The sequence below is a fragment of the Diabrotica undecimpunctata genome, chromosome 3, assembly GCF_040954645.1.
Source record: "Diabrotica undecimpunctata isolate CICGRU chromosome 3, icDiaUnde3, whole genome shotgun sequence".
Classification (NCBI taxonomy): domain Eukaryota; kingdom Metazoa; phylum Arthropoda; class Insecta; order Coleoptera; family Chrysomelidae; genus Diabrotica; species Diabrotica undecimpunctata.
In genome coordinates, this window is record NC_092805.1 from 131856732 (window position 1) to 131960050 (window position 103319).

At 33.0% G+C, this 103319-nt stretch overlaps 2 protein-coding genes across 7 annotated transcripts; both read right to left on the reverse strand.

Moving 5' to 3' along the window:
* Positions 1–31625: 31625 nt before the first annotated feature.
* sea (mitochondrial citrate transporter scheggia) lies at positions 31626–73786 on the reverse strand. Of its 3 annotated transcripts, none has more exons than XM_072526929.1 (6): positions 73601–73786; positions 49786–49929; positions 46289–46496; positions 41615–41838; positions 39561–39725; positions 31626–36081 (listed from the first exon to the last, which is right to left on the reverse strand). In XM_072526929.1, exons 2-6 carry the CDS (start codon positions 49901–49903, stop codon positions 35846–35848), a joined length of 951 nt encoding a protein of 316 aa, XP_072383030.1. In that variant the 5' UTR covers positions 49904–49929; positions 73601–73786; the 3' UTR covers positions 31626–35845. The 3 variants fall into 3 exon arrangements, with proteins under 3 accessions (XP_072383030.1, XP_072383031.1, XP_072383032.1); XM_072526930.1 differs by lacking the exon at positions 73601–73786 and adding an exon at positions 60439–60571; XM_072526931.1 differs by lacking the exon at positions 73601–73786 and adding an exon at positions 56096–56245.
* Positions 73787–80837: 7051 nt separating this feature from the next.
* Positions 80838–102972, reverse strand: Snr1 (SWI/SNF related, matrix associated, actin dependent regulator of chromatin, subfamily b, member 1). Of its 4 annotated transcripts, none has more exons than XM_072526934.1 (7): positions 102774–102972; positions 101881–102071; positions 101666–101825; positions 96821–96968; positions 93459–93670; positions 91587–91915; positions 80838–81261 (listed from the first exon to the last, which is right to left on the reverse strand). In XM_072526934.1, exons 1-6 carry the CDS (start codon positions 102852–102854, stop codon positions 91592–91594), a joined length of 1116 nt encoding a protein of 371 aa, XP_072383035.1. In that variant the 5' UTR covers positions 102855–102972; the 3' UTR covers positions 80838–81261; positions 91587–91591. The 4 variants fall into 4 exon arrangements, with proteins under 4 accessions (XP_072383035.1, XP_072383033.1, XP_072383037.1 ...); XM_072526932.1 differs by having other exon boundaries at positions 91600–91915; positions 102774–102971; XM_072526936.1 differs by lacking the exon at positions 102774–102972 and adding an exon at positions 102377–102508 and having other exon boundaries at positions 91600–91915.
* Positions 102973–103319: the final 347 nt, after the last annotated feature.

A 103319-nucleotide genomic window follows, 5' to 3' on the forward strand; every position in this document is an offset into this window, starting at 1 on the left:
GCAAAATACAATTACAAAGTTTATTCCTTAAATATATAATTATACGGGTTCCATGTTCATACAGGTTCCAACCTATAAAAACTGAAGCTTTTTTACGTATTGAGAAGTGTTGCTTCGTGTGTGTTGTTTAATAGGCAAAAAACAATAATACTGTTATACATATTTTTGTATATACATATACATATTTTAATACCTTAAAAAGTATAATAATATAATAGTAAAAAAAAGAATAATACTGTTATACATCTTTTGTATATACATATACATATTTTATTACCTTAAAAAAATCGGTAAAATGTAATAGAAACCAACTGATTTTCATTTCTATTTTGAAATTAATTCTCAAATTCAATCGCTTTTTTAACTACAAAACAGATCTACTTAAAAAACATTAGTTTTAATGATTACGACTTCCTCATTACTTTTCTTAGTGTACTAAGTAGTTTCACTGTCATTGTCACTCCGAAATTTCTGTCCTACGAACATCAAACACACTGACAAAGCTGTCGCTTCTTGTTGGGTGGTGTATTCTGTGATTTTATTTTATTTAGGAGTTATGGTAACCGCAATACATTATATTTTATAGAGTGATTTCTTATATTGGACAATTTTTAGTGAATTAATTAAACAATTACGACAATATTGTCGTTGTAATAAGATGGAAAGATGCAATTAATAGTAGAGGAATGAGAAAGAATTAGGAACATGTTAAATTTATTTATAAAATATAATTGGTGGTCAGTTATTATAATACCTACTATTATTGGGAAATGGAATAAAATTGTAGGTAGAGTTACTAGAAGATTATTAAGTAAGTTATTATTTAGTGGATATTATGTAAATGGTTGGTATCAGTCTTAGAGTTGATAGATTTAGGAGTTTTGTCAATGTGTACCATTTCAAGGAAAAGTCGATTTTTATAATTATCAACTTGTTCCAAGATTTTTACAATATAAGGTCTGCTTGCCATTATGCTAAATTTATTACTAAAAATATTGTATCTAAAAAATACAAATTAGATGTGCGCGCCGATTCAGTACTAAAAAATAAAGCATGTTCTAATTTCTTGTACTAGAAATGATGAAATATTAACTAAAAGTGAGGTTATTCTCAACTAATCGTAACAGTTACTTAAACAAATTATTATTCATTCGTAAGAGGTTTTTATATGGCAAAGGGTTTTTTACTAATAATTTTTTATTTAACATATTTATTATTCCTTTGCCTAACACTCTTCTCTCGATCCATTTTTTCTTCATATACCCTTTTTTTACGAAGGGTATGATTTATTTTCTTTATTGCTAGCTTCATTATTACAATTAAAGCTACTGCACATAATTTTAGCTTCTTCTTCACAATCTTTATTTACCTGTATATTTTGTTTAATGTAATCATAAAACAAACTTTATTGTTAGGTTACAGCATAGACACAAGCTGTGGTTAGGTTATCAATACAAAATTGGTAGAGCGCATGCCTACATGCTAATTAAAATTAAGATAATCGCAAACACAAACATTTTTCATACTAAATCGACTCGCGCAACCAAACTTTAAAGACCAAAGACATTACACAAAGTTATGTCCTATTTTCAAGTAGTAGTCCACTAAGGCACAAGAGTTTTTCCTTATATTACAGTCACTTTTATGTTGAGTGACACGTTGTTTAAGCCACTGCTGACTTTGACCAATATAACAACTTTGACATTGACTGCAATTTATTCGGTAAATTATATTACTCATTAGTGAATTTGGAGTTTTAACTTTTATTTTTGAGAATAACCTTGAATTTAGAAGTGGTTAATTTAATTTTAGGAAATGTTTTGAAAACTGGGACAATTGGGTCTATTAAATTTTGTATGTAAGGTATTTTTTTGTATATAACTGGTTGTGGCTTGCGTGGTTGTAATTATTTATTAAAGCTCTATTATAAAAGTGAGTGTTATAAATGAGTTTTTTATTATATGTCTTGGGTAACCTTTGTTTAAAAACATTTCAAAAAGTTATCAATTGGGATGGTATAGCCCAAAGTTTAAATTGATTAATATATCCGCTTTATTCTAAATGTTTATAAAGTATGTTTAAAATAGTTTATAAAAAATTCTGATATTGTATTAATCATTGCTATTATTATTTAAAACGGTGCTGATTTACAATAAGTTACTACGGTAATACTGCGAACATTTCTAAAGGAAAATCCTAGCAAAACTACGTTTTTCAGATAAATACCATTTTGTAAGTTCACGCTGTCGAACTAAAAGGAATATATCGTGTTCTTCGATCCTAAATTTAATCTTTGCCGATCCAAACTTTCCCGATTGTATTCACAACATTGGACACTATTCAATCTAATATAAAATCAATAACTTCATTGAAAGAAAAAACGGACCAACAAAAAAAGTTGTGGCTACCAAACCATGGAAGTGTTTAGTAATATATTCAAACATAAGAAACAAAAAAATTGTTAAAATCAATATTTATGTCTAATCTATTTATTATACATTTTTACTACTGGGTCGTTTCCTTAACAGCCTTTAATAATGTATATATTCCTGAAATAGTGTATAACTACAAACAAGCAGTTAAAATAAGGAAAATTTGGTGAAAACTCGTACTATTTCCATAGAGAAAAATTAAATATTTAATGAATATTTTGAAAAATATTCATATTTATATAACGAATATTTTTAATAATTATCTTGTCAAAATTTATTACAAAGCATGTGACGGATTGTTTAACCACGTACTGCTGTATATAAACTTAAAATAATGTTAGAAAAAATTACATCTTTGAAGAATTATAAAAATGTATTGGAATTAAAAAAAATATAGGTGAAACAATCCATGATAAAGAAATTATATTTAAAAATGTAAAAAAAAATTAAAACTGCAACGTAAAAGTTGCAGTATTTAAAATGCATTTAGAAATCATTAGATGAAGCCTTGGCAGTTGTAAATGGATACTTATCCCTAAATGTGCATAACTATGTTTAAATTATTTAAATGTTTACGAATACCCGTTAACAAAATTAATGAAAAAGGAATTTAAAGGAGAGAAATAAATTTATTGAAATAAAAGAATTTTTATGGATATGTGGAAGGACTAAACAAAAAGATTAACATTTGCAAGACCAAAGCACAGTCTTATACCAAGAGAGAAAGAATCACTCTGAAAATGTTTTAAAGAAATTTAGTAAGGAACACTAGTACCAAATGTATCAAACAGAGAGTCTGTCAGATTAGAAAATAAGGTAGTGTAAACAAATACTACAAAGCGAAAAGAAAACCTCTTAAGAAATATGACACATTGGAAATCACAAGTTAAAATATCGCGAAACACGAAGCTATGATGAAGAAAACAGTTAAACAAATAATTTAAGAAATTTAGATAAGAAAAAGTCGTTATTTGCTTTTAATGTGATAGCTCAAAGATGCATAGATATGAATGTGGGTGTGCATGTTAATTACGTTGATTTTGAAAAAGAATTTGACAAAGTAAGACATGAAAAATTAGTCCAAATACTAAAGATAAAAAACGTAGACAAAAGGGACTTAAAAATAATAAATAACGTCCGTGTTTATCACTACATTCCAATCATACACAAGGTCATATTTTATGCATAGGTTCTAGCAGTTGTCGTGTGTTGTCGTTAGTAGTGTTGCAGTGTTGTAATAGGTAATTTTGATCACATTTCAAGTACTTTCTATACTAGCTGACGAAATAAAAAAAATAACACTAAAGTTAGTACATTCTGATTCTTATTGTAGCAAATATATTCTCTGATAATAAAATATTAGGTATTTTGTGAGTCTAAAATGTTGTGTAAGTTTAAAGTTACAATGGTCCATAATGTATAACATAATTATTTTGCAGGTGGTAACAGAAATGAAACCTATTTATGTAAAATTATTTTATGACAAGAAAGAACTAAATAATGTTAAAATTAGAGACATTTGTAAATATGACTCTGATGATTCCATTCTACAATCCGACAGTGACAATGATGAAGTGGTACATATTTCAGAAAATGTTTGTTTGAAAGAAGTGAGCGTGGAAGATATGAAAGACAATAATGAGAACCAGGAAGATGATAATAAAAAACAGGATGACAATGATGACAAAAACGAAGTGTCCAATCATCAGAATATCACATTAACGAATTACTAGTCGTTCTGCACAGCCAATTAAACCTTGGAAAGGTAGTTTACCGCCAGGACCTGAAAACCCGTATACTCCAATCAAGTATTTTAGAACGCTGATAGATGATAATATTTTGGACAATATCTTTTATCAAAAAAATCTGTATTCTACCGAAAAGAACACCGAAAAATCTTTAAATGTGGACAAGAATGAAATAGAACAATTTTTTGGTGTATGTTTGTTCATGTCAATGTATGGTTTACCCTCAACTAGAATGTACTGGAAAGCGTCTACTCGAATTTTAGTTGTTGCAGAAACTATGAGTCGGAATCGTTGGGAACAAATAAAAACAATATCCACTTCAACGACAATAGTCAGATAATTTCTGGAGATAAGTTATGCAAAATCAAACCGCTTTTAGAACCAATTATAGCAAAAATTTTCGAAAAATTCCAATTACAGAAAAACTATTTAACATGAACAAGTTATTCCTTTCAAAGGAAAAAATAGTTCACAATGTATACAAAAAAAACCAAAAAGCTGGGGTTGTAAAGCGATTGTCATATGTATAACTGTATTGTATATAATTTTCAACTGTATACTGGCAAAGAAGAGCATTCAGAATATTTACCAAACGTTGGTGACACCGCAAATGTGGTTCTTCGATTGGCCACAATAATTCAAAAAAATGCTTACCATACGATATATTTTGATAACTGGTTTACACGTATGCAATTGCAAATTGAACTGGACAAGTTGGGTATTCCCTCTGTAGGTACATCCGTCCTGAGAGGATTGATTGATTGATTGAAAAGATGTAATTTCTCTACCGACAAAGATATGAAAAAGACAGGAAGGGGGAGTTGTTGTCTACGAAAGAAGGAATAACTCTTAGAGCAGTCAAACGGTACGATAACAAGCCGGTGCATGTACTGAGTTAGTTTATAGGCACGTATCCTACAAGTCAAGTTAAAAAATTGGACAAAGCAAAGAAAGAAACCATTCTTGTGGAATGTCCTAACATTGTAACGTTTCACAATAAATGTATGGGCGGAGTGGATTTAATAAACTCCTTGATGGCTTTGTACAGAACTAGGATACATTCTAAACAGTAGTTCCTCTGCATTGTGTTCCATGTTGTGAATGCTTGTTTACTTTATAGAAGAAACACCCAGTTACTTAGTATAAGAAAAAACGATGAACTGTTTTAGATTTCAAATCATCTATTGTCGCTTGTCTTTGTCAAGAGGGTAAAGAGAGGCTCAAGAAGAGGGGAAGGCCCAGTCTATCTATAATAGAACAAGAAATAGAGCAGAAAATGGAAAGGAAAACCTATCGCTTCTCTAGCGGAGAAAAACATACGGAAAGGCGGAATAGGCCATTGGCATAAATTTTCAGAAAATCGCGGTCGTTGCAAGAAACCGGGATGCCTAAGCGTGCCAAAAGTAATATGTAAAAAATGTAATGTAAATTTGTGCTTTACGCCTAATCCTAATAGCTTTGTGGACTTTTATAAAAATTAACTTTTTTCCCATTATAATTTGAGATTGAAAATGGGAATGAAGTTAGGCAAGGATGTATTATGTCTTCATGAATATTCAATATATGTAGTGAATCCATTTTGAAGAAGCATTATTATCTGAAAGTGAAGGAAAAATAATTAACGCAAGAACATGAGGTATGCAGATGACACCGTGATTACGGCAAGCTCTGCTGAACAACTCTAACTACTACTAAATAAGACAAACACTTAGAACTGTGTAAAATATGAAATAAAAATTAGTATAAAAAATACTAAATACATACAATTAAAAATACATTTGGGATTTATTGATAGAAAGGGTTGACAAATACAAATATCTGGGAACCTTAAGTTCAGATTCTATTAACAAAAATAAGGGGAAGGATAAAAATAGTAGGAAATGCATTTGTAAAAGTGAAAACAATTGCAATAAAGATCTTAGATTAGAACTAAGAGTAACAGCTCTGAGATGTTACATGTTTTCGATAATACAATGTAGAGTTGAAAGCTGGACACTGAAGCCAATACACATAAATAAGCTACAGTCATCTGAAATATGGTATAACAGAAGGATGCTTAGAATAGCATTGACATGGAAGAAAACTTACACAGAAGTATTACGAGAAATGGGCAAAGAATACGAAATAATAAATATAATAAAAATAAGAAAGTTACAATATCTGGGACACGCATTGAGGGGAGAGCGATATAAAATACTAATATTGATAATACTGGAAAATTTAAGAGGAGGAAGGACTATAGGAAGAAGTAGAGTGTCATGGTTGAAAAATTTAAGGGACTGGTTTAGATGTAGTTTAATAGAACTTTTCAGAGCAGCGGTAGATAGAGCATAGCTAGTGATGATGATATCCAACCTCCGATTGAGAAACATAATTTAAAGAAGAAGAAAAAGATAAGAAATACAGCATAACAAGAGAGTAAAAGACGCCAAGTAAGAAAAAATTAGATTGAAAAAAATAGAGAAAACTCATTAATATGTCAGATTGAAAAAAACTCAAATTTGACTGATTTTCCAAAGTACTGACCACGTAAAAAATCCTCTTATTTTGCCTGTGTCTGCTGCCTAAATGAAAGCCTTCCTAGTCTATTTATAAATGTGTAAAGCAGTACAGAATTTAGAGTACCGTAAAGCCTCTAACCAACATGATTTCATTTAAATGTAAAAAACAATAAATATATAGAAATTAAGAAAAATAACGTTCTTTATAATGATATCAAATACTAATAGTAACTTTATTAAAGCAATAGAGATGACGAGAGTTCTTTAGGAGTTAAGATGAGGATAAGACAAAGAAACAGACCCTGATATTTTTAAATATTTCGATCAAATAATGATAAAAAATATAAATCACTATATCTTGTACTTACCAAAATAAATATTATCGAAAAAATATTCCATGGAAGACAAAAATAATATTGCAACAAAAATTTCCAATTATGATCACCAGAACCATTTTAATCCAAAGTCTACAAAGTACGAATTGCCCATATGATCGCCAACATTCGGTTACAAATAAGCACTCAAAGCAGTTTTGATTTAAAAATTATTACTTCAACTATGTGAAATAGTATACCCACGAATTTAATCATATAAATAATAATGAATGTCAACAATGTGTACATTTTAAATAATTTAAATCACGATGTTCTGTTGTTTCAACACGCTATCTGTTTTTAATAATAATAAAAATACGCAAATTAACAGAAAATTTTCGAAATGCCGACAAAACTCCCAAGAGAAAATTTTAAATTACCTTCCCACGTTTAGAATATCGCAAAAATATTAGATATGTAAAAAACTCACCTTCATAATATTCGTTATTATCCATACCAGTGAATATTCCAAAAAAAATTGCCACAAATCACAAACAAGTTAAAAAAACCAGCATCATGTTCGAGGAAGATTCAGAGTTTGAGTTTGAACGCATTGTTGTACGCGCAATATTTCCACCCTTACTGACTGAAACGCGGACGTTTCCAGCTTTCCCAAAAGGATTTTCTCCACTTGCTTTGCATTGATTCGCACAGATGGCATCTATGCGTTTCTTTCGCTCAAATTTTGGGAGCTTTTCTGTATCATATCCCTGAAGACATTACTTATTTTTGGTAAGACAAGAACCTTCTTTATAGTATATGATTTTTATATACGAGAGATTCAAACAAATAATATAAAGGGAGAGTTGTGACTAAAGCGGGAGAACTTTCGAACGGTAAGTTCCATGTGACTCATATTTTAGATAATACACTAACTACTACAACTAGAATTTTTTTGTTTTTTTACAGAAAAAATGTCACTTTTGTCACCAAAGCATAGGAAAATCCTTTAAAATGAGAGTTTGTAAAGTTATTTTTGTTAGTTTGTTGCTGAATTATTGCAAAAATAGCTTTAAAAGTGGATTTTTTAATTTAATTTGAAAAATGCACAAAAAACTTTGATTTCCCGTAAGAATAAGGACAATTTCCCAAGTATTCAGCTATAAAAATTTCAAGAAGTTTCACTTAACAGTTATTGAAAAATTATAATTGTTTATCCCAGAAAGCATTTATCTGCAACGTTATCATGCGTAAACTATTAGGTCTGTATGAATTCTAAAAGCACCAAATTGGAAAGGTTTATTTGATAAAACTGAATTATTTAAAAAATAAAAAATTTATGTTAAATATAGTAAAATAGGTTTACAAAATTACTGTGATCTTAAGCTTATAAACATTTAAACTAACTCAGACGCATCAACAGATGGGAAGTTAATTTTTTTTATTCGAATTTTTGGCATTTTTATACATTTTTTTTTTTAAAATACAATATTCGACGACCTTTACAACCCGAGTTTTTATTTCTCTTTTTTATTTCTCAATTTTACTGTTTTAAATACTGAATTCATAAATACAAATTTATCAAAGTTGCAATATCTACGGTTCCAATCAACGAAAATTTATGTTTTTTTTTAATTTGGTGTACCTTATTACATGAATTATAAAAATTCAATTAGTTAATTTGTAAATTGTTTATTTAACACATTTCTACCGCGTATGTCATTATTGTTCTGATGACTATTTGATAAATTCTGCCTTTCATATCTTTCCCGATATTTTTATTTCTCCATATTGTTTCTTTCACTTCTGTTTCGAGCTTTCCGTAGCTAGATAATGTGATGACTTCTTCTCATTGCGCCGTCTCATTTCGAAGGTTGGCGATCCAAATGGCAATGGTAGTTTTTGAAACTGCTGCGCGAAAGATCTCTGCTAATGAGCGGTCGAACCATCTCCTCAGGTCTTTCAGCCACGAGTTCTGGCGTCTTCCTACTGATCTTTTGCCCTGTACTTTTCCTTTCAGTATAACTTGAAGTAATTCATATCTTTCGCCTCTCAACACATGACCCAAGTATTGCATTTTCCTCTCTTTGATTATTCTTAGTAATTCTTTTTGTTTACACATGCGACCAAATACCTCAACATTAGTAACTCTTTGTACTCATGGAATCCTCAACATTCGTCTGTATATATACATCTCAAAGGCATCTATACTTTTTTCTATTTCAGAGTCCATTGTCCAACTCTCACAGCCATACAGTAAGACAGAAAAAAACGTAACATCTGATCATTCGGATTCTAAGCTGTAGACTAAGGTCTGATCTTGTAAAAAATGTTTTCATGCTCATGAATGTTTTCCTTGCTTGTTCGATTCTTGATATGTGATGCCTAGATATTTAAAATCTATCACTTGTTCTATTATCTGACCTTCCAGCTCTAATTTACATCTTAACATATCCAGTAAATTTGCTGTTATAACCAGTTAAATTTTCTATAGGTTATACTAAATTGGTGTAGCATACGTTGTAAATCATCTTCACTTTGAGAGAGTAGTCTTGCGTCGTCGTTTGCATATCAGATTATTTTAAGTTTTTTTTTCTCCTTTTATAGTTCTTACTATTTTTATTATTTCATCCATTATAAGATTGAACAATAGAGGACTCGGGAAATCTCCCTGTCTTATCCCATTGCCAGTTTCAATAGGGTCAGTTAGTTCTTCTTCTTCTTTTACTTTTATTATGTTGTTTAAAATTGATTGTTAAAAGATATCATTTATAACTATAATACATAAATATTTAAGTTGCTTTTTATTTTATAATCTTTTCTACTAATGATAATAAGAGAAAAGTAAAATTTTGCAAACAAATTATTTGGTTAAATAAACAATTTACGAATTAACTAACATGGATTCCAAAGGAATCGTTTTGAACGTTTCGTTTTTTTTTGTCAAAACTTGAACTCTGAGTCTTTCAAATGGTACTTTTTAAATTTATTAATGTTGAAACATATCCAAAGTATCTAGCCATTTCTCCCAATTATTTCTCCTCAAAATTTTTCTAATTACACCTTTGGTAACGTTTCAACATCTCTTTTCAAAGATAATTTTCTAATTCCGTAGGTAGTATACCCTTCTTTGGTTATCTTCTGCCTTGTTTTTCTAACAATGAATCTTTCGTCTTTGTTAATTTCGAAGTATATTTCCTAAAATCATTCAAATAACATTTTCTCTTCCACATGTTAACTTTCAAACCAAGAGAAAGTTGTTTGATTCTAAACGGTCTCATCTTCGTAACCTTAATTAGGGCAAATCTCGCATAAGCCAAAAAAAATCCTCTCTTTGAAGAAAATTTAAGCTCTCATACGAATATTGCAAAGATTACTTCACCTGTGTACCAGTCTTCGAGTTAAGCAGATAAACTTGGTAGTAAGTAGTTATTCAGATTTTTTATTAATTATACACTTGGATGTCACTTCTGTTTGCCATCATATACCGTATCTTGTATATCGTATCTTGTATCTTGTATATTACATCCTGCCTCTAGTTAGATATCTATGCCTCTCGGTGGATACATAGATACCATCCTGCCTAGGACCTATGACACTGTGCTTGTTTTTATTGATACATCCGCCTAATAGTTTATTGGCGCCAGTCCATAAAGACTACCGCATCTGTACTTGAAGATATACCTGTCTGCTCCTTGCGAATATGAACCTGTAAGTACATTTTGTTGCCTTTTTTTTCGACACAAAAAGCTGAGTTAGAGACACTAAATCCCCTTGTAAGGGATTTTCATTTCAATATTACAAATTGTAGGCCAATGCCAGACAAACGTAGTAGAGGAAGACCACCTACACGTTGGGCTGACGACATCAGGCGTATCGCCAAAAATTGACAACAAAGAGCACAAAATCGTAAAGAATCGAGGAGTTTAAGGGAGGCATATGTCTAGCAGTGGACATGATAAATGAAGGCTATATGACGATGATGATGAAACGAACAGAATACTTTCTAATATGGAGGACAAACAGAATTCCAAAAGCACTGGTACTGTTTATTATTTAAACAATAATAAGTTTTATAAATGATTATCATACATATAAACATTTATACGTATAACATTGTTAAAGTAGCCAGTAATGTGAAAAATATGTAACATCGTAGTATTTTTGTGCGAATCACTATGTTAAGGTCACAATTGTAAAGTAAGTCCTATAAGTTTTTCATGATTGTTCACCTATTGGAGGTTAGAAATTATCATCGCTATATTTACCTCATTGGCCTTATTAGTCGCATTTCTAAAGAGAAGATTTTTTTAAATTTTAAATAACTTATATGTATGGTGTTATTATAAAAATAATAATAACAATTCAGTAATAAGCAGGCATAAAATTTCATTAACGTGCATAGTAATAACGCGCTATAAGAAGAATCCACTTTTGAGATGGACATTTGTTAATTAAGTACTTTAATAGACCATAATAATATCTATTTACAATTAAACTGCGCCTTTTTATTTCCCCTGATGTGTTATTATTGGAGTTAACCGATGTCCCCAGAAATATGAACTCTTTGAGCGCTTCGAAGTTTTGGTCATTAACAATTAGATCTGCGTCAACATTTTTAGCTCTCGTGTTTTTTTGGTTAGTCGGCATGAATTTGACTTTATTTTGATTTATATGCAATCCTATTCGTTTTGCTGCTGCTACTAGCTCAGTTAGGATTTCCGTGGTTCTCGCCCTGGCTCCAGTTATAATGTCTACACCGTCAAAATATGCTAGCATTTGGACTGATCGATTATAAATAGTTCCCCTGCTATTTAAATTAGTTTCTCGTATAACTTTTTCTACGACTATGTTAAAAAGCTGACATGCCTGCGCATCTCCCTGACTTAACCCCCTATGTATGTCAAATGGGGTAGATGAGTCGTTCTGTCTCAATATCTCTGTCTTCAATCTCTCATTCAAGATGTAACAATATCTTGTATGCTGTATTTAGGAGAGTTATTCCGCGTAATTATCGCATTCTAGTTGGTTCCTCTTTTTGTAACGGTCATATTAAGCCTAAGCTCAATTCCTCAGGCATTTGGTCCTCAGACCAAATTTTACAAACTATTTTTTGTATCACATTGGTGATCTGCTCTACACTGTGTTTAAATAACTCTTCTGGGATACTATCGCTGCCTGGAGATTTGTGGTTTTTTAGTTTTTTATAGATAGTTTCACTTCCTCTACCGAGGGAGGTTTAACAAATTCCTCATTTCGGTACTTAGTAGGTTCTACTTTCTGCACTCTCATGTCCTAACCATCGTAACAGGATATCCTGTTTGTTGGTAAGCAAGTTGCCAGTTTATTTGGTGATAGAACTTTCTTGTTTCTCCTTTCCTATAGCATCACATCTAAAAGGAATCTAATTTTTTGTATTTAAAATTTTTTATATCATAGATCTAATTTTTCTTGTCTGATCTCCTTGCTTGAAACATTTTTGCACGGATTTGCACTTATTTCAAAGCTTCCACTATTTTCAACTATTGAAGCTATTACTTTGTTTAATGAATTGGTTGCTCGTGTGAGTCCATTTGAAACTAGGTAGTAGAAATAAATAACAGACTTTATGGTTATGGTTATGGTTATGGTAGATCGTGGCAGGACTTATTTATGAGCCCCTCTGACGCCTAGACCTCCTAAGACGAGTCAATTGAACCACCCCTATTATACGGAATAGGCCCATAAGGACCTAATCTCTGGCGTTTCTGGGGCCCAGGTTCTTCCGGGCTCTCATATCTACAGTAATCAGCAGGGGCTCCAAGAATGAGCCCTTCCTGCCGTTCTAAACATCTAATCCTTAATTTGCCTTGTGGCCCCACAGAAAGCCACAAGTTCCTTTAAGGATAACTCCCTTAATTGGCTCAGTTGCATAAAGATCGAACTCAGGATCTGCCATCTCTGGTAGGCTAGTGCCTAGCACTTCCATGGTACGTGAGGAGGTTTTGTCCTCCTCATTACAAAGACGGCACCGTGGGCTATCCGCCAATCCAAGAAGATGAAGTTGTCGTCTGAGTTTACAGTGACCGGTAAGCAAACTGACCATCAGAGAGCACCTTCTACGGTTCAAAAGGAGAAGTTGGGCTGTAAGACTTGTGTATGGCCCCACTATGTGGAGCCTAGCGTGTTTCATACCTCCATAACTGGCCCAGAAATCCTTAAACCTTCTCAGGAGAAGCTCTCTGAGACTACCCCGACCAGTACTGAAGGGTACTCTAATCATAGGTTCGGGTTCCACCGGCAGAGTGAATAAGCCTTGTCGTACCAGTGCGTCAGCCCATTCGTTCCCTTATACGCCTGTGTGTCTCGGTACCCATACCAAGTTAGCCCTATTAGTCAGAGTAACATCAGCAAGTGCTCTCTTGCACTCAAGAACTAGCTTAGAGCTGACTTTGGGCGCTTTCAAAACTCTTAGCGCTGCTTGACTGTCACAGCAGATAGAGATGGTCCTGGCTGAGCAAGCCCTATCTATTATCTTCTGATCACATACCATGATTGCAAAGATCTCGGCCTAAAATACTGATGCATGGGAGCCGAGAGTCCGGCCAGGTTCAAATCCGATCCCGCTACCATACACTCCAGCACCTGCCCGCCCGTCTATTCTGGACCAATCCGTGAACCAGGTGAGCCAGCTTCTACGGATCAGTGTAAATCCAAGAAGGAGGATGAAAACTCAAATTGGGTGGCCATGTTGTCCTGTACCAGAACAGCACAAAGTAAATCCAGCAAATATGGATTGGTACATCCAATATATAATTTTCGGCTGCAGATCCCATTTGACTCCGACAGCTCTTTTGCACGTCCAGACCTTCTGCCGTGGCCTTCTGCACCTTGGTTGAGATGTTCCTTCCATGAAAGTTTAGAATCTAGGATCACTTCTAGGTACTTCACTGACTTGGAAACCGATACAGTTTTACAATAGAAGGTAAGCCCTCTTGAAGGTCCGATGGCCATTCTCAGAGTAAACAGAACCACAGAAGTCTTTTTAGGATTAACTCCGAGTGCCTGCTCCCGGCACCATTTCTCAACGAGCCCGAGGCTCACTGGGTGCGCCGTTCCCGGGAAGAGCCTATCAACCAGTATAACTAAGTCATTGGCGTAGGCTTGCGCATATATGCCTTGTTCGAACAGTCGCTGAAGAAAGCTGTCAACCACCAGGCACCACACCAAGGACAAAACTCCTCCCTTAGGGCAACCAACAGATGGCGACACTCGAACGCAACAACCGTTTCAGTAAGCATCTACCTGTCTTTAAGAAAGCAGGGCCGGCATCCGCCTGATCAAGCTGCAGTTAACCACATGGCTTTCCGCAGCATCCTAAATGGAATCAAAAATAGCGCAACTAAAGGCGCCCTCAATATCCATAAAGAAACCCACGTTGTATTGCTTTCGATCTAGCACCCGCTCCACCCTGCAGACAAGGTGATGCAGGGCCGTCTCACAAGACTTCCCAACCTGATAGGCGTATTGATGTGCATGCAAAGGGCTGTCCCTAAGTGCTCCATTACGTATGAAACAATCTCTGAGTCTTTTTAGAGCCTTTAAAAGGAAGAATGAAAGACTGATTGGCCAGAACGATTTATCAAGGTTAAAATCGGGTTTACCCAGTTTAGGAATAAATACGACCCTAGTGCTCCTCCAGGGTAAAGAAATATACCCTACCGCAAGACAGGCCCTAAATATCCTGACCAGTGTGGGGGCAATAAGGTTCAGACCCTGCTAAAGCAGAGCCGGCATAAGGACAGACTTACTCACAATCTATTTATTTAGTTAGCGACGACCGGTTTCGATCACTACAGTTTTCTGGTCATCATCAGGTCACCGGTAAATTACAATCTTTAGAATGCTAAAAACAATTATATATTGTAATTCTAATAAACCTTACATCAGGTATGGTACAAAAGGTGCCAATATTACTTATGTTAGTTAAAAAAATGGAGGGGTTTTATTTATGTGATGAGTGTTAAAGTGAAACTGGTCTAAAATATTATAAGCAGTACTAACATTCCGGTACAAGGTCTGTTGTGAAGATGGCGTGTTTCAAATGCTCATTTAACATCTTAACAACAGACTTTGTATCGGAATGTAAGCACTGCTTATATTATTTTAGACTAGTTTCACTTTAACATGCATCACATAAATAACCTTCACTTCTTTTTAACTAACATAAGTAATATTGGCACCTTTTGTACCATAAATGATGTAAGTTTTGTTCAAATTGTTAGAATCACAATATGTAATTGTTTTCAGGTTTTTGAAGATTGTTCTTTACTGTTGACCTGATGATGAGCAGAAAACTGTAATGGTCGAAACCGGTCGTCGCTAATTAAATGATTACATCGTAAGTAAGTCTCTCATTTACTACCTAGTTTTTATTACTTTGTTACATAAGTTCTTTATACTTTCTCCTAGTACTTGTGGTACTTCTTAAGTTTATTTCTTTGTTTCACTATCCTTTGTGTAAACTATAAATATCATTGCAGATAATCAATGGCATTGACATTGATCTCCCTTTGATCAGGCTATTTCCCATTCCACTAGAATCTGCTTAGTTTTTTCATGTCTTGCGATATAATTTCACTAGCCTTCCTTTACCGTCTTCTCCAAGCAACTTTACCATTTCTGGTTCTATTCAGTTAATACCAAATATCCTGTTATATCTTTTTAAAGAATGTTGTAGTTGTTCCATGGTCTTCACTTTCTTTGTCTTCTTGGTCCGTTTTAACTTCAGTTTTTGTGTTTGTTCAATTTAGTCTGTTTTTATAAAATTTATCTGCTTAATGATCTATCAATATTTTTAAGATATCATCTGTTCTAGTTTTTAATCCATTTTTATTATTCGTTATTGCTTTTCATCTAGAAAACAAGAATGTAGATATAATGTGATATAAGATTTTTATTTTACTGTATTTACTAATTACGTAAACAATACTTTTACTGTCCCCAATTTTCCTGTGTATAACCTAGGACTAAATTAAATCGCGCCTGAATGGTTATAAATTCGTGTAAGTAATACGTAATTGCTTTGTGACCTACTACTAGTGCTCTAAACTTTAAATAGGGTAACTAGAGTATTGTGGAAATTAATTGGGACAATTCATTACGAGGGCAAGTTAACAAATTTGAGGACTAGTAGGAAAATATGAGTTTTGAATTTAAAAAATACATTTATTTTTCAGTTTCGTTTACCTTTGATTCAATACAATTTGTCCAATGTATCTCTAATAAACGGACTCTTTTACCAAATGTGATTTTGAAATGTCTTCAAAATATTCATGTAACGCTGCTGTCACCTCTGGATTTTGCCCAAAACGGGTTTTACCCTTATCTGGTGCCGTAATGCTTCTGTGAGTCTGACTAATTTAATTTTCCTTGCATTATAGGTGGTGATATGAATGTGCATAACAGCTTGTGAGGTTTACTTAAAAATGATTGCATTGAGCACCGAATGCTATTGATACTCTCGATTTGGTTGTTCTTAATAATGGCAATCCAATCTGTCTGACCCCCGGATGTGACTCAATCTAGTGTTGATATTACATTATGCTCTCATGATGTAGCTAAAGAAATTTCTTGGGACGTCTTAGATGACACATTGGGATTGAAGCACTCTCTCTCTCCAATGGCGCTACGCCCAAATCCAGCCTAGTCTTCTTCCAAACTATGCCTCCAACCTTGCCGATCTTCTCCAGGTTCTCACGTCTAGAAAATTCTGCGCGTCCGCTGCCACTTCATTCTCCCACCTTTTCCGTGGCTTTCTTTTTGGTCTTACGTTCTGCATTTTACTATCTAGGGCTCTTTTTGGTAATCTTTTGGTCTCCGTTCTAACTACATGACCAGAACGTCGAAGTATTTGAAGTTTAACGTCGAATCACTATGTAGTTCAAATACATCTTTCTTCTGTTAATTTCCGCAATGAACACATTCTTCCGACGTCCAAATGGAATGTTAATAAAGCTTGGACCAATTATCTAATCTGATTGAACAAAATTGTCTTAACTATTCGGACAGCTTTTCTACCTCAGAGAAATATGACTTCCCAATGGAAAGTATTAATAATGCATCTTCCCAATCTATTCCGACATATAAACCCTTTAAAATTGTTAAACGACCACCTACTCCTTGGTGGGATTTCGAATGTGAACAAGCTGTTTCTGACAGGAAAGATGCTTTAAAAACATATAAAAGTAATTCTACTTTCGCTAATTACGTACGATGTCAGGAAGTAATGGCTAAAACAAAAAAAATCTAAAACTAAAAGCCAAAGAAATTTGGAAAAACTTGTGTTTATCCTTAAATAAAAATATGCCTATTAAATATGTTTGGAATAAAGCAAGAAAAATCCAAAGGAAGTATACTCCATATATTAATCATCTTAATGATGAATATATTGAAGAATTTTATGACAAAATAGGTTTAACCCCATACATATTAAATATTATACAAAACTTCCAAATATAGCGAAAAATGTTTTACTTGATATTTTCAATGATATTCTTTGTAAAGATGCAGCAATTTATATATTAAGAACTGTTATTGTCATACCAATCCTTAAACCAAATAAAGGTCCCAACTTGATACAATTATATAGGCCAATATCTTTGAGGCCATGTGTTTTTAAGACTTTAGAAAGAATTATCAAAGACTAGAATGGTGAATATTATGGTTATTCAATTATCAAAGACTAGAATAATATAATAATAAATTAGCTTGTCAAAACCAATTCTCTTTTAAAAAGGGGTTGTTTCTCTAGGTGCTCTTAGTACTCTTGTGGTAGACATAAACAATAATTTTGCCAGGAGCAATTACATTATTTTTCATTCAGTTATTCTTCAGTAAATATAACAATTTCACATAAAATAACAATTATATTATCAATAATAGTGAACTGTAAATTACTAATTAACTGATCCATTGTTTACTTATTATTTACTGGTAATCTAATGCCCTGTAATTATTTATTTATTTATTGATTATAATTTTATTGATTGTAACTTAACTTAAATTAGAATGTTTAAATCTAAATTTATTTTGAAAATGAGTATTATAATTACCAGTTAATTAAGTTGCACGTTCTTGTATCTTTTTTAAATCAACTAAGACTTTATCTGCATTAGCTTCTTCGGTTGTAAACTTAAAAACATTGAAAATTATTTCTCGTGCCTCGTGCTGATCCCAAAGGTTTGCCTTTTAATACACTTGCCATTTTAATAAATATAAATAGTAGTTTATAATATAGGGCCACTCCAAATAAAAATGTAAATACTTGACAACACTGTCAGAAATCTAGCACTAATCACACGATGTGAACTCGTAGCCGACAGCAATAGAAATGAGCAATCCCTTCCACTTTTCAATTTGTTCTACGCGCAACCCGCCAGCTCTCGCTTGTCGGATAGTACCTTTCTGTGATTTTTGTAGACGTAGAAAGTGCGTATGATGCTTCAAATTTTAAAAGACAAGATGTTGAAATTTATTCATATTCCAAATCAGGTAGTCAACATGATTATTAAATTCTATACTAACAGAAAAATATTTTCAAGAAATTTTGATAACACAATTGTAGGTCCAAGAAATAACAACAACGGATTTCCACAAGGTTAAGTTTCGTCACATCAAATGCTTTTCAGATTTCCTATTCTAAGTCTGAAGTTCATGTTTTCAGTAGACACTTCTTCTTCTTCTTCAAGTGCCGTCTCCATCAATGGAGGTTAGCGGTTATGGTGGCAAACGTTTGTCTATCTTCAGCTGTTCTTAAGAGTTCCTCAAATCCAAGTCCTGTCCAGTTTCTGATATTACGTAACCAGGACAATTTTTTTCTTCCAATTCCTCGCTTTCCTTCTATTTTGCCTTTTATTATCAACTGAGGGATGTAGTATTTCTCGTTGCGCAACAAATGCCCTAAATAACTGGTTTTTCTTCTTTTGACTGTTCTCAATAGTTCTTTTTCTAAATTGAGTCTCGCTAGTACTTCTTCATTTGTTTTTCGTGCTGTCCAAGGAATTTTTAAAATTCTACGGTACACCCACATTTCAAATGCCTCCATTCTATTCAGGCTCTTTATTTTTAAAGTCCATGTTTCGACTCCGTAGAGAAGAACAGACCAGATAAAACATTTTACAAGTTTTAATCTCAATTTCTCAATATAATTAATAGTCAGTAGACACAATATACCTAAATTAGATCACATTATCCTAGGTTCTTATAATTTTCCCTTTTAGGATTCCGAAAAATATCTTGGCATGATAGGAAATTGACATGTAAAATGCATATTAATTACATGTTAGACTGATGTATAAAAGGGTTAATTTTTTTAAAAATGACACACACCTACATAAAATTCGTGTTCTAGAAAATGATGATGTCAAAATTGTGATAACAAACGTGATTTAGATCATTTTTTTTTTTTTTTTTTGAATGCCAAAAATATGAGAATGAAACATATCAATTTATTTAGCAATTACATGATCTTAATGTACAGGCTCCGTTTAATATCCTTAGTCTCTTAGCTAATGGAAATGAGAGAATTTTGAGTGCATTAGTAAAGTTTCTGTCGAGTACCAAAATAGTCTTTTCGTGTGAACATTAAAAAAAATTATTTATAAAAAAATGTGGTGATCATCTTGAACAGTTCATAGCAAAGCAGCTATCGGATTGAGTAGATACTCTAGTAGTAGATAGTAGATAGGAACTCTGGGGACCTCATCGTCTTGTTTATATATAAATATAAATAACAAACAGATAATACAAAGAAAAGTATTTTGAATTATATTATATTATGTATAACGAGGCTATATTTAAGAAGCTATATTTGTATCTTATTTTAATTTCAGTAGTTAAATAATATTATTCAACTCTTCGTTAATGATATTTTATGGATTTAACGATCATTAAATTTTTAGGTTTGATGTATTAGTGATGTTGTGACTGGCTTATTGACACCCAGTTTATACCATAAAAAAACTACAGGTTAAGTGGAGCTAAGCGAATTATCGTGTAACGATGCTCTGATCGTTTAACAGTTCGAACCGTGGGAGTGTCAATATTTGCGCATCCACTTCTACAACATGACGGCGAAGTGGGATTCAGAACGGCTATTTAAGGCGTGTGAATAGCGGAATTAGACAGTCTTGTAGCTAGCGCTCTAGGCTCCCTGACTCGCCGGTGTAGTGAACCTGCAAGCCATCCCGGACAGAGAGATTTCCGTATTGAGGATCATACTCTGTCCTTAACCAAGCGCAACCCATCGGTACTGTATATTGAACATTACCGTGGATCTGCACAGAGCCAAGCCGGACAGAGAGATTTCCGTATTGAGGATCGTACTCTGTCCTTAGCCAAGCGGAACCCATCGATATTGTGTATTGAACATTACCGTGGGTCTGCTATTTCATTTCTTTATTAGTAATAATTAGTTTCTTTTCTTTTATAGACGTTCGCCGGGAATTCATTCATCGCGGGACCCAGACGGGAACGTAGAATTCATTTTATTTTTGTTTTATAAGTATACAACGTAGAATTCCTTTTTTATTTTTTATTTATTGTATATATACTAAATAGATTTATTTTATTTCAAACCTGTGTTTTACTGAGTCTGTCGCCCCGAAAGAGCTACCCATCACAATAGAAAACGCATTTGATATTTTATTTGGCATTTTTCGAGTACGGAGAAAACCTACATATGCTGCTGGAATCAGAAAACGCAAAATCAGTATTAATGGGTATTGTGCCTTTACATAACGTTTTACTAATAAATAAAACGTCTAAAAATATTTATACTCCACCAGGTTTTTTTGGCACTGAATTAGATGGTAGAATCATAACTTGAGCATGGGGAAATGAGCAACAAAGACCAGCCTCGTTTCTTCTTTTAAGAAATTTAACGCACATAATTAAACTTAGTTGCCAAGAAGTAAAGGATGAATTTGCAAAATATTTTATTGCCAACTGGACTTATTGGAACTGTATTATGGCAAAACAAATATGTATATAAGTAAAACAAATATGTATGTAAGAATATTGAATAGGATGAATCAATCGTTTTGTTTAGATCATTTCTGTCTCCCACGAATTTTATGTTCCCATAGCAAACCAGCTCGACAAAAAAATTTGATCCTCACCTGTAAAGAAGTTTTATTTAACCATATTTAAAAATTATTTATTCATAAAAAAGTGTTCATAATTAATTACAGGTTCAAATGTATGGTTAATAAACTTTTTCCTTATTATTAAAAAGATTAATAAAAAATAATCTTTTGTTTAATCAAAAATACAAATATTCATTAAAACTTTTCCGTACACTACTTTTTTTATGGTTGGGATCGAGAGTAGTCCGCCTCTCGACATGAAATTTTTGTTTCCGTCCAGACTGAGCACGCACCGTGGTTTCACTTATTAGGAGAACAATTGGATATGCCGTATAAAGTTGAATAATGATTTTTATGGAACTGAGAGAATTGGTACGGAGAGAATAATACATGTTACTGGAATTAATATTAGCGAGAGCTTGGTAGATGGTATATATAGTGAGAGTGCCCGTCGGCAAAAAAGTTTAGGTATTACTTCATTAAGTCGAGTCTGATGCGGTTTCCCTCTGCGACTTTTTTTGGTTCTGGGAGGTTTTTCTTCTAATTTTTCCGAAACATTTCTCCGTCAGACAGGAAAATCGGAAAACAAGTTCCGTCAGACAATATGGAAAGTTGTTTTTGTGGCTTTATTTTCGTGTGTTTGTTATAATTTTTAAGAAATTTAATTAAAAGAATATATTTTGTCTGACGTAACTTGTTTTCCTATTTTTCTGTCTGACGGGTAAAAATTTTCGGGAAAATTAGTAGCAGAGGGAAATCGTGTCAGACTCTACTAATGAAACGATACTCAAAGTTTGAAGAGAGATTAATCATAAACTTTTTTGCCGACCGGCACTCTAACTAATAGCTTCCGGATGGTAGTTTTGTTTTGGTGGACTCTATATGAGATAGAAGTTAGAAAAATTTGTGTGATGGTAAAAGTATTGTTTAACAAGAAGTAGGGGGTATCGTATTTTCTGAAAATATTTAAAAATATTCTTATTCTTCATCATATTGAGCCGTCTTATTTCGAAGGTTGGCGATCAAAATGGTAATTATAGCTTTGGAAACTGCTGCACGAAAGATTTCTTTGAATGAGCATCCAAGCCATCTCCTCAGGTCTTTTAGCCACGAGTTCTGGCGTCTTCCATAATATGATCTTCAACAATGGATGGTGGAGAACAAGGTCTAACATCGTCAAAAAGTGTCTGATTGTACTCTTTACATCTCTCCAGTGTTGTCTTCTATACCTATAATTATTTCGTTATAATTACTTCTTTAATATTGTTTTTTGTCTCTTTCTGTGTCTGCCTGTCATTTATTTCACTTTTTTATTGACATTAGAGGTGTCGTATCTTTCCTGAAGTTGTTCATCATCATCATCACTGGCTCGACAACCCTTTTTGGGTCTTGGCCTGTTCTAGGATTCTTCTCCATTCCGATCTGTTTCGTGCTTTTTTTCTCCAGTTTTTTATTTTTAAGGTTGTTATATCATTTTCTATTTGTTCTAAGTATCTCAGTTTCGGTCTTCCTCTTGTTCTTTTTCCTACTGGCATCTGTTTGAATATTTTGTTTGGTATTTCGCCTTCTTCCATTCTTTCTACATGTCCTATCCAACGCAGCTGTCCTATTTTGATGAATGTTATAATATCCGGATCCTGGTATATTTTGTATAGTTCAGAGTTGTATCGTCTTCGCCATATTCCGTTTTCTTTTGTGCCCTTATATATGTGTCGCAAGATTTTTCTTTCGAAGGTGGCTAACAACGTTTCCTCTCTTTTAGTAAGTGTCCAGGTTTCTGAGCCATATGTGAGTACCGGTCTTATTAGGGTTTTTATATATTTGGCATTTTGTCTTTCTTGCGACGTTATCTGATCTTAGGTGTCTAATTAAGCCATGGTAACATTTATTTGCAATAAATATTCGCCTCTTCACTTCCTCCGTAACGTTATTATCAGACGTGACTAGGGATCCCAAGTATATAAAGTTTTTTACCTCCTCTATGTTGTATTCTCCTATTGTTATATTTTGTGGCTGCCTTATTTCTGCGTTTTTTCTTACCTGCATATATTTTGTTTTGGTCTGATTGATTTTAAGACCACTATTTTGTGCAGCTCGTTCTATTTGGTTGTATGCCTCTATCATTTCTCTTCTTGATCTTGCGATTATGTCAACATCATCTGCAAATGCTAGTATTTGCACGCTTTTATTAATGATTGTTCCTCGTGTATTTACTGTTGTGTCCCTCAGTATTTTCTCGAGCACGATGTTGAACAAGATGCATGATAAAGCGTCTCCCTGGCGTAGTCCCTTTTTCACATCTATTGTTTCCGTTAATTCATTTTGTATCCGGATTCTACTTTCTACTTTTAGAGATTCTTTTATCAGTTCTATTAGTTGTGTTGGTATATTAAATTCTTTCATTGCTTTTATTAAGAATTCTCGGTTTATATTGCCATATGCGCTTTCAAAGTCTATGAAGAGATGATGGGTGTCGATGTTATATTCACTTGTTTTTTCGAGGATCTGTCGCAGAACAAATATCTGGTCTATTGTTGACTTCTGTCTACAGAAGCCACTTTGGTATTTGCCAACTATTTTTTCAGCGTGTGGTCTGTCTTTCATAAATGACATTGGACATTATTTTGTATGCTGCATTCAGCAGCGTGATTCCACGGTAGTTTCCACATTCTAACTGATTTCCTTTTTTATGTAGTGGTACAATAATACCGCTATTCCACTCCGTTGGTAGCTGTTTATTCGACCATATCTTTGTTATCAATTCATGTATTGTTTTTTGTAGTGCATCTCCTCCTTCCTTTAGTAACTCCGATGCTATTTGATCCGATCCCGGTGCTTTATTGTTCTTTAATTTTTCTGCTACTGATCTGACATTCTTCGTCAAACCAGTCATTCGTTCTTGTTTTTCTTTCTCTACCTTTTATGCCTAGTACTTCTTTAGCTACCTCTTTTATGATGTCTCTGCATTCTTCCCACTCTTTATTTAGGTTTTCATGTGTTGTTCTGTTTTCTAGTTTGTTGTTTATCTTTTCTTTATACTCTTTATTTTTGTTTGTTTCTTTGAGTCTTTCTACCTTGTATCGTTCATGTTTAGAGCCTCTTTCCTTTTTGATGTTTGAAATTCTAGCCCTTACCCTACTTTCGACCAGGTAGTGATCAGAATCCGCATTTGCCCCTCTTCTAGTGCGGACGTTTATTATATTCGATTGGTGTCTCGAGTCTACAATAACATGATCTATCATATTTACTGTAAGTCCATCCGGGGATTTCCAGGTACCTTTGTGTATATCTTTGCGAGCGAAGTATGTGCTGGCAATCACCATGTTAAGTGATCTTGCTAGGTTTATTAACCTATTGCCATTGTCATTTGATTGCTCATGGAAACTGTGCCTACCTATTGTGGGTTGGAATTGCTGTTCTTTTCCAACTTTGGCGTTTAGGTCTCCATAGATTATTTTTATATCATTTTTTGGGCATAACTGATATGCGGACTCTAATTCGTCATAAAATTCTTCTTTAATGTCCTCTTCTTTTTCTTCTGTCGGGGCATACGCATTAATTAGACTGTAGTTAAAGAAACGACCTTTAACTCTTAAAATGCACAGTCTTGGACTAATGGCTCTGAAATCTCTTATAGTATGCTTTACTCTCTTGTTTACTATGAATCCTGTGCCCAAGACGTGATCTTTAGGATCGCAGCTATAGAAAATCGTATGGCTTCTTTTTTCCATTATATTGTTTTCAATCCACCTCATTTCTTGTATGGCAGTTATGTCTATTTTGTATCTGTCTAGTTCATTTAGAAGATTTTGGAGAGCTCCCAATCTATATAAGGTACGAATATTCCATGTCGCAACCCTCAAATCGTGTTCCTTTTTCTCGCACAGTCGTCGTCGGTTGAACAGTCCGGCTTTTCTTCCTTGAACGTTCATAACTCATGGTTTTTCTAGGAGAAGGTAGTTAACCTTCCGCCCAACCCCCTATTCGTCGGAGGACCAAGACTCCCTTCTTCGTCAGCCCTGACCCCACCTTCCACTGGGGGTTGGTTACCCAATCTCCAGTGGGGTTGCTCAGGTTACCGGCGTGTACCGCCTTGGAGGTGAAGATAGGAATTGAGTAGGATAGGCTAAGTGATGCCAACAGGATACGGCATCATGTATTGCGCCTCACTACCCCCTTTACACACCCCTGAAGTTGTTCAATTTCTACTAATTTGGTTGATATCTAGTTTTCTTTAGCTTCCCTGCACTTTTTCCTAATGATCTTATTGACTCGTTTGTATTCTATTGGGTTTGTTTTATGTTTTCGTCTTACGTCCATGAGGTCCGTGATCTCTTGCGTGATCTATTCTTGTTTTCTCTTGTTTTTCGTGAACCCTATGTCGTCTTCTTGTATCTTTGTTATTTTCAATTTTAGAGCAGTCCGTGTTATCTTAACATCTGTCTGTACCCAGTTCTCTAGCGTTTCTATCTCTTTCTCAACCTAAATACTTATTTTATTTTTCCTTTCAGGGTTCTTCAATTGTGAGATGTCAATTTGTCTTGACACTTTTTCCCTTTTAACTTTAAAGTCTAAAATTCATTATAACTAGATTGTGATCTCTATGAATGTCAGCTTCAGAGTAAATTTTATGTACTTCTTAAACTTATTATAGACCAAAATAAAGTTAATTTGATTTCTAACAATTTTACAAAGTAGACCTGGACCCAAACTACAAGAAATCTAAAATCAATTATAGACTATGTCATCATAAAACAAAATATTAATATGCAAGTACAGGACATAAGAGCATACAGAGGAATAACATGTGATTCAGATCATTATATCGTAAAATCAAAAGTGACCTGTCCATTTAGATACAAAATAACACACAATCAAACAAATTGTCAACCCCAACAAGAAGAAACTTTGGAAAAAAGAAGTTATAATTTGAATAGTTTGACCCAAGAGAGTACAAGAATACTATATCAACAAATATGAAATGTTAGAAAATCTGAAAATGTCATGGTGCCATATATCTGAAGATGAATATCAAAAAGCAGAAAAATTTATCCTGTCCATGACCTGGCTGAAAGGAATCAGTCATTTGGTTGGTCACCAGATTGCCAGCTTGGCTTTACCACCCTCAAGCATAAATTGACAACGGCAACAATCCTCGGATATTCTAAATAAGAGGATCTTTTCGTGCTAGATACGAATTGCTATTTTATTGAGTTTTACTCTAGGAGCCAGCTAGGGGTTGAGTATGCATTTTTAGGTCCCCTCGGTATCTTGACGTTTTTGGAAGTAAAGCTTTATTACCGCAGGCTACGGACAGAACAATGGATCGCACTGAGGTGTAAAAACAACAGACACAAAAAACTGGAACGACTGCAACGACTTTAACGGCACATCATGCGACCACACACTACACGTGACGACACACCACATGGAGTAGTAAAGGCAGTGCCATCGCCATGCGTGGTTATTAATGAAATAAAATAAAAATAAAGTAAAATAAAATAAAATCAAATTAACTATATTTGATGGAAATACGCCACAATTTAAATTTAAAATATTTTTTTTTTAGATATTTTATAAAATAAAATATGTAATATACAATCTAATCGAATCGAATAGAATCGAATGGAATCGAATAAAATATCGATTCAAATCTATTATGGAATCAATCATCGAAACAATCGATTATTGGATCGCATCGAATCGATTATCGAATCAAATCGAGGCGATTACCACAGTATATTGCTTAAAAATTCTTTATAAAGCAATATACTGTGGCGATTACCAAATCGAATCGAATCGATTATCGACTGGAATCGATTATTGAATGGAGTCAATTATCGAATCCAATCGATTATTATCGAATCGGATCAAATAGAAATAGAATAGAATGAAATAAAATAAAATAAATTAAAGTAAATTAAAATCATTGCTCCTTGCTTAGACTATAAGAAAACTATGCTTCCTTTCCTTGGTCGCTCCCAAAGTGCCACATCCCGTTTTTTTATGTTTTTTGGTGCGTAGATTCGATTTTTCGTGGGTACCAGGCTGAAAACCCCTCAGATAATTTGTTGTTAACAATTTAATTGTTTAAATTATTGTATCTCTCAAACTGTTACGAGATATTTAATTTTACCAAATTGAAAATTGTTCCTTTCGAACAAATGAACATAGTGGCGTTTGGTAAACTTTGATCCGATTGTTAGAACCGGAGTTATAAAAAACTCCGTAAAAAAATTGCAAAAAACGCATTTGATGGGGCTTTTCCAAGTATAATTCTTGGTATAACTCTAAATACTTATAACAAGATTTGTAATTCTGGAAATGGAACATACCAGGGGACTGTGTTTTAAGGTATTTGAGGTTCATTTATTTAAATATTCCATTATTAACTAAATATGCTGTAACGTGCCAAGAATACCTAATAATATATCGTTATTGATACAAAAAAAACTTTAAAATATTAACATTTATTACATAGAATTATAGTTTTCTAACAGAAACTTTTATATAGATACTATGTATAACACTTGTATGTGTTAAGCTTATTCTTTTAAAGAATATCCGATAAAGATATATGCCACGAATAAACTTTTGCGAATGTTCCGAGATTAATACGTGCACGAATGTGCTTAATATATATTCGGACCGAGAATATTCTTTGAAGTATATGCAAAGAACATGAATTTTCGAATGCTTTTTATGGTACATGCTGTGTGGTGGAACTTTGCCGTAATCTCCATCAATTGTTGGGGGAAAGCTTATTGAATTGCTCTCCTCCGAGGGTACAGTACCAAATATTTTAGGACCATGGAACTGTTAAAGATATTCCTTCGATATAAGTAAACAGACTTCACGGCGATGATTCTTTATGTGTATGGTTTTATCAGGTTGTACTTAGAGAAAAATAAAGAGAATAGTTACACAAATATTACGAATAAGAGAGTTTGCTTTACATTATTCATTATTTATACCGGTGTTTGCAATATAGTAATTATATATAGTGTAATGCACTTTTCATTGCATTTTGGAGACGAAGAGAGCGTATCGCACATAAGGCTAGCAACTTAAGAACACACACTCATCTGCAATTCTTTTTGCATGAACTAATTTTTATCTAAAAAGGCCAACAGACCGGGTCAGTGGTTATAACCCAACGCACTTGTAAGGCACTTATGAGACAAATATTTTGTAGGTATTAATGCAGTAGGTACAACACTATGCTTGTGCTAAACCTATACAAAGAAATATATATTCCGACGATTGTTGGTAGTATATGCTTCGAACATGGTGCGAACATCATTGTTACGTGGGTAAATAGTAATCTCCTAATTTTATATTAATAGCACGTTCAGCCCCGGTGTTATAATTTTTTCTTTCTTGTCCATTGGTCAGCATTTTATTTTTTGTAAATAAGACGGGAGTCGTGGATGCCTTTCCGCATTTCTGATTCATTTTCAAAAAAAAAATATTTGACAATCGAGTTATTGCACAACATTTTTGAGGCATCACATTAATGCCTCGCTGTCGGAGAACTATAAATTTATTTGTCTGGACAGCGTGGCATTTACGTGATGCCTCAAACTTGTTCATTCTTGTATAAAGCGACGGAAGTATTTGACGATATATTCTGAGTCATTCTTTGTTCAGTGCTCTTTGCGTACGGTTATTGTATGAGTGTACTATACGTAGAGGAAGACGTAGGAGTGGACGACCCTTATGCAAATTCTCGATCATCAGATGATTATATACCCAGTGACACAGAAACCTCGGATTCTTCAGAAGAAATTAATAGGAAACTGAGAAAATGCACTTGCAGTGCCAGGGCTAGCATCAAAAATAGCGTTACGGGCCGTTGAAAATGAGGTAAGTTTTACTAAACTTTTATCTTCTTTCTGGAAAGGTATACCTAATTTCTGTTTAGGATGACCTGATAAAACAGACAATAGAAACTGTAATTTCTGCATTTGCTGTTGAAGAAGATGAAGGGGGGAGTTCAGATTTATTATGGAGCGAAGTTGACACTTCCAAGTTGAAAAATTTTCCGCAGACTATTCAGAATGCTGGGGTAAGACTGAAATATTACAACAATTTTACAGAAACTCCTTATTTTTTTTACAAACTATTTGTGACTGATGACTTGATCGATTATATAGTTGATCAAACGAATTTATACGCAGATCAACAGATAAATGACCGACCTGTTGTAGCCAAATCTAAATGTAAACGTTGGATACCAACTACAAGAAAAGAAATGGAAATATTCTTTGGGGCAACTATATATATGGGATTGCTAAAAGCACCACGATTACGCGACTATTCCAGCAGAAATTACTTATTTGTTACCAATATAAGACACAAAATGTCTAGAAATTGTTTTGAGTAATTACTTTCAAATATTCACTTCAACAACCAAACTCACCGGCTTTTGATCGGCTTCACAAAATATCTCCGTTGGTTCAAAAACTTATTTCTAGATTTCAGCAAATTGTTACTCCAGGAGAAAATGTCTGTATTGACGAGACGATGGTACCTTATCGTGGTCGCTTGAAATTCAAGCAATATATCAAAAATAAAAAACACAAATTTGGTATCAAATTATATAAGCTTTGCTTAGAAAACGGTTACACTTATGACCTCAAAATTTACTGTGGAAAAGATAGTCAGGGTGGTCAAAAGGCCTCTTTATCTGTTGTTCTATCACTTATGGAAGGGTTGTTAGATAGTGGTCGTACTCTCTTCCCAGATAATTATTATACGAGCGTCACCCTTGCTCATACACTGCTCAGCCATACAACTCACCTTGTAGGCACTGTTCGGTCAAACAGAAAAATGAATTGCCCCGAGGTTGTCAAGAAAAAACTAAAAAAAAATGAAAAAAATTGCCCTACAAAGTAATTCCGGAGTTGTAATGTTAAAATGGTGTGACAAAAGGGATGTCTGGATGATGAAAGCATGGGGATGAAATGTTGAAACGTCTACACAAAGGCAAAGAAATTGAAAAGCCCAAAATGATTGTTGATTACAATGATTCAAAATCCTTTATTGATCTCTCAGATCAGAAAAAAGCTTATTCACATTGCTTGAGACGAGGGAATAAATGGTACAGGAAATTGTACAGTTTGGTAGTGCCTTGGTGAATGCTCTTATTGTATATACACAGGTTACACAAACTAAATTGACTGTAAGAGAGTTAAAAACAAAAGTCGCTATAGAACTACTGGATGAAATGTCCGCTATTGAAACTAATATCAACGATAACACCGATGTCAGTCATGAGCTTGTAGAAGGAAGAAAAAACAGATGTGTGGTTTGCTACGTCAGAATGAAGAATGAATTGGACCGGAAGGAAGGTCAAAACAAGTGTTCTCGTTCTAAATTTTTGTGCAACGAATGCAAAAAACATTGTATTTCTTGTTTTTTCTCAACACATAATGCTGTTTTAAAATAATAAGGTGTAATATTATTATAATTATTTTTGCACATTCTAAATAAAATCTTTATTTTTTTCATAAAGTTTTATAATTTCCATATCTTTCGTAAACACCGTCTCACATCCGATCAGGAAATATTATTTTTCTCCTTGGACCACCCTGTCCAACTTACAATGTAATTTATATAGCTGTGGGGGCACAACTGATGCCACGGTGTCCCGAATACAAAACTGTAGTGTGTCATTAGAATGATGCCTCACTGTCCCAAGAGTACTATTTAGTGAGGCATCATATTGATGCCACCCAGGGCTGAACGTGATAGAATTAAAAACTATTCCTGGTAGTCTGGATGGATAGATTGGTTCTTATTATTGACTGGCTGCAGCTGAGTGGGATAAAGATGTTTATGAGGCAAATTGAGATAGTTCATCGTCATTCCTAGTAATATAAAATTCCTTTTTAAATCACCATTTGTTTATCCCAAATACAGCTTTCGGTAATTGCCTGGTACATACTTTCGGTAAATTACTTTATTATTAAAATATATACTCACTGATTCTTTTTCTATATGCACAATGAAATAACACTGTATGTTAGCGTAGTACAAACGCATTATGATTGTTTGTACTCTTCAAAAATTAGTAATTTGTCAGGATCCATCTAATAGCTTCTTTGCTAGTTTAATATATAGGTGACTCCAAATGTACGACATACGTAATAGAATGATGTAACAACGGTGGATACTATGTGAAAATAGTGTATGTGTATTATTTCTCGTTATACTTTGTAGCTCTACCTACATATGCCAGCAGGGAGGAAAAAGAGGAAATGTTACTTCGGTACACGTGGTGTAATAGCCCCTTAACTTAACGAAAGGTAAAATAAACTTGTCAATGTTCTTTCTATTTCAGTTTTGCTTGCTTGGTTATATGTTGATAACAACATATAACTTTCATTGACGTAATATCTTGTCTGGTATAACACCTAAGCTGTTTTACATTTTCCTTTTTGAAACACTACCATTTTATATTGTTACTGGGACACGCTTCAGGATAGTGCAATAAAACAAATTCTTCATAAAATTCTTTTACTGTGTCATTTGTTTTCAATGTTACTTTAACAAAATAATCACACTTTAAAACTTTAAATTAATAACAAATAATATAAACAATTTGGATAACATACATAAAAGTTAAAACAACCCAGCACACCAAAAAGTTTGACATGTATTTGAGTTCAGAAATAAAAATATTTTAAAAATAAATATTTAAAATAAATAATAAAAGCATTTCAAGCCTTATTTACCATTCAGAGAACATGATTTTGGAAAAAGTATAAAAATAGTGTCGATTTGGCAGTTCTTACTACGTAAATATTCTATTTAGACGGCTGTCTAGAATCAAAATTTAGTACATAAATGCATTTTTGTTTTGTAAAAATAGATTAATAAAGAAATATATCTAAGATTTTTAAAAAATAATCCAATATGTCTATCTAAAATTGTTGTAGAACAATATACATTCTTATGTTTATAAATCTTTACAGTAACCTAAAAACTTGGTATCATAATAAACAACTAATTGATTTTCGTTCGTTGTTATTTTAAGGCAGTTTAAGTTATCTAAAGCGGTTCTGAAATTGTTTTTATTTTTTATCAAGTTTAATTAAATATTATTTTAAATGGAATTAAACCAAAATTGGTTGGAATGGGAATTACAATCAATCAACGTTTCGATTTCCAATGCGGAAATCGTTTAAAAAAAATAAATTAAGAAATTATTAGATCTGACCTGTAAATTTGATGCCTATCCACTACCAAATATAGAGGAAATAATGTCTAAAGTTTCACAATTCACTGACTTTAGTGTAAGAGATTTCCAAAGTGCATATCATATTCCTATACATCCACATGAAAAGCTGTACACAGCCTTGGAAACCGCTGGGAAACTACCAATTTCGTTGTATTCCGTTTGGTGTCAACCGACTGGCTCAAATGCACAGAAAACCTCAAGTGAACATATGTCTACATTGATCACATCCGCCAAATGACACAGAATCTTTGAGAAGGGTATTGGGTATGTTTGTCCATTATTCAAAATGGATTTCCAACTTTTCCAAAAGGGTCAACACATTAGCTCATATCAACAATTTTCCACTAAACGAAGAATATATCCATTAATAAAAGAAAATATCCATCCAAAAACTCGATTGCTGCCATCTTAAGTCAGGATTCCAGACCTGTTGCTTTCTTTTAAAGATCTCTTATCTATAGCTAGCTAAACCATTCTGCTGCGGAGAAATAAGCGTATGCTATCGTTGAATCTATAAAAAAGTGGCGTAATTTTCTTATAGCAAAGCCTTTCACAGTCATCATTGATTAAAAGTTTAACACCAAGCATTCCAGCAAGATCAAAAATGAAAAAATACAAAGATTGCCACTGGAATTGACACCTTATAAATATGACATAGTATATCGACCAGAAAAAGACAACCAAGCAGCGGATGCTTTATCAAGAGCATCTGCTCTTGCGCTACTACCACGACGCAGGTGCATCAAAACTCAAGTTACTTCACACAGCACTTTGTCATTCAGGAGTAACACGTATGTTTCACTGGATAAAATCAAAAAATTTACCTTTCTCTCTCGATGGAATCAAGACTAGTGACTGTCAAGTATGCACTAAAATCAAGCCGAGATACTTTAAGAATGAGAGGCCTTTGCCGAATTCACACCTCCCTTTCAACGTCTTAGTATTGACTTTAAAGGAACAGTGCCTTCGAATACCAATAATCGTTACATTCTTACGGTAATAGATGAGTATTTCAGATTCCCATTTGCTTTCCTACGCAGTGACATTAGTGCCAAAACGGTAATCAACAATTTAAATAACATTCATGATGTTTGGACTGCCTGCATACATCCATTCGGATAGAGGGACTCAATTTCTATCAGCTGATGTCAAAAATTTTCTCAACTCCAGAGGAATTGCAACGAGTAGAACTGCTGCTTATAATAATCAAGGAAATGGTCAATATATGCCAATATAATACCATCATAGCTAGCAGAATCAGGACATATCTTGATGAAAAGGCTCGATCGGAAAAACAAGTATCAGTCTATCGTAGAAGTGGAGGTAATAGAAGCAAATCCTGAGTACTCTTTTGTTAAACTGAAAGATGGACGGGAGACCACAGCGTCTAATCGTCATGAGGCTCTAATTGCACGAGGTAAAGGAAAAATACTAGATATACCAGATCAATAATCAGTGTTGGTAGAGGACCCACATGAGTATAATCACGGAAAATATGTAGCCCCAGGCAGTTACGTCTATATCTTCTCCTCCATCGGATTCATTACGTCTTGAAGGACCAACAAGTTGTTCTCATCCAAGCTTATCGTCTTCTTCAGAAGTTCCTAGAAGATCTGAAAGAGTTTCTCATTTACCACGGTATTTGGAAGACTATGGTATGGAAGAATGATGGGATATTAACCTCCTTAGTATTGCATTGGCTTTAGACTTTGAATATTGTAGACAATTTTATCCTTTTAGTGTTTGACATAAGTCAGTATCACTGCCAAGTTATTCTCCAATTTTTTTGTTTGGATTATATACAATTTTATGTTGATTAAAACCTTATCATACAGGTTTAGCTTTCTTATTTCAAGGAAAGCTGTCTTTTCTACAAATGACATTTTAACATATCAAAGACGGAACTGGAACAAATATGGAACGAGAGCAGAGGATGATAGAATTAGCAAAACAGCTGGTGGTAGGAATCAAAATTATTAAACAGAACCCAGAAAAAACAGGTCACGAACACACTGTTAAAAGAATAGCAATATAACGTGTAGTTTAAAAATTATTTTAATTGAACTTTGATACTAAATATTGCCATACAACAAACTTATGCATCAAACAAGGTATGTCTGAATATGAAACTCTTTCTACATAAAATACATTTATTTTATTGATTAGATTATAGTACTACTGAATAGCCTTTCATTCAAAAAGAAGTCGATGATAAAGAACAAAAAAAAATACCAAGTTTTTAGATTTATCCAAATTACAATTTGTCAAGCGTACACAATATCCATCTAAGACTGGCATACATTAATTCTTAATGAGGTATTGTAAAAGTCTACGAAACTAGCTAACAATTTAGTTACTATTTCCTTCTATATCGGTTGTAATATGTTATGGCTACGGTTTAATCTTTATTTCAAGTCATTTTGCCATACTGAAGTGACAAGCTGATACAGCCTTACTGCATTATTATCAACAACATTACCGCTAACAGTCACACTATTTTAACAAAAACTTCAAAGGCATCATATCGTTTCGTCTAGGCGTAATATTCAGTCTTTATTTTCAAATAGATATTTGAAAGTTTAACAAAAGTATCTAACAAAGTTAACAATAGTAAAATATTTTTGTAATACATAAAATCTATTATTTCCTATATTAATAAGGTCATACAGGAAAAATAAAGGCTAAGTAGACGATAAAAAACATTTTTTTTATAGGTTATAGGCTATAGTAGGATGAGTGAGAAGTGATCTTGATCATCAGTATGATTAACCATGATAATTTAATAGTCAAACTCATAATGAATAATAGACAAGATGAAATGCATAAACGATTTGAAAGAAGCAATATCATTTGTTAAATACACGTTAATACTATATGTTCTGTTAGTAGTATTTTAACTATAATAATCTCTTGCTTTATTTCGGCGAAATTACTTGATCCTTCTCTCAAGAGAACTCATACCTCCACAAATATGTCTAAGTTAGAAATTAGAATTAATATATGGTTCTGAAAATATTTTCTTGTGGCATGTTTTACACTGATTTTTTTATATTTTATGAGAATAAACCAAAAAAATTAAACCCTCAACACTTACAGATATCGTTTTACAAAAAAGTTATTAAATATAAAATGATATATTTACAAGTTGTATCATTTTTATATTTTAAAATGTTTTTTAAAACAATTTCAGGACTGGAAGTTGAAACATCAAAAGCATATAGTTTTGATTATAATTTTTGTGATTTATTCTAAAAAAATATCACTCAGTAGAATCAATATAATATACGAATAAAATATAATTGCACATAAATGCAAAATTGTTAGAAAAAGGTTAAAATGAAATAAAGTGTCACGTTTAACAAACAAGACTATATATAAATGCATATATGTTAATCAAATATACTTTTCCCGCTAAAATAATGTGACTATATAGCTCCATACAATCGTCAAAGATGCCAGAAGGAACTCATAAAATCTCTTTACCAAAATTTGTTAAATAATTCCATGAAACTGTCATAGATCATAAATGTTATGGCAACGTCCAGACATACTCTACCCAATCTGGGCACAGTTCCCTTGTAGAAAGCTAAAGGACCTTCGTTTTTCAGTATTTGCACGGCGCAGTCGAGTGTATTTTTGTACTTTTTCGCTTCTAAACCTTGCATACGGGTCTTCACAACGTCGATGGGATTGTTTCCGTATACTGAGCAAGCACCTGAAAATTAAAATTATTCAAATTAAAGATTTGGGTGGGTACTTAGTCAGAGTATGTACGTTTGAATTAAGTATAATGAATAATCACACAACATGCCGATCAAGAATATTAACGCACACAAAAAGAAAATCAAGGAAAATCAGAGGAATAATTGATTTATGTGATATACTTGTCAATTATTTAACATAAACTGAAAACTTTGCAAGTATCGGCCATTTGTGAACGCAATTTCATTAGGGAAACATTTAGGCAACGTGTTCAACAATGAAGCATGCTTCAGTTAGTCTTTTAATTGAAAAAACACGAAACGATAACAAGAGAGCCGTGATCTCACATGCATGGAACATCCTCATTCTACGCAGGTTTCCCTTGACTGGCGCATGTCCAGTAAGGAAAACTGTTATGATTATCAGCTAATTCCTGCTTGTTTTCCGCAGTACTTTAGCCGTATTAGTGCATATCCGTCCAATATATATTTTGTCAAGGGCTTGATCGGGTATACTTTCCCACTGATCGGCGTCAAAGTGCAAAAGCTTCAATATGCATACATACATACATCAAGGGCATATATACATCCCCTGTCAACAAGAATCAACGTATCGAACAATGTGGTCGCTATCCAATAATCAGCAATGTAGGACAGCATATCGAAAAAACTGTTTATTGAAGATTATCATTTTATGTAGTCTATCGACTTGAATGAACATTTACTACTACTAAGGATTTCCACAGTTTTCACTGTCTTCCTTCACTCAACCGTTTTCTCCAATTTTCCCTGTCATTCCAGTCTCCATCTCGCAGGGTTCTTTTCTCCATAGCCTCGTCGATTTCATCTCTGAATGACCTTCGGGGTCTTCCTCTCTTTCTTCTTCCAATCGGGCTCCATTCTGTGATTTTATTTATCCAGCGTCTTCTGTCCGCTCTTCTGATGTGGCCGTACCAGGATAGTCTCTTCTCCTCTATATAGTCGATTATGTCTGATTGCACTCCCATTCTCCGCTTAATCTCTGCGTTTTCAATTCTGTCTCTTTTTGTAAGTCTACAGCTTCTCCTCAGGAACTCCATTTCTACTGCTCTTATTCTACCTCTATTTCTCTTGTTTATTGTCCAGTTTTCGGACCCATATGTCAGGATACTTCTTGTCAGGGTATTATATATTCTCTTTTTTGTCTTTATCGTAATGTTCTTATCCCACAACACTGAGTTTAGTTGTCTTATACAGTTTCTTGTTTGTCTCAGTCTGTTGTTTATATCTTCTTCTGTTGTTCCCTGGTTCGATATTATGGTTCCTAAATACTTGAATTTATCTGTTCCATTTATTTGTCTTCCCTCTTCTTGAATGAACATTTACAGGATATAAATCATTAAACGGACTGTTCAATGCTCTTGTCATTCTTTTCCACTTGGTTTTTTGGTCAAAGTAATGAAATCAATCAATCAACAAATCTTTAGAAATATCTTTTGTACTGTATACTGTATTATATAGTGTGTGAGAAAAGAAGCGGGACGGTCGAATATTTTGCGAAATTAACATCGGATCGAAAAACTAAAAAACGCGTGTTCAATATTTTTTAAGAATCTATCGAATGACATCAAACACTACTCCCCGACCCACCCCATGGGAGTGGAGTGGGGGCAACTTTGAAATCTTAAATAGGAACCCCATTTTTATTTCAGGTTCTGATTCTAGTCAGAATCAGAACTTCTGATCTGTATGTTTTTCTTTGTGATTACAGAGCCATCTATTCAGCATTTCTTCGTTTGTTACATCTGGATCGTTGTCGGTACTAGGTCTGGTTTTTGATATCTGAAAAGTTTACCTACCAGTAGCATGTTACCCTTTTTGTTTTTCCCAATTTTGTGGTTACATCTCACCCAGTAGGATTAATTTCTATTTTGATGCGTTTTTCTTTAATTCTTCATATGAACTGAGTGTGGTGGTCTTTTAATTGAGATAATTTTAGGTATTTAAAATTTAATTTTAAATCTTACACTTACAATTCAACGATAGAGAGATGATTTGATAGAGTTTTTACCCTATCTCTCAACGTTATGCCCAACAATGATCTTTCCATTCTACGTTGCGTCACTTGTAATTTACCTGCAGATGTCCCTGTGAGAGTAAGTGTCTCTAAGCCAGGACAAGTGTCTCACAAGCAGGATTTTTACCATATCTCCAAAGTATATGTAGCTGTCAGCAACTTCAATTTCGACCTCTATCTTCAAAGGATGGCTAGGAATCTAGCTGCCTTAGTGCTGCATCGCTGGCTTCATTTAACAGATCACTGACAAAAGGCCATTTGAAATAAGATCAATGTGCGAATGGTAGAGACTAAGAATCTCGCCATCGATATTTACTCCTTTATTTTCCCATTCCATTAACTTCAAAGCATGTTCCAGTACAGTGATGAAAAACTTTAGTGATCTAGTATCTCCCTTTTGAACCCCTCTCCTGCTATATATCTTATTGGTAGGACCGTGCAGATTTATAGTTGTCAAATTGCTATATATATTTTCTATAATGTTGGTGTACCTATGATCAATTCGACACTAATCTTCAAGTTCCTTTAGGAGTCAGGGTAGTTCGATAGTATCAAACGCTTTATGCAAGTCTATAAACGTTGGAAATAGGGGTTTATTGTATTCTCTAGATCTTCAATCTTTTATGCACTGTAGGTGATCATTTGTACCGTAATTGGAGCAAAAACCAGCCTGCTCTCTTGTGTGATACAGTTCAAATTTTGTTTCCAAAGGATTGGTTATTATTCTGGTGTACAGTATGTATAGATGATTAAGTAGACCCATTGGCCTGTAATTCTCTAAGTTCATGTTGTCACCCTTTTATGCAGAAGAATTTGAATGGAGTTATTCCAATTTACAATGAATTTTTTGACTTGGCAAGCAGATATTAAAGAGATTTTGTGTTTTCTTCAGAAGAGAAGTTCCCCCAAGTTTTATACTTCTGTGACTATTTTTTCATCTCCCGGAGCCCTGTTGTTTTTAATTTTTTTTAGTGCATATTACATATGTTGATTGTGTATTCTTGATTTGATGTGTTTATAATCTAGTTAAGAAATATTCGACTATTCCTAGTATATTCTGTCTGTCTGTTGTCACATCATCTTTTTATCGCCATTTTTCGTTTAGTTACCTTTATAATCTGTTTTGCTCTATAGTCTGTACAATTTTTTATGTTTAAATTTGCTAATATCTATTCTTACGGCTTTCGATAGTCTTTATTGAGTGCCCTTATGCATTGTAGATCATAGTGGATGCTTGTAATTACAATTTTTTTTAATTATTTTAATTTCTTTTTCCAATTTTTGCATTAAAATCTCCCATAGCTAGTGTAATATCGTTAGCTTTGTTTGTATCTAATGCTTGTTCCAAAATCCAACATATTGATAAAAAAAAAGGAACAACAGATGTTCCAGCAAGCTTGCCTTTTATAAATGATAATACTAAAATATTTATCTTACCTGCAAAAGCACCCATAGCACCTACAACTATCTTAGGAATCTTCTTATCACGATCGCCTCCCTTGTAAGCATCTTTTAGAGTCTCCATAACGAAGAATCTTATCGCCTGATTAGAACCCTGTTTAATTATCGTCGCTGTAACTCCTTTGTACACACCACCAAGACCTACAAAAAAAAACAAGATAGTATAAGAGAAATATGAATGTTATACTCTTCGATATTTTTAATATGTTCTTCTCATCCCGATACTTATTTAGCCGATACTTGAGTTATTTATTATACGTATGGATTTTTCACAAATACTATCATCATCAATTAGCCTATATTTGTCCACTGCTGAACGTAGGCCTCCCGTAAAATTTTCTACCTATTTCTATGATACACTTTATAGAGCGTGTGAAGCATTTTTGTAGCTTTATCAACTCTATCAGATATTAAAACGATGTCATCGGCAAATCTTAGGTGGTTCAGATCTTCCCCATTTATAGTAATTCCCATGTTATCCTCTCGTTCCATTTGCTTGAACATATATTCAAGAACAGCTGTAAACAATTTAGGGGAGATAGTATCACCCTGTCTAATTCCACGTTCTATTCGAAACTTCTTGGTATCTTCATGAAGGCGGACACAAGCTGTACCAGTTTCGTAAATACTTTTAATCAATGCGATATATCGGTAGTCAATGCGGCAGTCAGCCAATGCTCGAAGCATTTAATGATGATCTATAGTATCAAACGCCTTTTCATAATCTACGAATATAAGAAAGATAGGCTTGTTATACTCTGTACACTTTTCTATTAGCGTTTTTATAACTTGTAGATGATCATTTGTTCCGTATCTGGAGCGGAACCTAGCCTGTTCACAAAGTTGGTAACTATCCAGTTTGTTCACAAGCCGTTTTGTTATGATCTTCATGAATAGTTTGTATGTATGGGAGAGCAAACTAATAGGTCTGTAGTTCTTTAGGTCTGAAATGTCACCTTTTTTGTGCATTATGGTTATTATTGCATTATGCCACTGGGAGTGGGTTACGGGTCTTGTCAAACAAGTATTGAACATCTCTTTCAACACATTTACTAACGTTCCTCCTCCTTCTTTGATTTCTTCAATGACTATCCCATCTTCTCCAGGTGATTTATTATTTTTCGTCTCCGAGAGAGCTGATTTTAATTCCTCTGTTGTGATATCTGGGATGTCTTCTGAGCCTACATTTTGAACTTTTGGTATTTGATTTTGATCAGGATCTGGAAGTTCTTCTCGCTTATACAATTCTGAGTAAAAATCTTGAGCAATTTTTAAAATATCTTCTTTATTTGTTGTAGTTTCTCCTTTTTTATTTACTACACCGGAGACAGCCGGAGGCAGTTTCTGTCTCCGGCTTCTGCACGCAATGTAGCTATTCTTCAATAATTTTAAAGTGTTTGTTTGTCCTTTTGTAGTGTAGTGTGATGTACAATTATATGTTTATGACATTTTGTTCTTGTCGGATAGGCCGCAATTGACGAAATGCCCCTGAAGATGATCTAGTGATCGAAAGTACTTGGGCAAGATTTAATTAAACTGTGCTCGATATATGCCTTTTATTTGATCAAAGTTCATTTATTCGAGCATTCAACCTTATATTAATTCTTTAAGTATTTATATGCATATTTAAATTCGATAATAAAGCTCATGCTGATTGCGACTGGCTGAATGACAATTGTCCAAGCCAAGAACAAAAAAAAAAACAGTATAAATTATTGGAACCGTGAGTTTAATTTTCGTTAGATCTATTCGTATAGACTCTATTCGATCAATTATCAAAAGTTTTATTCTTTTATTCATTTACTTGTAGGCTATATTACTTATGCAAGATTTATAACTTTCACATTTGTTCTAATTAGTTTTGATTACTTGTCCACACGATGTTATCAAGATTGTGGTCATTTGGTGCATTTAATTCTTGCCGTAAAGCTTAGATAATTTAGATTGGAAACACACTACATTTTTTCTTACCGATATATACAACTGAATTATTTATCATTGTATTAAAAATTGAAAATAAAAATTTTTACCTTCTTCCCTGACGATCATCCTTACACCATGGAAAAATCCTTTAAACCTAGGCGTTTGAGATCTCTGATCGTTAATAAATTTCACCTTAACAGTTTCCATTGGAGTTACGGCTAAAATAGCTTCACAAACACCAGCACCCATACCACAAAGTAATCTACCAGATACGCTAAGGGTGCCATCAGGCCTCTGCATTTTATTCTTAAAACTTTCAAAGGCACCAAACCTAAAAGGAAAAAAATATATTAGATACTCAGTACACTTTTTCTTAAAAAAGCCGCAAATGTAGGAAAATCAAAACCACAATTCAAAAATCAAACATACAATAATGAATTATCCATTTATTTAGTCCTACAGGTGACGTTGCAAACGACATATAAATCGGGAAATATATAAGAAAAAAACTCAACTATTTTTAAAGGCCTCTTAATCAATCTCAATCAAGCAAAAAAGTAAACAAAAAAAAAACTAAACAAAAGCCAATAAACCAACCTAGGCTTTCCCGTGGAAGCTGTAGCTGTTATCTCTTAATTTTTTTTAAGTGTTTAAATTGTTTTGTCCATAATTTCCTATCTGTCAGTTTTCTTCCAATGCTTCTTATGTTCATCTCTCCTACGTTCTGTTCCTCTTCTTTTCTCCGTCTGCTTTTTGATCTTCTTCCTCTAATGGTTTTTTCTTCTATCTTGTTTCTAAATCATTTTATCTTCTCAGCTATTACTAATCATGTTGTTATAAGTCTTCATCAATTCTTGTGTTTCATGATTCATCCATGGTCTTACACAGTAATTGTTAAATGTCTTTGATCCAAGTATTTTTATATCCTAATGTTTTTTCTCCGTTTTAAGGTGAAAAGTTGCCACTTTACAGTTAACAAAAAAAAATGTTTAATAAGATTAAATATTTTTATTTAATTGTTGTATTGGGATTTTATTATTATATTGGAATCAACTACTTATTTTTTTAGAAAAAAACTTCAAAAAAAAAGGAATAGACAGTAAGTTCTTTAATATTTTTAATTAATAGTTTTTATGACAATAATTTAATAATTGAAATTTTTAGGGTGTACTATATATTGTATTTTATTTTGGTCTAAAATTTTGTGTAGAAACCTACTTTTCCTTACATCAATATTTCCGAAAAAATTCTGTTAGGTTTTATAAAAACAAAATGAAAGTCACAAAATGTCATTATTTTTGCAACTAATAAATCGATAAAACAACACAGGGTCATGCAAATTAAACAAAGTAAAACACACTTCTATTTACCCTCTTTTCGCCATCCTTAATAAATTATCTGAAAGACACATTTTTCAATATTATTTACGGTATAAGACAGTTAAATTTCATGGAATCGTATGGTTTGAGTTTAATCATGATTTCAAACTAAGTAAAGTTTAAAAAATAAATAAATATATTAAAGATGTAAATTACACGTGTCTTTACAATGTTTGTATGTATGTACTTTTAGAAAACGAATCACATTGTTTCCCTCTTTTGAAGTTATACTTCTATACGCGCGTTCGTCGTTGGAAATTTGTACGGGAGTGAATCGGCAAAATCATTACATATGTAAGATATAGGTAAGAGAGAGACAGAAGATATATTTTCTCTCTTTTTATCTCCCGAGAATAAAAATGTTCCTTTTGTAAATATATTTAATATTTATTAATATTATTATCATGGTAAATTAAACATATGCGTAAGTAAGTTATGTATATTCTCATTTTTAAATACTTATGAATATTGCATTTTAATTTGTATTGTATTATTATATTGAATTATGTTGCAGTGTATTGTATTTTATTTTTATATTAATAGCAAAATAAACAAAGAATTTTACTGCAGAGTATGTGTAAAAAAATTTTTTAGCATTCAACTCCTTTCATACATATATGAAAATAAAAATATATATTTTCATCAAAATATTGATTCAATCCTTCATTTACTGTACTCCTATTACAGGTCAAATGTTGTTTATATACAGCAAACGATGCACCATATACCTATATACCTAATTCTGTTTCTCTTTCTGCTCTCTCTTACCTATAGCATTACATATGTAATGATTGTGCAGATTGACCCACATATAAATTTGTAACGGTTAACGCGTGTATAAAAGTATAACTTCTACCGGCAGTGCCACTGGACTGCCACAGCCGTTTTTTTTTTTTTTTCTATGAGTTTCTTTATTTTATTCTGTTCAGGAATTTCCTGTTGGAACCAAGTTCCATATATCACAACCTGAGTCAAAATATTTTTACTTATACGTAAAGATTTAAAGATTGTAAAACTTTTTGTAGAATTGCAATTCATTTAGTAGTTTTTAAGAAAAAAGTTCCAAAAACCACTAATTATCCATTTTTTTCAACAAAAAATTGCATATAACTCCAAAAGGACAAAATCTTCGAAAAATTACCAAGAAGAAAAAGTATATACTTCAATGAGATACGTCTAAAAGAAATTTATTCGAAGCGATTTGGGAAAATGTTTTTTCTGTTATTTGTTAATAAAAACTTCCTGCCCACTTGGAAAAATTTATAAATGTATACAAATATTTGAGCTTGAAAAAATATATAGAATCGAAAAATAAGGTTTGGTGTGGTAGATATGCAAAAAAAATTAGTGGGTATATTCCGTTTCTAAGCGTCTTTTTGGGGGTAAACCGCTTGCCTACTATGCCTTATTCATTTCAATAAAAGTTATGTCATTTATTCTTTGTTCAATATTTGTATCATCTCAAGCTACAAAAGTCGACATTTTAGTTAATTAATATCATTTTCTAGCCATCATTTTCAGCTAGACAGAAATGTCTACAAAGGGATTCCCGATTGAATAGATCAGAACTCAGAAAAGATGCAAAGAAAATATGTAGAAGGAAAAAGAGAGAAATGTTAAATAGAAAAATTCAACAAATTACAGATTATAATAACAGAAGAGAGACTAGAAAATTTTACAAGGAAACCAAGCAATGCACCCAAGGATACATAACAAGATCAACAGTTTGCAAGGACAAAAATGGGGCAATTATCAGCGAGAAAGAGGAAATAATGAAAAGGTGGAAGGAGCATTTTCAAGAGCTGTTAAACCCAGAAAAAGAACAAAACGAAGATGAAGAAATAATTCACCCCACAGCAGAACAACTAGTTGGGCAACCAACATTGGAAGAAACGATAAACGTCATAAAACATCTAAAAAATAACAAAGCACCTGGCACAGATGGAATAACTGCAGAACTGATAAAGAATGGTGGACATGCGCTATGAAGGCGTATCCATAAACTAATCGACCACATATGGACACTAGAAGTCATCCCAGAAGATTGGAAAGTAGGAATCATACTTCCTATGAACAAAGGGGGAGACAAACGACTCTGCAAAAATTATAGGGGCATAAGAGTTTTAAATGTCGTCTAAAAGATATTATCAGGAATTATATACAGCCGCCTGGAATCGTTTTCGGAGGAGATTATTGGTGAATACCAATGTGGCTTCAGACCAAAGAGGTCAACTATAGACCAAATACATATGTTAAGAGGTATACATGAAAAATGTGTTGAATATAACATACCTATTTACAACTTGTATATCGATTTCAAACAGGCGTTTGATGGAGTAGATCGACAAAAGATGTTAAAGCAACTATCTATGTTAGGGATACCCAATAAGTTGATTAATCTTATACGAATGACTGTGGAGGGTTCCAAAGCTATGGTGAGAATAAATGGAGATATGACGCAGGCCTTTGATATTGAAAATGGAGTTAGACAAGGTGATGCCTTATCAACAACACTTTTTAATCTAACTTTAGAAGCTTTTGTTAGAAAACTGGATATAAACGGCTGTATTAATACAAGATCAATGCAAATATGCGCATATGCGGATGATGTTGCGATAATAAGCCGCAACAAAAGGGTATTAAGCGAAAAATTATAGAACTGAAACGAGAAGCTGCTACGTTTGGTCTATATATAAATGAAAGCAAAACAAAATATATGGAGTGCACAAAATCGAATGAACATGAGAATCTGAAGGTAGACAACCATACCTACAAATATGCCTCCACTTTTCCCTACCTAGGCTCAATAATAAATGACAACAACAACATCAGTCAAGAAATACAAGCACGGATTCTTAGCGGTAATAAGTGCTTTTATGCATACAAAGACTTAATGAAAAGTAAGCGTATTTGAGCGCAAAATACTAAGAAAGATATTTGGACCAACCCAATGCAGCGATGGTTTGTGGAGAATTCAAATGAACCACGAGCTGGATGAACTAATGCAGAGCGCAGATATTGTCAGATTTGTAAAGTCACAAAGACTAAACTGGCTTGGTCACCTAGAAAGAATGCCAGATAATCGAGCTGTAAAAATAGTCCAGAGATGGAAGCCCCAAGGAAACAGAACAAGAGGAAGGCCCCGTAAAAGATGGATAGACGACGTAGAGAGGGATCTTAAAACCATGAACATCAGGCAGTGGCGAAGAAAAGTATCCGACAGGGCAGAATGGAAGAATATTGTTAAGCAGGCCAAGACTCACAAAGGGTTGTAGCGCCATTAGAAGAAGAAGAATATCATTTTCTAATCTTAAGTTTTTACAATATGTAAAAATTGAAATTAATTTAAATTGCATTTACAAGAGCAATTAAGTTGGAATAAAAATAAAAATCTAAACTCACCTTACAGCACTTTTTGGGATCGAACCATACAGTAATACACTAAGACCTCTGTAGAGACCGAAGAATCCATGACTTTTAACAGTTTTCTTTACACAGTCTGCGATACCATTGTATTTCTTCTTATCTCCTTTTTCGTCTAATTGGAGCTGCGTTTTTACATATTCAGTCGGAAATGTGATACAAATTTCGATACCACCAGTTATACCCCCTAAAAAGAAACCAGACAACATTAAAAAACAAGTGTTGTTATTGTTATTGTTTATTATTTCTATATCGAAGAAAACTGTATTTTCTAATACATAAAGAACGATTTCCGATACCACTTTTGTTTGTGTACCAACTTATACAGGTATAGTGAATGGGTAAAATATGTTTTTTAAGTCACTTGGTAGTCTCAAAAAAGTGTGCCGACTTCAGTCTCGTACCTCGCATTCATGAAAAATATGGTTGGCTGTTTTAAGTTCCCTGCTACAGAGTCTGCAGCTTAAGCCTCCATAAAACAACCTGATTGAATGCAGGTGTCCCCTGACTGGAGGATTTTCAGTAAGGCAGCCTGTTATGATTCAGAGCTGATTTTTACTTGTTTTCTGCAGTATTTCAGCCTTATTACCGCATGTGAGTCCAATATATATTTTGCAATGTTTTGGAGGCCTTCAAACGGAACATAACAGTCGTGGACAGTGCTTTTTGGCACTCATAACGTCGGCTTTGGACCGAACTATTTTGCAGCTGATCTAAAACCCATACCAGTGCCACACTGTTATGTTCCGTTTGTCTATCGAGTTTTCTTTGCATTCCCACACACAATCTTTTGCTGGAATACAAAAGTATATTATTCTAATGAAATAGAAATGTTTACATTTTGTAATAAAAATGTGCTAAGGAGTCTGGGTGACTCTATCCAGTGTAGCAAAAGGGTAAACTCCAAAATGTACCTTGATACACCAACAAACTAATATGTGGAATAACGGAAGATGGAAGGGGTTAGATAGAAATAAATTATGTAAAAGAAATAAATAAAGGGTAAATATGAATTTTAAAATATAGCAGAATTAAGTGTTTGCTAGCGACTATGCAGGAGAATGACCACTTGACACTCAAAGAAGGATTCGGCCAATTTGCATGCCCTACAGAGACAGTAAGATATAAGAACTAATGACAAGAAAACCACCAAGAAATAAACAGATGAAAGATAAAAGTTGCTCTAATGAATGCTTGGGCGCCAGGAAGTTAAATGTTTTCTTCCGAGATATCTTGTATTGCTGAAATATGAAAGATAGGTACTAATTGAAATATTAAATTTTAACCACAACTTTAATAATTACCAAACTTAGGTACAGACTATTTTAAATGCTTATATACTACCCACCACCTCTTATGTACAGTTAAGTTAGCTATATTTACAGTAAAATCCCTGAATATAATTATAAAACAATTTACCCCTGATATACCCCTTAATTTCAAATCGTGACAAAAGTTATACCCAATAATAATGTATAAATAATAAATATAATTATATACTACTCACTAATAGTTTAGTTTTCGTTTAGGAATTGTTTAGGTTTTCAAGTGAAAACTCTCTGGATGTGTGCACACGATAACCTAACAAAGAGAAATTCAAGGGAGAGTTATAACCTCATCTCTTGGTAGACAATAAATAATTAAATTAAGTTACAATGATTAATGTTTTAAGAAAATTGAAGGTATTTATTATTAAGGATATATATTTAAATTAAAAGTGGAACCAAAAGTTAAAACCTTGAAGATGACGTAGCAAAAGTTATTTAAAATAATTGAATGAGAAACAAAAATAAAAGTAAGTTCTTCCTGCCAGTTTCCGTAGGTTGCCCTTGAAGATGATCCGGTGGAGAACTAGACTCAGGTGGTAAAAGGTACACCAAACCTGGATTCCCTGTATCAGGTACTCTTAGACAAATAAGTCAACTTAAAATTCTTCTTAAATTTCCAATAAAAACCAGTGAACTTAAAACTTCTTCCCCTTGTCCTTAGTAAGTACAACCCAAAAAAACTTTTCTTCTGAAAAAAAGATTTCTTCCCCTGACTTGCAACTGGATTCTGGGAGTAGGCTAAAAAGGAACAATTGTGTTACTTCATGTTCTTTGTACGTACAAAAGGTAAGGAAAAACACAAGGTTTATCAACCTTGAAAGGCGATACAAGAAATGTCAACAAGTGACCTTAAATTGAAATAAAAACCTTAATAGTTTTCGGTAAATAGTGACCTACGAATGGTGTGACAATGTTTTTATAATGTATGGATATATTAAATAGATAGTTTTAACGGAAAGCATGATCTTTATATATTATAGAATAGAAAAAAAAAAGAAATATTAGCCGGTTTAAACGGTATGAAATTGAAATAAATAATTGTTTGCTTTCACTCTTGAAAGGAAATAAAAATTTGAGATAGATATAGAATCTAATACTTATAATTTATTTAGGTATAAAACATTTTCCTTAATGAAATAAGGTGAAATATGACATGTATAAAATATATGAAATACCTATCAAAGAAGAAATTAAAATAGATCTGAATTTTACTAACAATGGCGGATGATATGAAGGATTTTTCCTTATAATTTATTTGTAATTTCATCTTACCAGCTAGGGTGACCCAACTGAAAGTATCTTCGTACAAACAACAAAATAACTCAAATGATTTCTTCTAAAATGAACAGCTCTTGACAATAAAATAAACTTAAACTCAATTCGGGAAAAATGGCACTTCCCAGCCGCTACTATTCTGATCGAAACGATCTTTCTTCGATCACATCCAGTTGATAAGTAACCCTATTAAGGTTCTACAAGTCGTCGGATGGATGTACTTTCAGAATCTTACCACTGGTGGCGCGGTTTAATGCCAACCTTAGAAAATAAGATTTACTGGGAGTTATTTAAATATTTAGTTTAAGAATATTTCAATATGAATTTAATTTAGAATTAAATTAAAAGATTCCAGTCACAAAAAAAGGTAAACGATTATTTAAGTAACGGACTCGTTACAATTTCCACCACTGCTGCAGATTCCTACACCCACTCTTCTGCAGTTTTAGTCTAGTCTGTGTATCACGTGTAACTCTGCCACCTGGGTTGTGTGTTTCCTGTGTCCCATTCTTCTCGTAGGTAAATGTGCGCCTGGAAAGGTAGTTTAGGCCTATGTTTGGGTACCATACAATCTTAAACAATCCTATTCTACTGTTATAATATATATTTACCAATTCTGTGAGTTTGGGACCTTATAATATATGTAACACGTTATAGATTTTTATTTAATATTGTAATAAATGAATAATATTTTGGAATATTCTTCCAAAATTAAGTAATGGACCATGTTTCTACACACTCTTATTGTGAAATTGAACTGACATAATTTATTAACTGTATTTAATAAAGTTATTATCATGGTACTATAAGTGCCAGCTGCAACTTTCCATCGTTATACAGAATATTAGCAATTGATTAGATGAAAATTATTACCTGCTATGATTCCTTTAAGACCAATACTTCCGCCTCCAACAGGAGCAGCTGCACCATAGTCCTTTAGCCACGGCCTCTTGAAGGGATATGTAAATGTTGTGGGAGTTGATGGACTCATGTTGAATTTAATACTTTACAATTTACCTAAAATAATCCTGGTTAATAAAGAATATTCTTCTATATTATATTGTAAACGACTTTGTCTTATACATACTTATTCCTAAACAAAAAATATCAGATTACTACAATGGTATCAGAAATCCATAAACGTAAACCACCACAACAATAAAGCAACTGCATGTGATTTAAAATATGCATGCACTCTGGAAAATTCCGGGAAAGCGATAAATCCGGACAAAATATACAAAGAAGTGTAAAGAAGTAAGTAACTAACGGAAAAATAGGAAAATCTTTAGACTCTGATAAATTAATGGACAAAATAATACCATTGTCGTGTTCCTTCTTAAAAGAGAAACGTAATTGTCATTTCTAAAATGTAAAAAAAGTAAGCAAACGGTTCCAATTTACACTAACAAATCTAATGAGTGAAGTACAATACATAGAACAGAAATAAGTAGAACAGATTCTACGTAAAATAACCAGTTTCTTAACCAAACTACTAAACTCTCATAGAAGCTTTATAAATCAATAAATATAAAAATATAAATCTATATTATGGTTCAAGACCAACAGTATTGCAGCATTTTTGTTTTCCACCCTGTATAAACTTTGAATTGGGGGTCTTAAGGTGGGTACACATATGCTCCGAATACCGTCTCGAACCCCGTCGCGTACAGCGACGCGATCAACAGAAGTTCGCGACGTTGTTCCATGGGGCATTGAAATAAGTAACGAACCGAACACCGCTCCGTACTTTGTACCAAACATTTTAGCGTTCCAGCAGTAATTGAGTTGAATTTGCATGTGCAAGATGCAAGATTTTCTCTCCGTAATCCAGATAGAAGATTGGTAATTTTTTTTACACTCATCCACTGTAATTTGCATTTTAGAAGCAATCTCTTCCCATGCATCGTTTTTTTTTTTATTTTATTGTAGTATCTGGGATTATTTGTATCCCATAATATCTCTTTTTCCCGATAATTTTTTATTAAGAGTAAAATATTCTCTTCCGTCCATTCCATCTTGATGCACTTAACTTTAAAAACACCTTCAACCTTCAAAATAACAGACTGACTATTTTGAATGACTGGAGATTCGATAAAAGATTCGCAAGCTAGTCCAAACATGAATTCGCGGTGTACATTGTCGCGCTCAAATTTCTTTTGATGCGAAGGCATTTTACCGACTACCGATGGATCGCTTCGATGTACGTTGTTGACGCGTCGAGGTACGGTACGCGGTTGCATGACTCCGTCCCCACTTGAGAACGCGACGGGGTTCGAGACGGCATTCGGAGCATATGTGTACCCACCTTTATACTTAGAAATTTGAAAGAGAGTTATTTATAAAAATTTGAATTGCATCTAAGAATCTTCAAACGGAAGTAAATAAACTGTAAATGTTTATTTACACAGTCCAAATTGCCATAAGTAAATCGTCATTCTTTTTAAAGTTCCTATTTGACGCTTTTAGAACTGCGTCTCAAAATATGCAAAATAATTTTTGTTTACATTGTCAGATGCCTCTAAGCAAATCGTCTCCGCCGTCCTTCTAACGTGATCGCCACATTACTATGACAAACAAGAAGAGACTAGTTTCAACTCTAATATTTTCCATATTTTACTATGCATGCCAGACATGGGCAATCAAAGAATCAGATAGACGACGTATAGAGGTTTTTGAAATGTGGACATGGAGACGACTGCTTCAAATTCAATGGTCGGTTGGCTGTATGAATTTATCGGTTCTAGATGAAATTAAACCCAAGCTCATTGTCTCTGTAGTGCTGTTTACTCTAGAATTTTAAAGTTGTTTGGTCATATCCATCGAAGTGATGAATATGAGCAAAAGACTAAAGATTAAGACTAAACTTCTACTTATCGGACATGACTAGGGATCCCAAGTATATAAAGTTTTTTACCCCCTCTATGTTGTATTTTTCACATCTATTGTTTCCGTTAATTCATTTTGTATCCGGATTCTACTTTCTAGTTTTAGAGATTCTTTTATCAGTTCTATTAGTTGTGTTGGTATATTAAAATCTTTCATTGCTTTTATTAAGAATTCTCGGTCTATATTGTCATATGCGCTTTTAAAGTCTATGAAGGGATAATGTGTGTCGATGTTATATTCACTTGTTTTTTCGAGGATCTGTCGCAGAACAAATATCTGGTCTATTGTTGACTTCTGTCTACAGAAGCCACTTTGCTATTTGCCAACTATTTTTTCAGCGTGTGGTCTAAGTCTTTTATAAATGACGTTGGACATTATTTTGTATGCTGCATTCAGCAGCGTGATTCCACGGTAGTTTTCACATTCTAACTGATTTCCTTTTTTTGTCGCATAATCTAGTAATAGTTTAATGTTATTTTAAGTACAAACATCAAAAAAGTATAAGGAACAACACTATTATTCCACTTTTTTCAATAAAAACTTGATCATTTTTTTGTTAATAAATACCCGTCGATTTGAAAACTTGTTCTCTACCGATCAAAATATAACATGAAAATTGATCGTCAATTGCACTGTTTTATTGAGGCGAATGTGACAGCGCAACGCCTCAAATTAGTAAAATTAATTGCTTAAAATTGTAAAAAAAAGTGCTTCAAATTTTAAAGATAGTCTGTATTTGCTTAAAAATTTTACTAAAACAAGACATTAAATGCAAAGATAGTGATGAAGCGTGGGCATTTAACACATATTCAAACGGTAAGTGCTGTGAATATGATTGAGGCTTGGCCTTCACAAGCTGATGTTACGCGTAATTTTGACGTATCTCAGAGCGTGATTTCGCGATTGTGTCGTCGATACAAACAATTTGGTAATGTCGCTGAAAGACATAGGTCATCAACATGCAACTACTCTTCGACAGGATCGGTATGTGGTAGGATTGGCTCCTCGAAATTTGCATATAACTGCAGGTGAACTCTGTGGTGCCTTAGAAAATATCCACATTACTGTATGTTAAAACTTTGGGGAATAGACAACATGAAGCTAGCCTGCACGCCAGACGTCTATTGGGGGTTCCCAGGTTACGTCATGGAACTCGTTTGCTCAGATTAAGGTGGACACAACATGTGCATTTGGGCTAACAAGAATGAAGTTCTGTGTTACTAACAGATGAAGCTAGGTTTTGCCACTACCCTAATTTAAGAAGAGTGAGAGTTTGAAGAGGACCTGATCGATAAGAGAGACTCAGGCATGTACAGGGTATTCGTCCATATAGTGATCTACGAGTTACGATGTAGACTGGAATAATTTTTCATCCTCGAACTGTTCACGTTTTTGTGTAAGGCACTTTGAGTCAATATCAATATGCTTGTCGTATCTTAGAACCTGTTGTTCATACATTTACCATTGCTGCACGTCCTGATTTGCATCATATGTAGAATATTGCAAGGCCACATACTGCAGCCACATTAAGAGATTGGTTTCGTAATAAGGATATTACAATTTTACCTTGTCCAGCAGAATCGCCAGAGCTTAATAACATCGAGCATGTATGGGATATGCTTCAGAGATGGATTACTCCCCATCTGCACAATGTTCATACTAGGCAAGGTCTTCAAGATCATATACAAGAATGTATCCTATTGCCTCAAAACGAAATTGATAATTTAATTGTAAGCATGACAAGGCAATGTGAAGCTGTAATTAATGCTCCTCGAGGAAACAAAGATTATTAAACACATTGTTTTTACATTTTTTGTTCTTTATTGACTTTTATGTTAAAAATTTCCATTCAATCTATGCACTTCTTAACTTTTGTTTGATTATTTCATAATTGAGAAATCATATTACACTGCACCTAAGATGAATTAATTACTGATTAATCAGACATTAAAAGGATAGATCACTTTTTCAAATCCGATTAAAATTGATGTATTTATGAAAAAAAAAACTTAGTGTTCCTTTTTTTTTATTTGTAATATAGACATTTTTAATGTATTCATAATGGTAAATTTGATTATGAAATTGAAATTGTATTAAAGTAAATAAAAAACACAAAATATTATATAACAAAGCATGACCTACTGAACACGTTAATATCGTCAAAAAATGTATGTACTTCAATGTGACCCTCTTTATTTATTTAGATAACAAATTAAAAAGCTAAATTAAAAAGGATATTAATAACCTTTCGAGATATAAAATTCATTGTTTGTATATCCTATAGTAAACTGGGATTATCACGATATGCATTAATGCTGTAATCATTATTGTAAATATACCGATAATGGTGTAATGTAAAGTATAATCAAAGTGGCAATTTTACTTAATACACGTGAATGTAATATCCAGACAGTTAAAATTAGATTTGCTGTATATTTACCTTAAACATGTTAATAATAATTTGCTGAAAAAAAAAATGAATGGCAGATAATCAGGGATTAAATAACAAGTTATAAGAAACTCCATCCAAAAGAATCATGACGTTAGGTTTCTTCATTAGGTTTTATACAAATACCCCCGGAAGGTCGTTATATTGTTTGAATAGTATATTTTGTGAAATTTTAGTGAAATTTAGTGAAATAGTAGCAATAATTTTTTATATTTTCACAATTTCTATTTAAAAATTGGCAATTTTACGTTTTTTGGCATGAGAATTTTTATTGTAAAATTAAAATGTATTGGACTTTTTAGAAGCAAATCACGCGAAAACAGATTGCATTACTCTATCAAGAGTAAATTTTTGACAGAATTTAACACGTAATCATATTTTTCTATTATTTTACCTCTAGTTCACCTGAAAAAAAAATTAGCTTTGATTTACTAAACACAACCAAGTACAATTAGCGCCCTCTATTAGCAATGCTAAACTAGCAATCCTCGTGCCAAAAAACGTAAATTTGACAATAATAGTAATTGTAAAACCATACAAAATTATTGGGAAAACTAAAATTCATATTTAAACTTTGAACATACGGTATCTCGGAAACTGGCAATATTTGTAAAGTCAAGTTGGGCAGAATCACCACATTTTAAGGTCTAGAATCTACAACTCAGAGATTTGACATTTTTAATTAAACACCTGTATAATGCTATAATACTATACTATAGTATTATATACTATAGTATTTATATAGTATTTAGTATTATTTAATTCCGCCTGTAGTCCATTGGGTGGATTGAGTAGCTCACTGAGCTGTAGCCGGTCCCAAGCAGGGTAAATCGAGAGTTAAATCAATGGTCTAGCAACTCATATTTTCGTAAAAACTACATAGGTACGCTAAATGTACATTGCTCCTGTAGTAATCATTTTCCAAGTTAAAATGTTCCTTTTCTACGTGTATAAACAGGAGCCACTCCAGCGCGCTCCAATGCTCCAGACCATCCCTTTTACCCCTATAGCAATCTGATGTGCGGGAGTTCTGGGTAATAGAACTCCAATATGATTCCCTAGCCGATTCAAATTCAGGCTATTCATATTCTATATATATATATATATATATATATATATATATATATATATATATATATATATATATATGTATATATATATATATATACATATATATATATATATATATACATATATATATATATATATTATATGGATTATATTATATTATAGATGGGGGACGTTGCAGATTTGTACCCAGAACTTCCGCCTGCAGAGCATGTGGCTGATAAGTGTGCCCCTATAGTGCATCAGAGTGTTATAGAGGGTAAAAGAATGGTCTGAAGTATTGTAGCGCGGTGGAATAATTCTTGTTCTTACACGAATTAATACACTCCGCTCCAATGAAATGTAACCCCCGAACGTCATTTTAAGGAGTGTTCAAGACTCTCAGGCTGGGTAATATTAAATTGGTTGCTTGAAAAACTAAAATGATGTGAAATTCTCATTATTTTCACCATAAATAATTTATATGAAAAAATTTCATGGTATTTCCAGTTAAAAGTTAAGAAGAGAAGAAAAGTCCAGAAAAATATGGGTTAAAAATAAACTTTAAAGAGAAGAATGGTAATTTATCAAAGAAAAGTGCAAAACAGAAAGAGAATTGTTTTTTTAATCCCTTTAGCACTGATTTTGAATACATCTATATGAAAGATTAATAAAATTTACAGGAATATTTTCATATTATTTAATATAATCTATTTTATTTCATATTAGGTAATATAAAAAATATGTCAAATAGGAAATATAGATACAAATCAATTAAAACACACTGGTTCTTGTACTTGCCTTAAGATAATGGAAGTTTTAAATCCACACACTAAACATTTACTTCATTGTTCATAACAATCAGAAAAAATCTAGACATTAAATTCTGTTTAAAAACCCTGACGCAAACTAGTCTGTAAAAAGATATTTCCTACTATACATATTTCACGGTCACATGGAACAAGTTTATTCCGATTAGATTACTATTACCTTTGTTAACTTAATAAATACCGTATTTACACATAAAAATTTGTAAAAGTAGACTTCAAAGGTTACATAGAAAATACACTGCTCAATAAAACTAACGCGGAAACAAGATATTTAAGTTCATATTGTTGATGAATAATACCACCAAACATTGGGAAAATTCAATTGTTATAAAAATAAAACAATGAAAAGATTTTTTTTATTTACAGTAGGTATAACATCTGAGTCAAATTAAGTACGTATAGTTGGTGTGTTGATGTTTATATGGGATTAAGCCACAATTAAGTTTAATAAAAATTACATTTTATAACTATTTATTGTTATTTGGCGTTTCAATTTCCAGTCCGGAACTCGTTAAAAAAAAAAAGATGATTATTTAAAAATAGTTTGATGTTTTTATAACCAAGAGGTTTGGCGGTTATTTTTTTCCAAAAATTGATGGTCGACTTAGTTGGCCTCGATCTTGGAGGTAGAAGCCATGCTTTTAATTGACAACTCTGAGGGTAATACTTGTACCCTCAGGATGATATCAAACGCTGATAATGTTGTCTTTATGTATAAAGTATGTGTTTATGTATTGTGTATTTTCTACGCATTATGTATGTTATTTATACTATTATTTACTGACTAATTCTGCACAAACTATGCTTGTCTAAAAGGAAATAAAATATGTAGTGATCGTGATCACTATCGAGGGCCAAGGTAATGAGACAGAATACTTAATGCAGTAAGGGTAAAATAGAAAAAAGGAATCAACCATGTCAACAAGAAATTGAGGAACACCGATGAAGCTTTTAGGTCGTCATCAAAATCCGGAAAGCTTTATGAGATGAGATGTCTCAAGAAGCCCTGCGACAAAAGGTATAAATTAAAGTGAACTACCAAAATATCGGAACAGCAAAGGAAACGGTAACCAAATAACGCTTTCTATTTTTTGATTAATGGTGAGCAGATATGAATGTAAATTATTTTTCCAGGCTACATTGGATATAAATGATAGACCAATTCTAAGCGTTTTGAAAAAACAAACTTTTTTACTGGTAATTTGATCAGTTGAAGACAAGAGGGGGAAACGCTGTACCCACTGTACATATGGATATAAAATAACATTCGACATCATATCGACTCTATCCCGAGAATTGAGTCTCATTATACTCGGTCTCACACAACAGGACAAATCATTGATGGTTCGAAGAGTCTTGCAGAATTACATAGAGACGAAGGAGTGTAATGTCAGAACAGGCAAACCTTTTGGAAAGTACTTCATGTATCATCGATTTTTAATCATGAGTAATATAATAATAAATAATACATATATAATTTTTGCCCCGAAGAAGGATCAGTGCAAACTATATGTAGCATATCGGACAAAGATAATTCCTTGGATATAGTATTCTACAGTGACAATTGTTGAAGACAGCAGAAGAACCTTTTCCTCATTGCAATGTATATTCATGCTGTAATTTTTTTTTTAATTAATTAGATGGCTTTGGTAAAGACCAATTAGCCAGACGATTTTTTCTCCAACTATAATAATTTAAAAAAAAAATAAACAAAAAAAAGAAAAAAACTTTACAGAAATATAAAGAAAACTCATCCTTCTTCACAATAACAATGCTTAAAGTATTAGTAGTGTAAAAGTTAAGTGTGAGCAGTGTGAGCATGTTTTTTTTTAACTTTTATTTTCTATTTTTTTTTGTATTTTTTTTGTGTTATTTTTTGTATGCTGTAATGTATTACAACATTTCATCTATCACCCATAAATTTTTGATACGTACATACACGCAGAATGAAAATATATCTTGTCATTCTGTCATTGAACAATGTATGACAAAAAATAAACAGTCGGAATCAATATAAGCACCTGATCAATATTTTGCCTTTATACGATCATCTAAAAGAATGGGAGAGCCATATAAATTTACGGAACTGAGTCACGAAGAAGACATCATTGATTTAAAAGGCTTACGACACAGGCTAAATGTTAATATTTTAAAAAATGACAAACATAAGAACATACAAATTAGTGATATAAGAATTTTGAAAGTAGATAAAGGATTTCCATTTGAAATATTCTACAAAGCTGGGTTTGATGAAAAAGTTTCAAAACAATTACATACAAAAGACCGAATCGAAAAGTAGATGGCAGAGATTCTTCTGTAGTTAACTTAAGGCGTGTCTATATTCAAAAACCAACTATCAGTGAAAAGAACAAAAACTCGGACTCTTGAAATTATCGTAGAAAACTCACGTTCAAAAACCTATTCTAACTTCTACAAGAATCTGTAGTAAAAATAATATTTATTAATATGATGTTTTCTTTCATATTAATAATCAAAATTTTCTTAATACTCCAGTCACAAGAAACCAAAATGCCACTGAACGTCTAAAAATAACATGAACAAGCTGAATTTTGCTGAGAATGATAATTTTGGAGCCCCAAAAAAGACGCAAAAAAGGTGTTTGCCTGTACGCCGCGCCGTAGAAAAAAATATTTTAAACAAGAAATGTAACTGAGATAATTTTGAACCAAAATGTTTATTAGCAATTTTTCTGTAGAATAAACCGTTCTCTTACAAACAACGCTTGAAGCGACCAGCGATTTTAAATGTTAGTTACGCGCGAAATCAATGTTTTAAATAAAAATTGTATCAATTCGACGCTAAAAATTCGATATCTTTAGATCAGACTATTCTATCGACAAAAATTAAAATGCGTTTTAAAAGTGAAGAGTCCAGCTTTTTTATGCAATTTTTGCATTCTGTCGCAATGCAGTCAGTTTCATAAGCTGTTAAATAAATAAACATTGCACGATTTTTGCCATTTTTTATGATTCTCATGAGACCAATAAAATTTATCACTTCCATTGATCAGTTACTATGGAATTTCTATTTTTAGAGTCAACTCTTCAAAACCTATGTATAGCATGAAATTTCGATTTTGAGTTTTAGCAAGAAATATGAGGCATTTGAAGTATGCATAAGAAACGCTGAATTTAAATTTTCACATTACAACCGATCTAAACTGCTTAAACTGCTTCTTTTTGATTGCACATCTGCGTTTTCAAGCATTTCCCGTGAGATGAGATCGTTTTTAATTTGAAAGTTTCAGCCAAAACTCCAAATCGAAATTTCATGTTACAGGTTTTACAACTTAGGCTCTAACAATTGAAATTGCCATAGCGACCGATTAGTGAAAGTGATACATTTTATTGATCTTATCGTAAATCCTAAAAAATGGTAAAAATCACGCAACGTTTATTTCTTTAACAATTTTATAGAAACTGATTTTCCGCAAAGAAACTGTTTTTGCCACAAAATTCAAAAATTGTATATGAAAGCTGCACTCGTCGCCTTTAAAACGCATTTTGATTTTTGTCGATAAGCCACTCTAATCAAAAGATATCGAATTTATACCGTCGAGTTGATAACGACTTTATTTAAAAAATTTATTTCGCGCGCGTACTGACATACAAAATCGCCTGTCGTTTCAAACGTTGTTGTCAAAAATTCAGCTTGTTCGTCTCGTTTTAGAGATCAAATCTCTAATGACTGGACTAAAATAATAAGCAAAATATGCATAACCAGGGAGAATTTGTGCAAGCAAGGTGAAAAACGCTTTTCTTTTTGTCAAAATTAATTATATTATATCAAGAAGGTGATATAATATAACCTCCTCGCCTAAGAAGGTGATACTGTAACAGTTTTAAAAATTAAATTATTGTAGTTGTAATAACAATTTGCAAATAATATAAAAATTAAAACCTCTCTTATAAAATTTGCACTCTTTTTATCTTGTATTGTGTGTCACTTTTCTTCCAAGTGAGCGATATATGAATGACTATTTGTTAAGTTGAAAAAATTTTACATTCTTACATAAAGGTTAAGCAAGGTTAAAATATGTTAAGATTGTATTCAACAAAAAATATGTTTTGTCAAGGGTTCTTATTAAGTATGTAATAGAATTATAATTTGGTGAAACATAAAAAATTGTTAATATAGTAAACACTCGACATTTTCATATTTTAACATGTCAGTCGGTAGAGGTCAAATCCTAACAAGATACGTAAAATCTGAATTATTTATTAGAGTGGTGAGTTCTATAAAGTTTATATTTATTATAATTGAACTAAATCACAAAGGAAACGACCAACTTACCTAAATTTTGAACTATTTACACGGTACGTGATATTGAAAGGACGCGGACGTACTGAAAATAGAATGTCGAAAATAAAGTGACCATTATTTAATCATACTGTCGTTATCAGTTGGTTCTCAACTAATCTTTGGAAATAATTTATATGAAATAAATTATCATGCTTTGCTTTAATGATATGATCAATCGATTTCTGACTCGACAGATCGTTAGATAGACTACAAGACGCCGTTTATTGATCGTTGGCGGTCACCCTTAAAAAGGTGGCATGGAATATTGGGATACAAATTTTATCGAATTATGATTTATTTTTAATAAATGTTGAAATTCTTGAAGACAGTCAGGTAAGAATTATTAAAAAAATTAAAATTAACATTAATTTTTAATAAGCAATTATTAACCCATTTTGTGCCGGTGGTGCGTTTACGCAACACCTTAAATAATATTTTTTTTTACTTGGCATAACCCACTTATGAGGATAATGTAAGTGGTTTTCAAAAAATTAAGGTTTACCATTTACTAAAAAACGAATAAAATTCAAATAAACGTAATTTATTCTGTAAAATAAAAAATAATTTTTTTTTTGCTTTTATTTACTCGGCAAGATGTTAAGAGTGATGTGTTTCCTATAAATAAGTATATACAAGAAATAACTTTTTTCTAATCAACTTCAAATGTATGTGTTGCGTAAACGCATCACCGGTCAAATAGTAATATAAGCGAGAACGAAATTTTTAAGGCCTGATCTGCAAACATGTTATGTTTTGGTTGGTATTTACCGCCATAAATGAAATACTCTTTCTGCGCGTTTTTGCTAGTTGCACGTGGTGAATCCACCTCAAACGTTGTTATAGTGTGAAATACAATAGACAACAAAAAAAGTTTCTTGAGGTACCACAACCTTACGTTGTGTCCAAGTACAACAAATATATGGGAGGTGTTTACCTTCACGATAACGGAGTAGAGAATTATCGTATAAATATCAAAGGAAAAAGATGGTGGTGGCCCTTGTTCACAAATACCATGGATAATATTCTGGCAAATTCATGGAAAATTTATAACACTACACATGAAAAATATGTGCATACTAAAAATGGAAATTTGACCAAGAAAAAAAATAGCAACTCCATCAACAAATCGTGAAATCCAAATATGTCAAAATAGTACTCACACGCCAAATTTGTCACAGTCAGACAATTTACACCTGCAAAAAATGTAACGTTTACCTTCATATTGGCTGCTTTCAGAAATACTACACATAGTACACAGCATTGACCGATAATGCGTCTACGCAACATCCAGTTTTTTGCAAAAAAACATGTTTTAATTTTTTTTCTTCATTGTTTAGTTTAGTTACATTATGATAATAAACGCTCTTAAGAAAAACAGAAGATAGAGACGAATTTTCAATGATTATAGCCAACATTCATTAGTGGAGACGGCACTAGAAGAAGAAGTGAAGGGCTATTGGCTTCAGTGGGACTACTTGTGTCTGCGAGATGACGTCATCACTCGTAAATGGGAGAGTCTAGATGGGACAAGAACAGTGTTCCAAGTTGTTCTTCCAAGGTCATGCGTAAGGACGTTTTTGGTCATGTGCCGGGGGGCATTTTCGGATCAATAGGACTCTGGCAAGAGTTCTTGAGAGGTATTATTGAGTTAATTGTCGGCACTATGTAAAAGAAGGGTGCAAACGATGTTACCTGTGTGCATCCAAGAAGGGACCCAAAACGAGACTTAGGGGAAAACTCGAACAATATATCACCGGGACTTCATGGGAACGAGTGGCTGTTGACCTTCCGGGACCATTTCCAGTAACAAAATCAGGAAACAAGTATTTGATGTTTGTTATAGACTATTTTTCCAAATGGCCAGAAACTACCGAACCAAGAAGCAACTAAAGTTGGTGAGGACCTGCTTAAGAATGTGTTTTTCCGACATGGAGTTTCACTTCTGCTTCATTCTATCCAGGGGCACAACTTCAAATCAGAAGTTTGGAAGACCATTATGACTTTGCTGGGAATTAAGAAGACCTGATCGACACCGCTTCATCCTCAGTCCGACGGCATGGTAGAAAGACATAACCGGACCATCAACATCTACCTGTCCCTGTTTGTACATGAAAATCGATCTCCTACATCCCAGCGACCAAGAGACACTCTTAGGATAAGATCAAAAATAATGTTAACCTAATTTTAACCTAAAACTTTTAACGGGTTTTTACCCAGATATTTAATGGCTTTAAATATGTATACCTAGACACTGATGATGGAATATGGATTCCGAAAACATACTGTCTTTATGACATTGGGTATAGTCCGATTGGGTTTTTTAATTATATACCTTTTATAAAGGATTTTAATAAAAAAAATTGGTTAGACATGGTATACAGCCAGCTACAGGAATTTAGTTTCCTTGTGAATCTGTTTTAGAGTTCCAGCGAACGTACGAATGCCGAATCAGCACTTTAACACGAGATTCTAGAAAAATGCAGATAGAGAGTTCGAGACCTTCGCTGACGAAGTGGTTAATTCGACTTCTAGAATTACTGTTACCTCAGGGCCGAAATTAGAGCAATGTGACTCATAATATCGCCCCCATAAGGTTCCTCCCAGGGCCGCTGCAACTTGGGACTTAGGTATTTCCTTCTGGTTGGTTGGTAGAGCCAAACTGCATCACCCTCCTTGAAACTAACAGAAGTGGATTTCTGATTGAACCTAACCTTCATCCGGTCACTGGTGAGTTACAGCTTATTCCTGGCGAAATCGTGGACTTTAAACAGTCGTTCTTTTAGGCCGCTAACATACTCGGGGAGTGTCTCTTGGTCGCTGGGATGTAGGAGATCGATGGGAAGCTTCATCTCTCGACCAGTCTCTCTGATTTTCAGATACAAACAGGGACAGGTAGTTGTTGATGGTCTGGTTATGTCTTTCTACCATGCCGTAAGACTGAGGATGAAGCGGTGTCGATCAGGTCTTCTTAATTCCCAGCAAAGCCATAATGGTCTTCCAAACTTCCGATTTGAAGTTGTGCCCCTGGACAGAATGAAGCAGAAGTGAAACTCCATGTCGGAAAAACACATTTTCAAGCAGGTCCTTACCAACTGTAGTTGCTTCTTGGTTCGGTAGTTTCTGGCCATTTGGAAAAGTAGTCCATAGCAAACATCAAATACTTGTTTCCTGATGTTGTTACTGGAAATGGTCCCGGAATGTCGATAGCCACTCGTTCACATGGATGTCCCGGTGATATATTGTTGGAGTTTTCCGCTAAGTCTCGTTTTGGGTTCCTTCTTGGATGCAAACAGGTAACATTGTTTACACCATTCTTTCATATCTTGCCGACAATTACCCCAATAATACCTCTTACGGACTCTTGCCAGAGTACTATTGATCCCAAAATGCCCCCGAAGCCGCTATCATAAAGTTCTGCAAGCACGTACTAAACACATGACTTTGGAAGAATAACTTGGAGCACTATTCTTGTTCCATCTGGACTCTACCATTTACGAATGATGACGTCATCTCACAGACCCAAGAAGTCCCACTGAAGCCAACAGCCCTTCACTGCTTGCCCATATTTGGCAATCTCCTGCCACTGTGGCCTAGCTCCGTTGTCCAGCCACTTACGGACTATTTTTAGATCTGGATCTTTCTTCTGTTCGGCCTGGAGGTTTTCTTTGGCTAGAGCTTCTTCGTCACTTCCGTCGTCTATGGTTTTCAACTACAGAATCTGGGCCTCTCGTTCTTCTTGGCGTTCGCAGAATCTGCGGTGCCTCTCTTTGCATGGTCTTCTCGAGAGGCCATGAAGAAATTCGTGTACCTCTGACAATAAATACCGGCGGGACCCAGGTCTTTCGGCATACGACCTTTAGCTAGCCACTAACCCCTACGAGTCCGACACCATTTGAGGATGGCACTTTACAAGGAGCATCGCGGGGCTCCACTATCCCCGTAGTAGCAGGTCGAGGCTCAACCTCGCACGTAGACATGTAGCCGCCGAGAAGCTCTCCTCTCCCACTCTTAAATCTCCCAAGGTAGGTACGTGCTGTAACGCCACGCCCTTAATGGGGAAAGGGTGTATGAGAGACGCTGCTCGTTCAACCTCTCTCGGATACTAGGAGTGTAGACCGGTGACCGTAACGCCGAAACGCGCCGCGTGCGCTTCTACAAACCCGACACCTCGAACAACGGCTCTCCACCTCATCATTGCCGAGAAGCCATCGGCATTTCCATGACTTTTTCCCACTCAGTGACGAATTTCACAATCATGTCTGGAGTTTATCCAGCAATTAAGCTATCTGGCTTTCAGGCGTCTTGAAATTGAAGAGCCATTGCAAAGCGGAACGGTCGGTTCTTATCAAAAATCTTCTGCCATAAAGAAACGAGTGGTAGTATTCTACTGCTTTGACGACCGACAATAACTCCCTTTCTGGTGAAACAGTTCCCTCTGGAAAAGAGTGGAGGAATATGCATGGAATTTTGAAAACTCAAAATTAGATTCCACAAGAACGTTTAATCTATTTGGCTAAATAAGTATATGGTGATTTAAAATGTTGATTAAAAGGTTCTTCCCCCCTTAAAAATTTTCTGAACCATAAAAATTAAATTAATAAATTGTTGAATTACTGCTGAACTAATGCACGTGTTTATAGTTAGTGTTACTTTTTAGTGACGGTATCATTATGTATGAAAAATTAAAACCCAATACCTTTTCTCAATAGTCTGTACGTGTTACAATCAATCAAATTATATCAGTCAATAGAACAAGTTCACTCCATGAAAGGCTAATTAATATGAAATAAACCGCTATTTATAACGTTGCTGGTTCAAAAAATATTGGATTGTCTATAACACTTGGGCTGTAGTAAAAGCATTACAAACTAGTAAAATTGGTCATAGATATCCAGATTTGATGGAGAACATAATATATAAAAATGTTTCAATTAGATTTCAATTACAATACAATTATATTAAGCAACGAAACTTTTTATTAAATCAAGGTGTCTGCGAATAATCTTAGATAAGCTGAGGATGCAATATTATAGTTGATATCAAAACTAAGGCTGTTCTAAATCTAAGGTTGATCTAAATCTAAGGCTTAAAGAACGAAATACCAAAGCCAAAAATGTGTGACTACGAAAGAATCTGAGTAGAACGGACTATCCTCAGATATAAATACTTCGATCTATGTCTTTTATGAATTCAATGTCCAATACTCCTTCCATCGTTTTGGAGGTCTCCCTGGTGGTCTTAATGTATTGGGTTTTTCAGACCTCGCAATTTTTACGAGCTTTTCATCGTCCGTTTAGCTGATGTGGTCTCTCCACTCCCTGCGTCTCTGTCCAGCCCACATTACGATATCCCGGGCGCCGCATTGGTCTCTTATAAACTCATTCCTTTTTGGGTCCCTAAAAGTGTAACCAGCAATGGACCTCAGCGTTTTCATTTCAGTTGTCCTTAGGAGCTTCTTGGTTACACTTGTTTCCGCTCTGCTCTCGATCGCATAAGTCATTACTGGTCTTATTCAGGTCTTACATATTCTCATTTTACTTCCTATGCTCATGTGCTTGTTACTCAATATAACTTGACGTAGGTATCCAGATATCATTGCTGCTCTATTAGTTTATGCTTTGAGTTCTTCCTTGCGGTCTTTGCTCTTAGAAACCCCAATAAAACAAGTTAATGAATATTTTTATTTGAGATCATTTATAAATCTTAACAAAAACAAGAACGTCGAAGTATTAAATCGAATGGGCAGAGAACGAGAATTGCTGCCAATAATAAAAAGAAGAAAAACAGCTTATCTGGGTCATATATTTCGAAATTCCAAGTACCAGTTCGTAAAGCTTATTATGGAAGGGAAGATAGAAGGAAAACGGGGCTTCGGAAGAAAGAAATACTCATGGCTTAAAAACATAAGGGATTATACAAACCTTGATGCCCATGCACTCTTTAGAGCCACACAAGACCGAGAGTAGTATGCCAGAATTGTCGCCAACATCCACTAATTGGATAGGGCACCATAAGAAGAACAAAAACACCTTGGGTAGCAACTTGGCAGCTCATTTAAAGGAATATTTAAAATTATTTCAATGTTCACGGTGCCTTAAAACGAGAATATATAACTAGTATATACTTCCTGTTTCTCATAGTTCACAAGTTTAACACATTCCATATACATATATCCATAAATACTTCCACTTTCTGTAGTAATTTTGTAATAAATAATTTGTGTTGTATATTATATATATATATATATATATATATATATATATATATATATATATATTATTAGATATATCCAGACTTTAAAAAAATCCGAACACCCAGAAACAGTCGCCTAACTGTAATTAAATTTTTCATGCAACATGAGATCAACTTTCTGTATGTTCTGATTTTTTTGCAAGTCAGTATATATCGAAAATATGCGTGGTAATCAATAATATAATTATATATATATATATATATATATATATATATATATATATATATATATATAATCAATAATATAATTATATATATATATATATATATATAGAGTTTCGATTATTGTTGTATTCTGAACTTATCTATCCATGATATGCATATGATATAATAACTATGTATGCAGCATTCTTCTGTGTGTATACATTTCAAATGGCTTGATGTTCTTTAAAAACATCTCGTTGAACAGCAAATCTCAACTCCTACTGCTGGTATACTCCAGTCGTCAGAGATTTTACCCCTAAAAGTCAGACGAACAAGCTGAATTTTGTCGACTATTTCACTAGACTATTTTTAACTGATAAAACGTCACAGCAACGCCACGTTTCCTACTGACAAAACTCCTTCCTGTCCGTGATTTCTCAGCGACAAAATTATGACAGATACGTCACGAAGGTGTCTGGTAATTCTATTGTTGTCAGTTTGACAAACGTCATTGAGGCGTAATCAATTTTGGACAGATATAGTGAATCCTCATTGAGGCGTAATCAATTTTGGACAGATATAATGAATCCAGACGAAAAATAAAGATTTTGATGCTAGTAGGGTGAAGAAATCAAAATTCGAGTTCCCAAATGCTACATGTCAATAATACACAATATCATGCTTTGGTAGAAAAGAATGGACAAACTACTATAGCTTATAATAATTGTATATTCAATATTGTTAACAAATAAATTAAGATTATGTTTCGTTGATATGGTGCATTAATTGTTTCCTGAAATAGTCTTGTCGAATATCATCTCGAGATTGTTTATAATTGTTGTTTATATGGGTCGTCAAGGTAAATTTTTACTGTCGGCCATTTCATTGTCAATCTATGTGTCTAATGCCTATGTATTTATTAATTTATACCATTTATCTTTATAATAGAAAAAATTAACAAATTGTGTAATTTTATTTAACACACATTTAAATGATCCTCGTAACTATGTATACTCACCTGATTAAAACGTGAGAATGTATCTACATATTGAATAGTTATATAAAGATAACATTACGATTATATTATTGTTTACACCACTAAACATAAAATACTTAAGCAAATATATAAAATAAGTACCTGTTTAAGCAATTATAATTGTCAAACTATTATTTTAAGATGTGATTACTATTTAAATGGGAATAAGCCACAATTAAAGGTTAAAGTACATTTATTGACGTTTCAATTTCCACTTCAGAAATCGTCCTCAAAACACAAACATTAGTAAATTAAACAAATTTTGTTTTTTTTTAAGAGTATTATTGGTTGCATAATTCATCATCATTGTCATTAGCTGGACAACCATTTGTGGGTATTGGAATGTTTCAGGATTTTCCTCTATTCTCATCTGTTATTTGTTTTCTTGTTTCAGTTAGTAATTTTTAACGCTTTGAGATCTTGTTTTTACGTACAGTGGAAAGGATCATTCAACAAGCGAGTATTTTAACAAACGCAGAGTCAAATAATACACTAAAATTTCCAGCTACAACACTTGCTAAAAGGAAAGCAACCATGACAGACTTGAGGGAGTGTGACAAACAGTTCATTAGAAATACCATTCATCGTTTTCATGAAACTGAACGTTGTTGTGTATCATTGAAGCTTTTGCAGAAAAGGCTTGAAGAGATGTACGAGTGGACTGGAAGTGTGAGTTCTCTTTACAGAATTGTAAACGATTTGGGATTTAAATGGAAGAAAACGAAAGATAATCGACATTTCTTAATTGAACGGAATGATATGAATGCCCTACGCATTAAATATTTCTACAAAATTTAATATTACAGAAGTGAAGGTAAGTCAATTGTATATGTTGATGAAACCTATGTACATGCAGGACACACTACGCCAAATAGCTGGACAGATTTCAGTGGCAAAGGATTGTTCAAAAACATTTCAAAAGGAAGTAGGTTGGTTATCGTGCATGGTGATGGGGAGATGGGTTTTATACAGAATGACCTTTTGATTTTTAAGTCAGCAGCTAAGACAGAAGATTATTATGATGATATGAATTCAGAAAATTATGAAAAATGGATGAAAGGACAGTTAATTCCCAATTTGCCTGTCGGATCTGTTGTTGTTACTGATAATGCGTCATATAATAATGTACAAATTAATAAAGCACTCCAGTAATTCTAAAAATATGGATATGATATCTTGGTTGATAGAAAAAAATTTACCATTTGTAACGTCAATGTTAAAACGGCAATTGTATGAAATCATCAAATGACACAAACAAGATCATATTCAATATAAATTTGACAAAAAGCTGCAAAAATGTGGACATGTTTCTATAAAACATCCGTCATCTCATCCAGACTTGAACCCTATAGAAATGGTTTGGGCGCAAATAAAAAATGAAGTTGCAAAACAAAACATTTATTTTAAGTTAGAAGATATTAAAGTGTTGGTGGAACAGGAATTTGTTAGAGTAACTGTAGATAACTGGAAGAAAGTGAACATGTTGTCAAGGTTGAAGATAAGTTTTTGGAAAGTGAATGTCGCATAGATGTAATTACTGAAGAATTAAGGATTTATTTAAATGATTCTAGTGACGACAACAGTGCATCTGATTATGAAAGTGAATACAGTAGACTCCCTCTATAACGAACACGGTTATTACGAGGTTTCGCTTATAACGAGGTAATAGTTATATGAGTAATAAACTACGTAAAGAGGTTTAAAAGATTAAAAATGCAACACATTTCGCCAGAATTTTATTTCACAGTTGTTTTTGACGTAGATGTTTACGGTTTGTTTCCTGATTGTGCTTTCGGTTCTTGAAAATTGTATTGTAGATTACATAGTCACATAGATATGACTCCTAAAAGAAAAGCATTTACCTTAGAAGAAGAAATTAACATCATTACAGATGTTTGGAACGGTAAGAAGAAAGCAGACGTTTGTCGTGAAAGAGGAATTTTAAAATCCACAAGGAAACAAAGTCCCTGTATTTGGCTGTATACCATATATTAAAAATTTTGAATAAAATCCTTTATAAAAGGTATATAAAAAAGGTATATAAAAAAATATAGGTTTTATATACCTTTTATAAAGGATTTTATTCAAAATTATTAGGAATTTTAAGTTCCACTCTATCTACCATACTCAAAAATAAACACAAGATTCTCGAAGCAAGTTCGTCTTTTTCCGTTATATCGAAAAAACTACGTGCCGCAACTAATAAAGAACTCGATACTGCAATGGTCAAATGGTTTACCATAAACAGGGCTGCGAAAGTTCCAATAAGTGGACCACTGCTTCAAGAAAAGCAACACAGTTTTCGCAGGCGCTAGGTGGTGATGAGAATTTTAAAGCATCGAGTGGGTGGATGAGCCGTTTTAAGGCCAAGCACAAAATGTTTTCATTGGAAACAATGAGTGTTTCCAAAAAAGTCATCAACAACTGGTTCAAGTCATGACCTACAATAAGACAAAATTACAGTGACGATAATGTTTTTAGTGCCGACGAGCTGGGACTTTTTTTTAAACTTACTCCAGATAAGACCCTCAAATTCAAAAATGAACGTTGTATAGGTGGCAAGTTATCAAAAGAAACGGGAACTGTACTCGCTGGTGCCAACATGCCCGGTTCCGAAAAAAAGGAAGTTAGTCATCATTGGGAAATCTCAAAAACCACAATGTTTCAGAGGTGTGAATCAGCTTCTTGTCACAAATAAATTTAATAAAAAAACGTAGATGACAGCAGAAATTTTTAGTGGAGAACTTTTGAAGTGAGACAGAGAGTTGGGACATCGAAAGATTCTTTTAATTTTTGACAATTGTACAGCCCATTCGAAAGTTAACGGTTTAAAAAACATTCAACTTCTTTTTTTACCACCAAATTGAACATCTGTTCTGCAATCGATGGATCAGGGCATCAAAAGGTCCCTTAAAGTTCACTACAGAAAACTTTTAGTTAAGCGGCTCCTGAATAATGTGGAAAACCGTAGTGAATCCCCTGTTGTTTTATTAGATGCCATAAATTTCATCCATAAAGCATAGATACTCGTAGAGTGTTATCGTCAGTGACGAAAGTGATGAAGATAAAGAAGACAATCGCGGTGAATCTACGCAAAAAGGTCCTAATACACAAGATGTGGAAAGTGCTTTAAACTTTGTAAGAAACTTTATCCAAATACAAAACGCAAATGAAGAAGCATACATCTTTAGAAACTATTTCATATCTTTAGAAGATATGATAAATAGAATGATTCTGGGCAATTTAAATCAGTCAAAAATGACAGACTTTTTCTAATTGCAGAAGCAATAGTTTATGTTATCCTTGAAAATACGCTTTATTCGTTATGTAGTTGGAAAAAAATGTAAGTGCAGATTTTTTGTTTTAACTATATTATTGACGATAAAAGTAAACAACTCTTTTTTATTTTAATGTATTTCATTGACAATAAAAGTAAACAACTTTTTTTCAAAAACGCCATTCAAACAATATTTAACATCCTATATTGCTTCGAATGTCTTCACTATAGGAAGTTAATGTTTTAGAAAACTACATATTCATATGTATGCAGAGTATTATTGTTGTCTGATATAAAGAGATTGGCTTATAACGAGGTAATTAGTCTGCCATTTCAGTTCTCGTTATAGAGAGAGTCTACTGTAATATAATTTAACATTATGATGTACCTATGTAACCTATGTGAATATAAGTTTTCCAAACTGTCCTATATGTACTTATGTATTATTTTTTTACTTTATTACAATAATTTCGTATATTCTTCTATTTAACTTTGTGACATTTAAGTGAGTAATAATATAAATAATAAAAGTTTTAAAGTTAAAATAATCTTTGTAATTAATATTTATTAATACTGTAATCTGTAATACATATATATGGTTTCACATCCAGACAATATAATAATATACATATTATGTATGTGATATATTATAATAATATGTATTAAAAAGTAGTACAGTATTGCCAAAAATATAATCTTATCATTGTTTAATAAATTGTGTGTACCTATCTTTAACAATCTGATTTAAATCATAAGTTTTTTTTGGAACGCCACTGCTCTGTGTGGTGAGGCTTTACTATTCCTAGAAATTTCTGATGTCCTTAGAATTACAGTTGAAACATACTCTAATAGGTACTTAAAGTAGTATTTCCCGAATAATAGCCCTTATCCTATCGATTTTATCTTGCCTTACTCCAGAGGTGTTTTATTTATATTCTTTGGGTTGCTCATGTGTATTTTTCTTAATGTAAAATCCTATTTCTTCCTCTTACAACAATCTATTTTTGTTATTTCATTGGGTGATTGGTAATTTTCTTGCTCTATTCTCCAGGTTTGTGTCTATTTTGCCAGTCATTAATTATCATGCTGCTGACATATTCATACATAGTAACTTTTTCCAAGATTGTTCTCCATCGTGGTGATTTTCTCCTTAACTTTTGTTATGTTCAGGCATTGATTATATTTTTACAATTTGGTTATAGTTTTATAAAGAAGTAAGTATGTATATCAAGAATTTTTCTACAATTATCACACCTTGTATTTAAGCAAGTAAAGTATATTTCCTGACTAAAAAGAATTTTGATAGTTGCACATTTACAGAAAAAATCTAAGTATGAGCTATTTATACCCCCATTATTTTCTAGTTACCATATAAATTAGAGTTTTATAAAAGCTAAATTATATAATTACAGTATAAAAATAGTCTATTGATGAAATAAAACTAGGCTTTAAATAATAGGGCTTCTTGGATTATATACAGGGGCACATTTACACACTATGAAGCACATAACATTTTTTACTCCCATATACATGAAATTTAAAATATAAATTACATTTGTGTGTTAAATTTTTAATTTATAAAAAATCAATTCGAAATGAGCCATTAAAATATGTAACCACAACAATTCTAAAAACTTGTCTATCAATGTACCTACTTAAATTAAAGAAATGCCAAAAAGTATGAGACTATTCAACACACTACCTAAATGAAACTATTTAATAGGTTGACAAAAGAGAATCAAATCCATATTGTGAATATTGCACCAGTTAATATCACACAAGTAATTTCAATCCTAACATGAATAATACCAAAGTAGTCAAATTAGAAAAAAAATTCAGAAACCATACCAACTTCAAAAATGGGAAGAGATTCTTAAAAAAAAAAGAAAGGAGAAAGTTTAAAATATAATAGCATTTGAATAGAAAGATATCATGTGTAATATATATTTTGGACTTTGTTCTACTCGACAGTTTAGAGCAGTAAACACAATGTTAATTATATAATTTTTTTCAATATAAATGATTGAATAATTAAGTAACTGAGGGTCAAATTTTTTTATTAATACACCACAAATTAATTATATCTATAACAAATTTAAAATATGTATTACATCCATTATACCACATTTTAAATATTAATTTAGGTGACAAATAATTCACTTACATCTATAATTTATTATTTAAAATTCAAATAAATATACTATATATACATTTAGCTAAATTGTCCAACATTAACCGTCTATATTCTTTGATCATGTACTGTCTAATAAATACTAGACCTGCATATACTATATTACTTATTTAATATTTATTTATGTAAAAATGTAATACTAGACTCTAAAATATGTTGCTAGAGATTTGTAGAAAATAGAAAATCTTCCTATTTTATCTATCTAAATCAACACTTGTCTTGTCAAGTGTATGTTTACATTAAATCGTCTTACCCGATAATTGCACTACACAAATCAATCTAATTAGAGTAAATCACAAAACATGAATTAAATGCAGACAAATGAATGTGACTTTATGCTTAAACGATAAAAGCATGTGATTTTAGCACAAAAACATGAAGAAATATTGGATCAAAAGTAACCGAAATCAAAATAATGTTATGTCATGTCACTTCCAAAACATCATGATGTAAATAAGGCTATTGCAATGTTGCCACAGTGTGGCTTAACGGCTTAACGTTACCGATTTTAAATTATATGGATCAATTATTAATGATGGAATATTTTTGCTCCATTGATCATAAATGGTAATTACCATCTGATTGTATCAATTAATCAATATTAGTTGATATTAATTAGGTTTACGTCTGTCTCAGTCATAATTTCATGGCTTTTTATTGTATGTCTGCAATGCCAATAGGTCTGTTTACAAATTGTGTCCTTATAGCTTCAGATATTTGATAATTATTATTATTGACCATGAGTAATTAAGTATACATAGAATTTTTGAAAAGGCTCTGAAACTGTTTTCTTGTGGCGTGTTTAAGTTAAATATTGTACTTATATGCGATTAAACCACAATTAATTGTAATAAAGATTACATTTTACATTGGTTTTGATGTTTGGATTTTCAATCCGGAAATAATTTCTTATATCATCATCATCATTGGCTCCACAACCCATGGTGGGTCTTGACCTGCTCAAGGATAAGTCTCCATTCTCTCTTTTTCTTCGCCTTGGCTTTCCAGTTTCGTACTCCCAACATTTTCAAGTCTTCCTCCACCTGATCCTTAAATCGTGCTCTGGGTCTGCCTCTACTTCTCACTCCATCTATTCTTTGGTTATAAATATGTTTTGGCGGCTCCATCTCATTCATTCTCGCTATGTGACCTAACCACCGCAGCCGGTTTATTTTGATTGACCTAATAATATCAGGTATGTCATACAGGTGGTAAAGTTCCAAATTATAGCGTCTACGCCATAATCCGCCCTCCTGTACTTCTACATAGATATACCGGAGGATTTTACGTTCAAAGCATCTTAAACGTTCTTCATCGCTCTTTGTCATCGTCCACGTTTCCGACGCGTAGGTGAGGATGGGCTTGACAAGAGTTCTGTATATGACTAGTTTCGTTCTTTTTGTAACTAGGCTTGTTGTTAAAAAAATTTTTAATCCATAATAGGCTCTATTTGCCAGATATATCCGTCTGTTAATTTCTGCACTTATTGCATTATTCTGATTAATTTGTGAGTCTAGGTATATATACTCTCTTACTCCTTCGAAAGTATATGTTCCGATCGTTAGATCTTAGGGTTATGCTGCTTGTATATAATTTGATACTTTCTTATACTTCGTCTTACTAGTGTTAACCTCTAGTTCCATTCTTTTTGTTGCTGCTTCAAGCACCTTGAATGATTCGACCACGTCCGCCTTTCTTCTTGCAATAATGTCGATGTCATCGGCATTAGGCTAGTAATTGTATGCTGCGATTAATAATATTTCCTCTGGTTGTTATTCCAGATTCTCTTATCGCTTTCTCTAGTGCAATATTGAATAGAAGGCATGATAGGCTGTCTCCATGTCTAAGTCTTATCTGAGACTGGAACGTTCTGGAAATTCCGTTCTGCACTCTAACTTTACACTCAACTCTTGAGAGGGTCGCTTTTACCAATTTTACTAAGTGTACTGGTATGCTGAATTCTATCATGGCCTTGTACAGTGCGTTTCTTTCAACACTATGATAGGCACATCTAAAATCAACAAACAGGTGATGAGTATCAATGCCATACTCATATGTTTTTTCCAGAGCTTGCCTTAGAAGGAATATTTGATCGGTCGTTGATCTTTCTTTACGGAACCCACACTGATATTTACCTATTATGTCTTCACAATATCCCGATAGTCGGTCGTAAAGAATATATGCCAATATTTTGTATGTTACGTTTAGGAGGGCTATTCCTCTGTAGTTGACAGATATTTTTTGATCTCCTTTGTTGTGTATAGGTACAATTATACCTACATTCCAGTCTTCTGGCAACTTTATTTGCTTCCAGATCAGTTCTACCAGTCTACATATACAGTATGTCAGGTTTTTTTTGCCATGCTTTAAAAGTTCTGAAGGAATGCCATCTGCCCCAGGAGCTTTGTTTTCTTTCAATTTTTGTATAGCTTGGACGACTTCTACCTCTGTTGGGATGTTATCTTTCTCTCTTTCGTCGTCAATGTCCTCGAGTTGGATCTCTGATTCGTCGAGCCCTGTCTCATCTCTTATATTTAGCCTTTCCTCGAAGTTTTCTGCCCATCCTTCTAGTATCTGGTCCTGATCATCAATGATCTCCCCTGTCCTTTTTCTAACGATTGATAATCTAGGTTTGAATTCTTTCCTGTTCTGGTTAATCCTCTTGTAGAACTTTCGCGTTTCTGCTTGTGACTTATAGTTCTCTAGTTCTTTTAGTTGGCTCTCTATGTCTATATGCTCTTTCTTCTTTTTTTTAAGTATTCGTTTTTCTTCTCGTCTCAGCTGCCTATACTCTTCCTTTGTTTGTCTCATTCTTCGCCCTTGGAGTCTTCTATATGCCTGATTTTTTCTTTGCATTGCTTGTGCGCATTCCTCATCGTATCAGTCTGACCTTAATTTTTTATGTTTTTGCTTTCCGATAGCTTCAGTTGCCACTTCTTCCAATATGGCTCTACATTGCCTCCAATAGTTGTTAATATCTTCAACTATAACATTCCTGCAGTCTTCCAGCTTGCTTTCGAGACTTTCCTCGAATCTCTTAACTATCTCAGGGTTCTTCAACGCTTCTACTTTAAACCTTTCCTCTTTAACTCCTTTTTCTTTCTCTGCATTGGAGATTTTAGCTCTTAGTTTAGCTTGTAGTAGGTAATGGTCCGTGTCTATGTTCGCCCCGCGTCTTGCACGTTCGTCTATCACGTCGCTGAAGTATCTTGCGTCAACCACTACATGGTCGATTTGGTTTACTGTATTCCCATCTGGAGTTCTCCATGTTCCCTTATGTATATCTTTGTGCCTGAAGCATGTGCTGGCAATCACCATGTTCATTGAGGAGGCTAAGTGTATTAGTCGAGTTCCGTTGTTGTTTGACTCTTAATGTAAACTGTGAATTCCAATGGTTGGCATGTATTCCCTCTCCTTACCTATCTTTGCATTAAAATCTCCTATTAAGACCTTTACATCATTTCTAGGATAATGTTGTATGATATTTTCCAGTTGTTCATAAAATTGTTCTCTTTCTTCATCCGGCTTCTCCTCAGTTGGTGCATGGGCATTTGAATATTCTGATTCTTAGTGTGCATAATCTTTCGTTGAGAGGTTGGAAGTCTATTATAGGTGCTTTACTCTTTTTGCTAATTTCTTATATAAGTAATAATTTTTTTGATAAGGATTTCCGGATTGGTAATCGAAACGTCAAAACAAATGAGAAATGTAATTTTTATTATAATCAATTGTAGTTTATTAGTCCCATAATGCCATATGAATAGGAATGTTTTTTGGTTTTGCATCCAATTTTTAGCAGCCGTATAATGAATTAAAAGTTTTATATTACCTATAAATGAAAACTCCCGTTAATTTTTTAAACATATAAATTTCGGAATTAATAATACTGTCTAGATAAAAATAAAAATTAAGTTAGATTGATAAGATAAGAACAAATGTCGAATACCTATGTCGACCATTGAACCAACAGCAATAAAAATATATTTTTATATAGCAACCTTATCTAATTACGATTAAAATCATAGGATCTTATTGAAATGCAGACTAAAAAGTTAGTAAATATACTAATTTCAAAATAAAATGTTACGTTACCACGTTCATCTGCATCTGAATAAGATTAAAATCTTAAAATCTCAATGAAATAATAGTCAATACATATTTTTTTTAATAAGGAAAATTTTAAAACTATAGGCAACGTTGCAGGATCGTATGATGCCGGTCTGATTCAAATGTGACTACTGCACCACGTTTGAGATATAGGTAGTGACTATAGAAACAACGGAAAAAATTATGGGATAATTATTTCGACAAATTATTATTTTTGGGTATATACCAATTACGATTTGGGTTTTGTAGTTTGTACTTTATTAAAAAACAATTTTCAGGAGATTTAACTTTTTACCGGTATTATTTTGAAATTGTATGCATAAACACAATTATGTAACAATGATCTCCGTGTACTTATTTATGTCATAAACTCGGTCAAATTTTCTGAGGTTTCTTTTAAGAACCCCAAAAACACGGTCACAGGGAAGAAATGAATGACCTCGATGTGGGAAAAACTGTTGAATTTTTTGAAATTTGTCTGTATCGGTTAAAGCCAAACACATTCTTGTAACGCAGTGGTTTTTGTTTTGACCTGAGCAGTTGTCAAAAACAGGCGTAATTCTTTTACATTTTTTCCAGTATATTTTTCAATATAATCTAATAGAAAGCTGCAGACTTCATTCGGGCTTGTTTGTGCTTCTGCTTCGTGGTAAATATAAAGAACGGATTTTCGTGACTTAATATTGGTGATGCAAAAAACATTAACGGTAAGCTGCGACAGATAAAATAGGTCTTGCACAGGAATTGCAGAAAGTTGAAGGTTATGCATAAAATCGAATGTGATTGCTTCTACATCATCTCCTTAAATTTTTAATTTAAGCTCCTCACAGACATTGGGTGTGTCAATTTGTGGCCTACCAAAATATAGGTTAAAATTTTCATGAAAAAATTTATTGTAGTAACTGTATTTTACTGTACTCTTAGGGTACTTTTGAATACATAATTCGTACATTATTTTTATATTGTTTCGCATCCAAGTACTTAAATTCCTTACCAGAGTAATGAGACTCTTTGACTGGAAATGCAGTTATGTGGCTACAGATAAGTTTCCTAGTTCCAGCATCAATAATGTTCCCTTTTATATTGTTCCCCTTTTATCTGTAGGTATCACACCGCATACCACAAGTCTTTTAATTCTCTTTAGCCTTTCTCTTCCAATGGCGTGAATACTTATAAAAGCACTTTCGCATATCTTTTTTTAGTCTGATCATTAACAAAGAGCTTGTAACTTCTTGTCCTATCTTACCTCCTTCATTACGTTTTCTTCTTCTAGACACCTCCATTACTTCCATTAATCCTTGTAGATATATATCCTGTTCGTTTTTTGTTGTCATACCGTAAAAATTACCAAAAAATGTTCCTTTGATCTTCGCTCACTTTTTCAAAAAATTTGAGTAGACACATAAAAAAAACAAATAAACCCAGGTTTAAAGACGTCTACTACAATGCTACCGGCTGTTAGGATAAATAAAAAATTAAGAACTTACCTTGGCCACTATAATGTGATTATTAAATTACAACACATACAAAAAAAAACGGGTGTGGCATTACATATTGTAATGCTATAGGTAAGAGAGAGCAGAAAGAGAAACAAAATTAGGTATATGTATAGGTATATGGTGCATCGTTTGCTGTATATAAACAACATTTGACCTGTAATAGGAGTATAGTAAATGAAGGATTGAATCCATATTTTGATGAAAATGTATATTTTTATTTTCATATATGTATGAAAGGAGTTGAATGCAAAAATTTTTTTTACACATACTCTGCAGTTCATTGTTTATTTTGTTATAAATATAAAAATACAATACAATACACTGTAACATAATTCAATATAATAATACAATACAAATTAAAATGCAATATTCATAAGTACTTAAAAATGAGAATATATATAACTTACTTACGCATATGTTTAATTTACCATGATAATATTATTAATAAAATAAAAATATTGTTTCGTGATACAACTGCCAATTTGTCTGACATTGACAGATACAAAATTTAATTGTTGTTTGTTGTATATATAAGTACACATTTGAACTTTCTTGAGATATTTACAAGTTTTAATTTATAATTTAACATGCCTAACGAGGCTCAAGACAAATCTGAACAAAATGAAAAAATAATAATATTAATAAATATTAAATATATTTACAAAAGGAACATTTTTATTCTCGAGGGAGAAAGAGAGAGAAAATATATCTTCTGTCTCTCTCTTACCTATATCTTACATATGTAATGATTTTGCCGATTCACTCCCGTACAAATTTCCAACGTCGAACGCGCGTATAAAAGTATAACTTTAAAAATTAAAAGCATACCCCACCCAACTACTGGTTACTTTATGTGGTACATTAAGAAAATTTCAGCTTTTGTTAATTTTCTTTAGCAGAAAAACAAAGAGAATAAAAAGCACCTACAGTGAATTATGCGTATGTCACCATAACACTTTGATTGTAGTCTATATCGACGATTTAAAGACGAATAACAGGATGATCTGCCTCCAATGGTTCTGGACTCAACCTGCCATACGAAACCATTGAACTGAGTGACACTGAGACATGAGATAATCCAGAAATTAAGAAAACAATAATATGGTTCCCTCAAAAATAAAAACACAAACACTTCTAAATCCACTCCTTTTACTTTTTATCCAAACTGTTCGCCCTCTCAGAACCAAAAATCTTTAAAATCGTGGTGACTTTCCGACTCCTAAACGAAAAGTAAAATTTTTCTCGGTACGATGTGAATTCCCTTAAACTTGGATATTTTGGTGGGGAACCTTGTCTTTATCTGAAACGTAATAGTGCACGACACACGACACTGTATCTTTCTTTTCGCCTTTTCTGGTTGTTTAATTCACATATTATTTTAAAATTCATGTAGGATAAATAAAGCGCGAAATAAAAAAATAGCGATTTGATCTCTCGCTCAGAGGCATCTGACAGTATACATAAACATTAATATTATGCTTATTCTCGTTTGAAAACCTAAAACGCAATTCCCAAAATGTTAAATACACCCGTTATGAAATTTTAATGATATACAAAGTGGAAAAGGAAATGCTACAATATTTTGGAGTAAATAATATGTATGGATTTACAAAAGATCTTTCAGATGGCAGTGAGGAAAGGTCTATAATGTCATCATCATCATTCTGGGTTTACAACCCTGCGTGGGTCGTAGCCTCCTCAAGAATTTCTCTCCAGTTGTCCCTATCCATTGCCTTCCTCCGCCAAGCACGTATTCCCATATTTGTCATGTCTTCATCGATGTTATCAAGAAACGATGCTATAATGGCAAACGTTCCCTGTGAAATGTAAAATATATATTTTTAAAATACAAAGGTCGTTAGGGATATTATTAAATAAAACTAATTACCTTTACAACACATTTATTTCCAAATTTTTACTGAGTACGGTAATTCACTTGTACAAAATAAAAGACTGTTTAAAAATCCTATCTACGCTACATTTCCAATTTCAAACTATTATATCTAACCATAGATTTACACATCTTTGAATGTTATTTCTACGCACTTCTATTTAAAATTAAATTAAACCCCCTATAGTTTTTTATTCTCAAAGCTTACTAAAATTAATCTTGAATTGTTAACTTCTTTTGAATTACTGAAGGACACTCAAAACAATATTTCCCTCTGGCGCTGCATACCAGATACCTGCCTGTGTCTTCAAGGTACTTTTATATAATTATATCCCAGATTATTAGGACATTAAACGAGTGCAGAAAACTGATTTTTGGAAATGTCGCGGGCTTCTTTCTGGAGTCATCGGTTGACGGCTTAAAAGCAAGAATAAATGACGGATAAGAATATAGGATATTCATAAAGGAAAAAAATTAACTAAATTTAGTACGATTAAATACAATATTTTTAGTTTCAATTTTATGCAGTAATTGTATAAAGTAGTAATACATGAACTCACATTTTAGCAAACCTAAAACCAATAGATATTTTGAGACAATTCTAGATTGCAAATCTTTTTAAATTTTACACTTGTAAACGATTCTCCAAATTCAAACTTACTGTCAACTTTACTGTCTAAAACAATCAGTCTCTCGAAAATGATTGTTTTAGATAGTGCTATTTTTTGTCTCACTGGGTAAAATGTCACTAATCTGGACATGCTCATGTATGTTAACCTGACTTCTTGGATTATTATAATCTCTTTACAGCAAAGTGAGCTTCGCTGCTAATATACATTTTCTTGCTGTGCTGGAAAATTGTATAAAGTGAAAATCCCCCAAGCCAGTTTACTGACGAGACGAATGTGTATAATTATTTATCACTTGTATTATTCTCCATAACATTCTAAGGGGTTGGGATTGATCAGCTATGTTGGCTATGTAGCATTTTTGTACCGCTAAAAATAATTTTCTTCGGTTATCCCGTATCTAATTATGATACATATTATAATTTGTAGTGTGACTTAAAAAATATTCTTAAGTAGTAGTTTTCTTGGACTCAAATGTATTTATGTTAGATAAACAGTTCATAGGGTTTAAAGAATTTCGTCAAGTAGACACCAAACGATTAAATCTGTTTTCTATTCAAGAAAAAAATTAAACGACGTAATATACTAAGGAGGGAACGTGTTCATATTTTTATATGTAGCTGATCAACGACGGAACTGACGTCACATTATCGGCTACAATGTTCGATGTGTATTTGACAGGTGATTAATTTGAATATAGTTATGCCCGATATTTTAATGTTAAACAGGTAACATTATATGTTTTTATGTTATAAAAATAAATTTTTTTTTAATTTTACAAAGTTACACGTCAGTATATCTTTTATTAAAATGTAAATAACAACGAAAATAAATAATTATTGTACATATATGTGTACCAAAAGATTTTTTTTTTCGTAAACCACCGACATTTCGGAAATAATAGTCGGCCATTGTTATCGGCTACTTTGGACGCAAATATTTATTCATGTTTCATCCTTAGTATATTACATCGTTGAAAAAATATATTCTTGATTCTTCTTCTTGCGATAAAACGAGGTTCTATCATTTGTCATCTGCCTTCTTATAACGTTGATGTCTAGCTGTCATACCAACGTTTTGGGGCCTACTAACTGGAAGTCTTGATTCTGTTCTTGTGTTTTGGTTTACTCTCCAATTCGATCGGGATCCATCAGTTCTACGTGGTCTCTGCAACAGCTGTGCCTTGCTCTTACCCACACCTGACAAGTCCTGTACCCTCAATTCTCTAAGAGTACCCTCGTAACGTATCAGGTCTTGTAAATTCGCGTCTTACTTTATGTGGTCATCCATTTTAGGTCCCTGATATTCTTGCGGCTTTTTTAATCTGATTGTCCAGTGCATTCGTTACACTTCTGCTGCTAGATGTCTATACCCCTAAATATTTGGAATTCATCACTAGGGCTTCCTTGGCACTGTTCTTTATGGTATTCTTTACTTCTACATTATCTATTGCTGTTATAGGATTTTGAGTAATATTTTCGCTTTGTCTATTAGGATAAATGTTTCTGATGCTTTCATTCTTGAGTGATTCTATATTAAATTTAGTGACATAATTTGCCGCTGTTTTTTCATCTTGTCCTTGATTCTAATTGGGTTTATTTTCGATACTACTAAAATTTTAACACACGATTTAATGTATCCAGCAAAATTGTTGCCGGGAATATGCTAAGAAAGGAATTCATGATATCGTTTTTTTTTTAATGCAAAACCGATAATTTTAGAGTTGTTCTCGAGAGGAGCAATACTATTTGAGGTAAGTCACCTATGGGCCATTAGCAGGCTCCATTACGTCCTATAATGCAAATACATTTGTTTACGCCGGAGTAATGCAGTTTATTTATTGGCATTCACCAATGGAAATTTCATCGTGAAAGCTGTGTTAGATCCACCTAAAAAAAATGGTACGATAAATGTCAATCTAGGTCTAGGTCCGATTCCTGGTTGTTTTCTGGGAATCACCAGAAGTAGTTGTAGTAACCGTAAGTTGATTCAATGTGTTCCATCTACAGAACCTGCTATCAAAAAAAATCTAAAAAAACTAGAAATCTTCAGATTATATGTAACTAGATTACCAGTACGTGCATAATAAAATATAGTTTACATAAGTTTCGTTAACACATTTCTTTGTGATTGATTAAACCGAACTTGCGTAATTATAATTTTGTTAAAATTTTTGTTTGAAAAATTTTCATTTCTAAATCCAAGTTGAACTTGGGTAAGCAACATTTACAGGTGACAAGATCGATCAAAACATCGAGTGCATCGTCTTAATTTTAAAAGTACGTGCGATTTCTTTTATGTGTAATTAGCTTCACCGTCCGATGGCGCCACTATCGCAAGAGAAATTTATTATCGTGCAGTACATTCTCGCAGACGGCTAGTGTCAAAATTTCAGCCGAATCGGACTCGTAGTTATGTTTTGACCGCGTGTGAAAAGGGGGCGCGTCTGCGGATTTTATAAAAATGGAAAAGAGCAACGGATAAAATTATTAGATTCTTGTTTTTGGAAGGAATTAGCGTAGCTAAATCAAAGAGCGCTTGGATGTCGTGTACGGTGACTCTTCTCCTTCGATGATGACCGTCAAAAATTGATTTAATGAGCTTCAACGTGATCGCACGTCCGTCTTTGATAAACCACGTCCAGGTGCCCCAAAAACGTCTACCACGGAGGATAAGGTGACAAAAATCCACGTTATTATATTGGCAGTCCCAGGTGCGCGAGATAACGGATACAGTAGGCATCTCAAAACAACAAGCGAAACTTTGAGACCACTTCAGAGCAGTGCTTGTCGCTGTTTAAGCGCAATCTGAAGGGGTTTAGCAAGGTGTGATCTACATCGACTTCAAAACGGTCACAGGACTCTACTATGTCGAATTGCAGAAAAAATGGCCCCATTTGACGAAGAGAAAAGTGCTCTTTCACGATAACGACGCACCGGCTCACACCTCCGCCGCCGCCATGGCCAAATTGGGCTGCCCCATCCACCGTATTCTCCAGATTTGGCTTACTTTGCACAACTCGAGAAAACGTATTTTTTAGACGGGTTAAAGAAGTTTGAGCATTGCTGGGTCAAATGTATCGATCTAATTAAGAGTTTAAATTTTTATTTTTCAATAAATTCCTCGGAAAAGTACATATTTGACTGATATAGAACTTTAAAAATCATGTAGGCGAAAAGAAAGTATTTTAAGATTTTTATACCTATCCCAGGCATGTTAAGTTATAGTCCAGACAACAACTTTCTTCTGGACTAGGACTAATTATCCATTTTTTACATTCTCTTTAATTTTGTTACCAGATTTTCTAATTTATGTTAAGAACGATGACTTCAAACTTTTTTCCGTTTTCTTGATTTTTTTACATTTAAATTTTCACATTCTGTTGGAACCCTCATTCCTGATTTTTTTTATGCACGACCAATCTTTACTCACGTCCAATCGCGCAGCACAAACTGAGTGCCATTCGCATGTGGTACCCCCATGCCAATTATTTGTTCCAGCTTTTCACACCTAGAGAAAAAGTAGTAGCTACAACTCGTTCGAATAAATCTATTTGAACATGCAAAAATATTAAAAATATTTTTTTATTTGACATAGACAACCAACAGCGTAAATATGTATACGAGTCCCTTATCATCTCAGCTTGTCCAACTACTAAAATCATAGTTTTTTGGTCACTATAAAAAATTATATGTACTGCATGCTTTTGTTGGTTCTCAAGTTAATTAACAAGGCATTTTTAATTCAATGCACTCAATAGAAGAAAAAAAAATTAATCGGTTACTTTTATAAACTTTTAAAAACGCAACAAATCCAATGTAATTTTGTTATGATTACGTTATTGTAAATTTCTGTCAGGCTGCATTTTATATATTTTGAAGTCTAGTATTTGTGCGATTTGAAAATAATTTTGGTATAGTGTAAGAACTATAGTTAGAAGATATAAAACTATAGATTCGATCGCCACAAAGCCTCGCAATGTGGAAAAATTAAAATTACTGACACCGATAGAAGAGCCTTCACAAGAATTATAAAAAAATCGGCGTGCAAATTATCTTGTGCCAACTGTTCTGTAAAATATTGGTGTTGGAAGACAAATTTCCAGATCTACATGTCACAGAGAGGCTAACAAGTTGGTATTTAATACATTTAAAATAAGTTATTTGACGTCACAACAAAAAATACATAGAGTAAAATGGGCAAAAAAACATAAAAACTGGACTTTTCAGCAATGGGATGCGATACAATGTGGCCAAGAGTCTAGAATTAAAGTGTGTGTAGAAGACAATCGAAGTTGGGTTATTCGAAGGAAATATGAGGCGTTTCAGCCTGACTCTCAGTGAACAGTGAAATTTCTTGCATGGATGATGATTTCCTGCATGGGGCAATATGTCATCTAAAGGTGTTTAAAATTTATTTTACCGATTTATGGAAGAACAATTGACATCAGGGCAAGATTTTGTCTTCCAACAGGACGGTACAGGATAAAATAACTTAAAAAAGAGTTTAAAATGGATGAAATACTACTACAGTATATCACTTTTGACATGGATTTCGGCCACAGCCTTCGTAAACATTCTGCCAGAACAATCCCTGAATCGAAGCACTGATTTCAAGAAATATGGAATTCCTTTACACCAGAATTTTGCCGAGTCAAAATTGCTAAAATATCGGTAGTCATCGGAAGCCCACATACAAAAAAAGTAACACCCCGCAAACCAGTAACATTGACCAAGAAACAGAGTGAATTTAAATATACTCGAAACGAGAAGCTCATATTGTGCTCTTCACATCAGTCAAATGATATGCTTCACTGATGTAGCAAGAAGTTTATCACAACCTTATAATACCTTGGCATTGTTGGTTTTATGTACGCTAGCAATAACTAAATCTTGGTCTCTCTCGCATAGGTTGGCCCCGACACCCAGATTTGAAACTTCTACATACACTTCTCTAACAGCGTCCACGTACTCCGAAGCTGTAACTAGTTCTGGTAAAGGAAACGAACATCAGTGATCACTACGTGGGCAGCAATGTGAAACAAAGACTGCGTTGATTGGACTGAACCGTAAATAGGAAGTAGTATTTTGGTTTGGCGTTTGTTTTGTATTATTTGTCAGATTTGTATTTATTTTCTTAATAAATCAGAGTACCGTTGGAGCGCTTTTTGATCCTTAGTCTATTCAATATTACAGGTAAATAGTCGTCATATTTGTATCCAGCATCCTATGTCTTTTCACTCTCTTTTTTATGATGTTCTTGAAGTTCGTCCTATTTTGTAGATACAATTTCATTTCCAAATCTTTTTGAAAAAAAAAAAATTGAATCCTAGTCATTTACATTAATACTCAATCTAACGTTTGAATTACCAGATCATATCACTATCTATTTTATCTAAGCTCGAGGAAAATAATATATTATCTTTGTAAGCTTACTTTATATTTCAAAGATACTTTCCAAATGAAAATAAAATTAGGTAAGTAAATATAAAAATAATGCAATTAGTTTTGATTACCAACCTAAACAAGTACAAATATTTAAAATAAAATAAGAAAAATGGCGACATTTTTACAAATATTACGATATATGTGTAATACGATAAATTATGGTTGAAGAAATTTAACACGTTTAGCTCCTCGTTTACTACGTTTTTACTATAGTCCATGTGTACCAATTTGGCCCACAGTATATTTTCAGATTTTGTGTTGTAAATTTGAAAGGTCTCTGGTGTATAAAAAACGGAAATCGGTCTTGGTTAAGTTAAACCTGCCTCCAATTTTTTTAGGTTAGGATCTTTGTTGACATTTGTATTTCACTGTGTTATGATCGTGTGGAACAATTTTATTTATTTTTAGCAGAAGAAAAGTATTGACAGCTTCGTAAAATGCACAAAAAGAATCATCATATGATGAACTTCGTCGAATATTAGAAGAAACTGATTTTAGTGATTTCACTATATCGAATTATGACTCTAATACAGTAAGAACCTATATTTTTTTATGATATTTAATTCAGAAAGCAGTAATTTTTATGCGCTCCTTGTATAACTTAATGACGCAAACTTTTTCTAGAACTTCTTTTCTATTGGTCGGAATTAAACATACGATTCAACTCTGACATAATTTCGATGGGCAAGGAACGCCGTTTGCGAAAAGGAGCGCGTCATTCTGTTTCTGACCACAGATCGAATCACACGTAGTGTTTTTCCCGAAGAAATCCGTCAGGTGATTCAGGAGTTGGAGCTCAACTTTCTTCATTCAACTTTCTATTTACTACATAGTCTGTCATAATCTAAATTCCAGTTCTCATTTTCACTTAATATTCTAATGCCTTTATTAGGACCCCATTATGTTCTAAGCCGTGAAACATAAAACTTCTATGCCAACTTCAGTCGACAAAGTATATATGTCAGTTGGTAACTCTGCTCTGCCATGTCACTTCGATTATGAAGAAAGGGAAATATCCTTTATCTATAAAAAGGCATGCTTGGATTGAAAATTCATTTATATTATTAATTATTTTCTTAAGGTAAGTTATATTTAATATTTAACCAATATCCAGTGTCTTTTTTATTTCAAATTTGACTTCTTTTTATACATACATAACCTCCATATATATACATACATGTCTCTTTTAACCTTATATGTACTCCATATATACTCCATGTGCAGTTAGTATCTTTAGTATAATTTAACTAATTTGTTTAATAATATTTATATTCATTTTATCCTTGCCAATTTTCTATTTTCTATTTAATATTGTAATTATTTTCAATCGTCATATGCCAAGGAAATATTTTAAAACATGCAGTCGCTAACTCAAGATTTATTATTTTAGTTTTTCGGCCTAAAAATGTTTTTTCTGTTCCCCTTGTTGAGTAGATCTTTCTAAAAATCTCATGGTGCACTATACAGAGAGATGACAACTGAAGCAGCTTAGCAGATAAGCAGAACTCAATAATTGCTTAGAACTACAACGGGATCGATCCTGACGTCTCCAGCAACCTTAAAGCTACTCATTCAGCTACAATCCATCCAGCCAATATCAGAAGCCATCAGCAAGTTGTCTTATCAACCACATGAAGTCATAAGTATCATTTTAAAATTCTTGTAAAGCTTTAGACAAGATTTGCTTTGATTTTAATTTAATATTAAAATTTCAATTTTATATTTAATATATGTATAATAGATATGATTAGTTAATATCTTTGCTTATTTGTCCCAGCCAAACTCATTTGTCAGATTTACTTCTAAGATAAGACGTTCTCACACCTGAGAGACTAAGCTAGACGAGGTCTAACAATTGGCCCCCAAACAAAGTAGTGAGTTTTATTGTTCCACATTGGCTCCTAACTTTCGGAGGTAGTTAGATTAATTAAAATCCTTTATAAAAGGTATATACTTAAAAACCCAAACGGGCTGTGTTAGACAAAACGTTTTCGGAATCCATCATCAGTGTCCTAGAAAATATGTAACCACTTAATTAAAAAGAACATGAAGTTTAAATTTTGACCAAGGTTAATGTAAAGTGTGGTTAATACTTACTAGGAGTACATGAATGTAGCCACTAAATATATGGGTAAAAACCCGTTAACAAATAATTAGTTACATTTGTTTGACATTATTTCCTATAAATTATTAGGATGTTAAAGTTACCGTTGGATTAGGTAACATGGCGACATATGAGTCCACGTTGAAGTTGCTAGTCCAACGTTATTTAAAATTGTTAGAGTAAAAAAAAATTAAATTAATATAACTTAAATTAATATATAAAATTTTATTCTATAAAAAAATTCTATTCACGCTAGAACACTTTCATATTTTAAATATTTTCATTCATATTCCACCAATATCAACAAAATTTCAAGAACTCAACTTCCCACATGTGTCTAGATTCTATTTTCCAGGTACCAAATGTTGAAGAAACATAAAGGGCCTTATATTAAAATCTCTATTTCACTAAAGTACATTGATGGTTGAAACATTTCATCTCATATACATAATTTTAAAACAACAACATTGATGGTTGATACTGTCATATTAATTTAATTATTTTTTTACTTTAACAATTTTAAATAACGTTGGCTTTTGTCTTAAGTAGACATATACAGTTATATTGACCCATAAAGTCCTCGTAGACACACCGTCTCAGGACTAGCAACTTCAACGTGGAGTCATATGTCGCCATGTTACCTAATCCAACGGTAACTTTAACATCCTAATAATTTATAAGAAATAATATCAAACAAATGTAACTAATTATTTGTTAACGGGTTTTTACCCATCATGTTCTTTTTAATTAAGTGGTTACATATTTTCTAGGACACCGATGATGGAATGATGGATTCCGAAAACGTTTTGTCTAACACAGCCCGTTTGGGTTTTTAAATATATACCTTTTACAAAGGATTTTAATTAATTTTTTAATATATGGTATACAGCCAACTACAGGAACGTAGATTCCTTGTGTAGTTAGATTGTTAACCATTGGCACCCATCGTTTTTTATGGGTCGTTTGATGGTTACAGATTGTTTGCTTACTTTATAGAAACGGGCGACGCAGTTAGCAAACCAAGAAAGAAGCAAATGTTGTATAACGAAGCAGGTCCTAATAGAGCCGATGGTATAATAATTGATAAGTAGTTTTTTTTGCAATTTTTTAGTTCATTTTGATTTGTTTATTAATTAGAAAATAACCAGACTGAAGTAAATGTCAAGATCTTCTTCTCATTGTGCCGTCTCCTTTCGAAGGTTGGCGATCCAAATGGCAATTGTAGTTCTGGAAACTGCTGCGCGAAAGATCTCTGCGGATGAGCGGTCGAACCATCTCCTCAGGTCTTTCAGCCACGAGTTCAATGTCGTTGAATGTCAAGATGGACGATTTTAATTTAGGAGCAGATGAAATAATGTGGAAAGAAATAGCTGACTCGGAAGAACTACATAAATTTTAAGTTACTGATATTCCAGAATTACAATTCTCAAATTAACGAAGAGCAACTACGTGATCATGGATCGATTGATTTTTACTTATTGTCGAAATATTGACATACTTTTTGCTAATTTAGTTTCCCCTCGCAGTTGCGATTACCTAAACACCCTCTACTATCGAACAGTAGACTTATTTTGAACAACGAACAATAGACAATGAATGTGGTTTCGCTGAAAATGCAAATGCAGGGGCATTTATGATGTCTAGACGTTGCGCGTCGCGATATAAAAAAGACAGACCCTCTTTGCAAAAAGTTACCTGTTAGTTAAAAAGAATTATACATTCTTTTGATTATCTCACCAAATAAATTGTCTCGTGTTTTGACTTATATAAATTGTAACATAGTATAGTAGTGATCGCTTGTTTTAATAAGTCACAATAAAGATTTGTTGGTTTATTATTTTACATCTGGTGTTTATTAATTTGGTAGCAGTTTTCCCAATAGAAGAAAAAATATTTCCCAAGTTTTCCGCACACTTAATATTTGCTGATAATACAATTCAAGATTTGTTAGTAACAGAAACAAACAAACATGCCCAACAGAAAGTAGTTAAGGGGATTCTAAATGAAACAATTATAAATCATTCGCTTTTGTCCAAACGGGAAGAGATGACTTGCTTCGTTTTTTAGCAGTTATAATGTGGAGGGGATTAAACAAGAAACCAAAATTAAAAGACTATTGTAGCAAAGATCCACTTCATAAAAATGCGATTTCTTAAAGTTGCCGTTTTAGCGGGAACCGATTCGAGGTCCTTTTATATTGCATTCACATTTCCGATAATGAAAATATTCAACTGAACAGACTATACAAAATCACACTTCTTTTATAACAGTGTTGAATAATACATTTTTTTCTTTTATTAGATAATTTTATAGATCCCTGCCGAAAGGGTATGACGCCTAATAAAACTCCTAAATATATATAAGAAATAAACGAATTCACAAAATTACGATAAGTTTTGTGAACAAGTATATCTTACATATCAATATTAGCAACAATACTCAACAACACAATGTAATTTTTTTCTCTAAAACGTTAAGATACTCGCGTATAATTACAATTAAATATGTCGCCAGGTTTCCTACTAACAAATAAATAAAAAATACCAAACTAAAAAGATCTACTTTTTCTACCAACCCGGCGTTGTATTCGCCAACCTCCGGATGCGTCGAGTATTCCTGTCTTGGTCTCTTATCTTTTTCTCCATTTCGGCATCTGTTAAAGTTTCCAAAAATGGCGCCCATTGATCTGACTCGCTGGGAGTTCTGAACGGAACTTCAACTGTAGGAAGCGGAGCTTCACTGAAAGCGTAAGTCCTCTGATGCCACGAGAGTTGACCACGGATAGAGTATGCTATGGCTGTTACAAATTCCCCTCCTAGACCCAGCTCGGAACATAATTTGAGAGCGAACTCTTCGGCGTTATTTTGTTTTTCACTCATATCCCATTCCACCTAAAAATAACAGATACAAATGCAATGTTTCCACAACACAAAAAGAAACTAGTTTATTCATTTTAGTGCACATTTTAACTACACTTACACTCCGCAGTTTTCTGAGAGATACAGAAAAAAGTATAAATATTATAGTAAGGTATAATTCTATACCTTAAAATAATTTTCAAATATGCAGAGTATTTCATAATAGTTAAGATGGCACTGTATGTGTAGGTTGTGCCAAGTTGGCTCCTGTATGTACGAGAGTTGTCTTCTTAGTTTTGGATATAGCCATAAAGACAAAAAATATAAGTACTTTATGGCTTTTCAAAATATATCCCACTAAGATCAATACACTTTTCCATACCTTCAAACCAATTGGTAAAACAGTTATTCCAGTCTTCAGTTGACACCTGCAAAATCATATTTTAAAGGCATCGATTGCTTCTTCTGGCGACTGGAATCGCTGCCCACGCATTGAATTCTTGATCTTTGGGAACTTGAAGAAGTTCCACTCTGAAGAAGTAACACTCATGGCACAGAATAAATAACAATCAGATTGTCCACTCTCAGATGCCGCCTTTGAAATGTGTCAGCACGCGATCGCCATATTTTAAACGGAAAAATAGACTCGGATTGAGAAATTTGTGACAAGCTACGACAGAACAATAATTTAAATTTTTAGAGATTAATAATTTAGTACATTTGAAATAATTTAATCTATTCTTCAACTAAAAGTACGAATAAAATAGTGCATAGTTTATAGTTGCCGTAAATAAATTAAACCGGGTTAATTTTTCAATGAACACCAGATAAAATGTCACTGAACAACACTGGTTCCGTTTAAAACATGGCTGATTCCGTCTGCGCGAACGAGATGCGCGTACTTATTTTTTCAAGCAGAGTGGGCATTCTGATTGTTTATTATTCTGTGGCTATACGGTGGATGGTTTAACAATTCGATGTTTTGAAGCTTCAAAAACTCTATTGTCTTTTGGGCAGTATGAGCACTTGCATTGTCCTGATGCAGGATGATACGCCGTTGTGTGTTGTTTTGTCGAAGTTTCGCGATAACTTCTGGTAAACAAACGGTTATATACCAATCAGAAGTAACCGTTCTTCGATCTTCTAAGGCAATTGTTACCACATGACCAGATTTTGATACAAAAGTTGCAACCATTTTCTTTGACATACTTCAAGAACGGATCACTTTCGTTGGTTTTTCCTCATCGTGAAACACTCACACAGCGGATTGGCATTTATTTTCCGGTTCGCATACATTCAAAAAAGATTTGAAGAGACTTTTTTTAGCTTGTGGAACAATTTTGAAGAACACCCATAAAATTGTACATCTGTTGTAGTAATATAATTACAAATATGTAATCAAATGACAAAAATTTGAACAAATACACACGAATAGTTCTTCACTATTATTCTACCGCCATATTGTACCATTTATTATTCGAAACAAATTTAAATTAGGATTACAACAAAAAATGTTTGATATTTTTTTGGTCAGTTGATCTTTTGAGCTTAACTAGAATAAAAATGAAATATTTACCTGATCAACTAATGAAGTATTTCCTACATGTATGTTCAGCTTGATAATTACTCTCTGGTCACAATTCTCTTCAATTATACTTGGCGGTTCTGATGGAAATGCTTCCAACTGCTGCCTGATTGCCTGAGCTATGGCAGGCACAAATGTCAATGGGTTTAAATCGAGATCATCACAAAGAACTTCTGCAAATTGTTCTGGAGAAATCAAACTCTCTAAAATCAACACCAAAATGTAGTTTTGTAATAGCATATTGAAAAAATAGAACTAATATGTTTCTGAAATTATTTTCATGTGGCATTCTTAAATTAATTACTATTTTCGAGAATAGAAACGATTTTCAAGATGAAAATTGAAATAAAGTTAAAGTAAATATTGCCACTTTTATACAGTAACTCATTGTTGGTAGTATCAATGAAAATAATTTTTTACTTAAAGATGATAATTACTATTTAAATGGGAATAAGCCACAATTAAAGGTTAAAGTACGTTTATTGACGTTTCAATTTCTGAAGATTTCCGAAGTGGAAATTGAAACGACAATAAACGTACTTTAAAATTTAATTGTGGCTTATTCCCATTTAAATAGTAATTACTTAAACATGCCACAAGAAAATAGCTTCGAACAATATTAAAGATGATATTCAATGAAATCGAAGTCTCCCACAGCCCAAGTCAGAATTGTCAACTTGCCTTCGGGGTTTAAACCGTGTCTATTTGAGTGACTAACGTCGGGGTTCAGTACAGTACTGAAGAACAAAAGTAAACTCAAACATAGATCAGGACAAAACAATATATATATATATATATATATATATATATATATATATATATATATATATATATATATATATATATATATATATATATATACATATAATCTGACATGACAAAACCGGAAAGAGAGATACAGTCAATATAATTAGGAAAATAGTAAAGGAAGAAAAATATAAGGGAAATACAACAAAAATAGGGTACATGAAGCTAAATATTAACGGAAAAGAATTGAAATGGGATAAAGAAAATGGTAAACTGACCGAAAGAACACAAACCACCGAGAGAGGACGCTCAAAAAACTAATACAAATTGCAGAGACGATACCTATAATTCTGATGACTAATACATCGGAGCCGACAATAGAAAAGGCTAACGAAAATAACAAAACAAGACGAACAGAAAAAAAAAGAAACGTAATAGGAACAAAAGAATGAAACCCATTAAAATCAGATCCTGGTATATCAAAACCATGCCAGCAATAGGTAAGATGCAAGAAATAGCCCTAGAAATGAAAAAATATGAACTAGAAATTTTAGCTCTGCAGGAAATACGATGGAAGAATCAAGGAAAAAAACTTTACTATGTACTATTCGGGAGAAGACAAACAGGGGGAAATGGCTCAGTCCTTATGGTGAATAGAAGATTAAGAGAAAAAGTAATCGATTAAAAGCAGTTAATGGAAGGATATCCTATATCAGAATAGAGAATAAACAAGTAAACATATCGATACTCAACTGCTATGCACTACAGAAGAAGCAACTCAAGAAGATAAAGTAGCATTTTATGATATCCTAGAAGAAACCTTTAATGCAAAGGATGGAAGGGGAGATATTGGAGGAAAAATATGCAACCTATCATCAGTACAAAACACAAACACAAAAGAGAACACAAGATAACGTTGATGATACCATGAAGAACGGATGGCAATCAAATAGACCATGTGTTAATTTCGAAAAACTGGTCACAAACAGTACAAGAAAATAATAAAAACAAAGACTAACAAGAAAAGAAAAAGAAAAAATGGAACAGATAAATTGAAAACAAAAGAAACAAAACAACGGTATACTGCAGAATTGGGACAGAAATTGAGAAGATACAACAATGACTATATGGAAAAAAAATAGAACGTAAAAAACAGCATAATAGAAACGGCAGAACAAATAACAGGATCCCAAGAAAACAAAAAATCGAAAGCATGGTTTGGTGAAGGATGTCATAAAAAAATCAAACTAAAAACCACGCGATAAATAAATGGCCAGTAAATGAAAGGCAGTAACTACTAGAACAATACCGAACAGAAAAGAAAGAACTCTATAGACGAAAGAAAGAGACATGGATCTCTGAACAAATGCAACAGTTATAAATAAATAATAAGGATAACAAACTGTTCTTATGCGATAGTCTCCAGGGCCTTCAAAAGTTGTTTCATTGCGTTAACACGACAGCATAGATTGCATAGAAAAATGGCCGATTACCCTGGACAGCGATGCAGATCAATGAAGCTATGTTAAATAGAGCAAATGCCGCTCGTGTTATTAAAAACTATTATTGTTTGGGAAAGTATGTACTATTTCTTTTCATATTTTTACTATTAATATTTCTGTTACGGTACTGTAATGTTATCTAAATTCAATACTATTCTAACGACTTTGGTAAAACATATTGTTTCCGGTTATTTCGTAAAATTGCTAAACTGGTTGTCTCATGTATTATGTTTGAAGTACGAAGAATTTGACTTCTTTTGTGTCGCCAATATAGAAACAAGTGTACGGTTCGTATTACCAGACTTCATCCCCAGACAGCGATCGAGACAGACCTAGTGCGTGATAGGTTCTCGCCATCGAGCGTCGGCCGACGCCCCGACGGTACCAACGAGATTTCCTTGGCTACGACATCAATATTTCAAAAGGTAAGTCTATATTCTTTGTACAGATAACAATAATGAGCAAGACCAGTTTCTTTCCTAATTTATTGACAGTTATATTTGCTATTTTTCGCTAATTGATTTACAAACAAATTATTTCATTTTTTCGTTATTATTTATCGAATATCATTTAACCAGCGACCTCATTAAGTTTTATACAAAACAATTATAATAAGAAAAATTTCATACTTAGGGCATGTTCTTCCAGGAGACCGGTATAGATTCCTTCAGCTTATCATGAAAGGAAATATGGCTGCAGTCGAAAGGAAAATGTCATGGTTCAAGAATATTAGCGATTGGATAGGAATGCGCAGTGCCGAACAACTATTTCGATTAGCTGAACACCGTTAGCAATTCGTCAATGTAATTGCCAACGTTAGGGGGGCCTAATATGGCACCGAAAGAAGATTTTGAAGAGCAAAATGGTGCCCAGAAGAGAGCAATTGGACTTTTGGAGTCCAATGTGTTAAAAAATAAAGATGGTTTTTTAAATTTCTGGTTTTACTCGAGTTAATAATTGTATTATTTTACGAACAACATTAGAGGGATACTTTTCATTATTATGAAACATATTTTCAGTTTTTTTGTTTTTTTTTTGTAAATCAACTTAAAAAACCAATAAAATAAAATGAACACTTTTTTATGTTAAATAATATTGGCCTACCATTTTTATTCCATGTAAAAGTATCTCTTAGTTTTTGTCCTTCAATTTCCATATCAAGTCTAATAGGAACAAGAACTTCTTGCTGACAAGAATTTTCGATGTTCACTTGTGGATCTGTGTCATCAAAACATAATGGGAACGTCCTCACCTAACAGATTAAAAATTAGTCACATGAATATATTTTTTAATAGGATAATTTAAATATTTGTTTTATTTATAAAGTCTTGCATCAAAAAATATGGTTAGAATAACATTACAATATACATTTTACATATTGAAATATTACATTTTTTAACTAAATTACATATTATCAAGGAATACGGGGGCTGATATTTTGTAATGGTAATTGTTTTTGAGGTTTATAGGTCTTGGTCTAGAATTATTTCACCCTAGCTCGTCATTTTCAACTGCAATAAACAGTATTAAAGGTTAAAATACTGAAAATTCTTGTTTTCCACACTTCCACAAAATTTATTACATTTTTTTTCACTACAGCTGTTTTGGTACCTTTCTCGGGTAATGTACTTTTCCTATGCGTCTGCACTTTATAGTTGTTAAATGAATAAGTTGAGGAAAGGAGAGCTGTTTGTCGTAGATTCTAACAAAGATAACTTAAAGCCTTTATTTAGAATTTTTTTTTCTATTATTGAAAGCCTTTTGTGTTCTGCTATATGTTTGTTAAAGGTTCTATCAGTTTGACTGATGTAAGTTTCTGGGCAAACCCCACATATAAGTTTGTATCTGTTACTGTGTAGATGTTTTTTTCTTTTGGCTCTTTCTGTTGTTAATATATATGCTTAGGTTATTGTTTGTTCTGAAATCTGGTGTAATTCCGTTGTTTTTTGTGCTATAAATTAATATTCTGCAGTTGTATAATTTATAATAGAATATACTACCCGTTTCTTTTCCACTGCCATTCTTCTCCACTGTTTATACCCCTATACTTACCTTCTTTTTTTATTAAATATTTGTCCATTTTTTTTCCCATGAGTTGGGTTGATTTTTCGGTCCAGCGGGTCAGTGCGCCCATACTTCGTCAAAGCTATAACCCAATTCGCTTTGATCCCTCCTTCAGGCATCGCTTGAGATCCACTTTTCCCTTTGGGCCATGCACCTCTTTGGCATGATTGATGTTACACCTTGAGGTTGGGGTGGCGGTATATTAGAATGATGCGTAGCCGCCTGCCGTGTGCGTATCCACTTGTTATCAGTGGATTCTTCCACTAGTTTTTGTGTTAGTGGAGGTTTTCTCCTCGGGTAAAGATTTGGGTATCAGGAAGTGTATGATGGGCAGGGGTGGGTGTCATATGATAGTTGGGAGTTTTTGCTATGACACAGGGACAGGTTAGGAACTTGGGTAATGGATAGCGGACAGCTGCTCCATTCAGTCGCCTTTTACAGCAAGCAGGAGAAGCCGTGAAGGTATTCTACTTGAGCGGACCGCCTTTACACTGGGACCATTAACGTATGGTCCCAGTGGGACCACTTTAAGAAACGTATAGCAAAACACAAAAGGGCTTTCAATAATAGAAAAACAGATTCTACATACGCACTTCACCTTCTAGACCAAAATCATTCTTTTAACGACCAATTAGAATCAAATTCTCCACATTCAAAATAAAGGCCTTAAGCTATCTTTATTAGAATCTATAAAAATTTAAAAATTACAAAATACAGATAATTCTGAATGACCAACTTGAGACAAACAGCTCTCCCCTCCTCAAAGTACTCAGTTAATGACTATAAAGTGTGAAACAGCTGCAGTGAAAATAAATTGCAATAAATTTTGTGGAGTGTAGAAAACAAGAGTTTTCATTGTTTTATCCTTAGATAAAGTTCAGTCAAATCCATAAATTATTATCAAAGTTGATGCAGCAGTTGCAGACAAAAAGTCAGGAGGAAGTTAGTCAAGACTACGGCCTATAAACTTGGAAGCCAATGTACAATTAGACATTATTAACAAATATTTAATATAAATAATATTTTACATTTGAAGTTGTTCCACTGTATCATTTACTCTCCATTCGGCTCGCGGAGATAAGAATAAGGCCGAGGCCAGAAAGCCCTGCCTGTCGTAAGAAGTGACTAATGGGTAGGAATCGAGAGGTGGAGAGCCGTCGCTTGAGGTGTCGGGTCTGTAGAAACGCACTGGAGGCGCTTAGGCGTCGCGGTCACCAGTCTACACTCCTAGTATCCGAGACGAGACTCTCGTGGGACCACTCTACTCTCATTCCAAGAGAACCAGGTGACGTTGAACGAGCTGAGCCCGTACGCACCTCTTTTGGCCTTACACCACCATTAGGAGCCCCGGTGTCTCGGCACGTACCCACCTGGAGATTTAAGAGTGGTAGAGGAGAGATCCTCGGCGCAAATTCCTCTGCCTGCACCATAGCCATGTATCATTTACTATTTTATTCTAGGTTCCTTATATTAACACTTTGTTTTTCATTGTTATTTTGAGTGTTTTCAAATCCTCTTTCATGCTATCCATACATCTTTTGCATGGCTTTCCTTTGAATTTTTCCCTATAATCATGTTGAATAGAAATTGTTCTATTTTTGATAGTTTTAAATCTTACTTCTCTTATACTGTCATGTAGATCATTTCTTTCTATCATTTATACCCCTAGGTTTATAAATTTTTGTGCCCTTTCCTATGTATAAACTTTCCTCCTTGTCTTATTTACATCTTAAAGTCTCTCTCATCTTCTTGCCAGATATTTTCCATTACCATATATTTTGAGATTTCTTAGTATATTCTTAGTTCATATTTCAATCTACTCCCACATAACTAAGATATCAAAAGGATTGAGTTTTGGTGAACTCTTTCTGTGTTACTGCCTCCTAGATGACCTGATAGGCTGGAATAACTCTTACAAATTTTATGATGCATCTGAATGTAGCAAGCAGTACCACATTTGCATGGTCTTATAGATATGTTATTTTAACACCAAATTACATATGATTTAATTGTCATATGACTAAATAATGTTCACTAACTAATACATAATATATTTAAGTAAATAGGAAATATCGCTAAGTAATATATGAATGGAACTGAAATATAAAAATATGAAGTAATTATTGAATGTATAATGAATAAGATTTGTGAAGAATAATTCAAAAGAAGAGTTTGATCCCAAGTTAATACAAAATTATCACTGAAAAATAAAATAACAGAATATAATACAAGATTGTAAAATTTTAACTTCAAAATAGCAAGATTAATACAAATAATTGATATAAGATAATGAACACCTATTAAAGACATTTATAGAATGTTTCTCTAGATTTCCAAGATTTGAATATTGACAAGTTTTACAAGCTAATTTAGTTGACTTTAAGGGGTTACATGAGTCTTGTATTTTCAGAAAATCAATTATTTTTTTATTCCATAAGAAAGTATAGTACATTAAGAGTGTTCACACAAAATTTGAGCTAAACTTGATTTTTCGAGAATGAATCGACTGATTTTGCTGAAACTTTGCACACTTTATCTTTATAGTATTGTTTTGTGATTGAAAGAAAGGATTTTCAATCGGTCGACTCGTTCTTAATTTATACGAAAAAGTGAGAATGTTGAAAATGAGAATTAAAAATGCTAAAAAAATATGAGACAAAAATTCAATCAAACTTATTTCAAAACTTAAAACTTCATTTCTTTTCAATTAATTCGTTCAATCACAAAACAATACTATAAAGATAAAATGAGCAAAGTTTCAGCAAAATTGGTCAATTCGTCCTCAAGAAATCGGGCACGGAAAAACAAGTTTTGAGAAAAACGTGTTTAAAGTTTTTAAACTGAGAGCGCACATAACGACCGCGCGATATTCAAATATCTGTAACTCCGGCAACATTGCTCGAATTTACGTCAAATTTGGTGTCAATGCTCTTCAAGTACTATACTTTCATATGGAATAAAAAAAAATAAATCAATTTTTGAAAATAAAAGACCTATGTACCCCTTAAGTTGAAAGTACTTTTATCCATATGATTTGTGCAGAAGACATCATTTCAACAACTAAAGATATCAATCATTCCATGGATATGATAGTCTGTTTTTCATTTTTGGTATCAGTATAGACATTTCAATGATTTACATGATTTTAAAATTAATGTTTCTTTACTTTAATTTCAGAAATTGAATCTACTCTACAAATTAACTTTTAGATCACTGCGTAATGATCTGTTGAACAGGACATACCTGCATCATTAAGTTATCTTAACTGACAAATTATATTACATTCAATTTGCTTATGCAACCCAGAAGTTCTGATAATTGGATTAACTATTTTCTACCTATCCTATTGTCTGTCTATTATCCATATAATTTGTTTTATTTGATGACAAATTGGTTTTTATTTATTTGTATGTTTTCTCTATTATATGAGTTATTATACTAGTGGCTACAACCAAACAAACTACTTATCACCATGTAACTGGCTTACTTTATTGCTCATTATATTGGTGCATTTATGTTTCTATTAGAGTAATAGATAGAAATCACAACTATTTGAAATGTATTTTAAAATTCAGTTAAGTTAAATATATTTTTTTTTAACGAAAGTTTCCAGCCTCTGTTTTAAGTTGTCAGTCCTGTATTTGTTAATAACTGTTTCCCAAATATTTCTCTTATAAATGATACAAAACATGTTAAACTTAACATATAGGATATTGTGGATACCAAAATCAACTAGGCCTGAACAAAATTAGAATTAAAACCATGGATAATAATAGGTGGTTAAAGCATAATATTGACTGTTACCTTCCTTATATACTGTATGCCCAAGAAATAGTAAAGTACCACATTGGGCTTGTACTGAAAAGGAGCAATATTATTAAATACCTTTTTTGCTGCTACTCTGTTCCTATTAATAGGAGTAGCTTGAGGAACTGCATCTAAATGACTGGAATTTGGCAAAGATGGGACCCATTGCAAATTTTTCTTTGATTTACTTTCTCTAGGCATTGGTGGTTCTGAAGTATGGACAGATACAGCTTTATATCTGAAAATACATCATTTTAGGCAATTAGATATTAGCACTGTTAGATTTAAATTACTTTTCGTCATTCCCTTCAATTATATCATCTACTTCAGCTGCTCTCAGAAGTGAAACACTACTAGCTAGAACATGTTGACTTAGACCAAGTTCAATTAACCTTTTCCGTTCTTCATTTGTAATTGATCTCCTGAACATTCCAGGATATTTCTTATAGAGAGAACCTCGAAAGAGGCGTAGATAGTTTCCCACCTGAATATTAAACATATGAAATTAGAATATATATATTTACCACACGAAAAAGTTAATAAAACATGAATTTTTTAACAAATGAATTTAAATAAAGTAATACTATCAGAGCCACAAGAAAAAATATCACTGCCTTTAAATGGAATAAAAGCTTAAAGAATTTAATTAATAAACATTACTTTAGGATATTTTTTGAATAAATTACTATTATATCTTTTAAACCTATTGGTAAATCAGTGGATATTATTTTATAAGACATTTGAAAAATTAAATACACCATTACAAGCATACATAAATTGTTTACTTACAACTACAAGCGAAAAAATGAACAATTTGAATATGCCTTAACTTAGTAGAATATGACACTTTTTAAACTACTGACATAAAATTGATTGAGATACAATATTGTTCTAGAATATAACACGTGCTTCGTAAAAACAAGACAAAAGACAAAAAGAACATTTAAAAAAGAGGAAAAGAAATGTAAACATCCATAAGAACTATAAAATATTGTAGATGTAATAAACACCACAAAATAAATGTAAAGAGATGATTGTCAGATATTTATATAATAATAAGTTATTATAGTTTAATTAAAATTAAAAAACGATCTACAGAATATTGATAAATTAAATAATTATAAAAATCTAGTAGGCTCAGCATTTAAGCAAATATTTAAGGTGTTAAGAAACATTTACAACTTACCTCGGATCCAACACAATAGTAGTCTCCATTTTCTTCGAGCTGAAAACTTATAGGTTTATCTCCGTAGGTTCTTAAAGCCATGATTTGTTAGAAAAATGTTTATTTTTTGTTAATTAAAATTGTTGAAGAAAATATAAACAAAACAACTACTCCATCAATTTACCAGCGAGTTTGTGTGTGATTTATTTTATGTCAGTTGTCAATTCTGTTGAAAATCTGTCTTTAATACTACTATGAAGTTAGAAATATAATTTTGAAGGATTACATATGCGTATCAAAAAAGGTTTTTAATGCATAATATACTATTTGGCTATAAATTTTTCAAAAAACAAATAGGTTTGTTCTTTTAGAACAGAATAATGCCATACAGTTGATTTAAAAATTAAAATTAAGTTGTCTAATTAATTTAATTTAACATTTTTACTTATCTATAGAAATTATAAGGGCAATTTCTTCTAATTAAATAATTCTACGAAAATTCACCTCAAATTAATAAATACTTTAGTTTTATAGGAGTTAACTACAACATATGGATATAATATAAAC

Bases quoted from the DNA above. Each gene is read 5' to 3' on its own strand.
- sea (XM_072526929.1), bottom strand. From the start codon at position 49,903: ATGAGTCCATCAACTCCCACAACATTTACATATCCCTTCAAGAGGCCG. The intron at 39,726-41,614 runs GTAAAAATTTTT...TTTTTTTTGTAG, and splicing joins GATGATCGTCAGGGAAGAAG to GTCTTGGTGGTGTGTACAAA. The intron at 36,082-39,560 runs GTAAGATAAATA...TTTAATTTTCAG, and splicing joins TGCTATGGGTGCTTTTGCAG to GTGCTTGCTCAGTATACGGA.
- Snr1 (XM_072526932.1), bottom strand. From the start codon at position 102,854: ATGGCTTTAAGAACCTACGGAGATAAACCTATAAGTTTTCAGCTCGAA. The intron at 101,826-101,880 runs GTAATTTAAATC...ATGTATTTTCAG, and splicing joins ATTGAAGGGAATGACGAAAA to ATATAAAGCTGTATCTGTCC. The intron at 93,671-96,820 runs GTAGGCCAATAT...TGTTGATTTTAG, and splicing joins TTTTACATGGAATAAAAATG to AGAGTTTGATTTCTCCAGAA.